The following is a 144,179-nucleotide window of genomic DNA, read 5'->3' on the forward strand; positions in this document are numbered from 1 at the left end:
GACCCACGGAGGTGGGGAGAGAATTAAATCTTCCCAGACCAAGACATATGGTACTTGGTCTGGATGTCCGTGGGGATCTATATTAAATATCTTAGACTTCAGCAGCTTAATCTTGTCTAATAAAAAGGATCCTTCGGGGGGCCATCCTATCTGAAATGTTGGCCATTCAGAGGCACACAAAGTCTGCCACTTTCCTTTCTTTACCTCTACCGAAAAATTATGGGCTCTGGCCCGAACTTCGGTCCAATAGCTTAGGGTAAGGGAAAGAGGAGTCGTCATAGTTTGTCCCATTGTCGTCCGTCAGAGAAGAAGAATAGACCACAATACAGAAACAGTTAAAACTCCACGAAACACATATACGTATGGGCCACCGCGAGCTCGCTTCAAAACCGAAACTTCTTCAGATGGCAGTTATCACCAAGGGAACTGCCGAAACCGAGTGAAGGGGAGACAGAGTTTGCCTCTCCTTCCAGATGAGCCACCAGGGCGTCCCCTAGGGCTCATGGACGCCGGCTATTAGCACGTCTGCCTAGCCAGAGGTCCGATACAGATTCCATAATAAGCCGATTCTTACGGCTTTCCTCCGATAATGGCCCACAAAGAACAAGGGACAAACAGACAATCAAGCTCGAGCTTACCTGGTACCTCCAACTCCCGATGTTCTTGTGGTCCGGGGCGAGTGGAATCCCGGACAAGCCCCCAAATGTTAGACCTGCGCGGTCTCCTAGGAGTTTCGACTCGCCCAGGAAACAACAAGAGTTGGAAGTCGATGCAAAACGCAAGAGGTTTATTGAAGGCCGGTGCACCGGGGTTCCTTGGTCCTCACGCAGGAGGTCGAAGAAGGAACCCTTTCGGGCGCGAATATGTCAGTTTTATAGGTTCCCACTTCCCCGTATGTAAATTATAGATTTGGTTGTGTTCTCCTGCTGATTGGTCCCGGCTTAGGCTCGGACCAGAGAGGGAACTTGTCCCCAGCTGCCTGATTGGTCTTTGACAGACACCTTTTTTACATTTTGTTATCTCCCTCCTTCTCCCCAGCTGCCTGATTGGTCTTTGACAGACACCTTTTTTACATTTTGTTATCTCCCTCCTTCTCGGAAGGGGGCCGGACATCCTGGAAATTCACCCATTGTCTAAGAAGCCCATATTGTCTGGAGAGTTCTTAATCATTAGCTGGAACAATGTCCCTCGAGTCCCACAGAGGTTTGGAACCCAGAGGACCTGGTTTATAATTCCAGTTCTGGTTACTAGACAGGTGGCTTTGGGCAAGCCACATATGTTTTCTGAACCTCTGATTTTTATCTCTAAAGTGGAGATAATAATAGCTACTGAGTACTTCTAGGTTCCAGGTACATATCTAACTGTTTTAAATGTATTACCTCATTTCATCTAAACAACTGTATGTGGTAGGTACTACTATAATCTCCATTTTATAAATTAAGAAATTTAAGGACAGAGAAGTGAAGAAAATGCTCAAAATCACAATGCTAGTATGTGGTATATGTGGCATTCAAAGTCTAGCAGTTTAATTCCATGGCCCACTCTTAACCACTGTGCCATGTTGCCCTTGCAGGGTTGCTGTCAGCATCAGAACTAATTAAGAAATAGAGGCAGAGAGGTGCAGCAGATGGACGTCAAAAGATCCCCTCTATAACTTATAAAATTGATGTTGGAGAGTATGGCTTCCATGAGAGGAAAAGTATGGTTCTTAACACAATCCCTGAATTAGGTAGGCTTATCTGCCTAGGTAACAGGCAGCCACAGAATGCTAGACCTTGCACCCAGGGACTTGGCCTTTACTGCAAAGCAGATTCAGACAGAATCCAAAGAGGATGCATGAGTTAATCACTGAGCCACAGAAGCTCAGTTCCTTTTCCCAAACTCATCATTCATAAAAGTCACTAATGGAGCTCTCTTCACATGGAAGAAAGCAAAGGGGGTAGAGAATAAATGTTCTCTCCCCAAAATAAGATTCTGCTTTTAATCTCTAGCTAAAAATTACATAAATAACATTTATTATACATCTATCTTATTAAATATTTGAGAATGTCCAAAAGGACCTGCCACACTCCTTTCTGCTACTAATTAGTCAGCCATTAATCATAAACAATCAAGAGATATAACTGATCCTGGCAGGGTACAAAATGCTAGCAAGAAAAGAAATTTGTCTACTGTTATATATAATAAAATAATCTGCTCAATTTTAAAATTTAGAAAGGAAGATCTATTAGTAAAGTCTTTTACACTTAGGGACTATTAAAAGTGACATTTAATATCTTTAATTAACATTACTAAAACAAGTTTGTAAGCTTTTATAAATAGCTATGAATTTGAGAAAAAAATTCATATTAACAGCATCATGTAAATATTTATCCAGGTAGAAAATAGTAAAAATACATGAGTTGGTAAATATGAGTCTCTAAATAATATGAAGAAACCAAGGAAGTATAAGGTAACATAATACTAACTTGTATGTTTTGTAAGTCAAGTTTATTTAACAATTGGTTGCCATACCTTAGACCATATCGTTGTTCAGGACTGCCTCACTGGAAACCAACCTGCCAATGTCACTTTCCATGTTCTTATTTCCTTATTTCCACTATACTTGTTCTTTGAGCTTATCTAGCTCTTGTCGACTGAAAAAAAAAACGCACAATCTAAAAGTTGAGAATTGTATTTTATTTAGTGGAATTTCTGAGAACTTAATCCTGGAAGACAGTCTTTCAGATAGCTCTGGGGGACTGCTCTAAAGAGGTAAGGGAGGAGCCAGGATATGTAGTTTTGCAACAAAAACCAGGTAGTCAGAACATCAAAAGATTGCTGTTAATTAAAGAAAACCAGATAATCTCAAGTTAATGAATTTAGTGGTTTTCTATGTATGGGAAAATGCAAGAATCTGGGCTCACTGAAATCATTCCTTTGATATGCACCTCAGCTCTCTGAGGCCAGTAGCCTGTTCTTTTCCCTTCTGAGTCCCCTCAGGCTGTACCCTTGGGGGTGGCTGCAGTGGCTGAGGGCTTGGCAGTAGGCAGCCCATTTGTCATCATCCTGAATTCCCTCAGGGCTCACCGGTTGGGGCAGAAGTTGCTGATGGCTTGATGGATGCAGAATCCTTTGTTAGCTGATATGGCAGGCAACATTTTTCATTCACACTCTTTAGTTCCTTTATTCTTTTTCCTTTTTCCTCAAGTCATCAGCCCACTTCTAATCTCATTTTCCTCTTTATTCAACTCTTACCCTATGACCAATCTCTGCAGTTATTCTTGTGTTAGTATCCTTCACTCCCTTGCACTGTTATTGACCTGCAAATTCCAAAACATGGACCAAGCCAACCTACTAACTCCCTTACTCCCAACTTAGGTCACTGAGATTGGCCATCTCCCCATAATTATGAATATTGGTAAAACCACAAATGTATGGATTCCAACCACAGCTGAGCTCTCAGAAAAGCAAGCTAATTTATTCAAGTGTCCCTGGGAAGATCCTTCTTCCATTTCTGACATCCTCTATTCTTCACAATTCTCTACTCATCTCAGAGAATAGATGTTTTCAAGCAAAAACTACTGCAATTTCCTGTCCCCAACCTGCAAACTTATCTATATCTATATATAACCTTATTTCTATTGGTTCAGTCTCTTTCTTTCTAAGATGAATGTTTCTGCCTGTGCTCTGGGTTACATCCTTTACTGTCTCCTCTGAAATCTTGCTCTAACACTAGTTTTTCCCTTTACTATATCTTCAATCTATCCTTCTCTATTTTCTGGCTGGTTTACTTTGGTCTATAAATATTTTAAAACCCCACATACATTAAAAATAGTAAGCCCTTGACCCCTCTACGTCCCCTTCTAGCTACTAGTCCCTCTCTTCACTTTAACTATTAACCTTAAAAGAGTTTTCTGTACTTAGACTATTTCCATTCCCTCATCTTCCATTTGCTCCACATTTCCATCTAGTCTAGCTTTTGTTAGCGACCACAAGTCTGTGTGCCTGATGCACAGTGATGCCAAACAAACCGAAAAGTTGGAATTTGGAGCACAGAAATGTTTATTGCAGGGCCATGCAAGGAGAATGGGTGGCTCCTACTCAAAAACCTGAACTCCCTGAAGGGTTTCAGCAAAGCATTTTTAAAAGCCTGGTGAGGGAGGGGGATTGCAGGGTATGTGATCAGCTCCTGCACAGTTCTCTGATTGGTTGATGATGAGGTAGCAGGGCGGTGTCACAGAGGCTAACATTATCAATCCTCAGGCTCCAGTAGGCCTGGGGGCTATGCAGTCATTGTCATCAAGTAGTTAATGTCTTCCATTTGGTGGGAGATTTCACATCTGTAAAACAACTCAGGAAATGTGCATCAGATTCTGTTATCTAGGTACTTTAGGGTGGAGATAAAGCAGAGGATGTGGGGGAAGGACCTGCCCTGAAGGCCCCATAGGGTCCTGCTAGGTTACACTTTATCCCCACTACTACACTGAAACTCTTCCAACCATCCCCAAGTATCAGTAGGGACACCAGCAGGAAAGAGATAGACTCCTTGCTTGGCACTCTGCAATGAATGCTGCACTTTCTTTCTTCACAACCTGCTGTCTGTAGATTGGCTTTACCGCATGCATAGAAGAGATGACCAAGTTTGGTTTGGTAACAGGAGCAAGGTGAATAAATATCCAAACCTCACTTTCCTCCTTCACACAGACCTACAAGTGTTCCCCAACATTTGAGCCTGAATCAAAGTCTATTGATGAAGTTCATACATATCAACTGCCTAGGCACAGAGCAGAGTATAGTGGAGAAGGGTGAAAAGTGGATCTGGAGAGGCCTCCAGGAGATAGGCAGCATGTCCATCTTCTCAGAGCCAATGACCACCTTGCAATTCTTAACTTGTTTCATCTCTGCAATATTTGACACTCTGGGTCCCTCTGATCATCATACCCACTCCAATGATTTATGCATTTTTGCCCTTTAATATTTCTCTGACTTTCCTGATTGCTCTTTCTTGAATTTTTTGTCACATTCTCTTCCTCTCCCTACCTACCTCATACATGTGGGTGTGCCCCAGGATTTTGCCCTCAGCCAAACTGTCTCAAAATGTGGTCCTTAGTTTGATTCCAATCACATTTAATATTTCAACCTGTGTGCTGACAAACCCCAAATCTATTTCTTCCGGCCATATTTTTTTCCAAGGCAACAACCTATATATTTTCAATTGTCCCACAGATAACTCCATTTCAACACATCCAAAATATAACTCATTTTTATCCAAGTAAAGCTATTCCTTTACAAGCCTACTCCTCTTTCTGTGTTTCCTATTTCAGCCATTGAAAACAATTATCTTACTATCTATCCAAGCCAGAAATCTGGGTCATATCTTTGTTAGTCCCACCTCCCTTATCCCACATATCCAAGCAATCCTTAGGACATTTCAACATGACTGTGTTAAAATAATTCATATCTATTTTCTTATCTCTGTCTACAGCTACTCTCTTACCTTAAGTCTTTATTTCTCCCCTGGACTATTGTTGTAGTATCCTAACTGATTTTCTTGGCCTCAAAGGTCAGCCTCCACTTACTGTGCTGCAGAATTATCTTTTAAAATTCTTTTTTTTTGCTGTTCCATGTGGCATACAAGATCTTAGTTCCCTGACCAGGGATCAAACCTGTGTCCCCTGCAGTGGAAGCATAGAATCTTAACCACTGGACCACCAGGGAAGTCAATTTATCTTTTTAAAAGGCAAATATATTCATAAGATTCCTTTTTGGGAGCAAAGTGGACAAGATCTTTTCTGATTTGGCCATTGCCTATCTATATAAGCTTATCACTATTCTCTATGCTGATGTTAGTAAAGATGTATGTAATAAATATATAAAGGACTGCATTCAGTTGCTTATAATAACTGTTATCATGTATAGAGGAATTACTCGGTGTTAGACACTGTGCAAAATGTTTTAAGTGTGAGATTTATTTCACTTAAGCCTTAGACAATGCTGTGATCCAGGTATTGTTTTCCCTGTTTTCCAGATGAGGAAATGCAGCTCGATAAGGTTATCTGCCTAAAGTAACAAGGCTGGTGATTGACGGAAGCTGCATTTTAATCCAGAGCTGTCTGAACCCAAAGCTTATGTATCTGGCAGTCCACACATGGCTTTAGACCTGGAGCTCTGGAATCAGATTCCCTAAATTTGGTTCTCCATTAAGAAACTCACTAAGAGTTATGATGATTAAGAGAAACTATCTATGCTGAACAGTTACAAAAGTGCCTGACACTTGGTAAGTACACCAAAAGTGTAGCTGAATTCAGCCTCTGTACACTGGTACTGAATTGAATCTTAGAGACACAGTTTTGTGTGAAGTAGAAAAGAAGAGCTTTATTGCTTTGCCAGGCAAAGGGGGCCACAGTGGGCTAATGCCCTTAGGACTGTGTCCCGGGAGGAGGGAGTGAGGAGTCTTATAGTGTTCAAGGAGCAGGGCGTGATCAGCTCATGGACATTCTTCTGATTGGTTGGTGGTGAGGTAAATGGTCGTCAGCATCATCAGCCTTCTGGTTCCAACCAGTCTGGGGTCTATGTGCTTGTGGGCAGCATACAGTTAACTTCTTCCACCTGGTGGGGGCTTCAGTATCTGCAAAACAGCTCAAAGATATTGTTATGTATATCCCTTGAGGGGGAACCAGGACCCTATCCCAAGGCTGCACTATGGTTTCTTGACTGTTCCTCCCTTCTCTCTGAATCCCCTCCCTTCCCTAATTAGCAACTGTTTGAACCTGCCCTTTGGAACTCAGGGGAGGTCATGGAGGCTGAATGAAACCTATATCCTGCAAACAAAAAATGGGGAACACAAAAGAGCTTTTGTGCCCAGGAGTCCCACAGGGTCCTGCTCAGTTTCAAAAGCTACTGTCATCAGACATTAGGCTTTAAGGCTTTCTGGGACCTGAAAGTGTTAATTGCTTTCTAAACGCCTTAATATTGATTGCTCTTCTTCCCTCACCTTCAATTGCTTTTCTGTAGGGAACTTGAACAAGAAATGGTACTGATCCTCATTTTGCATACAAGGCAGGTTTTGCCTGAAAAAGGACTGCAGTATTTTCTCATTAGGAATTCAAGACCATATCCTCCTGCAGCCTCACAGTGAGAACTCATCTTTTTGAGCAATCACTTTGCAACACAACTTGAAAGGCACAGGTCCAGACATAGTTACTCATTTTGTAGGTATGAGGGAGAGGGATTGTTGCAGTTTTTTGTTTATCTATTTGTTTTTGGGAGAAAGGTAAAGGAGGAACCAAACTGCCTTTATGAATGTTTGGGGCAAAGTAAAACACATCCATGTTAACCCAGTGTGTGTGGGTGGTATTGGTTTTATGGCAAACACACACACACAATCTCCTCCTCGCCCACTCTCTGTCCATACAGCATGAGCGAATCATCCAGCATCATTGTGACTGTGTACACAATAAATAATGGTACAGCCTGTGTCCCTTCCGTCACTGCCAGCAACCCTGGACCCAAGTGCTCTCTTGGCCTGCCACCTGCTGAGAAGGCAGCACAGCTGAATGACCCTGACATTTGCTTTTTACCATAAGTGCATGTTCCGTTTCAACATCTTGTCCCAGAGTCTCTTGGAAAACAGTGCACTTCAGCTTGTACTGATGAAATAAATTAGCCATGCATACTTCTCCTTCTCTGTTTTGTTTTTTTGTTTTTGTTTTTCTTTTGTGGGGGCGGGGAACACTTAAGAATTAAAATAGTCCTCTTTTCCCTGACAGTTTTCCAGTAAAAGCTACTTCCCTGGCCATAACTTATTTTTTAGATATGATCATTCCCTTTTATCCCTTTCTCCATCTGTAAGCTCATATAAAGCAATTGAAGCAGTTAACTCAAAAACATTTCTTGCTCCCTTCCACTGTTCCAGATACTGCACTGAGCACTGAGCATTCAGAGAGGGATCAGATCTACTCCCTGCCCTGAAGGAGTTTATACTTCAGGAAAATGGGTTGCCATTACTTAGGTAGCTTAATACCATGGCATCAGTGAAATTGGTCATCTTGAAGTCATTTAGAGAGAGGGACACCCAGAAGAACACATCAGAATGCTTTACTTTTAATTCAGGAGATAAGCACCAACTCGATCCAATAATATCATACAATTTTCACAAATTGAATCAGTATTGTTACAGTAAGATAAGCCAGAAACAGCCAAAGTTTTTGTTTGACTAGAATTTCAAAGAATTCTTATTCCATGTCAGTAATGGTTATTTTCATTTATCTCAAATAAAGAGTGAAAGAGAGTGATGTTATAATACATATTAGGGTGTCATCAGAAAATTTTGACCCAACTCACTGTTTAATTATTAGGAAGCTTGTTTTCCCCCTGTAATGGAAATGTGTTCATTTTCACAGGTAAGTAGATAGATAGATAGAGATAGAGATAGAGATAGAGATAGATATTATAGATGGTTCAGAGTATTTCCAGTTGGATGAATGGGTTAGAGGTTGCATAGAGGTACATGGATACGCTACTCTTGCCCAATTCCCCTTGTAATCAAAAACAGATATTTTTGTTTAAAGATAGCTGGTTGGTATGACTATGAGTCACAGCAAAGATCACTAGGTCATCAGGAAAATAAATTGAACAGCCTCTAGAACTGGTTCTGTATAAAAAAATAAATTATGTGATAGTGACCTTTGATACATCCCATCTTTTAAAATATTTGCCAGATTTTAAAATTTCTCTTATCTCTTAGATATCAAGTGCCTTCCTGCTACACTTACTGCTCTTCCATTCCAGAAAAAGAAAGCATCAAATATACTAATAATTACCAATAAAGTTCTCTATATCAAATACTCTTTTGTAGTCTCCTCAGAAATAATTCCATTTCAAAAGAAGACTTTTGAGGGGGAACAATGTTTAGCCTGTTCCTTTCATACCACATAATGCAGTCGGCCATTCATCCTTAGGTTAGTCCTTGTAAGCACATTAGCTCTGGGTTTTGACCAACGGCTACTTAGGAAGTGCTGAAAAAGGCATACTGGTTCCTAGTTAGCTAGGCCCAACTAAGATACAAATGAGTTGGTGGATGTAAGTCCTCCTTGCCTTATTAGTTCCTCATGGAGGCACACCATATATTTCATGGTCATGCAGAATGCAGACCTGGCCATGTCAGAGGAGTCTGAGACACAGACACTCTGCCTTTTATCCCATTAGGTTTAGGAGAAACCATATCAACACCCAAATATCTATTGCTATATAAGGCACTGGCATTCAAGCTTTCAAGTTTTTTTTTTAATTGAAATCTATTATAAAAAAATATATTTTATATCTTGAATCATTACACACACATAGGTATGCATTTCCACTACATATGGAATGTATATTGTATGTATATACATGGAATATATATTATATAATATATAATATATATATGTTGCTGAATTTTGGCCTCTATACACTGATGCCAGATTAAATCTCCAAGACAGAGTTTTGGGTAAAGTAGAAAGAAATAGCTTTATTGCTTTGCCAGGCAAAGGGGGCCATAGTGGGCTAATGCCCTCAAGACTGTGTGTCCCACCCTGGAGGGGGTAGTGAGGAGTCTTATAGTGTTCAAGGTGTAGGGTATGATCAGCTCGTGGACATTCTCCTGATTGGTTGGTGGTGAGTAATTGGGACTCAGCATCACCAACCTTCTGGTTCCAACCGGTCTGGGGTCTACATGCTTGTGGGCAGCAGACAGTTAACTTCTTCCACCAGGTGGGGGTTTCAGTATCTGCAAAACAGCTCAAAGGACATGGCTCAGAATATTATCTATTGTCCTTGAGGAAGAACTAAACGTCCTTGACTTTGTTTCATGGCTAAAGTATTATTATTTTTTCTTGCTTGACTGTTTTCATTTCTTTCTGCATTTTCTCATTTCTCTGATTAAATTTATTCTTTGACTAAAGTTTTTCTACAGACGAAGGCAGGCGGAGGATGTGGGTGGAGGTCTATTCTGGGAAGGCCTCTTAGGGTCCTGCTCAGTTACATATATACATGTATTATATATGTGTGTGTATATATACACACATGTATAAACACACACAAACATACACACACATAAAAACCAAAAGTTAAACAAAGCAATACTTATTACTTGAGATGTAATCTTATATCTTCAATTGTCCTTTATTCTATTTAAAAAATAAAAACAAATTGTCATGACCTACTAAACTGATTCATAAGCAACCAGTAACCCCAAACCACATTTAAAAAAAAACAACACTATTACTGATATAAGGTAATTCCACCTCATACAAATATCCTTGCTCTCTTTCTTACTGAGTCATGAAATCTAGAACTGCTCACTGCCTACCAAATATCCTAACTGGAAATTAGAGGTGCCTCCTTAACTACCTGACTTATTAATAGGGAATGAGAAGAACAAAAGACGGGTTGTTCATTATAAGATTTACTCCACCCCACATTCTATAGCATTATTAGGGACTATGGTTAATTTTTTACAGATTATCTTAGATAGTAAGAAAATACACAATTCACAGCTGTTGTCTATCTTTTTAACTTTTGAGGTATAATTTATATAAAATAAAATTTTCCCCTTAAAAATGCACATTTCAATGGGTTTTGAAAAATGTATACAAGTCATGTAATCAACATCATACTCAAGATATAGACTATTTCCATCATCTCAGAAAGTTTCCTTGTGTTCCTTTGTAGTAAATTTGCTCTACAAACCCCCAGGCTCTGGAAACTACTCATCTATTTTTTTGTCCCTATAGTTTTGCTTTTTCTAGAAACTCATATATATGGAATCATACAGTATGCAGTCTTTCATGTCTGGCTTTTGTTACTTAGCATAATTCTTTCAAGATTCATTTATATCATTGCATGTTATTGCTGACAGGTAGTACATTGTATGTAGATAACTCAATTCTTTTAATCCATTACCCATTACCTATTGATGGACAGCTGAACTGTTTCCAGTTTGTGGCTTTTATGAATAATGCTGCTATGAACATTCATATAAGGTCTCAGTATAGACATATGTTTCTTTTTCTCTTGTGTAATTACCTAGGAGTGCAATGGCTGGATCATATGATAGGTGGATGTTTAACAATTTAGGAACTGTCAAAGTGTTTATCACAGGGGTGTACCATTTTTCATTCCCACTAGCAAAGAATGAGGGTTCTAATTGCTACACATCCCTGCCAAAACTTGGCATTTCCAGTTTTTTTAATTTTAGCCATTCTAGTTGTGCATAGTTCTATATCATTGGGATTTTTGTCTTCCTTTCATAATAGTATCTGAGAAAGAAAATTAATTAAGCATATACACTACAATTGTCATATGTAAATCATTCCAGTTCAGGAGAAAGACAGACGACAGAACATACTGCTAAAATATCCTTCCAAATTGCTCTCTCCTTATAATACAAGGCTCTGAAGCCCTAAAGATTCGTTGATTTTCAGTACATCTTTTTTTGAACATTGCAATGTTATATCTTAAATATCTTGCAGGAGTACAATTAAAGCCTTCAATCTGCTATTTCAGAATTTGAGGTTTGTTGTTTTTTAAATATCTGACAAGTTTAAGCATGTAAGAGAGAATAGATCACAAACTTAATCTCAAGAAATTAAAACAAAACCACAATAACAAAACAGAAAAGCAAAATTAGAACCCAATAATTCTGTTTTATGATGAAAATATCGTCTAAATTGAGAAGGTTTAGGATTAGCAGGATTATAAAAAATGAAATTGGGATGGAAGCTGAGGGTCAAAATGGTGTTGATCTTAAATGGCATGCCAAGGAACCAAAATATTGAATGACTTTTGTTTGCACATGTGTGTATGCATACCACCTCATGCATTGCACTCCATTTATTTGTCTGTTACTTCCTTTACCCACCTAATAGATATTAATTTAGTAAAATCTTCTATTGAAAATAAAGACGATATGGGGTGTATATATATGTGTGTATATATATATATATATATATATATATATATATAGAGAGAGAGAGAGAGAGAGAGAGAGAGAGAGAGAGAGAGAGAGAGAGAGAGAGAGAAAATAGAAAATTACTCAGCCATACAAAAGAATGAAATAATGCCATTTGCAGCAACATGGATGGACCTGGAGAGCATACTAAGTAAATTAAGCCAGCCAGAAAAAGACAAATATCATATGCTATCATTATATGCAGAATCTAAAAAAAAAAATGATACAAATGAAGTTAGTTACAAAACAGAAATAGACCCACAGACATAGAAAACAAACTTATGTTTACCAAAGGGGAAAGGTTGCGGGGGGAGGGATAAATTAAGAGTTTGGGATTAACATATACACACTATATATAAAATACATAACCAACAAGTATCTACTGTATAGCACAGGGAAATATACTCAACATTTTGTGATAACCTATAATGGAAAACAATCTGAAAAAGAATATATGTATGTGTACATACATATATGTGTATATATATATATATATATATATATATGTATGTATAACTGAATCACTTTGCTGTACACCTGAAACTAACACAACATTGTAAATCAACTATACTTCAATTAAAATTATTTTTTAATTAAAAAGAATAGCTTTAAAAAAAAGGAAAATTCCCCTCTATCTCTAATCCCTTTATGTAAGTGACATCCTACTCACTATTTCAACCTTATCTGTGCTGTTTGTCTCAGCTCAGACATTACTTCCTCTCGGAAGCCATTCCTGACCCAACCTCCATTTGAGTAATGTGGCCTTCCTCTGTGATCTTTTAGCCACATATACTTAGCCCATCACCCCTACCCATACCATTCAACTTATATTTAATGGCACGTTTACTTGTCCACTTCCCCTATCAGACTAGAAATTCCTTGAAGTCAGAGACCCAGTTCTGTTCATTGTAGTACCAACCACACCAGGCATGGCATCTAGTGCATAGTGGGCTCTCAATAAATATTAATTAATATGAATTAATGATTTCTACTCCTATCTAGTTCAAGTATTTTAAGAAGAGTTTCCAATGTCTTGCAAAGATGTGGCTAATACTGAAATTTTAATCAAGTCGTGTTGAGCCATCTTTGGGTAAGATATCAGCTACCTTCTTATCAAAGAGTAGTTCTGCATCCACATCCTACCCCACTCCCTCTAACGTCTGCCTCAGTGTTTTAAGTATCCATGGCATACTTCAATAATGTCCTTAACTCAGTCTCAGAAAAAGAGGAGCTTGATCCAAGGGTTCTGTAAACTTGGCATCAGTCACCATTAGAGGTTGCAGAATACCTTCCTTGACTAAGGTCTTTCTTTCTTCTATATTCATTTGTTCCCCAGGTACCATTTTAAGATGCATTTGTCATCCACTTTGTGTCTGTAAATTGATTTAATCTCTGTGTATAATGTCTTTCCAACTTAGAGTTAGCAGCTTGACATGGAGGAACACGAAGAAAGCATGAATGCAAATGTTTTTGGCTACTCCTATATCTCCTTATGCCTGCATATTTGGCACACACCTTGCCACTGTCTAATTATGTGAACTTCCTTGACAACTGCTCCTCTGATTTCAGCAGAATCTTCCTGCATAATGTCCTCCTTGCCCAAATGATTGTCGAACTGCATAGAATCTTGGCACTGAGTAAATTTAGATAAATGTGTTATTACAAATGCAAAACAAATAAGACAGGCAAGAAATAAAACCCTGAAATTCAGATAATTAAGGAAAAATTTTAGAACTTTTTTTTTCCTTTGAAAATTGTTAAATAGTGTCACTTCCATTCTTTCAGGGAACTGATATAATAAATGTCTAGTAAGAAAAATTATGATTGTAAACCTCGTTCAATTGCAGCTAGTAATTGATTCTAACAAGTACCATTCATAACTTGTTGCTTTTAAAACACATTTTTCTTTATGACCACATAGCTGCATAAGCAGCAGAACTGATTTCCTCTTTCAAATGATTACATTTTGAAGCAGGATTTGCTGTTGATACAGAATTAAGAAACTCTGCTTGTTATAGGTCTCAACACTCCAGGGTTGCATCCTAAAGTATCAGTCAGAAAAATATGAAAATAGTAGGTAAGCTAAGCAGAAAACTGATAAATAACTAAAATGGTGATTTTTTTTTATATTTGTATGGCATAATGAGCAAAAGAATAAATGTCTTAGCAACTGGGTATGTAAAACAAATCTAGAAAAGCCTGGAGTCCAAAAGAGCAAAAGGCTTATTGTGTGTGTGTGTGTGTGTGTGTGTGTGTGTGTGTGTGTGTGTGTGTGTGAACAGTGTCAAGAGCAAGAAAAGCTAAAGAAAATCCTATAGGTTGATGCTAAGAGGAAATGCTCCAAGGAGAAGGCCAAGAGGGGAGACACGGGAAACAGAGCCTGGATTAGATAATCCACTAAGTCCCCTATTGTTCATCAAGATGAAGGTAATATCTGAGTAAGGGATGTGGGAGAAAATAATCATTCAGAATGCCCCCCTCTTACCTGCTCTGGGTGTAGATGTGAGTTATTCCTGCATACAGAAGTTTAGCTTCAGAAGCAAAGCACAATATAATAGGAGGATGAGTAAACACATGGAATTTCTTACCCAAAAAAAAAGGTATACTTTTAGAGAATGTCTTATAGTTCTTCATTCTCATTTCAGAAATCAAGAAATAAGCTCAGATGGAAAATATAATTTGTAAAGAACAACAGGGATGCCACCAGGTCTGACTCAAAGTTGATATACTTGGCCCAGTTTACATCATTGCCTCTTGGAAAGTACAGAAAAGTTTTTTCAATGGCATACTTAATAAATTTCATGTTTTTTCCTATGTTTATTTTAAGAAAGAAGAATTGAAGCAGTGGATTGTACAGTATGCAACAGAGAAACCATAACTGAGGGCTGACTCAAAGAAGGGATAAAACCTGTTACCGATTCCAAGCTCGCTCTGCTCACCACACAACAGGCAAAATGAATCAGAGACGAGGTGTTGAGGCAAGGAGTAGGACTATTCAGAAAGCCAGTAAACCGAGAAGATGGCAGACTAGTGTCTCTGAAAAAACATCTTATTGGGGTCTGGATGCCACTTTCTTTTATAGAATCAGAGAGGGAGAGGCAGTGAGGAAGTAAAGTAAAAGGGTCAGTCTTGCAAAACATCTCCTGGAATGACCAGCCTCTGTGAGGGGATGTGTTAGCTTCTTTTTTCTTGCAGCCATTCACAGGAGGGTAGGGTCAGATTGTCTCCCTGTGAGCTGAACAGCAGAGGGGCAGGGCTCCCTGAGGCAGGGCTTTATGTATGATTATAATAACAAAAGCAACGAAAAGCAAAGGTTAAAGTCAAAGAAACAGATCCAACATGGAGTCAAATTTAGCTCTTCCTTGTTACAAACTGAAGCACAAAAAGGAAAAACTGAGGGATAGAGATCCACATTGAGACAAGAGGAAAACTACATTTCAACATAACATACCAGACCAGAGTCCATTTTTGCCTGAGGAGAAATCTGGGAATCTGTCTTTGTTAAGGATGCTGAGGAACCCAGTGAAGAAGGCTGCCATTTCTGAGTCCTTCAAAATATTAAAGATTTGCCTAAATAGCCCGGTTTTCTTTTATAATGAAGATCATGTCTGACCCTTTTAGAGTCCATTCCTTTGTACACAATGAGGACCATTATCACTGCCTCCTAGAGAGGCAGGGAACAACCGAGATCTTAAAGACAGGGGGGAAATGTGTTTTTCTTTGTTCTGAACAGATAAAATATTAAATATTTTATCCAACTGCTAAGTATCTCAGAAGATTCTAAAGGATTGTCAACAAAACTCTATCTTGAAAATAGAATTTATGAAATACAATATTAAAAATCAAAAGAAGAACTGATGTTAATTCTAGAGTGGTTTAAGGAATTTCATTCCTCCCGCATTGGCTCAGATTCATTAAGATGTCTTCTGAAATGCCACTCAGCACAGAGATCTTTCCTGACTACTCTGTCTATAAAAGCATCCCATCACTTTCTATCCCATTAGCATGCTGGCTTTTATTTTCTTCATGACACTTTTCATACCTGATATTATATTTTTTGTCTATTTCCCACATTATATTTTAAGCTTCGTGATAGTACATACCATATCCCCAACATCCAGGATAGTGCCTGAAATATAGCTGGCGCTCAATTTTCTTGTGAGATCAATGTCATTCAAAGTGTGGTCTCTGGATCAGCCTCAGCAGCATCAGCCTGGCACTTGTTAAAAATGCAAATTCTGGTCAGAATGGCCATCATCAAATAGTCTACAAAAAATAAATGCTGGAGAGTGTGTGGAGAAAAGAGAACCCTACTACACTGTTGGTGGGAATGTAAACTGGTGCAGCCACTATGGAGAACAGTGCACAGGTTCCTTAAAAAACTAAAAATAGAGCCACCATATGATCCAGCAATCCCACTCCAGGGCATATATCCAAAGAAAACTCTAATTCGAAAGGATACATGCAACCCAATGTTCATTGCAGTACTGCTTACAATAGTCAAGACATGGGAGCAACCTAAATGTCCATCAACAGAGGAATGGATAAAGAAGATGTGGTACATATATACAATGGACTATTACTCAGCCATAAAAAAGAATGAAATAATGCTATTTGCAGCAACATGGATGGACCTAGAGATTATCATACTAAGTGAAGCGAGTCAGACAGAGAAAGACAAATATCATATGATATCACTTATATCAGGAATCTAAAAACATGATACAAACGAACTTATTTACAAAACAGAAACAGACTCACAGACTGCAAAAACAAACTTATGGTCAAAGGGGAAAGACGTGGGGGGGAGGGATAAATTAGGAGTTTGGGGTTAACCTACACACACTACTATATATAAAATAACAACAAGGACCTACTGTATAGCACAGAGAACTATATTCAATATCTTATAATAACCTAGAGTGGGAAAGAATCTGAAAAAAATATATATATAACTGAATCACTTTGCTATACACCTGAAACATTGTAAATCAACTATTTTTCAATTAAAAATACTTTTAATGTAAATTATTGGGCCCCCATCCCAGAACAACTGATCAGAAATGCTGTGATTGAAGGCCAACAATCTGTGTTTTAACATTCCTTCCAGGAGATTCTGACGCATGCTAAAATTTGAAAAGCACTGCATTAGAAAAATGAAGGAGCTAATGAGTTTAAGTTTGATGGCTTTGAATGGGCAGACATCTGCATAATGACTGTTATTTTTTCCCTTAATTCACAATTAATTAAGTTAGAACACTATTGACCTCCACCTATTAAAAAAAGGCTACATATTAGGAAAAGTGGATAAATGTAAGATTTTCAACAGCTAGCTTGGGACCCCTAGATGTCTGGTCATGGCCTATCTGGAGTATCAAAGGACAAGAGGAAGCTTTTGGATAAAATAGGATTTTACAACTTTTAGGATGATGGGAGAAATTTACTCATTGATTATCTTCACTCATGGAAGTAAGTTCCCCCTACTGGCTCTCTACCCCAACATCATATGGATGATTAGCATTATGTTGGAGGAGGGCATGAAACTCGGAGGGTACTTGGAACTGCTTATAACATTCATTCATTCAACAGATATTTACTGGGTAACTACTGTGTACCAGGCACTGTTCTAGGAGCTTGTGATACACCAATGACCAAAACAAAACAAAATCCCTACCTTCATAAAGTTTACTTTATACTGGAACTTGGTGAAAATATGTCTTTCTTTTTGTCTCCTCTTTCACTATCAGTCAGACTTGAGCTAGGACTTTGCCTCATAGCCTACGGCATTGAAGACACTATGAAATCAAGAAAATATTTTAATGTTCTGTTTGCCAAGTGTCTTTGTCTTCCTTTAAGTTACCTTCAAAGCTCCAAAAGGTCATGACTGAGGTGGAAGATGTGTCCTGATGGCTGTACATTGTCTCCTGAGCAGATAAGTCTGCTTTTGCAACAGCCTAAAGAGAGGAAATCAGACCTAACTTCTTGCTTGCTATTGTTGCTGGCTGCAGTAATAATAATAACTAGCACAGTATTCACTTTCTGCCAAGTACTATTCTAAGTTTTTACATGTAAAACTCATCTAATCCTCACAATAACCTAATAAGACAGGTGCTATTTTTAATGTTCCCATCCTACAGATCAGGATACAGAGGCACAGGGAGGTTAAGTAACTTGCCCAAGTATTCACAGATGGTTTGGAACCAGGATTCAAATCTAGACCATCTATCTTCAGAAACTGGGCACTTAATCAATTCACTGGTGCTGCTTTGTTATGTCAAGGAGATCATTTCCTAAGAACCCAGTACCAGAGAAATCTTCCTGAAGCACTCATAATGAACAGTAGCAGTTTCCTCTTACAATGTTGAGAATAGAATGGCTAATTCCTTCTGTGTACTGTTAACCAAATAACTAGCACTGTCTCCTTTATGGCACTGACTCTGCAACTAAAGCCACTACCTCAGCCTTGGAAGAATTCCTCACATGTTCATTCAATTTCTCATTCTTTTCTTTCCATCTCATTCTTTCTCTCATATTTCTTTTCTCTAATATATATTTGTAAAATCTCTTTTGTATGTGTGCATGCTTCTTTTTTAGCTCTCATTCTCTCCCTAAACTTCACCCTCAAACTCACACAAATAACCTTTTGGAAGTGCTGAAATAAGGCTGTTTCTATAGCAGCAGTTTTCAAATAACTGATTTTTTTTCTTTTTGCAACTGATACAGCCTTTTAAGGTCAATCAGAAAATTAAATTAGCTATTCATGACTATGCTGATATTTCAAGAGCCGCCTTGTTCTTATTCCAATGAAAGTCTATTAAAGAATTACAACTATATGAGGACAGAGTCAAATAACTTGCTGAAAAATTGCTGTTTAAAAAAGGAATAGAGCTTAGATTTCCTGAATCTCAGAATATAATGAGCTTTTATTCTTCACTACAAAGACTACCAGTTCTTTAGGATCAGGAAAAACACCCTATCTTTTATGCCTGGTATCTCAGTGCTAAGTGCATAGAAGTTACTCAATAAACACTTGTTCTTTAATTAATCAATTAAAAATCAAAGATTAGGACTTCTGGTGCCAGTCAAGATCGAGTAAGTCAACTATAGCCTCTCTCTTCCACTGATTACAACTAAAACCTCTGGGAAAACTGTAAAAAGCAACTACCAGAAGGCAAATATAATAGCCTATTTTTCCTCCTGTTAACTTCTTTAAAATATTGAGGTAGGTAGAATGGCCACCAAAGATGTCCATGCACTAATCCTTGGAACCTGTGAATATGGTATGTTACAATGGCAAAAGGGACAGTGCGTGTGCAATTAAAGTCATGGCTGAAGTCAGAATCAGAGGAAAGAGAAGTCAGAGAGATTTAAAGTATGCAAGGACTCAACGTGCCATTGCTGGAGGAAGACACATGGAAAGCATGAGAAGGAATGAGGGCCGCTTCTAGAAGCAAAGATTGGCTCCAGCTGACAGTCAGCAAGGAAATGGGGACTTTAGTGGTCCAGCAAGGAAATGTATTTGGCCAACACCTGCATAAGCTTGGAAGCAGATTCTTTCCCAGATCCTTCAGTAAGCAATGCAGTTCTGCTGACACCTTGACTTGGGTTTTATGAGGCCTTGCACAGAGGACCCAGCTGAGCCATGTTGTGCCTGGGTTTCTGACCTACAGAACTGTGAGATAATAAATGAGTGTTGTTTTAAGATGTTACATTTGTGGTAATTTGTTAAGGCAGCAGTGGAAAAAGAATACATATCTTGGTATCAGAAGTGGAGCGGTTATACAACAAATACCAAAAAAATATGCAAGTGGGTTTGGAATTGTGTAGTAAGTGGTGGTTTGAAGAATTTTGAAGAACATGATAGAAAAAGTCTATATTGCCTTGAATACCCTGTCGTAGAAATGTGGATGCTGTTTGTAAGGGCTCAGAAGGAAGAGAGGAAATTTAAAAGAAATCCTAAACACTTTAGAGAAAGACTACATCACCATGAAATCTGAACTTGGAGGATACTACTGGTGAAGGCTCAGAAAGAAATAAGGAACATGTTTTTAGAAACTGAAAGACAAGGGACCCTTGTCATGATTGGCGACAGTTCAGTGGAATTGTGTCCTGCAGTTATACAGAAAGCAGAATTGGTAAATAACTCCGATCATTTAGACAGCATTTCCAAGCAAACTGTTGAAGATGGTTTTTTCTTGATGTATATAGTAGAATGCAAGAAGAGAGATTTAAATTAAGGGACGTACTGTGAAACAAAAAGGAATCAGGACTTAATGATTTGAGAAATTCTTAAGAGTATTCAGGTGCTAAAAGGTCAGAGTATTCAGTCAGACAAAATGCTCTTTGAAAAGAATGAGTGTGATTCAGATCCCCTCAAACAAATCAGGGAGCCTCTAGAAATTTTAAGGGTATTTTCTCAGACATCTCAGCAGAAGCCAAAAATAGAGGAGGGATTGTCTCAGAAAGATTTGTAGACCTAACTTCTGTCTAATGAGCTGAATCTTTGTGACATCCACAGGAGACCAACAACGTTCTTAAAATTTTATATCAGCACAAACACTGCCAGCTTGGATTGAAAAGGACAGAGAGAGTACAGAATGAATGAAGGCTGCTGAACCTCTAAAATGCTACTGGCAGTAAGCAGGCTGATAAAACTACTCAGCTGCAAACATGCGCTTCCTCTCATGAAAAACGAAAGATGACTCAGAGGGCAGAGCCAAGAGATGAGAGAGAAGAGCTTAGAGCATAGAGGGCAAAGCTGAGAGCTACAGAAAATTATTTCCAGGTATCAAACGATAAGGGAACTTGAATGGCTGGACTTCAAAACTCATTTGGACAGGTGATTCTATTTTACTATACAATATCCCCTTTTGGAAATGGAATATCTATAATCTGCTATCATACGCCTGTGCCAGAAGTGTATGTTGGGAGCAGATAACTTGTTTCTTTAGTTTCACAGGTCCCCAGATGGAATGAAACTGTGCCCTAAGAGTTGAACTTAATGGATTATAGCCAGAGCCTCATCCACACCTGGTTTAGATGATGAGACTTGGGATTATTGAACTGCTGAGATCTATGTGAGGGTTTTGGATTTGGAGTTGATGTTGCAATGGGATGCGAACTTTTAGGACCTTTAGATGAAGTGAATATATTTTTCATTTGGGATGGACATGAATCTTAGTGGGCCAGAGGTATTGGGGTAGGCAGAATATCCCCCAAATTGTCCACAATCTTAATGCCAGGAATTTATTAATATGTTACATTATATGGCAAAAAGGAATTTGCAGATGTAATTAATGTCACCAACATTAAGATACAGAGATTATCCTTGATTACCTAAGTAGACCCAGTGTAATTACATGGGCTCTTAAATGCACCAAATTTTTTTCGTCTGAAGTCAGAAATGTGGCATAAGGGAATGTCAGAAAGATTTAAAGCATGAAAGGGACTCAACTCACTGTTGCAGAAGGGGAACACATGGAAAGCATGAGAAGTAACACAGGTATCCTTTAGGAGCAAAGATCTGTCTCAGCTGTCAGTCAGCAAGAAAACAAGGACCTCAGTACTACAACAGCAACTGGATGTCTGTATGCAAATAAATAAGCAAACAAACTGTGATCTAACCTGGCAGCAAAGTATATTAATTATCACAAGGAATGTAAGTGGCCTAGATTCATCCATCCAATCATATAACACCTCGGACTGAGTTAAAAATAAAACTCAATAATATGTTGCTTACAAGAGACCTGCTTTGAACACAAAGATAAAGAAAAGCTAAAATATATGAAGCAAAAGTTAGAAAATACTAGAAACAAAGAGAAATTGAGGGAAACAAAATTGTAGTGTGATATATTCAATTAATCAATCTACAACAGGTAACACAAAACAAATTAAATAGCATTGAGGAAGTCTATAACTCACTGAGATTATACATTCTTTTCAAAATGCTCCTCTTTGTATATAAAAATTTATCATATATTAAGCTACCAAGAAAATTTAAAGTCAATTGTGCAGAAACATCACAGGCTAAACTTTGATAACAAAACTTAAAATTAGTAATATCAAAAGAGACCAAATGCTTAGAAACAAATATGGTGCACTCCTAAATAACAATTTGGTCACATACTATATTAAAAATATCTGATTATCTTAATAATATTTAGAACATATGTATGTAGCCCTTACTATATATGAGACATTGTTCCAAGATCTTTACATCTATACTAACCTTTTTGTTCCTCTCCATGACTCTATGCGATATATGTGTGTATAGTTATTATTATTATAACAATTCTCATTTTATAGGGAATTATACAGGCAAAAAATACTCAGAAGTAAATTAATTGACTTTAGAGGCTTCTTTTATAGTGAGGATAAGGCAACTATTGACTGTCCAGATAAAATCATCAAGTTGAGACCTCCAAAAAATTGTATAGGGATATAACAAGTTCAGCTGGAGCATCTCAAGTTAGAAGTGCCTGTGAATATAAAAGTAAAGTTATCTAGCAGAGGTTTGGATATATAGTCTGAGGCTTAGGAGCAAGAGCTTATGGCTGACGTTGTAAAGCTGGGGAACATCAGCCTCTAGTTAACAGTTGAAGCAATTTACCTTGCTATGTTAAATCAATCTCTTTCTATATATGTCTATTAAAACTAGACTCTGAGCTCCTTCAGCATAAAGACTGTGTCATATTCATAAATAGATATGATTCCTCAGATAGAGAGTAAAGAATGAGAAGGGACAAAATCAAGACTCTGAAAATAGATAAGTTCGAAGGTGAATAAAAATGGAAATTGAGGAGCTGTATGCCTAAAGGTGTAGTTGACAAGATATCTAGGCTAGAATGGGCAGGTAGTGAAACCTGGAGGAGCCTGACAGACTGGGAGAATTGGGAAGTATCAAAGGCTTGTACAGAAGTTTGAAATGTGGGAAATGAGAAAGTGGAAGAAGTGGAAAGATATGAGAATGTGATAAGAGAGAAGAGTTTCAGAATTCAAGAATTCAGAGCTTGTACTTTTGCAGATGTTTACAAGTCCTAGGGTATAGCCATGAGAGGGAATTACAGGCATGTTGGTGAGAATCTTTGATGGACTAAAAGATAGATATCAGCATTGTGAAGCTAGGTTGTTAGATGGGTCATTATTATGATTTTGAATTTGCTGAGAACATACTTACTCAGGATGACAAGAGAATAAATAAATGGGAAACTGTGAGCGAAGTGCCAAATCCCTCCCCAGAGATGGGGAATGCCTAAGATATTAGCTTTTAAAAACTGAGTCTAGGAAAAAGGTGGGCAAAAAGTGGCAGCTTCAAAGAAGGAGAGATTAGAGAGCAAAAGTGGTAGGAAAATTATCTAACTTATAAGGCTTTCAGGTTCACTCTTCTACAAGTCAAATACCTCCCAATATGTTCCATCCATCCCTTTGGTTTGGAATAACAAAAGGGTTATTGTACCTGAAACATCTTTCCCTTCACTGGGTCATCTTCTACCTATTCTTTAAGATTCAGCTCAGGTGTCACTACCTCCAAAAAGACCCTGTTGGCTTCCTCAGTCTGGGTTAGGTATCCTTCTTCTGTGCATATCACTATAAATTCACTAACTACAATTAATTATAATGATCTACCTGTATGTCTATCTCCTCCGCTAAGACCACGTCATAACAAATGTTCTATCCCTAGCTCCTAGCAGTGTCTGACACAAAGTCAGTACTCTTTAAATATGTGTTGAATGAATATTCTACCTAGTCAAGTTCAAATTTATTGTTTTCACTTCACTAACTCTCATGTAAAAACACCATATATAGCAAACATTACCACTAATTTCCTTTTTATTTCATAAACTACTTCTCAGAAGTTAGTGTTGAAGTTTTGGCTTAGACCTTTGTCAAAAATGAAGAATCTGTGCCACATCTTCTTTATCCATTCATCTGTCGATGAACACTTAGGTGGATGGACCTAGAGTCATACAGAGTGAAGTAAGTCAGAAAGAGAAAGACAAATACTGTATGCTAACACATATATATGGAATCTAAGGGGAAAAAATGTCATGAAGAACCTAGGGGTAAGACAGGAATAAAGACATAGACCTACTAGAGAATGGACTTGAGGTTATGGGGAGGGGGAAGGGTAAGCTGTGACAAAGTGAGAGAGTGGCATGGACATATATACGCTACCAAACGTAAAATAGATAGCTAGTGGGAAGCAGCCGCATGGCACAGGGAGATCAGCTCGGTGCTTTGTGACCACCTAGAGGGGTGGGATAGGGAGGGTGGGAGGGAGGGAGACACAAGAGGGAAGAGATATGGGAACATATGTATATGTATAACTGATTCACTTTGTTATAAAGCAGAAACTAACACACCATTGTAAAGCAATTGTACACCAATAAAGATGTTTAAAAAAATACCATATGCTAACACATATATATGGAATCTAAAAAAAAAAAAAATGGTTCTGAAGAACCGAGGGGCAGGACAGGAATAAAGACGCAGACATAGAGAATGGACTTGAGGACACCGGGAGGGGGAAGTGTAAGCTGGGATGAAGTGAGAGAGTGGCATGGACATATATACACTACCAAATGTAAAATAGATAGCTAGTGGGAAGCAGCCCCGTCACACAGGGAGATCAGCTCAGTGCTTTGTGACCACCTAGAGGGGTGGGATAGGGAGGGTGGGAGGGAAATGCAAGAGGGAGGAGATATGGGGATATATGTATATGCATAGCTGACTCACATTGTTATAAAGCAGAAACTAACACACCATTGTAAAGCAATTATACTCCAATAAAGATGTTAAGAAAAAAAATGAAGAATCTCAGGTCAACACCTAGAAAGTTTGATTCAGATGGTCTAGCGTGAGGCTCAGGAATCTTTTTTTTTTTTTTGCAGTACGCGGGCCTCTCACTGTTGTGGCCTCTCCCGTTGTGGAGCACAGGCTCCAGACGCGCAGGCTCAGCGGCCATTGGCTCACAGGCCCAGCCGCTCCGCGGCATGTGGGATCTTCTCGGACCAGGGCACGAACCCGTGTCCCCTGCATCAGCAGGCGGACTCTCAACCACTGCGCCACCAGGGAAGCCCGGGAATCTATTTTTAACATGTACCCCATGTGATTCTGACACATGAAATCTGAGCACAACATTTTGAAAAAAAATTCCTTAAATGAAATGCTTGAGATAAGGATAGGTTAATGATGTATAAAGAATGTCCTGAAGGACATATTTGGTATGACTATTTCAGCAATTTTCATTTCTGACATGGATTTTGTCAAAATGAACCATCATCCAGTCATGTCAAGTTAGTTTTACAAGAATGTTTTATAAAAACCTATAAATATGAGTTGACTGGTTGATACTACAGTGTGTCATACACAAGATGAAAAGATAGTTGTAGCCATAATTCATAACAAAAGTCCAATATGACCAGATTTTAATTTTTTAAAGAGTTTTTTCCAAGTAAAACTCTTGAAAAAAGCTTTACTTTGCTTATTACTTGGATAAGCACTATTTACCCATAAACAAAACATGGAATTGTTTATACTATTTTATTGTATGCCTATACTAAAATTTATTTTACCTTTTTCCTGTTAATATTGCAGTCTCTTATTTCAGTTTAAAATTTTTAGTTCTCCAGTTTCAACCTCCCAGCTCCAATGTCTTTTTAATGCTCCTAATTTGTCTAGTTTCCTTTTGACAAACTTGAGAGGCTCAAGTTTGTTGATTGTGTAGAACTGTAAATTCTTCCAACTCCCTATTGTCACAATCAGTTTTTATTAGCTCTTTCTAATCCTAATTTAGATGAAGCCTTTTTGACAATTGAGTGTTCAAAGTAGACATGTAAATGATTTTTCTATACGTAAAAGTTGAGATTATTTTTAGTTTTTGTTTATGGAAAATTTTTGAATACGCTTAGCATAATGGAGCATCTGTGTTGGTATGTAGACATAGTGACTCTGCACTTCAAGGAGCTAAACAAGTGAAATATTATCACGTGTTTGGGAGGAGAACCATAAATATCTGTTGAATAGCACTAATGACTACCACACCAAGAAAAGTCCATTAGATGACTAGTAGGTTGAAATACTTTATAGGATCAGTCAAGTTGTGAAGTGATGATATATCAAGTAGGATTCAGGACCTAGGCAACAAGACAATAAAAGATTTGAGAGCAGACAGGAGAGAAGGCCAATTAGGGCTCAAATTTCCATGGGAGCAGACTAATCATAAACAGATGGATTCCTGTGCTCAATATCTATTTGCCCTACCAGCTCCGCTCTCCATGCTTCTCCACCCTTTGCTTATGTCCTGAGAGTCTAACCATTACAGATTACATCAATAAGCTCCCAGTGGGTTTGGCCTAAAGGGAGCCCCGGAAGGAGATAGCAGAGAGGGAGCTGAGTGAGTCCCTAGTGTTTATTCCCCTGTCTCTCACCCTTTGAGGTCAGTTCAGGTTCCTGTATCCCTTAATCTCTCTTTCCAGCAGACGCAATATCTCTGAATAAAACCCTTCCAGGAGTAGCACCAGGAATGGTTGCCTCACAAACTGAAATTATTCTTCCTTATGAATCACCATCTATCAGTGTCTTTCTTTAAGATCATAAAAGAGTGTAGAGGGCATGTATGGGAGTGGATTATAAGGATGTTAAACCAAGGAAGATGAGATTTATGACATAAAAGACTGAATGCATTGACATGGGTATATTCACTTAGGATTCAGCATTCAGTATGTTTGCTCAAGAACCTGGGAATAGCACTACCAGTCTGCTAGATTGGCTAATTGAATTCTGGACTAAACAATGGCCTACAGTTAATGAGGTTGAAATGCTAGTATTTTCTTGGCATACACTGGAGCAGTGGTTCTCAAAAAGTAGTCCCTAGACCAGCTTCATCAGCCTAAACTGGGAACTTGTTTTATTGCAAATTCTTGGGGACCACCCCAGAATTTCTTAATCAGGAACTCTTGGCATGGGACCCAGTAATGTGTGATTTAACAAACCCTCCAAGTGACTCTGATGCTCACTGATGTTTGAGAACCACTGCACTAGAGGAAAGAGGCCAAAGGCCGAGGGAAATAGGAATGTTGGAATGGATCATTATATGAATCTTCTCAACTCTGTAGTGGCTGTGTTACCAAGTCCAAACTTGTACTGCTCACCACACAACAGGCCAATAAATCAAGAAATGTGGTGTTGGGGCAAGGAATAGTGACTTTATTCAAAAAGCCAGCAGATGGAGAAGGTGGTGAAGTAGTGTCCAAAAGAACCATCTTACCAGAGTTAGAATTCAGGCTTCATTTATACTAAAAGGGGAGGGGGTGTGGCTGGTTGTTGTAAACTTTTTGGTGCTGGTCAGACCCCGGAGGAGATGTGATAATCCTTTCTTCTTGCAGCTGTCCATGTAGGTCTGGTCACGAAGTTCCTGTAAACCTCCAACAAGACAAATGTTATTCTCTGTTCTGCAACTTTTTATCTCTATATGAATTAAAAGTGTTATACTTAAAGGTCAAGCCTGGGAGGCAGAGCCTTGAGAAAGGGATATTATGTATATTTCAGGGTACAGGCAGCATTCCTTCATAAAGGTGCAGAGTCAGCATGACCAGGCACAGGCTACAGAGCACAAAGTTTACATACAGATAAAGGAATAGATACAATATGGAGTCAGGTTTGTTCTTTGTCACAGCTGAACTCTGTAAGTCAGAGATAACAATAGGGGGTGTTTTGGTGGATTTAGGTTCCCTGATATCAATGGGAACAATGGGGTCCTGGTGTGTTAGAGGTTATATAACAATATTGAACTATCAGAGACAAGGCGTGTGCAATTTCTCAATAAACCAAGGAATGTAATGATAGAGTATTTTCACCTAAAGCAAACTGTGGCAATGACCAGTTGATCACAGAGTCCCTAGAATTAACTATATTGGCAGGATACTAAGTTGCTAGTTGATGATAAAGGTTAGAAAAATTCCAAATCAAGTTAGAAGCCTAACTTGTGTCACCATCATGGGACTCCATGGCCTTTTCTCCAAATCCTCAAATATAATTGAGTCAAAGCCCTTTAACTGATGTGCAAATTCTGAACCTTTGAGGAGGGACCCTGCAGTGTAGCCACAAGCTTACACCATGAATCCTCCCTCAATCCTTCTCTAGTGAGACCTGAACCCAAGTTCCTTCACTGGAGGAAGGAAAATATCCTGACCTTCTGGGGATTAATAGCGATTTACCTGGAATTTAGGTTGATGACTACTAGAGACAAAAATGCCACCATAGTCCACTGGTCAAAGTACAGACTTAGTGAAATCAGGTGAGATGGAATCTTGGCTCACATCCAGTTCACAATACATCCATTTGGAATGTAGACCTTTTCTGTTATTTCTCTTGTTGCAGAGTATATAGTGGGAATAGATATATTAAGTAACTAGCAGAATTTCACAATATCTCCTTGTCTCATGGAGTTAAGTCGAAATACTTTATAGAATTGATCGAGTTGTAAAGTGATATGTCAAGTGGGAGGGCTATTATGGTAGAAAAATAGTTTCACGGAGGACTATTATGTTAGAAAAAGTAAAGTGGGGGCCTCTTCCAAGATAACAAACCAAAAGCCCTTGGAGAATTTGCAGAGATTAGTGCCACCATCAAAGACTTTAGAGATGCAGGGGAAATGATTCCTATAACACTCCCATTTATCACACTACTTTGGCTGATGAAAAAGCCAGATGGATCATGGAAAATGACAGTAGATTATTGCAAATAATCAGAGAGTGTTGCCAATTGCAGCTGTGTTTCAAATGTGGTATATTTACTGGAGCAAATCAACACAGCCCCTGGAATCTAGTATGCAGCTACTGACCTGTAAAATGCTTTCCTTTACCCTCTAATCAGTAAGGAATATCAGAAAGAGTTTACATTTGCATGGCACGGACAGTGATATATTATTTACTATATTGCTTCAGAGCTGTGAACTCTCCTGCTCTCAATCATAATATAGTCCAGAGGAGCTTTGATCATCTTGACATCCTGAAGAATATCACTTTGGCCTATTAGATTGATGACATTATGCTAATTGGACCTACCAAGTAGGGAGTAGCAAGCACCCTAGATCAGTTTTAATTAAACTTCATTGGTAAAGGATCATTTCTTTTTTAATTTCCAATTTTTAAAAAAGTTTGTATTAATTTATTTTTTTCATTTAATCAAAGACTGATACTTCTGCAAAATACAATAAATATAAATTATTAGAAAACTTTATGTGATTGGATATTGCAAGTATCTCAACTTGCTATATAAGTTTTTTAATATTTCTATCAATTTCTATATTCATCTTGTTGCAGACAAATGATGAACAGTTGAGGAACTGACACGAGTCCATATAACAATTTCAGTAGCACTGCCATAGATATATTTTAGTAAGACATATGAATGCCCGAGAGGAGGAGATAAACCATGCAAAAATTCAGGGTCTGCCATATTAGTGAAGCTTCTGAGTCCAGTGGTCTTGAGTATATTGGGATATTTCCTTCCATAATGAGAGACAAGTTACCTCACCTTTTAACACTCACACACAAAAATAAGCATAATGCTTGGCGGTCCTCTTTGGATCTGGGAGGCAACATAAAACACATTTGTGCTTCTCTGACAGATCCATTGGTAGTCTGTAAATCTTCTAATTTTAACTGGGTTCTAGGAAAGAATGGGCTCTCCATCAGTTCCAGGCTGTAGAGCAACATGTTTTACTACTAAGGCTTTATGAACCAGGGGTCCCAAAGATAAGCGGAGTTTCTGTGGCAGAAAGACATGTTATATGGAGCCTCTGGCAAACCCCAATGGAAAGATAATAGCACAGTACACTTTGATTTAGGAGAAATGTCTTACTCTACTCAATTTTCCATTTAAAAACCAAACCAAACCAAACAAATCCTGGGTTAAGAATGGGCCCTAAAAGAGACTATTGTTCATCATGAACTGGTGTTATCTGATTCACACAACAATGAATTTGGATGTCACAGCCTCATTTCATTATAAAATGGAAGTAGTATATACCTGGCCTAAACAGATCTGGAAGGAAATGTCAAGACTATGAGCAGATGATCCAGTAATTGTGCTCCTTGGTATTTAACCAAATGAATTGAAAACTTATGTCCACACAAAAACTTACACATTAATGCTTATAGCAGCTTTATTCATAATTGCCACAACTTGAAAGCAATCAAGATGTCCTTCAGTAGGTGAATGGATAAACTGTGGTATATCCAGATAATGGAATATTATTCAGCACTATAAAGAAACGAGCTGTCAAACCATAAAAAGGCAGGGAGGAAAGTTAAAATGCATATTACTAAGTGAAAGAAGCCAATCTGAAATGTCTACATATTGTCTGATTCCAACAATATGACATTCTGGAAAAGGTAAAACTATGGAGACAGTAAAAGGATCAGTGGTTGCCAGGGGCTGGGGGCAAGAAGGAATAAATAGGCAGAACACAGATAATTTTTAAGGCAGTAAAATTACTCTGAATAATGTTATAATGTTGGATACATGCTATACATTTTTCCAAACCCAAAGACTGTACAACACCAAGAGCATACTCTAATGGGTATGGGTAATAATAATGTATCAATGTAGGTTCATCAATTGTAACAAATGTATCTCTCTGGTGCTGAATGTTGATAGTGGGGGAGGCTATGTGTGTGTGGAGAAAGGGGGTGTATGTGAACTCTTTGTTCTTTCTAGTCAATTTTGCTATGAACCTAAAAGTGCTCTACAAATAAAGTTTATTAAAATTTATGAGCAGATATCTCAGATTCTCACGACATCCGGTTATACCACTTTACCACCTCTCCCTCAAACACATCTATTACTTTCTGAGGAGTTCCTTATGAGTAGTTAATGAGGAGGAAAAAGCATTGGGCCTGATTTACAGATGGAACTGCAAGGTATGCCAATACTACCTAGAAGGAATGGCTGTGAAAGTCACTGGTGTAGCGAAATCCTTCCAGTGGTCAGAATATTCAGCAGTGTATATGACTTTGCACATCAGTGGGAGGAGAGATGGCCTGAAATATGGATCTATATCAATTCGTAAGCAAAGGCTAATAGGTTGGTTAGGGATTTGGAAAGATCAGAATTAGGAAGTCAGTGATAAGGAAGTCACAGTAGGTAGAGAGGTATTTGAATAGACTTCTTCAAATGAGCTAAGAGTGTGAAGATGTTTGTAGCCTATGCAAATACTGACCAAAGGGCATCCATATCAAAGGAAGCTCTCAATAATCAAATGGACAAGATGACTGGCTCTTTTGGTTAGTCAACCTCTTTCCGCAGTCACCTTGATGCTAATTCAATAGGCCCATGTAAAAGTGTACATGGTGGCAGGGATAGAAGCTATGCATGGATTCAACAATATGTTCTTTCCATTGCCAGAGCTGATTTGGCTACCACCACTTTTGAATGACCAACCTGCTCACAGCGGAGGCTAACGTTGAGCTCCAAATATGGTATCACTTCCAACGGACCAGCAGGCTATCTGGTGTCCGATTGATTACAGTAGACAACTCTTCTTATGAAGGAGGCAACACTTTGTCCTCGATGGGATAGACACATATTCTGGATATGGATTTCCCTTCTCTGCCTGGAAAGACTGTGCCAGCATCACTGTTCATGGACTTATAGAATGCCTTTATCAATTACCATGGTATCCCATACAATATTATCTCTAGCTGAGGGATACACTTTAGAGCTATGGACTCACACTGACAGAATTCACTGGTTTTATTATGTGCCTTATGTAATCTGCTGAAGATTAATTTTTTTATGACAAATAGGAGAAAGCAACATGCAAGTTTAAGATGCTGTCCTAAAGGATGCAGTGTATGCCTCAAACAAGTGGCCAGTAAATAGTGCAATTTCTCCCATAACCAGGAACTAAGTGGTGGGTGGGTGTAGTCCTTCCTACAATTATAGCTCATAATATACTTGAGGAATTTTTTTTGTGGTATGCAGGCCTCTCACTGTTATGGCCTCTCCCGCTGCGGAGCACAGGCTCCGGACGCGCAGGCCCAGCAGCCACGGCTCACGGGCCTAGCCGCTCCGTGGCATGTGGGATCTTCCCGGACCGGGGCACGAACCCGCATCTCCTGCATCGGCAGGCAGACTCTCAATCACTGCGCCACCAGGGACGCCCCTACTTGAAGAATTTTTGCTTCCATTCCCACAATCTTGGGCTTGGTGGGTTTGGAAATCCTAGTGTATAAGGGAGGAATATTTTCACCAAGAAACAATGTCATGGGTCTGATGGGTGGGAAGCTGGCACTACTTCATGGGCTTTTTTTTTTTAGCTCTTCATGCCCCTAAACCAATATGCAAAGAAGGGACTCACTGTATTGAATTAGGTAATTGATTCTAATTTTAGGGGGAAATTGAGTTGTTGCTACACAATGGGACAAAGAGGATTATGTTTGGAATCTAGAGGCTTGACAGCTGGGCAAGGGAGTAACAAGAGGCACAACTGTCAACTGTCCTCATCAACTGAAAACTGCAACAGCCCAACAAAGTCAGGACCACAGGACTCAGATCCTTCAGGAATGAAGGTCTGTTACACCCAACCAGGTGACGAACCCCATTCATCCAGGTGCTGACAGAGGGTAAGGGGAGCAGAGAACGGGAAAGGAAAGGCAGCTGTGGTTACCAATATAGCCTCATGAATAGTCACAGAGGAGAAAAATACAGCACTGTTTTTTGTTCTTTTATCTTCTCCCCTACACTCCACCACTGTTTTAATGAATATTCTCAGTAGTGGCTAATATTTTACATGGAGTATGATCAAAATGACATCACCCTGCAATGATATGGTAGCTTGTGTGACTTCATGCAACCCACTGGGTGGAGACATGAAATTTTTACTCAGATGAAGGTCAAGAACGGATGCTGAGGTGCAAAAGGAGTGTACAGTGCTGGTTATCTTTCATTTGACCCCGCAGCTGTTCTCTCCACCCTTTTTCAACCCCCAGGAGGCTGACTTATGTTGGACTATATTGACGAGATCCCATGACTTCTGATTTACAGTCGAGTACAGCTAATGGGGAACAAAGACAGTAGATCAGAAAGAAAGAGAGAAGTGAGATCATGGTACTTGTTCTCTGAAATGTCAGCTCAGGCTGACTGTGACCATGCTCAACTCAAGGGGGTCTTCTATACACAACTTTTACCTTTTCAGGTCTATAAGTTGTAACAGCTCATTATTACTAGCCCCAGGTTACTGCACTATCTCATATGGTTCTCCTACATTCTGCCAACACCCTTGTAAAAAACCTTTTTATAAATAAACCCTTTTAAATTATCCTAATTTGTGTGTGCATTCTGTTAAATGATTGAATCTCTGATACAATCCCCTAGGCAGTGATCTTGGTACAACCTACAATTTATGGCTGGGTGGGTATGTGCCAGATATCTATAGGCAGTTTCTAAAATTTTTATGTATATACATGGATATATATTTTTGGGGCAATCATTTTTTGTCCTGTTACTTAATTGCAATTGTCTTTTAGAATTTGATTGTTAAAGATTTATGTAATATTACAAAGGACTATTGGGCTTATAGAAATTATTCATATGGGATTCTTCGTTATGCCTAGAAATATATGGCCATGAGGCTCAAGCAGTCATTAAGTGACTGCTTAATGGCAAAACTATGTCTTTTTAAAGTTTCAAATTTGGCGGGTTGTTATTTATTTTTCTATTTTATCTTGTTTTACGTACTGACATATTGTTGAGATTGTTTTGAGTTATACTAGGTCATGGATTTTATTCACTGGTTTCCCTCCTGTTCGTTTGTGATGGATGTAATGGAATTAAAACATATGGTTCTTTACTTTCTATTGTTTGTTGTATTGGTAAAATCTTTATCTGAGTAAAGAGGCTATAACAAAGCAAAACATCTTCCTGTGGATTATATCTGAAGAAGATCTAGATAAATTAATCTTGTGAAGTTTGGTATAAGAAATAAATAGGATACATCTTTTAAAAGAGTTTTAGGTAAACTAATTGAATAAAGATTAAAATGTGGGGTAGATGGGTTGAAAGTGAGATATGCTGATAACAAAATAAATTATTTTGTTTGGGGGCACTAAAGACAGAAAGACAATTACGTCTGTGAAAGAAGACAATCTGTTTCATGAAGAGAAGACAGGAAAAAATGAGATCTTAAAAACTACAGGGAATTTATTTTACTATTTGCACTTTGGTGATGTATTGATGTAGATATATACAGACACATGTGAGGCAAGGGAGTATTAAGACTTGGGGTGCAGCGGAGTACTATATTGGGATGCAAAGGGATATCTTTTGCTTTTGAAATGGAAATGATAGGAGTGGTTGAAAAGCTGGAGAGTTTGAAAGCCTAAATATTTCCATGGATTAATTCACTTAATTGTAGGGCTTCTGTGAAGCAGTCTATCTCCAAGGCCTGCACACTTAATCTCCACACTGTACTCCTCTAAATTTGGCATTAAGTTTTTGCACCTAAATTTGCAAATAAAGTCTATGATAAAAGCTGCAACATGGACTAATCCAAACCAAATAACTTATACCAAGCCCCCGTTTCATAGCATTTAATGTCAACTATATAATAACTATGCTTAGGTAAAATGATTGGCAGTTGAGGTCTGGCCTAGGTTCTGAACTGGGATGGGAGGAAGGTAGTCTCATGGCTATCAACAGACAGCTGCAATTGTCTGTGTATAGAAAAGACTTAGAAATACTAATATGAAAAGGGGTTTTCAAGTCCAGAAACAAAGAAGTACGTAAGTACTTATTTTAAACATAAGCAACAACAATCCTGCCATGAGGTTGGGGAGGAGTTAATCAAGTTCCCTTGGTGGGAGACTTTATTGTCTACAGTAGTCTTTCAAAGAATGTGGGGTGGGGGGGTCCTTTGGCCACACTATGTATTTGAATCCTGTAAGAGGTTGATACAATGCTATCAAAGGAAACAAGATGGGGAACAGGGTTCAAAACCTTTATTTATTCAAAATCTTTAATTTTTATTATCAACTAAAGGTTTTTGAAGATATCCTTTAATTATTTCTGTGAAACAGGCTTTTCATGAAAGTACTACGTATAGTCAGACTCCATAAGTAAAATAATAAACGAATGAATGAATGCTTTCCTGAGTTGTCAGCATTATTATCTGAAGCTCTTTGATGTAATTCCACAGAGTCTAAAAACATCAGGGAATAGCCTGAATTGTGGGAATACTAACCTCATAGTCAGCAGGCCTGTCACAGAGCAGGATGTACAAACCAAATGCAGAGACTCTCAAACCACCCAGGTTTTTCTTCTTGTGTGGAGAATAACCTGGATTTTACAAGATCATATTTTAACCATTCATTCTTAGATAGTATTATTGCTAAAAACATTTGATCAAGATTTTTTTGAAAAATAAAGTTCATACAAATATTTGATAATATAACCATTTTTAAGTGATACAAATTGGTTATTTTAATGGTTAATAAGTTAGTTTCTATTTATATTTCATTAGTTTCCATAGAGCTATAGCATTTTGAGTTCTCAGTAAGATAGCAAAATGGGTGATCATTTTTCAGCATATAAAATAATTCTATAAACTTTATTTCAGCTTAAATTCAAGGAAAAAATAAAAGGTTTATTTTCTCCACATGGGAAACAAGATGTTAAAACTAACTAGCAATAAGATGATTTATCATGGCAATATTATTAATTTTTGTAAACAGCTTCTGAGAAAAGACATCTGAAAATACCATATATAGAGTTCTGAATTATACCATTCATAATAGCTTATTGGAGGGAATATTAGCATATCCAAGCTATCCTTAAAACAGTTATTCTCTTGGCAAGTTTCTGAGCACAAAATCATACTTGTGTTGTGTCAATATTATCAGCCTCCATCATAAAAATTGATCCAATTTCTTCTTATGAATACTTACTTGAACATTTTTACATCTGGAAAATACAATCCCTCAAGTAGCTTGCTGTATAATCAGGATTTTAAAGAAGTGCAAATCATCACTATTCACAATAGCCAAGACATGGAAACAACCTAAATGTCCATCGACAGAAGAATGGATAAAGATGTGGTACATATATACATGGAATATTACTCAGCCATAAAAAAGAATGAAATAATGCCATTTGCAGCAACATGGATGGACCTGGAGATTATCACACCAAGTGAAGTAAGTCAGAAAGAGAAAGGCACATATCATATGATATCACTTATATGTGGAATCTAAAGTATGATACAAACGAACCCATCTATGAAACAGAAACAGAATCACAGACATAGAGAACAGACTTGTGGTTGCCAAGGGGGAGGGGGCTGGGGGAGAGATGGAGTGGGAGGTTGGGGTTAGAAGATGTAAGCTTTTATATAAAGAATGGATAAACAACAAGGTCCTACTGTATAACACAGAGAACTATATTCAATATCCTATGATAAGCCATAATGGAAAAGAATAAAAAAGAAAAAAAGAAAGAAGTGCAAGTCATATTAATGATGCCCAGCATATCTATGTATGGAAAGTGGTGTTTCTTCTGGTTCTAGCAGAAATTTGGTAAGATGCACTAGATTTTCTTTCATTTTATCTTGGTATAAATGTCCTTGATACATATTACAAAACACATGAACCTTGAAAGTATTATGCTAAGTTAAAGAAGTCGGCCACAAAAGACCACATATTGTGTAATTCCGTTTATATAAAATCTATAGAGACAGAAAGTATGTGGAGGCTGGGGGGTGGTGGGGAGGATAAGATACGGAGTTTCTTTTTTGAGGTGATTAAAATGTCCTAACATTGATTGTGGTTACACTTACATATATCTGTGAGTATACTAAAAAAACCGAACCACATATTTTTAAAACATGAACTGTATGGCATGTGAATTATATCTCAATAAACTGTTTAAAAAGTGAGTCAAGGAGCTTATACATAGCATTGGTACATTGGATTTATTCAGATTCTCTTTTTTCCAAGGGCCTGACCAAGTAATTCAATTTAATGAAAATCACAAGGCACCTATCATGTGCAAAATGCTGTGTACCATCATTGCAAGAGATAAAAGATGAAACCGCCTTTATCTTTCAGGAGGTTACAGTGCAGAAAGGGAAATGATGATATAATAATGATGATGATGATGATGATGATGATGATGATAGGAAGAGGAGGGAAAAGAAGGGTTAGCATTCACTGAGTATTTGCTATGTTCCAAGAACTGTGTTAAATGCTTTAAATGTTATTTTGTTTTATTCTCATAGCAACCATAGAGATAGATACTGTTATTTTTCTGATTTTTACCTGAGGAAACAGACACATAAAAGGTGAATTAACTTACATAGGGTCACACATCAAGAAACGGCAGGGTGAGAATTTTAACGTAGTGCTTAGCCAAGAGCCAGCGCTCTTAACAACTTGAGTCTATAGATACACAAAATACATAATACAAGGTAGATTGAGGTGTGTCATGAAAGAGTCAAATAAAAGTGATAGAGTCACCTGAAGAAAGAACACATCTTATTTGCGGCTCAGGAAGGACTAGAAAGAACACATCTTACTTGCAGCTCTAAAGTACATGGGTATGTTTGAATATTTGACTACAATTTTCATGAGTCATGAAGTAGCTTCAAACCTATATCACAAATTAAATACTTATTTTTTTGGTAAAATAAATATGGTCAAACAGAAAATGACTACAGAATCACAATGTCAAAGGTGAAACTTTCTCAAAATAAATTTATAATAGACAAAGAAACTATCACAAGATATAAAACCAGAACCCCCAATTCTAGTCATTCTCCTTATCTCCAATCTAATCCTTTATTTTCAGCCTGAGATCTTTCAAACTCTTCTTTTTGTGCTTGCAATTACATTCCTAATCTAGATTGTACCGATTTTCCCCCTCTCCTGTCTACTTTCTTATTGACTTTCCCACTGCTTCCCTTCCCACAGTTAGTTGAATATTATGGCTAAAGCTATTCTTATGAATCACATAAAGCACATCACTAATAACAACTTTAGTGCTTTTCACATAAAGGATAAGTTATTTTGCTTTCAGTCTGGAGGCTACATATTAAATGTTCACCTATATCTACTTAGTCTATTGTCCTTTACATATTTCCATATCACTTTTCTCTACCATCGTCTATACTTACATCTAAAGAATAGCATCCCTGTTCTTTATTGAGTTCCCATGAGTGCTTTTAAAATTGCCTTCCTAAAACCTTTACTGGAAGATTGTTTTGGCCATAATCAGAGGAATAATGAAGTAATTTTACTTCCTAGACAGTCAGCATTGCTGATAAGTATGAAACATGCTAGACCACCCTCTTCTTCAGTCATTACATAAAAACCAATGTTATTTTATTAAATAACATTTACTTCTGCTATAGCATAAGTGATCACCTCTGAATCATTCTGCCGACTACACAAAGATGTGATAGAAAATATGTGAATTATTTTATGTAAATAATGAAACAGACATTCTAGAGTTCTATGTTACTATTTAGAGTAGGATAGGTGATTGCTGTGGTAATAAAAAAGACCCAAAATCTCAGTAGCTTAACACATAACAGTTTATTTCTCACACTCAGAACATTCACTGTAAGTGCATCAGCTCTCCAGGGCAGGTCCCTTACAAATAGCGACTTAGAGATACAGGTTGCATCCATCTTGTAGGTACACTATTTGGAGGACACTGCTTTCAGGTCCTCATGGCAGGTAAAGAGAGCTGGAGGGTCACGCAGGACTTTTTACTGCTCCAGTATTGAAACGACACATCACTTCTGTTTACAATCTCTCTGTAATCCCTCTGCTAGAAGTAATGGCATTGCCTAACTACAAGGGGCTGGGAAGTGAATGGGGACACATAGATATTTGATAGCTGTTAATGTCTTTGCCACATTCTACAAATAATATAAGCTTTTTTTTCATATTTTAATGAAAAACAATTTTTGAAAAACTCTATATGGATAGAAAATATCTCTTAAATGCAATAGTTTTTATCAGCATATAGACATATATTTTAGGAAACAGCTAAAGTTATGAAGCTTCAATGTGACGTAACAAGGCATTACATTTATAATGGTCCAAGAATGTTACTGAGAGATTCCGGGGTATGCACTGCAAAAATTTGGGGACCCAGTATGTTATTTATCTACCAGATGTTTTCTATCTTTATAATAATTTTACTTGTGATTCAAGGGAGCTGACATGAAATCAGCTATTTAAAAAAAATAGCTATTTATTCTCTCCTCATGCTAAAATACTTTGTACATATGACATTACAATTAGCACATCCTCTGTAACAGGTGCTTTTGTTAGACATCAATTTATAATTCATATTACTCTGATATAAAAAATGTAGAGTAAAAATAAATTTCAACTTATTTCAGCATAGTGGCAAATGTGATTCAACAACAAACACAAGGCAACGAACTCCAAATGTTAGTAAAATGTGAAACAGAAAGATTATAATCTCCTAAATTTAACTCCTATTTTAATTCAATATTAATGCTTAAGACAAGAAATTTTTAAACAGCATAGTTGCTAAGATTTTGGCAGTAGTTTTATGTAACAAGACATACAGCGTACTAAAGGTCTGGCACTCAACTTGCTTACAGTAAACCAGCTTCAATATGAAGGCATTAAATATTTTTTAAAAACCTTCTTTTTACATGCTAAATATTTTGGCAAGTGTGCAACTAAACACAGTCATGAAATTAAGATAGTAAGATTAAGAAATTACAAACTTGAAACTTGTATCCTAAGCATAAATCATATAAAAAAGAATTACTGGTTATATAGAATATCTCTGGATAATCAAAACTTAATAGTATATAGCATGCAAAATATTTCAGAATCTTTATTAATCAAAAAATACCAGGGTCTATTTAAAATTATTCCCCTCCAAAGGGTATCAAAGTTAATTCAAATCGTGTAACACTCTAACACTAAATACTATTCAGTACTGTCAAAATGGAGGTAAATTTCATAAAACTGGGGCCTTACATATACTGTAAATTGCTGTCTTTCTTGTGAATGTGAAACAGCATACATTACTAAGTAATAAAAGAATGGCTGCTGCACTGGCAAAAATAGGATGTGTAAGGATCAAAGGCACACTATTCAGCTCGCCAAAGTGAGAGCAAACTCTTTTTCCCCCACAAACCCTTTCCCCATGTAAACAAAATTTCATTAAGGAGAAAAGAAAACTAAACTAAACTTTTCATCTTCAAAAGTAAGTATTTTGAGACAATGTTAAGTCCGTGCTTCAAAAATGTCAGCTATTGTCACCTGGATATTTCTGATTATATTTTAAAGATGTAGCCAAATTCGATACTTTTAACATTAGATCCACTGTTTGGTCAAAATTATTTACCATCTAAAACATTTTACTTTAATTCCAAACATTTTAACCACTAGTATAACAACACGGTTTTGCTCTCAGAAGAATTAGCCAGTGGAGGGAAGAACACACAAAAAAACCCAAAATCCTACATTTAAGCTGCAGGCAACAATTATGGCCCTTTCTGGCACAGTAGCATTTGACTGGCAACTCAAAGTCCAGGAATAATTCTACTAACACAGGGAAACTCATGCATTTTGGTAAATATGCCCTAACATTCACAGCTGAATTTCCTTTACACCTTGCTTTTTTCAATAGGGAAATCTTGCTTTTTTTCTTGATATTATCCGGACTTGTGACTTGAACCTGACTTCTTTTTCTTCTTCTTACTATGTTTTTTGTGCTGTTTCTTCTTCTTCTTCTTTGCTTTTTCCATTGCTTTTTCTCGCTCTTCACATCTTCTCTTCTTTTTTGCTTGTACCTCCTCTTCATAATCTGATTCTGATGAGGACTCTGATGATAAAGGTTTACCCTCAGGACAAGTCTTCTTTCTTTTTTTGCTGAGACTTCTAATATACTTTTCTTTGCCTGTTTCATCCTTTGATTTCTTTTTCTTTTTTACAGATTCTTTGCTCTCTGATTCAGATTCACATGTACAGCTTTCTGATGATTTGTATGAACGGTTCTTCTTTTTCTTTCTCTTTTTTCCTTGTTTCTTTTCCTCATCCTCAGAATCTGAAGAACTGCTTGAAGAATCAGAGCTTGATGTAGAAGAAGATGAAGACTGACAAGATTTCTTCTTTTTCTTTTTCTTTCTTTCTCTTTTTTTGGATGAGCTCTCATTTCCACTTAATAATTTCTCTCTGCTTTTTTCTAGTTCCTTCTTCCAATTCTCATTCATTTTTTCTTCAAATTCAGCTAATGCCTTGGAGCCTTTCTTTTTATTTTCTAATTGTTTCTTCACTTCTTCCCAGGTGGGCCTTGGTCGATTCAGATAATCTTGTATTGTGGGGCCTGCAGATTGAGATGGGCCCCTCCATCTGGCCATTGCTATAGGATTCATATAGGCCACCCGATTGTCCCGCTTCCCCATGGTGCCTGATGGTTCCCAGAGCCGACTCTCAGTTGCTAAAGAGAATAAAGATAGACATCCTCCTTAAATTCTTCATCTGCTAGTATACCAAGTGGGCTCCATTCTGTGAGAGAAGCAGATGGAATGATTACAAAACACCTTTAATATAAGACAAAGTAAGCACATAAGTTTAATTGGTCACTGTCTATCACATAGTACAGTAGAAAAATTTCCAAAATCTTAGACCTTGAGAAAAAAAGAATATACACACAAGATTTTTGCATGTTTTAGATGTTGTGGTATGAATATAACATAAAGTGTTTTTTATATCTCATGTAAGGTTCTGTTATCTAAATTTTTTTAATAACTATTTCCTTTTATATTGTATGATAATTACCTTTTTTTTTCTTTCTTTCTGCCTTATATGGTATAAAGAGAGAGAGGAATTTCTATAGCTAAATTCTATACCAGGCAGACCTTCTCCATTTTAGTAGAGTGCAGCACAATCCACTCTACTCTTTGATAGAAACCTAGGAGTCATACCTGAAAAATCCTTCTCCCTCAATTATCACATCCAATTCATACTAAATCCTGCTGTTTAAACCCCCACAACAATAGGTCTCATGTCCATTCACTTTTCTCCAAATATATTGTCATCAACATAGTCCAGGTACTGTCATTTTTCATTTGGACTATTAATCTCTAGTATCTATTGTTTATTATGTGCCAGGGACCGCTTAGTGTTGTGCAGTGGATTATCTCGTTCAGCCTCCAGACTAACCCTACGAAGTTGATCCTATTATTATCCCTGTTACACAGATGAAGAAACTGAGGCTTAGAGAATTTGAGTAATGAGTACTTGCATAAAGTAACATAAAAAATGGCAAATGGCAAAACCAGGATTTAAATCAAGGCAGCCTGTCGCCAAACCCTGCACACCTAACACAACATTATATTGCCTCCTTATATCAACCTCTTATTTATTTATTTATTTATTTATTTATGGCTGTGGTGGGTCTTCGTTGCTGTGCGCAGGCTTTCTCTAGTTGCGGAGAGTGAGGGCTACTCATCGCTGCAGTGTGCGGGCTTCTCATTGCGGTGGCTTCTCTTCTTGCACAGCATAGGCTCTATGTGTGTGGGCTTCAGTAGTTGTGGCTTGCGGGCTCTAGAGCGCAGGCTCAGTAGTTGTGGTGCATGGGCTTAGTTGCTCTGCGGCATGTGGGATCTTCCTGGACCAGGGATCGAACCTGTGTCCCCTGCATTGGCAGGCGGATTCTTAACCACTGAGCCACCAGAGAAGTCCCTCAACCTCTTAATTGACAGCCCTATATTTACTCTTACTCTCTTCCATTCCAGTCCCACACTGAAATCAGAAGGATCTTAAAATACTCCAATGGCTTTACATTTTAATGAGAATTAGATCCACACTCCTATAAAGATCCTGCATGATCTGTCTTGCTTATCGCTCTTACACTTCATTGAGAGTTATTCACTTCTTTTCTTAATTCTATCTTTTCCAATCTTCTCTTGGTTTCTGGAACATGTTAAGCTCCAAGCTTAGCCACCATGGCCAGTTCCACCTCATCTTCATGCCTCAGTTTAGAGGTCAATTCCTCAGAAAGGAAATTATTAGGTGGAACTATATAAAATCACCAATTATACAGAAAAAAAGTCAAATACCAGTAATTTCACATGGCTCAACCTTATATTATGTTGCCTCTGTATCTATCCCTTATAGTCATTATTCTGCATCACAGTTCCTTGTTTCTTTTATTCGTAGCACTTAGAAAATTGAGGATTATTTTTTTTATTTGACTATTTGGATGTCTGTGTTTGTGTGTGTGTGTGTATGCATGTGTGTATTCATTGCTAAATATAAGGCTAAGAAGGGTAAAGGTCATGTTTGATCTGTCTTATCACCATGGTGTTCCCAGTACCTAACATGGCATCAGGCCCACACTAAGTACTCAATAAATATTTGCTCAATAATAAACAAACTAATGAATGGATTGATGCAGGGGTAACTCTGTGAGAGAGGGGCATTCACAGAAGCCTCCTGTAGTTGGTGATGTCAGTATAGGATTTTGAAGGATAAATAGGAGTTCACCTGGGAAATGAGGAAATGACAGACATTCCCCAGGCAGAAGAAACAATATGTGAAAAAACAGAGAAATCTGAAAGAGCACCATGTATTTAGTGTTGATGGAGCCTAAAGTGCAAGAGGGTAGCAGCAGGAGGTAAGGCTGCATAGGAAGTAAATAGCTTGATCCTAGAGCCTTTCTTAGGTTATTTTAACATCTTGGATTTTGTCCTATACTTGTTAGGAAGCTAGCAAAGTCTGAAGAGAAAGATAATCAGACATATCACAGATTTTTCTGTCAGTCTCCATCTTGACTTTGACCCTTTAAGTCACCCTAACATACCTACCCATCATAAGCTCAACGCCACAGATTTTACGGTGACTCTTGGTAATAGTTTCTTGGGTTTGATTTGTTGTGTTATCTTATTCTCCTTCCTCTTCAGTTCTGCCCAGCTCCTCTTAGGTATTTTTGTCATTTTCATTCTTACTGCTACCCTAAAGGTTGTCAAATATCATTGTTTCCCAGACTTGATCATCAAAAGCCCTTAATGACTTTATTTAATATTCAACTTGCTGGTTGTTTCTGCTACTGCACACTTAGAATAGCATAATCCATTCTAATTACAGTTCCTTGAGACCTAGTCCTGACATCATCTAGAAAGAGAGGCAAAGACCAATTCACAAAGGATTTGGATGCGATGCTGAGGTTGGGATTTATTCTATGGGACTTACAGTGAAGCTAATGGGGAGGTGTTGACTATTTTAAGCCAGAGAGTGATTTGGTCACACTTGAGTGCTTAAGAGACAATTTCTTACCAGCTGAAGACAATGAGATTCATTCAAGTATTCATACAGATATAAAATGAGTCTGAACTAAAAATAGTGGTATAATGAATGAAAAGAGGGGGAAATACAAGAGACATGTTTAGGAGATGCTACTAAAATTAACGATCAGTGAGATACAAAGGGTGAGGAAGATAAAGGAATCTAGGCTAAAGTTCTGGCTTGTGAGACAAGATACAAGGCAATGCCAGTGACTGGGTAATATAGGAAACGGCATAGACTTTGAGAAAAGGTCTGGGCTCAGTATTGGATTCATAAAGTTTGAAATATGTGAGTGAATCCACATGTAGGAAATTGGATGTATGGGTGTTAGCATTCTGGAATGTGACCTGAGTTAGAGATATAGGATTGGCAGTCACTGAGTGATGGCTAAAGTCATGAGAGAAAATTAAATCACCTTGGGGAAGATTTCAAATGAAAAAAGGTTTGAGCACTGGATCCAATTTAATAACAACACACAAGGGGCTGGCAGAGAAAGTAAAGCTTCAGAAAATTAGCCAGAGTGGTAAGAGCTAGACCAGTATCAGAAAATAAAGTTAGAGTCACAGAAACACAGTGGGGAGAGTAAAGTTTCAAGGTGAGGGCAATAATCCTCAAAGGACTATGGTCATGAATTTCATGTGAGCAACTTTTAAACATTAAAATTTGAGGAAAAATCCTAAATATCCATCAATAAAAAACAAGTTATATCAATTATAGTATACGTATACAATGGAATACTACATCCACAACATACTGTTGAGTGAAAAGTTCACCAAATGTAAACATTTGTTATCTCTGCATGTGGAGAGGCATTATTTCCTTTTGTAAGTTTCCCTATACTATTTATATTTTTTACAATGAGCAGGTATTATCTTTAACTTTAAAAAATCCAGAATAGGGCTTCCCTGGTGGTGCAGTGGTTGAGAGTCCGCCTGCCGATGCAGGGGACACAGGTTTGTGCCCCAGTCCGGGAAGACCCCACATGCCACGGAGCGGCTGGGCCCGTGAGCCATGGCCACTGAGCCTGCATGTCCAGAGCCTGTGCTCCGTGGCGGGAGAGGCCACAACAGTGAGAAGCCTGCGTACTGCAAAAAAAAAAAAAAAAAAAAAGTCCAGAATAAAAGGTGTTATGGACAACAATATTAAATGCAACAGATAGGTCAAGTAAGATGAAATCTGAAAATGTCTATTATATTTGGCTATAAAGAAATCATTAGTAACCATTGCTAATGCAATTTCAATTAATTAGGGCAGAAGCCAGATGACAGTGGGTTAAAGACTAAATGGGAGGTGAGAAAGTAGGGACATAGGGTACATAGACTCACTTGAGAAGGAAAGTAAAGTGATAAGAGGGCAACTATAATGAGGGATGAAGAATTTTAAAAAAATGATTTTTTACTGTTGTTTGTTTTTATCAAAGAAGAAACTTGAACATGTTCAGAGGGTGACAAGGTAAAATAGAAAGACTTTTAAGAAGACAGGAAAGAGGGAGGAGCTTCAAATGGTGGAAGAGTAAGACACGGAGATCACCTTCCTCCCCACAGATACACCAGAAGTACATCTACAGGTGGAACAACTCCTACAGAACACCTACTGAACGCTGGCAGAAGACGGCAGACCACCCAAAAGGCAAGAAACTCCCCACGTACCTGGGTAGGGCAAAAAAAAAAAAAAGAAAGAAAAAACACACACAAAAGAATAGGGACGGGACCTGCACCAGTGGGAGGGAGCTGTGAAGGAGGAAAGGTTTCCACACATTAGGAAGCCCTTTCGCGGGCAGAGACTGCGGGTGGCGGAGGGGGGAAGCTTCAGAGCCACGGAGGAGAGTGCAGCCACAGGGGTGCGGAGGGCAAAGCGGAGAGATTCCCTCACAGAGGATTGGTGCCGACCGGCACTCACCAGCCTGAGAGGCTTGTCTGCTCACCCGCCAGGGCAGGCGGGGCTGGGAGCTGAGGCTTGGGCTTCGGTCGGAGTGCAGGGAGAGGACTGGGGTTGGTGGCGTGAACACAGCCTGCAGGGGGTTAGTGCACCACGGCTAGCCAGGAGGGAGTCCGGGAAAAGATCTGGAGCAGCCGAAGAGACAAGAGACTTTTTCTTGCCTCTTTGCTTCCTGGTGAACGAGGAGAGGGGATTAAGAGCGCCGCTTACAGGAGCTCCAGAGACGGGCGCGAGACGCGGCTATCAGTGCAGACCTCAGAGACGGGCATGAGACACTAAGGCTGCTGCTGCCGCCACCAAGAAGCTTGGGTGTGAGCACAGGCCACTCTCCACACCTCCCCTCCCAGGAGCCTGTGCAGCCCGCCACTGCCATGGTCCCGTGATCCAGGGACAACTTCCCGGGAGAATGCACGGCGTGCCTCAGGCTGGTGCAACATCATGCTGGCCTCTGCTGCCGCAGGCTCGCCCCGCATCTGTACCCCTCCTTCCCCCCCGGCCTGACAGAGACAGAGACCCCGAATCAGCGGCTCCTTTAAGCCCGGCCTGTCTGAGTGAAGAACAGATGCCCTCAGGTGACCTACACACAGAAGTGGATCCAAATCCAAAGCTGAACACTGGGAGCTGTGCGAACAAAGAAGAGAAAGGGAAATTTCTCCCAGCAGCCTCAGGAGCAGCGGATTAAAGCTCCACAATCAACTTGATGTACCCTGCATCTGTGGAATACCTGAATAGACAACAAATCATCCCAAATTAAGGAGGTGGACTTTGGGAGCAAAGATATATATATTTTTTTCCGTTTTCTCTATTTGTGAGTGTGTATGTGAATGCTGCTCTGTGTGATTTTGTCTGTACAGCATTGCTTTTACCATTTGTCCTAGGGTTCTGTCTGTCCATTTTTTAAATTATTACTTAAAAAATTGTTTTCTTAATAATTATTTTTTAACTGTTATTTTAATAACCTTTAAATTTTATTTTATTTTATTTTATTTTATCTTCTTTCTTTCTTTTCTTTCTCCCTTTTATTCTGAGCCATGTGGAGGACAGGCTCTTGGTGCTCCAGCCAGGTGTCAGGGCTGTGCCACTGAGGTGGGAGAGCCAAGTTCAGGACACTGGTCCAGAAAAGACCTCCCAGCTCCACGAAATATCAAAAGGTGAAAATCTCCCAGAGATCTCCATCTCAACACCAAGACCCAGCTTCACCCAAAGACCAGCAAGCTACAGTGCTGGAAATGCTATGCCAAACAACTAGCAAGACAGGAACAAAAACCCATCCATTAGCAGAGAGGGTGCCTGAAATCATAGTAAGGCCACAGACACCCCAAAACACACCACCAGAAGTGGACCTGCCCACTAGAAAGACAAGATCCAGCCTCATCCACCAGAACACAGGCACTAGTCCTCTCCACCAGGAACTCTACACAACCTACTGAACCAACCTTAGCCACTGGGGACAGGCACCAAAAACAACGAGAACTATGAACATGCAGCCTGCGAAAAGGAGACCTCAAACACAGTAAGTTAAGCAAAATGAGAAGACAAAGAAACACACAGCAGATGAAGGAGCAAGGCAAAAACCCACCAGACCTAACAAATGAAGAGGAAATAGGCAGTATACCTGAAAACCAACTCAGAGTAATGATAGTAAAGATGATCCAAAATCTTGGAAATAGAATGGAGAAAATACAAGAAAAGTTTAACAAGGACCTAGAAGAACTAAAGAGCAAACAAACAGTGATGAACAACACAATATATGAAATTAAAAGTTCTCTAGAAGGGATCAATAGCAGAATAACTGAGGCAGAAGAAGGGATAAGTGACCTGGAAGATAAAATAGAGGAAAGCACTACCGCAGAGCAGAATAAAGAAAAATGAAAGAAAAGAATTGAGGACAGTCTCAGAGACTTCTGGGACAATATTAAATGCACCAACATTCGAATTATAGGGGTCCCAGAAGAAGAAGAGAAAAAGAAAGGGACTGAGAAAATATTTGAAGAGATTATAATTGAAAACTTCCCTAATATGGGAAAGGAAATAGTAAATCAAGTCCAGGAAACACACAGAGTCCCATAGAGGATAAATCCAAGGAGAGATACGCCAAGACACATATTAACCAAAGTATCAAAAATTAAATACAAAGAACAAATATTAAAAGCAGCAAGGGAAAAACAACAAATAACACACAAGGGAATCCCCATAAAGTTAAAAGCTGATCCTTCAGCATAAATTCTGCAAGCCAGAAGGGAGTGGCTGGATATATTTAAAGTGATGAAGGAGAAAAATCTACAAGCAAGATTACTCTACCCAGCAAGAATCTCATTCAGATTCAACAGAGAAATTAAAACCTTTACAGACAAACAAAAGCTAAGAGAATTCAGCACCACCAAACCAGCTTTACAACAAATGCTAAAAAAACTTCTCTAGGCAGGAAACACAAGAGAAGGAAAAGACCTACAATAATAAACCAAAAACAATTGAGAAAATGGGAATAGGAACATACATATTGATAATTACCTTAAATGTAAATGGATTAAATGCTCCACCAAAAGACATAGACTGCCTGAATGGATACAAAAACAAGACCCATATATATGCTGTCTACAAGAGACCCACTTCAGACCTAGGGACACATACAGACTGAAAGTGAGGGGATGGAAAAAGATATTCCATGCAAATGGAAATCAAAAGAAAGCTGGAGTAGCAATTCTCATATCAGACAAAATAGACTTTAAAACAAAGACTATTACAAGAGACAAAGAAGGACACTACATAAAGATCAAGGGATCAGTCCAAGAAGAAGATATAACAATTGTAAATATTTATGCAGCCAACATAGGAGCACCTCAATATATAAGGCAGATGCTAACAGCCATAAAAGAGGAAATTGACAGTAACACAATCATAGCAGGGGACTTTAACACCCCCCTTTCACCAATGGACAACTCATCAAAAATGAAAATAAATAAGGAACACAATCTTTAAAAGATACATTAAACAAGATGGACTTAATTGATATTTATAGGACATTCCATAAAAAAACAACAGAATACACATTCTTCTCAAGTCTTCATGGAACATTCTCCAGGATAGATCATATCTTGGGTCACAAGTCAAGCCTTGGTAAATTTAGGAAAATTGAAATCATATCAAGTATCTTTTTTGACCACAATGCTGTGAGACTAGATATCAGTTACAGGAAAAAATCTGTAAGAAATTCAAACACATAGAGTCTAAACAACACACTACTTAACAACGAAGATGTCACTGAAGAAATCAAAGAGGAAATCAAAAAATATCTAGAAACAAATGACAATGAAAACACGGTGACCAAAAACCTATGGGATGCAGCAAAAGCAGTTCTAAGAGGGAAGTTTATAGCAATACAATCCTACCTTAAGGAACAAGAAACATCTCAAATAAACAACCTAACCTTACACCTAAAGTAATTAGAGAAAGAAGAACAAAAAAAACCCCAGAGTTAGCAGAAGGAAAGGAATCATAAAGATCAGATCAGAAATAATTGAAAAAGAAATGAAGAAAACAATAGCAAAGATCAATAAAATTAAAAGCTGGTTCTTTGAGAAGATAAAATTGATAAACCATTTGCCAGACTTATCAAGAAAAAAAGGGAGTCGACTCAAATCAATAGAATTAGAAATGAAAAAGGAGAAGTAAAAATTGACACTGCAGAAATACAAAGGATCACAAGAGATTACTACAAGCAGCTATATGCCAATAAAATGGACAACCTGGAAGAAATGGACAAATTCTTTGAAAAACACAACCTTCTGAGACTGAACCAGGAAGAAATAGACAATATAAGCAGACCAATCACAAGCACTGAAATTGAAACTGTGATTAACAATCTTCCAACAAACAAAAGCTCAGGACCAAATGGCTTCACAGGCAAATCTATCAAACATAGAGAAGAGCTAACACCTATCCTTCTCAAACTCTTCCAAAATTTGGCAGAGAGAGGAACACTCCCAAACTCATTCTGCAAGGCCACCATCACTCTGATACCAAAACCAAAGAGGTCACAAAGGAAGAAAACTACAGGCCAATATCACTGATGAACACAGATGCAAAAATCCTCAACAAAACACTAGCAAACGGAATCCAACAGCACGTTAAAGGGATCATATGCTATGATCAAGTGGGGTTTATCACAGGAATGCAAGGATTCTTCAATATATGCAAATCAATCAATGTGATATACCATATTAACAAATTGAAGGAGAAAAACCATACGATCATCTCAATAGATGCAGAGAAAGCTTTCAACAAAACTCAACACCAATTTATGATAAAAACCTCCAGAAAGTAGGCCTAGAGGGAACTGTCCTCAACATAATAAAGGCCATATATGACAAACCCACAGCAAACATCGTCCTCAATGATCAAAAACTGAAACCATTTCCACTAAGATCAGGAACAAGTCAAGGTTGCCCACTCTCACCACTATTATTCAACATAGTTTTGGAAGTTTTAGCCACAGCAAGCAGAGAAGAAAAAGAAATAAAAGGAATCTAAATTGGAAAAGAAGATGTAAAGCTGTTACTGTTTGCAGATGACATGATTCTATACATAGAGAATCCTAAAGATGCGACCAGAAAACTACTAGAGCTAATGAATGAATTTGGTAAAGTAGCAGGATACAAAATTAATGCACAGAAATCTCTTGCATTCCTATACACTAATGATGAAAATCTGAAAGTGAAATTAAGAAAACACTTCCATTTACCATTGCAACAAAAAGAACAAAATATCTAGGAATAAACCTTCCTTAGGAGCCAAAGGCTCTGTATACAGAAAATTATAATACACTGATGAAAGATATTAAAGACGATACAAATAGATGGAGAGAGATACCGTGTTCTTGGATTGGAAGAATCAACATTGTGAAAATGACTATACTACCCAAAGCAATCTACAGATTCAATGCAATCCCTATCAAATTACCACTGACATTTTTCACAGAACTAGAACAAATATTTCACAATTTGTATGGAAACACAAAAGACCCCGAATAGCCAAAGCAATCTTGAGAAAGAAATACGGAGTTGGAGGAATCAGGCTCCCTGACTTCACACTACACTACAAAGCTACAGTAATCAACACAGTATTGTACTGACACAAAAACAGAAATATAGATCAATGCAACAGGATAGAAAGCCCAGGGATAAAGCCCCACACCTATGGTCACCTTATCTTTGATAAAGGAGGCAAGAATATACAGTGAAGAAATGACAGCCTCTTCAATATGTGGTGCTGGGAAAACTGGACAGCTACATGTAAAAGAATGAAATTAGAATACTCCCTGATACCATACACAAAAATAAACTCAAAATGGATTAAAGACCTAAATATAAGGCCAGTAACTATCAAACTCTTAGAGGAAAACATAGGCAGAACACTCTATGACATAAATCACAGCAAGATCCTTTTTGACCCACCTCCTAGAGAAATGGAAATAAAAACAAAAATAAACAAATGGGACCTAATGAAACTTCTAAGCTTTAGCACAGCAAAGGAAACCATAAACAAGATGAAAAGACAACCTTCAGAATGGGAGAAAATATTTGCAAATGAAGCATCTGACAAAGGATTAATCTCCAAAACATACAAGCAACTCATGCAGCTCAATATCAAAAAAAACAAACAACCTAATCCAAAAGTGGGCAGAAGACCTAAATAGACATTTCTCCACAGAAGATATACAGATTGCCAACAAATACATGAAAGAATGCTCAGCATGATTAATTATTAGAGAAATGCAAATCAAAACTACAATGAGATATCATCTCACAGCGGTCAGAATGGCCATCATCAAAAAATCTACAAACAATAAATGCTGGAGAGGGTGTGGTGAAAAGGGAACCTTCTTGCACTGTTGGTGGGAATGTAAATTGATACAGCCACTATGGAGAACAGTATGGAGGTTCCTTAAAAAACTACAAATAGAACTACCATATGACCCAGCAATCCCACTACTGGGCATATACCCTGAGAAAACCATAATTCAAAGAGTCATGTACCAAAATGTTCACTGCAGCTCTATTTACAATAGTCAGGACATGGAACCAACTGAAGTGTCCATCAACAGATAAATGGATGAAGAAGATGTGCCACATATATATAATGGAATATTAGTCAGCCATAAAAAGGAATGAAACTGAGTTATTTTTAGTGAGGTCGTTGGACCTAGAGACTGTTATACAGAATGAAATAAGTCAGAAAGAGAAAAGCAAATACTATATGCTAACACATATATATGGAATCTAAAAAAAAGTGGTCAGAAGAACCTAGGGGCAAGACAGCAATAAAGATGCAGACCTACTACAGAATGGACTTGAGGATACAGGGAGGGGCAAGGGTAAGCTGGGACAAAGTGAGTGAGTGGCATGGACATATATACACTAGCAAACGTAAAATAGATAGGTAGTGGTAAGCAGCCACATAGCACAGGGAGATCAGCTTGGTGCTTTGTGACCACCTAGAGGGGTGGGATAGGGAGGGTGGGAGGGAGGGAGATGCAAGAGTGAAGAGATATGGGGACATATGTATATGTATAACTGATTCACTTTGTTATAAAGCAGAAACTAACACACCATTGTAAAGCAATTATACTCCAATAAAGATGTTAAAAAAAAAAGTAAAAGAAGAAATGCAAGAGAGGGAATAATTCTTTAGGGCAAAACCATAGAAGAAACAGAGGTATCAGAGTCATAATTAGAAGATCTCTCTTGAAAGAGCAGAGGCAAAGAATAAAGGGTATGGGTGTAGAGTTGTGTGTGTGTGTGGGGGGGATGATGAAAGGGAGAAAGTTGAAATATTTCTCACCTAATAGTCTTCATTTTCACTCAGTGTTAGGAGCCAAGGTCAGCTGCTAAGATTAAGGCAGGTTGAGGTAGCATAGGAGTCTTGAGACAAATGATTAAAATTTGGAATAACTGCAGAGGGGAATGCGAGAGAATGCTGACAGCAGACAAGTGTTGTTGGAGGCCTTCAGAACTGCACTATCTGTGTGCTCTTTTTGCAGAAGATAAAGCACACTGAGAAAAAAGAAAAAGTAACACCAACAAAGTCTCTTGCTCAAATACTCTTTGTTTTAAAAGTGCTGTGGCTTACCTTCTGTTTCTATCTTAGAAGAGAAACTTTATTCTCTTTATCTCTATTCATTTGTATGAAGTATGCTAATTTTGTATAAAGATTAGATACAAATTGTAACAACCCTGCTGGTAATCTGAGTGTTATAACAGTTATTTGTTCATTTATTCTTACAGCTCCCTTTTGATCATCTATTATGCACCAGACACTATGTTATATGCCATGGAGATTATGGTCTAGTAAAGGTAAAAGTCATTACACAAATATCAAAAAAATGAGTATATAATTATAATCGTAATTAAAATGATGAAGGAAAAGCACAGGATGCTATGAAAAGTATAATGAGTAACCTAATTTAGAATGGAAGGTCAACTCTGAGATACTAACATATAATTAACATGTAATCTGAGACCTGATGGATAAATCAGAGCTAGCCAGATGAAGTGATTAAACAGGAAAGGAGTAATCAAAGAGCCAGAGTTGACTGCATGTTCCAAGCACAAGGAATACCAGATGGTAAGGCCCCGAGGTGAAAAGGAAAAGCCAAATACAATGCAAATATTCACATTATTACACTGTTGTAAACCAGTCATCATATCAGCTTCTCATTCTTAAAAGTGATCGTATCTATAGCATTTTTTATTGAACATGCTCAGGTAAAAGTCAATATGAATTTAAATTAATTAAAAGCATATTTTAACATTTCACAGTCTAATTTCAATTGTAACTATCACCAAGGCTAGTTATTTTAAGGACTTACTCTATTTTACAAATCATTTCATTCAATTTTTAGTGATATGTCTAACTGTAGGCATCATACTGTCTCATAGACATATGCACTTCAGCTGAAAATTCTTTCCAAATAATTGGCAATAGCTCTGTGACTTAATCTGAAACACCCTACTCTTCTGCAAAGGTCTGGACATTTGGATGAGGCCCCTATTAAGAAAAAAAAAAACCTTAATGTTCTTTGTTCCCACTAGCTAATGTAAGTTTAAGTACCATGCTACTGAAATAAATGCCTCTTATAAAGCTACTTAAAGGCTTTAAGATAGTAATGAGTCTGCTAAATTATAATATAATAATAATCTGTACATATATACTGCTAATACCTTTAATTATCACACTATGTTCTGCCATTTCACATTGATTGATAATATAGAGGGCAGCCACAGAATCACCTAATTCACAGGCTGAATAAGAGACAAAGATGGTTTATGAACACATTTAATGATATTTGAAAATTTCCTGAAAATATCTAGCTCTAGCAAGTGTATATAAAATGATATCATTTCTTCTAAATAAAACTCAAGCAATAACACATTCTATTCTAGCTGTTAACGTGACTGTTTTGAGGGAGAAATTATCCCTCTTATTTTGATCAACATGTTAGAAAGCTGGGATCAACATGATAGAAAGCTGTGCCGGGTTAAAAGCATTCATCTCTGGTGAATTCCCTCTGGCATAGTTGTGTCATGGAGCATTTCTCATTCTAGGGAAAAGGTGTAGAATTTGAAATACTGCCTCTTCTTCCATCTACAGAATTGTCAAATGACAAGGGATCAGTCTCTAATATCTTAAGGATGATACCAGAAAGTTTATAGCAGCAACAAAATATTGCAGATGCAAGAGATAAAACAGAAAAGAATAGTTATGAGGGTAGAAGCTCTAAGTATAAATTTTAGCTAAGTGTTTATTTTAAAGAAATGAGTACTTCACCCTCTTATTTCTCTTAATATAGTAATACATTTAGGATTTTATATTCAGAAAAACAAATCATTGTTATTGTTTAGCTTTTATGATGATGAAGTGAAATTTTTTTAAAAACAAACTTTCTGCTTTAGGATATCTTTAGATTTACAGAAAAATTGCAAGTATAGTAGAGTATCTTCTGCATTCAGTTTTATTATAGATAATGTCTTAAATTAACATGTACATTTGCCACAACTAATGAGCCAATACTGACACATTCATATTAACTAAAGTCCATTCTTTATTCAAATTTCCTTAGTTTTTAACCTAATGTTCTTTTTCTATTCCAGGAATCCATTCGGGATACCACATTACATTTAGTCATCATGTCTCCCAGGATCTCCTAGACTGGCAGTTTCTCAGAATCTCCTTGGTTTTGAGGAGTACTGATCAGATACTGATTTTTTAGAAAGCCTTTCCATTTGGGTTTGTCTGATGTTTTTCTCATGGTTAGAGTTAGACTGCAAGTTCTTGGAAGGAAGAACACAAGTAAAGTACCATTTTCATTACATTACATCCAAGGTACATACTAAGGTGACTTATCATTGATGTTAACCTTGATCACATGACTGAGGTAGTTAGTATTTGCCAGTTGTATCCACTGCAAGAGTACCCTCCATTTCCATTCTGTATTCTTTGGAAGAATGTCACTATGTGCAATCCACACTTGGAGATTTATGCTCTATCTTCTTGATGGTGGAATATCTACATAAAATATTTGAAATTCCTGTGTATGGGAGATTTGTCCTTTGCATCAGTATGGATCATGAGTATTAATTTTATACTTTGGGCAATATTTAAATACTACTTATTTTGTTGTTGAAATTGTTCCAAAGTTGGCCTTCAGGAGCTCTTTTAGTTGGCTCCTGTATCTTTTTGACATATCCTTATGATTTTGTTTCTTAAGTACTTCCTTACTTTCTGGTTCTATAAGACACTCTAGCATCATCTTGTATATCCTCTGCATTAGCCCTAGAATCATATTGGGGTATTGCTGCTTCTAGACTCTCTCATCAGACAGCTAGGAAATACAGTAAGTCCCCTACATACGAACCTTCAAGTTGTGAACTTTCAAAGATGTGAATATGTGTTCGCATGTCCAATCACGTAAGTTAGTTCACGTGTCTGGCATACATTGCCACATGCGTGCACCCTCTCCAAGTGGTTGTGCTTTTGCATACTTTACTGTACATTACTGTATAGAGTAAAGTAGTACAGATTCTTAATTTCAAGCCCAGGATGTCTGGAATCATGTGTAAAAGCAGCAGCGATGTAGCTGGTACTACTATACTTTTCAAGGTACTGTACTGTAAGATTAAAAATGTTTTCTTTATTTTTTGTGTTTGCTTTTTTATGTATTATTTGTGTGAAAAATATTATAAACTTATTACAATACAGTACTATATAGCCGATTGTGTTAGTTGGGTACCTAGGCTAACTTTGTTGGACGTACAAACACACTGGACTTAATGAACATGCTCTCAGAATGGAACTCGTTCGAGTGTAGTAGACTTACTGTATATGAAATGATTTTAATTCATTCAATCACATATTAATTTTGAACTAAGTACCTGACACTTGGATGACAAATATAAATTATTTAGAGATGGAATACAGAACACTGTGTTGACTATAATGTGGCATTTAGGTGACATGACTGACTCATCATCTATAGAGTCCATGTTATGGTTATTTCTCAATTAGTAGGAATGGATCTCTCCTGCATACATTTCTTTTTTTAATGTTTATTTATTTTCTCATTAGTCATCCATTTTATACACATCAGTGTATACATGTCAATCCCAATCTCCCAATTAATCACACCCCACCCCACCCCCGCCGCTTCCACCACTTGGTGTACATACGGTTTTTTCTCCACTTCTGTGTCTCAATTTCTGCTCTGCAAACTGGTTCATCTGTAGCATTTTCTAGGTTCCACATATATGTGTTAATATACAATATATTTTTTTCTCTTTCTGACTTACTTCACTCTGTATGACAGTCTCTAGATGCATCCACATCTCTACAAATGAACCAATTTCGTTCCCTTTTATGGCTGAGTATTTTCCATTGTATATATGTACCACATCTTTATCCATTCATCTGTCAGTGGGTATTTAGGCTGCTTCCATGACCTGGCTATTAAAAATAGTGCTGCAATTAACATTGGGGTGCATGTATCTTTTTGAATTATGGTTTTTTTCTGGGTATATGCCCAGTAGTGGGATTGCTGGGTCATATGGTAATTCTATTTTTAGTTCTTTAAGGAACCTCAATAATGTTCTCCACAGTATCTGTATCAATTTACATTCCCACCAAAAGTGCAAGAGAGTTCCCTTTCCTCTACACCCTCTCCAGCATGTGTTGTTTGTATATTTTCTGATGATGCCCATTCTAATTGGTGTGAGGTGATACCTCATTGTAGTTTTGATTTGCATTTCTCTAATAACTAGTGACGTTGAGCAGCTCTCCATGTGCTTCTTGGCCATCTGTATGTCTTCTTTGGAGAAATGTCTATTTAGGTCTTCTGCCCATTTTTGGATTGAGTTGTTTGTTTTTTTTAATATTGAGCTGCATGAGCTGTTTATATATTTTGGAGATTAATGCTTTGTCTGATGATTCATTTGCAAATATTTTCTCCCATTCTGGGGGTTGTCTTTTAGTCTTGTTTATGGTTTCCTTTGCTGTGCTAAAGCTTTGAAGTTTCATTAGGTCCCATTTGTTTATTTTTGTTTTTATTTCCATTTCTCTAGGAGGTGGGTCAAAAAATATCTTGCTGTGATTTATGTCAAAGAGTGTTCTTCCTATGTTCTCCTCTAAGAGTTTTAAAGTGTCTGATCTTACATTTAGGTCTCTAATCCACTTTGAGTTTATTTTGGTGTATGGTGTTAGGGAGTGTTCTAATTTCATTCTTTTACATGTAGCTGTCCAGTTTTCCCAGCACCACTTATTGAAGCGACTGTCTTTTCTCCATTGTATATCCTTGCCTCCTTTGTCATAGATTAGTTGACCATAGGTGCGTGGGTTTACCTCTGGGCTTTCTATCCTGTTCCATTGATCTATATTTCTGTTTTTCTGCCAGTACCATATTGTCTTGATTAATGTAGCTTTGTAGTATAGTCTGAAGTCAGGTAGTCTGATTCCTCCAGCTCTGTTTTTTTTCCCTGAAGACTGCTTTGGCTATTCATGGTCTTTTGTGTCTCCATACAAATTTTAAGATTCTTTGTTCCAGTTCCATAAAAAATGTCAGTGGTAATTTGATAGGGATTGCATTGAATCTGTAGATTGCTTTGGGTAGTATAGTCGTTTTCATGATATTGATTCTTCCAATCAAAGAACATGGTATATCGCTCCATCTGTTGGTATTGTCTTTAATTTCTTTCATCAGTGTCTTATAGTTTTCTGCATACAGGTCTTTTCTCTCCCTAGGTAGGTTTATTCCTAGGTATTTTATTCTTTTAGTTGCAATGGTAAATCGGAGTATTTCCTTAATTTCTCTTTCAGATTTTTCATCTTTAGTGTATAGGAATGCAAGAGATTTCTGTGCATTAATTTTGTATCCTGCAACTTTACCAAATCCATTGATTAGCTCTAGTAGTTTTCTGGTGGCATCAGTAGGGTTCTCTATGTATAGTATCATGTCATCTGCAAACAGTGACAGCTTTCCTTCTTCTTTTCCAATTTGTATTCCTTTATTTCTTTTTCTTCTCTGATTGCCGTGGCTAGGACTTCTAAAACTATGTTGAATAACAGTTGTGAGAGTGGATATCCTTGTCTTGTTCCTGATCTCAGAGGAAATGCTTTCAGTTTTTCACCATTGAGAATGATGTTTGCTGTGGGTTTGTTGTATATGGCCTTTATTATGTTAAAGTAGGTTCCCTCTATGCCCACTTTCTAGAGAGTTTTTATCATAAATCGGTGTTGAATTTTGTCAAAAGCTTTTTCTGCATCTATTGAGATGATCATATGGTTTTTATTCTTCAATTTGTTAATATGGTGTATCACACTGATTGATTTGCGTATATTGAAGAATCCTTGCATCATTCGGATAAATCCCATTTGATCATGGTGTATGATCCTTTTATTGTGTTGTTGCATTCTGTTTGCTAGTATTTTGTTGAGGATTTTTGCATCTATATTCATCAGTGATGTTGATCTGTAATTTTCTTTTTTTGTAGCATTTTTGTCTGGTTTTGGTATCAGGGTGATGGTGGCCTCATAGAATGAGTTTGGGAGTGTTGCTTCCTCTGCAATTTTTGGGAAGAGTTTGAGACGGATAGGTGTTAGCTCTTCTCTAAATGTTTGATAGAATTCACCTGTGAAGCCATGTGGTCCTGGACTTTTGTTTGTTGGAAGACTTTTAATCACAATTTCAATTTCATTACTTGTGATTGGTCTGTTCATATTTTCTATTTCTTCCCGGTTTAGTCTTGGAAGTTTATATCTTTCTAAGAATTTGTCCATTTCTTCCAGGTTGTCCAACTTATTGGCATAGAGTTGCCTTGTAGTAGTCTCTTAGGATGCTTTGTATTTCTGAGGTGTCTATTTTAACTTTTCCTTCTTCATTTCTAAGTTTATTGATTTGAGTCCTCTCCCTTTTTTTCTTGATGAGTCTGGCTAATGGTTTATCAATTTTGTTTATCCTCTCAAAGAAACAGCTTTTAGTTTTATTGATCTTTGTTATTGTTTTCTTTGTTTCTATTTCATTTATTTCTGCTCTGATCTTTATGATTTCTTTCCTTCTGCTAACCTTGGGTTTTGTTTGTTCTTCTTTCTCTAGTTCCTTTAGGTGTAACGTCAGATTGTTTATCTTTCTTGTTTCTTGAGGTAGGCTTGTATAGCTATAAACTTCCCTCTTAGAACTGCCTTTGCTGCATCCCATAGGCTTTGGATTGTCATGTTTTCATTGTCATTTGTCTCTAGGTATTTTTTGATTTCCTCTTTGATTTCTTCAGTGATCTCTTGGTTATTTAGTAACGTATTGTTTAGCGTCCATGTGTTTGTGTTTTTTAAGGTTTTTTTCCTCTAATTGATTTCTAATCTCATAGCACTGTTGTCAGAAAAGACACTTGATGTGATTTCAATTTTGTTAAATTTACTAAGGCTTGATTTGTGATCCAAAATGTGATCCATCCTGGAGAATGTTCCATGTGCACTGGAGAAGTAATTGTAATCTTCTGTTTTTGGATGGAATGTCCTATAAATATCAATTAACTCTATCTAGTCTATTGTGTCATTTAAAGCTTGTGTTTTCTTATTAATTTTCTATTTGGATGATTTGTCCATTGGTGTAAATGAGGTGGTAAAGTCCCCCACTATTACTGTGTTACTGTCAATTTCCTCTTTTAGAGCTGTTAGCAGTTGCCTTATGTATTGAGGTGCTCCTATGCTGGGTGCATATATATTTACAATTGTTATATCATCTTCTTGGATTGGTCCCTTGATCATTATGTAGTGTCCTTCCTTGTCTCTAGTAACAGTCTTTGTTTTAAAGTCTATTTTATCTGATATGAGTATTGCTACTCCAGCTTTCTTTTGATTTCCATTTGCATGGAATATCTTTTTCCATCCCCTCACTTTCAGTCTTTATGTGTCCCTAGGTCTGAAGTGGGTCTCTTGTAGACAGCATATATATGGGTCTTGTTTCTGTATCCATTCAGCAAGCCTGTGTCTTTTGGTTGGAGCATTTAATGCATTCATGTTAAGGTAATTATCGATACATATGTTCCTATGTCCATTTTCTTAATTGTTTTGGGTTTGTTTTTGTAGGTTCTTTCTTTCTCTTGTGTTTCCTTTAGCATTTGTTGTAGAGCTGGTTTGGTGGTGCTGAATTCTCTTAGCTTTTGCTTGTCTGTAAAGCTTTTGATTTCTCCATCGAATCTAAATGAGATCCTTGCTGGGTGTTCTTGGTTGTAGGTTCTTCCCTTTCATCATTTTAAGTATATCATGCACTCCCTTCTGACTTGTAGAGTTTCTGCTGAGAAATCAGCTGTTAACCTTATGGGAGTTCCCTTGTATGTTATTTGTTGTTTTTCCCTTGCTGCTTTTAATAATTTTTCTTTGTCTTTAATTTTTACCAGTTTGATTACTGTGTGTCTCAGCGTGTTCCTCCTTGGGTTTATCCTGTATGGGACTCTCTGTGCTTCCTGGACTTGGGTTGCTATTTCGTTCCCCATGTTAAGGAAGTTTTCAACTATAACCTCTTCAAATATTTTCTCGGGTCCTTTCTCTCTCTGTTCTCCTTCTGGGACCCCGATAATGCAAATGTTGTTACGTTTAATGTTATCCCAGGGGTGTGTTAGGCTCTCTTCATTTCTTTTCATTCTTTTTTCTTTATTCTGTTCTGCAGCAGTGAATTCCACCGTTTTGTCTCCCCGGTCACTTATCCATTCTTATGCCTCAGTTATTCTGCTATTGACTCCTTCTCGTGTATTTTTTATTTCAGTTATTGTATTGTTCATCTCTGTTTGTCTGTTCTTTAATTCTTCTAGGTCTTTGTTAGACATTTTTTGCATCTTCTCAATCTTTGCCTCCATTCTTTTTTCGAGGTCCTGGATCATCTTCACTATCATTATTCTGAATTCTTTTTCTGGAAGATCACCTATCTCTATTTAATTTAGTTGTTTTTCTGGGGTTTTGTCTTGTTCCTTCATCTGGTACATAGCCCTCTGCCTTTTCATCTTGTCTATCTTTCTGTGAATGTGGTTTTTGTTCCATAGGCTGCAGGATTGTTGTTCTTCTTGCTTCTGCTGTCTTCCCTCTGGTGGATGAGGCTATCTAAGAGGCTTGTGGAAGTTTCTTAATGGGAGGGACTGGTGGTGGATAGAGTGGCTGTTTCTGAGCTCTGATGGGCAGAGCTCAGTCAAACTTTAATCTGCTTGTCTACTGATGGGTGGGGCTGGGTTCCCTCCCTGTTGGTTGTTCAGCCTGAGGCGACTCAACACTGGAGCCTACTTGGGCTCTTTGGTGGGGCTAATGGCAGACTCTGGGAGGGCTCATGCCAAGGAGTACTTCCCAGAACTTCTGCTTCCAGTGTATTTGTCCCTTGGAGATCCACAGCTGCCCCCCGCCTCTGCAGGAGACCCTCCAACACTAGCAGGTAGGTCTGGTTCAGTCTCCTATGGGGTCACTGCTCCTTCCCCTGGGTCCTGGTGTGCACACTACTTTGTGTGTGCCCTCCAAGAGTGGAGTCTCTGTTTCCCCCTGTCCTGCCAAAGTCCTGTAATCAAATCCCGCTAGCCTTCAAAGTCTGTTTTTCTAGAAATTCCTCCTCCCGTTGCCAGACCCCCTGGTTGGGAAGCCTGACGTGTGGCTGAGAACCTTCACTCCAGTGGGTGGACTTCTGTGGTATAAGTGTTCTCCAGTTTGTGAGTCACCCACCCAGCAGTTATGGGATTTGATTTTATTGTGATAGCGCCCCTCCTACCATCTCATCGAGGCTTCTCCTTTGTCTTTGCATGTGGGGTATCTTTTTTGGTGAGTTCCAGTGTCTTCCTGTCAGTGATTGTTCAGCGGTTAGTTGTGATTCCGGTGTTCTCAAAGAGGGAGTGAGAGCATGTCCTTATACTCCACCATCTTGAACCAATCTCCCCTCCTGCATACATTTCTGAAACTGTTTGAAAAGTCTAAGAGTATAGTATACAGAAAAGTGCAAAGGCCCTCAGAAGAACTAGCTTTTCCTCTTTAGCACTTTGCCCTATTCAAGAAGCCATGAACAAAACAGTATTGTTTATAGTGTCAGTGTCAATGTTTTAAGAAATGCTCTGTAGAAAACCATTATATACATGAGTACCAAATTCAACTAAGCAGTTGCCAAGGAGCTATTTATTTTGTCAGTGCATTTGATAAGTTTTAGATACTCACTAGCAACTTTCCTGAGTCTTCCTTGACAACAGATTTTGCCCTATTATGTGTGTTTAGATGTGGTAAGTCATGGCTATATAGGATGTAATTAAAATGTTCTAGGAGCACCGAAAATTCCAGTTCCTCTATTCAAGGGGTCACCTTACATGAACTAATGTTAACTGAATACTAGTTTCTTTCCATCTGTGTGACATGACTTCTATGAAAATACACCCCCCAAATAAGGTTTGCCACCTCTCTTATCCCCATTGTCCCAACTTCTATTTCACAAATGAATTTTGTATAAATCCCTGACAAGATCCCTCAAGTCACAAAGCTTGTTTGTGTTTTTTAGCACTGAACATCTAAAATCAATTTCATTCACATTTGATCAGGGTGCAAATGTAATATCATTCATACATTAGACTTTCAAAGTGAGACAAAACTGTACCTTCCGTTTATTCTTTATAATATTATCTACATTTTGTGTTAAAAAGTGATATATTTTATATAAGAGAATCATGAGATGCTTCTTGAGGCAATGCACTGTGAATCCAAACTGATTGGTAGACTAAAATCTGTCAACTTTTCCCTGGATCTAGTTGTGCCAGGATATACTGGTCACCTCTTCCAGCAACTTATAAAAGATAAGGCCCTAAGCATAGAAAGCAAACCAGGGGAACTCTTTATTATTTTGCCAGGGAACACAGTTCAGAGCACATCTATTTATGCATGGCTTTAAACAGCCTTACTTGGTTTCTCATGAATCAACACTTCAATGACTACCTTCTGTACTCTGCCACCCTGACATGAATTTTTTAAAGTGTATTTCTAAAAACAGAACAGAGAATTTGATGTAATGTGTATATACAAATATACTGGCTATGAAATAACTGAAAGCATCACAGCTATTTATTGAAGCTAGGTACACTTACATGAGTCACCTCTCTTCTCACAAATGACTACATATGAAAATTTCCTAAAAATTCAAAGGCCAGATCATATAGACTTATTTGTTATAATAACTAACATATAGATGCTTATTGGAAACAATAATAAGGTACACTGAGAAGCCTCATAAAGTGTGAAAATTTGTATTAATATTACTTTAGTATGCTGGAATCAAAGGGGACTACCTTTCCATGACTTGCCTGTTTTGAAAAACCATATGGAAGAGATAACTCAGTATTCATCCTCAGGGGGAGAAAAATTAGTTTTAAATTCCAGGAAGGACACTGAGGAAGAGTTGGCTTGATGAAGGCAGATAAAGTATCTTAGGTAAATTCACTAGGCAGGCTGTTTAACTTCACCCACCGATGCAGCAATCATCATTAGAATTCATTATAATTATAGATGTGAAGGACCAGCTCCCCTTTTTACTTGCTGAGTGCTCTCAGACAAATCATATAACCTCTCTTTGTCTCAGTTTTCAATCCCATATCCTGCCCTCAGGTTCAAATGAAATATTCTTTGGCCATAGTTTGAAAACTGTTTAAGTCTATATAAATGTAAAGACTTGATATTCCTATGATTATTTTCATCTATCATATAATAATGATTACAATTATTCAGTATTCACCATGAATAGGTACTATTCCAAGTGGTTTACATGGATTATCTCATTTAATTCTCACTACTTCATGAAGTAGGTATTATAATTTTCCCCATTTGACAGATGAGCAAACAGTTTCAGGATGCTTAAGTAATTTTTCCAAGGTCTCATAGTAGTAGAGCCAAGATTGGACCCCTAGCAGCATGATTTAAAGCCTGCATTATTAAAGAATGTTATAGCATGAAAAGTGGCTGCAAATTCTAGCAGAGGACTCTAATGAAAATATGATGGTTATTTGTAGCTCTACATCCATCCCTTAAGTTCAGAAGGTCACAGGACAAATGCTCCCCTGAAAGGGCAGAAAAGTGTCTAATGTTAACAAAATTTAAATTGGTTGATAATATCAGTTTCTACAAACTGGGACTACCTGAAGCAGGTGTTCTATTAATTTATCACATCAATCTAGAATTTTCAGACACATGAAGCATAAATCTCTCTCGGGTGTGGAAGTGGAGATGGGAGTCTAGCTTAAACTAGTCAATGTATTTTTCTGCATAACCATGTGGCTGGATACAACTAACTTTTATGATAATGAAGATAACTTGGGAAAATGGAAACATACAGAAAACTCAAAAACACCATGTAACTTATTATTTTCAGTTTCTTTCCTTACCCAACCCGATTACCAGAGCTGATTAAATGGACTGATTCAAGTTTTCCCTTCTCTCTTAACATCTGCAAATATGGGGATGCTTAAGGAACAGTGTTAACTAGAATCAGCGAAAAGCAAATGGAAACCATTCAAATCAGCCTGGATAATCTATAAACTACTAAGAGTTTCTTCCCTTTATATTCCAGATTACTTACTACCTATCTCTGTTCCTTCACATGGCTGTATGTGTTCCTGCCATTTATATATGTAGAGTGTCACTTGTAATTTCCTTTTCCACCACTGGATTGCAAATCTCTAAAGGGTAAAAACTATAGCATTGCCCAGACTGCCATGCTCTCTATCCACTGCTTTGACAGATATTCCGAGTCACAGAATTTGCTAACCTGACACTTAACATGTCACAGCAGTTATTTTTACCTATTTGTTATATCATTGCCAGCAGCAGTTGTCATGCAGTAGTCAGGAATACAGGAAAGTTCCACACTAGGAAGTCAGCTATTTTTACCCAGATTCCCCTGAATCTTTTTCACCCTTTGAATGACACTGAAATAATCTGCCTATATTATTGCCTGAATAAGGAAACTGAAAATCCCAGTACATTTTCTTGATTTACTCCCAACTCAGTATAACTCTAGATAACTGTTTTTCTCTATGGAAGAAGTCAATTCTACCCCCAAATCCCCCAACAGCCCTGAATGTGAGCAGACAGATTACTTATACAATCCCTTAAATCTTCTGATAAGCAGTCATATCAAAACTTTATAATCTATTTGGCTTATCTCTTCCAAAATGTTTGCACATGAAATTCCTCATCTTGAAAATAAATTTGATATCCTAAAAATTAGAGAAATACCTAAAATGTTTATGGCATGCTGAAATGGAAGAAAACTTGCTTTTCATCAGCCTGAATTACTACTGGCTTGGAAAATAAATCATAACTTAATTTTGACAATAATACAATGTAAAATGGAAAAATATGTTAAAATAAGATTGAATCTGTATGGTGAAAACATAAAATCTGAATGTAGGTGTTTCACTTATTCACTCAAAATATGTTTACTGAGAACCTACTATGAGTCAGGCACTAGTGTTAAACAAGACAGATAAAGTCCATGACTTCATGGGGTTTACATGTTAGAGGAGAGAGATAATTAACAAATTTGGGCTTTATTCCAAATATGTCAGAATGAAACTAATCAAGACTTTAACAGAAAATACTGGGTGGTGGTTGGGGGATGGGGGAAACAGAGGAACAAGTTAAATGATGTAATAAATAAACACAGATAAATCCAGAATATGGGACATTCTATAAAACAAACATCTGGTCTTTTCTAAAAATTACATGAGAAAAAATGAAGACTGCTCTAGAAAAAAAGATTTAAAGAGACATAATTAAATGCCATGCATGAACCTTGATTTTATCCCAGTTCAGTAAAAAACAGGTATATGAGGTTTCTTTTTAGAGTGATGGAAATGTTCCAAAATTACATTGTGGTGATGGCTGCACAACTTTTGTAAATTTGCAGTAAGTCATTGAATATTACATTTAAAATGAATAATTTTCACGGTGTGAAAACTATACCTAAATAAAGCTGTTAAAAATGATTTTGAAGGGACACCTAGAGATATCTAATATTGATAGGTATTAGATGACATCAGGGAATTATTTTTAATTACCTTAAATATTATAATATTAAGAGTATGGAAGAGAATTCCCTTATTTTTAGGAGATGCAAACTGAAGAAATTGCATATGAAGCATCATGAGTTCTGAAACTTAATTTCAAATTGTACAGCAAAACAAAGAAAGCAAATACAGCAAAATGATTAAAGTTTTTTGCTCTAGGTTATGAGTGCATAGGTGTTCACTGCAAAAGTCTTTCAAGTTTTCTATGTGCCTGAAAATTTCATAATAAAAAGTTGGAAAATAAATTAATTTTTGAGAGAAAAAGAGAGAGCCATTGGAAGATATGAAGTAAGGAATGATAATGATCTGTTGTTTTTGTCTATCTTAACAAACAAATTGGACCTACTTGCTGTATGATTTGATCAGTTAGACAGAAATCTCTCAATAGCTGAAGGCTGAATAAATTGACTGCATTGGAAGATAACTGATTATGAAATCACAAATAGACTTGGCCTAATGTCCTGTCTGTAGCAGTATAAACAATGGTCATGCAACTCACCTTTCCATTCTACTTCCTATCTGTTCCACCTTTTACATTTCAATTTTGACTGGTTTACTTTTGTTGTGGCCAACACATAAAGCCAAGGATCCCTATACTCTTGGCATGAAAAAGATCCTAAATGAGTCTATGGGCTCCAACCTAAATAATCCTGGTCACTGCTTATTTCCTCAACCTTATCTTCTGCCCCACTCATCCTCCTCCCTCTCTGTGCTTCAAATTCAATGGCCTTTCAGTATCTCTGATGTGCCATATTCACTCTACCCAGGGCCTCTGCAAGTACTATTCTCCCTCCCTAAGTGCAACTTGAATAACATTTATTTAGCGAAGTCTTTTCTGATGTCCTGGAAAAAGTTCAGTCTGACAATTATGCTCTTATAGAACTTTGTGCTTTTTCTTTTAATATTCATTGCAATGAATATTATCTAATTATCTGTGTAATCATTTGTTTAATACCATTTCTGTTCACTAGATTATGGGTTCTATAAGGAAAAGATCTATGTGTATTGTGTTCACTACTGAAGCTCTTAAAAAAAAAAACAGCATAGAAACCTGCTACTGTTTCATTTGAACCAATAAAAACCACCTGTCTTAACCCTATTTCCCCTTTTATCTACTGCTCCATTTCTCTGTTGTTCTTTTTTATTACAACTCCTGGAAAGAGCTGTTTACAGTAAGTCCCCTACCTACGAACGAGTTCCATTCTGAAAGCGCATTCGTAAGTCCAACAAAGTCAGTCCTAGGTACCCAACTAACACAATCGGCTATATAGTACCATACTGTAATAGGTTTATAATACTTTTCACATAAATAGTACATAAAAAAACAAACACAAAAAATAAAGAAAACATCTTTAATCTTATAGTATAGTACCTTGAAAAGTATAGTGGCTTGAAATAAAAATACTGTACTACTGTACTCTATACAGTACTATACAGTAAAGTACACAAAAGCACAACCACTTGGAGAGGGTGCACGCATGTGACAATTGTACGCCAGACACGTGAACTTATGTGATTGTACATGTGAACACATTTTCGCATCTTTGAAAGTTTGCAACTTGAAGTTTCATATGTAGGGGACTTACTGTATACAGTTTTCAACTCTTCTCTTCCCATTCTTTCTTGAACCCACACCCATGGGACTTTCACCTCAATCACTCCATCAGAACTTTTGTTGTCCAGGTCATTAATCACCTCTATGCCACTAGGTCTAATGATGAATTCTCATTTTTATCTTAACTTCATCAATCAGCATCAATTGACAGACTGGATCACTCACTCCCTCCTCCTGGAAACACTTACCTCAAATGGCTTCCAACATTACAAACATTCAGTTTTCCTCTCACTTTTCCAGCTGCTTCTTTCCAATCTGCTTTCCAGCTTCTTCCATTTTGACCAAAGATAAGAAATGAGATAATATTTGTTAAAGTCCTTGCATAAGTTTGCAGTATGTTTTAGGTTATAGAACTAAAACTTAAAGTACAAAAAAAAAAATGTAACCAAATTTGAAGAGGTACACTGACCAGAAGAAAAGGTTCCTTTATTCAGGCAAAGTAATAACCCTCCTTAAAAGGTTATGATTAGCACTTTCTCACCATTACAGTTATTTATTCAATTGTAAATATCTACTATAAGTAACTACAGATTATTCCCTGCTTTTATACTTTTCCTTTTCCTACCTATAATTGGTCACCTAATGTATTCCTTCCTCATTGCCAATTGACACTCCTCTACCCTCAAAGGAATCTTTGTTCTGAAACCCAATTTCTTTAAACAAAATTCTTCCCCAACACCTGGACTCCTATTTTATATTTCTATAGTGCTTTCAAATTTACAAAGTAAGTTAATAAAAGAGCAATATTGGGGTAAATTTTATGAAATAATTTAACAACCCAAAACAGTCTAAGGAATAAATTAATTTTCTACTTTCTTTGGTGTCCCTAAACTTTGATGACCAACACAGACTGACCAACATAACCCTTTCTGAGAGCAATAATAGATATTACTCTAAGACACTAACTCAAAGTGTGGCCCCAGGACCCATGGGAGTCTCCAACAACCTTTCAAGTTGTCTGCAGGCTTCTCTTTTTTCCAACTATGTTATTTGTGTGAGGCCTAATTTTTTTTCATATACTTCAACCAAAACATCATATCTAAACAAATTGTAGAAACAGATATGAGAATAATTAAGTCAGCATTAAAGAGATTTAAAAACGTAAACTAATACATGTCTGTTCATTAAATATTTTTAATTTTGAAAATATAATTACTTTTCACAAAACGTTATCTAGTTAAAATTTAATGGTCTTATTATTGGTATTTTAAAACGGATTAATAAATATTTTTAAAATTTCTCAGTTTTAGATTTTAGTACCATAAATATAAATAACTATTATATATCAGATATTCTTGCCCACATAAACAAACACTCCTTGGGGTCTTCAGTAATTTCTAATAGTGTAAAGGAATCCTTAAACCAAATGGTTTGACAACTACTCCTCTGAAAAAATGTTTCTTGATGTATGTCCACTGACCATCTGCATCAGAGCTATCTGGGATACTTGATAAAAATATAGATTTCTGGACTCCATATAAGACCTACTAAATCATAACTTCTGGGGTCATGAACTTATATTTTTACCACGGCCTTCAGGTGATTCTTATGCACACTAATGTTAGAAAAATCTAATAAAGAAGTATATAGACTTTGGAGTCTGATGGATTCAAACTCTAATTCTGCCACTTTCTGTTTATCACCCTAGCCTATACCACTCTCTACCAACCGATTTCCTGCTCTTACTTTCCCCTCACCCCATCTCCTGAATCCTCTTCCAACTGCATATCCTCAGTTAAATAGTTCCTGATTTCCAGAGTAAGATGGAAAATTTCTATGTAAGAGGTGTTTAGGGGCAGCAATCTGATTCTTAGAGAAAGTTAGGGACTCAAAAGTTGCACTTCCATAGGAAGCACATTGCTTTTACTTAGATTGTTTCATTTGGGGCAGCTATGTGGAGACGATAAGATTTTGGAGGGGGTAATATCACCTAGGCTACACCTCGGCATTATCACTTACCTATTTGCTTCTGCTGCTGAACAGGGAAGACCTCAGAGGATTTTATTTTCTATTTTTCACCTTGGAGCACATAGCACAGTGAAGATGGCAGCCATTTGGTCTTTCCTTAGCCCTGCCCCAAGTCGGTTATCCTTACAAAGCTGTCATCCACTTCCTCAATGTTCACTGTGATTTGCATACACAGTTCTGAACAATCAGAGGTCTGAAACTGGTTTCAGATGTCACTGGTTTACCCAGTTAACAGAAACCTAACAGAAATCTGTGAAATTTTGCCCAGCAGTGAACAATCGCTTTAAGAACCACAGGCTTATTTAAATATAGAAAAATTTTCTGTAGACCAGTGCTATTCAAGGTATAGTCCACTGAAGCACAAGCTCAGAATCATATAGGTCATTTTTTTAAACATGCAGAGTCCTATGCTTCATCCCAGACCAAGTATTATCATAGTCTCTGGGAGTAAGACCTCTGAATTTGTAATTTTAATAATTTCCTCAGGTTATTATGGTAGAAAGTACAAAAACCATTGCCCTGAGGAAATTTCAACAAGAAACAATAAAAATAAGAGGAAACATAAGCATATTCTGTATCACCACCTAGTTCTTTAATTGATAACAAATGGATAAATGATGTCACCCACATGCTTTTCCATATAGGCATAATATTTGCTTTAATCTATGTAAGACTTTATACGATTCTATCAGTGTGCCAGTAGTACCAGGATGAGGGAGGCTAATTCACACTAACTAAAGTCACACTATATCAATGTATAAATCAGATGCCCATCCACTAGTTTATAATTGGAAATATTATAAACACAGGAATGTTCAGTTTGATAACCAGCATATCCTAAATCTATTAGATAATACATGTACAAAACAAAATTACAATCATAAATTACCATGGTGAGCCTGGAATCATTAAAAAAGGAGTCAGTAAATATTCTTAATGATTACTGCCTCAAGATTTAATCTGATCTACCTACCAATCTCCACCATTGGGTTGGGGACTAGAGTATTCCAATCTGATAATCAGGGCACTCTCTTTTCTAGCCATTTCTGTAAACTCACAGCTAGTTCTATGATTTTCCCTAATGTAGTAATTTACTTTCTAATAATTCAGTCTTCCATTAACTGATTAGATTTTACCTTTTCAATTTATGAACACATTCTATTCATGCCTCCCTGAAGCTCAACCAAAACTTTGAGTGTTTCCAAATTGAATTATCTACTCACAAGCAGGCTGTTGGGTTAATTTTGCAGGTGGCTTCTCTTCTATGGCTTTTAATTTTTCTCAACTTCACCTTGAGTTTTTGACCCCATTGCACAGCAAAAAGGCAAAACTATGGAGACAATAAAAAAAAATCAGTGGTTGCCAGGGATGGGGCTATGGGGGAGGGAGATGAATAGGCAGAGCACAGAGGATTTTTAGGGCAGTGAAAATACTCTGTATGATACTATAATGGTGTACACATGTCATCATACATTTATCCAAACCCAGAGAATGTACAACACCAAGAGTGAACCCTAAGGTAGACTTTGGGTGATTATGATGTGTCAGTGTAGGTTCATCTTTGGTTAAAAAAAATACCATTCTGGTGAGTGATGTTGATAACGGGGGAAGCTATGCATGTGTGGAGGGCAGAGAGTATATAGGAAATCTCTGTACCTTTCTCTCAATTTTGCTGTAAACCTAAAACTGCTCTAAAAAATAAAGTCTTAAAAAAAGACATTCCAAATGAAATTACTATAAATGATAAGCATGTTGTACCATCTTTCCCAAAAGATGTTCAGCCATATTGGCATTTCCATCTTTTTACATCTCTACTCCACTTTGTCTGGTTTTGTTTTTGCTTTTTTTGATCTTATCTTAACCTTCTAAACAAATGAGATGATTCCTTTCCTGCCAACCCAATGCAATTCTTCTCTGTGGGCACTCATTCTTATCTGAAGAGTTTTTAAAAGGTCTAAAATATGTGTTTTTCACTGGCTGATAATCAACATTTATTTTTTAATGAAGACTGTATTTATAATTCATTTATCTAGGAAATTCTTTTTTCAGTCTTTGTTTAGGCCTCATAGATTGTGGAAGTATTTCAAAAGAGCAACTTGAGGAAAGCTAACCTTGTTGTTACTTCAAAGTTATGGAAGCTCATTATGAAACTTTTATTCAAAAGCATTAGTTATGAAAAGCAAAAACAATAAAATTAGTATTAAAATGCATGGATATGTGGTAAATTGAGAAGGACCTTAGATTTAGAAAAGGGTTCTAATGCTGCATCTTAGCTATACTAGTTATATAACCTTAGGCTATTCTTTTAGCCTCTGTGAGCCCAGTCTTCACATTGACAAAATAAGAAAAGTTGTCTCTGTCTATTTTATGGGTTTGGTTGAAAATCAAATAAGGTAATATATGTGAACATACTTCAAAAAGGTAAATGTTACAGGCTGATGTAATTTCATATTCTTATAATTGTTAGTATTAAGAATTATCATGATATCATGAGGGCATAAAGGGAGGATCTATGACAAATTTTGAAATCAAAGGATATCTGAGTGACATTACACACACACACACACACACACACACACACACATACAATGGTAAGGTTTTAGGAGGGTGCTATAAAAAATACAGATTGCTATGCAAATGTTGTGCATCACGTATACCCCACTTGCATACATATTATTCTTTACTCTTTTTTGTGTCCAGTCCATCCTCCACACTGCTAACTCTAGTCACCTTTCTTTAAAGTTGGTCACTCCCTAATGTTTATTTAATTAAATTTGAATTCCTTACTTTGGCAGAATGACCCTGATCTTGAGCTTCTCCAAGCTCATTTCTCCTTAACTTTCTTCCTCTTATTCTCTCTTCTTCCTCCATGTATCACTGAAATCCCTATGCTTCAGCCACATAAAATACCTCACTATTCCTCAGATATTCCAGTATCTTTCCTAACTCTTTGACTTTGTACAAACATGTTGTTTCCTTTGCCTAAAATACCTTTCTTTTAATCCCCAACTTTCCAGATCCTCCTAGCAGGAAACAATTTCTTTCTCCTTTATGTTTCCATGGCATGTTCACTAATTCATTCAGCCAATATTTATTGAGTGCTTACTCTGTGCCCAGCACTGTGCTGGAAAATGCTGGTGACATTACAATACAATCACGGTCCCTAAACTCATAGATTTTAGCACCACTCATATTAAATAAATAACCTACAAATAACTATATAATTAAAACTGTGATAGTGCTATAAAGAAAATGCATAGGGTTTGATAACAGCACATAGCTAGTACTTAGTAAATGGGATCAGGGAAGACCTTTCTTTGAAAGAGGGATTTAAAATAAGACCTGAAAGATGAATAGTCATGAGCCAGGTAAAGAGGATGAGGGCCAATTCAAAGCAGAAGGAAAAACATATATGAAGGTACTGAGACAGGAGTGAGCTTGGCTCCATCAAGAAACAATAGGCTAATATGACTGGAGGGTAATGATTAATGGTGATGGTGGCATGGGAAAATGCTGAGGAAATGGGCAGGAGCATGATCATGAAGGACCTTATTGACAATACTAAAGATTTTGAACTTTGTCCAAAAACTCATGGGAAAAGTTCTGAATAGAGGAGAAATAGAGACATGCTCATATTTGTATTTTAGAAAAATCATTCTCTCTACTATGTGGAAAAGAGATAGGAGATAAGATTGGATACAGAAGGAATGTTAGTCTAGGTGAGATATGACGGTTAGTTGGACTAGGTTGGGGCTAGAATGCTATGGCTCTTGAATAACATACTTAACTGGGCAACATATTGTACATCAAATGTGGAACCACTGAAAATTTTAAGCAGGGAAGTGACGTTATCATATATTCATTTTTAAAAGATCACTTTGCCCCACGTATGAATAAATGATATTTTGGTTTAAGAAGGGATGCAGGAGACCAGGTATGATAATTTGGATGGGGTGGTGGCAGTTGATGAAAATGGTCTGGACTAGGATGTTGGCACTAGAGTAGGAGACAAATGAGCAGATATGAGATACTATTTTGGAGGTAGAAGCAAGAGGACTTGGTGACTGATTGGATATGGGGTAAGGGAGAAAAAGAAATCAAGGATAACTACCAAGTATCTGGAACTCATTAGACAGAGGTGCCATTTATTGAGATGAGGTCACTAAAGAAGATTAGTAGTAAAATGTGGGTGAGCAAATTCATTTCTGTACATGCTAATTTTGAGATGTCTGCTAGACATCCAAATGGAGATTCTGAAAAGGCAGTTGATTATGAGTCTGGGGTTCCAAGGATGCACACTTGGCTGTCCACCTGATATTGATACTTCAGACTCTGAAGACTTATAGACTTGAAGCATACTTGCAGACTCTGATGCTACATGGAGAATTCCTTTAGGGTAGCAATAATGATTAATTCATCTATTGTTTCCTGTGGTATCAAACACATAAGAAATGCTCGATATATCTGTTTATTTGAATTAAATTATGTAGTCAATTTCAGTCACTGTTTCATCACAACTCTAAACACATAATCAATGCTATACAAAAAAAATTATTCAGTAACCCATATGTTTTGTCTTTACATGACAAGTGGTAGTTTAACATGTTTTTTGAATGAATTGGCATAACTCAATAGATATTCTATCACCGGGCTTTTGGAATTAGAAGTGCTTGGAACACAAATTCTCATAAAAATACACACATGTTAGAACTTCCAGCTATGGCTAGGTGAGGAGGTTAGGAAATATTTCCGAAAAGCACTATAAACCTGGAGAAGATTAAAAAAGCAACCATTTCAGCACTCTGGAAATTGACCAAAACTATATATCCATCTGAGGAGTGTTTATTCGTGAAACATCACTGACCTTGCAGTACAAACTGTGGGAATCTGTGGCATTAGGATCTGGAGCTGCTCCCATACCCTCCACCCTCCAGTTCATTCAGCACAGAGTTTCTGTCAGGACTTATACACTAAAAGTCACAAAACATTGCTGAGAGAAATTAAAGAATACCTGAATAAATAGATATTTCATGCTCTTATATAGGAAGACTCAATGTTATCAAGATAGTAATTCATCCTCAATTGATGGATAGACTAAATGCAACCCCTCTCAAAGTCCCAGCTGGCTTCTTTGCAGAAACTGATATTGATGCGCTGATCTTAAATTTCATATGGAAATACAAGGGACCAGAACAGCCAAAACAAACTTGAAAATGTGGAACAAAATTGGAGGACTCACATTTCCCAATTTCAAAACTTAAGATAAAGCCACAGTTAATCAGACAGTGTAGTATTGGCCCAAAGATAGGCATATAGATAAGTGGAACAGAATTCAAAGTTCAGAAATAAATTCTAAAATTTATGGTCAGTAGATTTCCAACAAAGGTACCAAGACAATTCAATGGGGGAAAGGATAGTTTTTTCAACAAAGGAGTTGGGACAACTGGATACCCACATTTAAAAAAAAAATAGAGAGGGAATTCCTTGGCAATCCAGTGGTTAGGACTCGGTGCTTTCACTGCTGAGGGCACAGGTTCAGTCCCTGGTTGGAGAACCAAGATCCCGCAAGCTGCATGGTGCGGCCAAAAAAAAAAAAAAATTAGAGAAATAAATTAAACCCTTAATTCGTACCATATACAAGAAATTAACACAAAATGGATCACAGACCCAAATTTAAGAGCTAAAATATATAACTTCTAGGAGAAAATATAGGAGAAAATATTCATGACCTTGAGTAGGGCAGAGAGTTCTTAGATACAATATCGAAAGCATGATACATAGAAGAAAAAGTTGATCAATTTGAATGTATCAACTTTCGCTCCTCAAAAGTCACCAATAAGAAAATAAAAGTACAAGCCACAAACTAAAAGAAAGCATTTGCAAATGATAGATCTAATAAAAAGCTTGTTGATCCACAGCCATGGCCAGTCCAGGGGCTGCTTTCTGCTGTCTGGGTGCCTTGTCCGGAGTGGGGGCCTTAGGCCTGGCCTCCTATGGGGCACACTTAGCCCAGTTCCTGGATGCCTACAGGAAGGAGCTCTTTCACAAGACCAACAAACACCACTTTTTACACAGCCTGGCCCTGCTAGGGGTGCTCCTGTGCAGAAAGTCCCTCTGGGCAGGGTTACTGCTAGCTTCTGGAACTACCTTTTTCTGCACCAGCTTTAACTACCAGGCTCTGAGTGGACACCCCAGCACCCATACTTTGGCCCCTGTGGGAAGGAGCCTGCTACTCTTGGGCTGGCTTGCCTTGGCTCTTTGAGCTTCCTTGTGTTTAATTTCTGGGGACATTTTTTAGAATTGGAGCAGGGATGGGATTAAAAGAGAAAGGCAAATTAAAAAAATAATAATAAACTAAGAAGCTTGTATATAGAATATTTGAATAACTCTTACAACTCAATAATTATTAGGAAGACAAAAACCTAATTAAAAATAGGCAAATGATTTGATTAGACATTTCATCAAACAAGTTATGAATAGCTGAAAAGGATATGAAAAGATATGCAACATCATTAGTCATTAGGGAAATGTAAATCAAAATCCCAATTAGAAACTACTACATATCCACTAGAATGGCTATAATAAAAAATACAAATGGTACTAAGTGTTGGGGATGCAGAGAAAGCAGACCACCTGTGCATTGTTAGTGGGAACATAATATGGTACAGACACTTTGGAAAATATTTTGCAGTTTCTTAACAAGTTAAACATAAATTTATCATATAATAGCCATTTTACTTTTAGGAATTTAACCGTAAGAGATAAAGATATATGTCCAAAAATATATGTCCACACAGAGGCATGTTGTAACTATTCATAGTAGCATTATCCATAATAAGAAAAAACTGGAAAAAATCCAAATGTCCATCACCTAGTAAATGGATGAACAAAATGTGATATATTTACACAATGGAATACTATCAATCACTTAAAAGGAACAAGCTATTGATACATGCTACAACATGAATACACCTTAAAAACATACTCAGTGAAAGAAGCTACACACAATGGACCACACATTATATGATTCCATTTATATGAAATGTATAGAAAAGGCAAATTTACAGAGAAAGAAAACAGAAGAGTATTTGCTTAAGCCTGGGCATGGGAGAAGAGATTAACTGCTAATGAGTATCACAGAATTTTTGGATGATGTAAAAATTTTTAAATTGAATTGCAGTGATTGTTGCACGATTCTATTAATTTACTAAAATCATTGAATTATACACTAATAAGAGTGAATTTTATAGTATGTATACTACATTTCAATAAATCTGTTTTAAAAAACACAGAGATATTTTAAATGGAATAATTTGGTGGACTTCCTTTATGGCACCTACATGGCTTTCCTCAGGCTTACCATATTTTCATAATTTCTTCATTTACGCTAACACTCCTTACATAACAATGAGTCACAAGCCTATATTTCCAGCCCTGACTGTGAAGCTTTTTCCCAGTTCTAACCTCATATATCCAGTTACGTTTCAGACTACTCCCTGCTAACTAACTTTTCCACCTCAATAAACTTTCCTTCTCATTTGTAATAACTATTAGTTATTCCTGCTTTTTACATCTTCTCATACCCTTAATACTGATATAAAACATTTTCACATGATATGTTTTACTTATTAATATAACTGCTCCTGGGATACTGCATGCTTTTATTTTTTTCTCTCCTAAATTAGACTGTGAGCTACATCAAAGGCAACTTTCATAGTTTTTTTTTCTGTACCTTCAAAACAATCAACACAGTGCTGAGTCTACAGAAGGTGATCATTAAATGAATGCTGATTTAAATTAATAATTTGCAATTCTTGCATTTGTTTATCATAAGTTTATGAGTGCCTACTATGTGTAAAACACTGGATTCAGTGCCATCAAGGAAGCAAAGAAATATATGATACATGATCTCTCTTCTGAAGGAGTTTATAATCAAGCTGGGCACATAAAGAGTTAGCAAATACAAGACTACCATTCAAAAAGGATGTCAAGAAGCAATCCATGATTAAGAAAAAATGAGGAAACAAAACCAGTGATTCCAGGATCAGAAAAAGAGCTAAACTGAGCCTTAGAAGAGATAAGTTGGATATTAAAAAGTGAGAGAGGTTGAGAAGATTTCAGGCAGGGAAAATGGACTGAGAAGGGCAGAGATGAGAATTCAGGGTTTATGTAGAGGATTTGGGAGAAAATTAAGTTAGAAAAGTGGATTGAGGTCGGAAATTGAATGGCCATGAAGGCCTGATTAAGTTGTCCAGACTTTATTCTGTTAAAATAGTCATTTACTGAGCATTTACTATGTGATTTGTGGTTTATATGCATAGTGGGCATTTGTTGTATGTTGGATATTGGGTATCCATTCCCTCAGTCTCACAGCACTGATTTTCTTTTGAGAAGAATCCAGTGGGACTGTAACTAGAGGCCTTACCCTATTGTAGTTAAGGGGCAAGCAATTAAATTGAAAGTGACTGAAGTTTCAGTTTATCTCATCCTCAACATAATGTTTAGACTATTCTGGTTATGAGGCCCTTGTGTTTTCTGCTTCCTAGGTATTCAGAGCTACTTCAGTTCCTGCCTGTTTCCAGACCTGACTCACCAGCTTTCCATGGATTCTGTGATACCTTGTTATTTTCCAATGAATTAAACTTTGAATAAAATAGCCAGAGTTGATTTATGGTGCTTGCAACTGAAAAGTCCTAATTGATATAGTTATATATTATTTCCCACATTCCACTGATAAAGAGACTGTGGGTTAGTGAGTAACTTCCCAATGCCAGACAGCTAGCAAGTGACAAATGTGGGTATGTTTGATTCTGGAATCTAATTTCTATAAAATTACTTACCAGAGGCTGCATGGCATGACCAAGACTCAAACTCTAGTTTGTCTGACTTCGAAACTGGTATTTTTTTCCCTACACCACTCTGCCTTTCAATGAGAATTCACTGTAGATCTTCAAGAAGGGTATGATATGATGAAAATGGCATTTTAGAAAGGTTAATTTCACAATAGAATATAGGCTGGAAGGGAAGCAAGAGAGCTTGATGTAGGGAGATAGATGACAAGGATGAGGTAAATAATCCAGGTGGAAAATGACAGTGGTCTGAAATAGTGAAATGACAGTTAGAATGCAAGAGAGTATAGACGGGAACAGTAACTAGAATATCAGTTGTCATAGCTATCTCTCTGAAATGTCCATCCCATTAATTTTTACTATTTTATAATAACTTCGGTTCAGTGATTTCAAATTTCAGTCCAGTAAGCCTATGTCTTTTACTGAGTTAATCAGAAACTCTTAGTAAGCATATTATTAATGTACATCATTTACAGCTAAATTATATGTACACCATTTGCAGAAAAATGCAATTTGCCTAGTGATTTCATGATCAAGCAATATTTTATGGCTTTAAATTTCTTCAAACCATCACAAAACCACAGGAAAGAAAGGATATCACAAAATCCAAATAGTTATTTATAAGAATTGGCCTAAGTTTTCCCCACAAAGATAAAAATAAACTTCTCAGAAGAATGGTTATTCTACTAATGACCTTCATTTTCCAGGCAACCTGAGCCTCTAGAAGCAAGAGTCATTTTCTCCATTAAAAATGGCTGTACAAGTCAATAGGAAAAATAATATGAGTTTTGAAATAAGAGGAAAGGAAACAATTTGAATGAAAGAAATGTATACAGATCAGGCTATATAAGTGCTGCTCAAGCAAAAGATACTTCATACTTTGCAAAAGCAATAATTGGGACAGTACTCAAGCTCTCCATATAAACCTTGCATGACTAAACAACAACCCAAACTTTGCGCAAACAACGTTATTCATTGTTGCCTTAACTTTTTCCTTTTTAGTTACAAAAATAATATATGCTCATTATTTTAAAATTCAAAAAGTACTTCAGAATAGAAAATAAAAGTTTAAAGCTTTTTCTTCTACCTAATTACATCAGTTTGGTGTGTATATTTTCAGACATTTTTCTATGAGTATGAAAACATACACACACGCACACTCCATATATGTACCTTTTTATATGTATTTTTTACATAGATGAGATCATACTGCAGATATTGCTTTGCAACTTGGTTTTTTCATTTGACACTCTACTGTGGGCATCTTTTGCACATATTGAGAACCAGCTCTTTTGTTCTGTTACCAAGGCAGATGTGTTCTCAAGCCCTAGTTTCTGGCATTTTCCCAATCATTTAAATGCTTCAATAACTGCTTTTTGTGTTAAAAAAAAAACTTGACTTCCCAAGGAAAAGTACCTTTTAAATAATAAAGAAATTGGGGAATTTGTTTCTTAATATGCTACAAGAAAGGAAAATTCAATGTGACATGTAGATGCTTAATTCAAACAGCAAGGCTCTGGTAACAAACAATATCTGGTTCTCAGAGTAGCCTTTTCAAAAAATTATTTTATTGTGATAAGAACTCTTAACATGAGATCTATCCTCTTAACAAATTTTAAGTGTACAATATATTATTGTTGACTATATGTACGATATTATACAACAGATCTCTAGAGCTTATTCATCTTACTTAGCTGAAACTTAATTTGTGGCTATTTTTATGATATCCAGAGTACAATTTATTAAAAGGAGATGCCCTGATATTTTGATATATATTTTCCTTTAAATGCCGATTATTTGTAAAGAAACTTTCAGATAATTATTTTCTATAAATCTTGTCTTATGAAAGAAAATACTAATGAAACAGAGGGTTAAGAGGCATTTTAATTTAATATTATAGATCCTCATTAAATTCCAGAATTTTTCTTCTAAACACTCTGCATAGTCTCCTAGCTATTAATAAAGTATGTGAGGTGCTCTTATTTAGAAGTTGGTTGCTAAAAACTAATTTTTTAAATACTGAAAATGTACTAATGTAATTTCCTGCATGGCAGGTATGCACCAGTAAATCTGGCATATTTAGGAGATGGGACAATTGTTAAATAAAAGTAGGATGTAATTAAAGGTTAAAAATGTTTTTTACTTCAGCAGCAAGTAAAAACACTCCTGCTCTCAGGAATCCAGTTCATTAGTTTAAGAAGTTGGTTTTTTTTTAATTTTTATTTATTTTTTATTATTTTTTTTTTTGCAGTACACGGGCCTCTCACTGTTGTGGCCTCTCCCATTGCGGAGCACAGGCTCCGGATGCGCAGGCTCAGCGGCCATGGCTCACGGGCCCAGCCGCTCCGCGGCATGTGGGATCTTCCCGGACAGGGGCACGAACCTGTGTCCCCTGCATCGGCAGGTGGACTCCCAGCCACTGCGCCACCAGGGAAGCCCAAGAAGTTGGTTTTTTAGTACTAAGTTTGTTCTTGTGCAGAGCAATACTCTGTGTGAGGATGGAGAGTTACATACAAGAAAATATCTCAGTCCCCGTCCTAGGGAAGTTTAAAATATACTTGGGGAAAGAACGTGTGTTTGTAAAAGAAATGTGGCTATGTGGTTCTGTTATAATGTTTATCAAGAAGTATACAAAACTTTAATGTAGCTTCAGTAAATAAGCCCTGAAATAAATGAAGAGTTGAAGAACTACATCCCACTGGGCAAGCATTCCTAGAAAACATAAGTTTAGTAAGGAAGTTAGAATTCACTGATAGAGCACTAACCGTGTTCAAAGCATTTTTACATGTATTATGTTATTTAAAGCTCACCATGGTTCTATGAGGAAGGTACCCTCGTTTCACAGATGAGGATACTGGGGCAAAGGGAGTTGAAAAATTTGCCCAAGGTCACCAGATACAGCTTATGCTTATATGCACAGATCTGATTCCAGACAGTGGAGTATCACCAAAACTTTGGGATTAGAACAGGGATAGGATAAGTATTTTCAGGAAGACTTTTCAAAACACTATGTATAGCATATATTAGAAGCTAAGGAGCAGCATGGAGAGCACTGTAAGCAAATTGGTCATGTAGTCTAATAATTCATGTAATTCTGTCTCTGCCATTTTTAACCTTTCTTCCAAAGAAGGCTAGACACATTCTCACAATGACAGATAATGAAATTGTGTTAATTAGAGCATTTGGTTACTTCTAAACAAACAACGCTTAATTAGTCTTTTAGACAGAAAGACATTGGTTATAAAACAAGACAGACAAAACTGGTCAATATCATAATTTTGAAATTTTGGTTACAACTGTTTTAAAAGAGTCACTAAAACACAGTTATGAATCTGGAGAGTTTATGGTTGCATTTTTTGTTTCTTTCTCTGTATTAAATAGATTTTTTGATAACTAAAACAATGAGTTCATTAGCCATCCTGTTCATTTACTCGACTGTAGTTAGTCATGATGTCATTTCCTCGCCTCTTCTCTTTCATTGATGAGTTACAGAAGAGTGAAGTTAGCTATCTTCACCTGGAAAGTATTAATACTAACTAGATTTGCTGAAGCATTAGTCTTTACTACATGATAAGCATGTAATTTAACTGAAAAGCCTGCCACAGTGGACAATAAACCAAGGATATTAGTTCTCACTTTAACAACAAAACGTGACTTTGGGTCACAAGGCAAATTTAACTTATCTTCTAAGTTGAAAGGTATGGTTTGCATATAAAACACAGCAACTCAAGCTGATTAAACTTATTAGCCTTGGCCCTGGATCATACTTACTTAACTGGGATAGGAATCCCTATGCAGCCTTGTGAATGGTATAATAACAGACAGCACTTATAGAACCTTTATGCATATGAATAAAAAATTTACACAGATTAGCCCCTTAATGCTTATGTAACAACCCAATAGGGCTATTCCCATCATCATCCTCTTTTTAAAAGAAAACTGAGAGTTGGAGATGTGTGACGTGTCTAGGGTTATACAGACAGTAAGTGGAAGGATTTAAATCCAGGCAGTCTGACCCCAGAGCCTGTGCTGTTGCCTGAAACACAGGAAAATGGAGCGGATCATCATAGTGCATCATCCTGGGTGTCAGTTTTACTCAGGGACCAGGAATCTTATATGAAAACTATGTCAATAAATTATGGAACACAAGTCAAATATTGAAAGGAAATGTACAGATAAAATGTATAGATTTCAAGGGAGTTTCCTGCTTTCAAAGGGTAGCTTCAGATCATATCTTCAGGCTCCTCGAAGTACAGGTTCCTTTGCTGCTGGGGATACTAAATGGAAAAATTCCTAGGATATTTTTCATTTAACTGTGGATTGAATACATTGGCATTTACTTTAAGCTCTGACCTCCCAGTATTTGGCTGTTAACCAAATAAAGTCATTAGGCATGTTAAATTTAATGAAAACCATCTTTTTCATTAAACTAGCTTGTTCTAGTATACCTTGCCAGTTCAAGCTAAGTCTCTTGTAAGTCAGAGGAACTTGAGTACTGATGCCCCTATAGGTGCTAATACCATGAGGAATGGAAAAGTGGCCAGGGCTGTCACTTAACTCCAGTTCTAGTACCTCTGTCCAAGAGTTCATTCACTTCTGTTCATTAAAGATGGTATAGTAGAGTGGTTAAGAACTCAACTTCTGGAATCAAACCATCTGGTTTCACATCTGGGCTTTTTTGATTATAAATTGTGTGACCTTGGACAAGTTATTCACTTAGTCTCGGTATCCTCATTGAGGATATAATACTAAGGATGAGATGAAGTTGTCATACAAGGATAGTATAAGGATGATAATGAACCCCTCAATGGGTTCATTAAAATACTAAAAATAAAGCACTTAGTCCAGTGTCTGATACACGAAAGTGATAAATAAAGTTATTATTATTCAGTGACAACTATGTATACTTACTACACAATGCTTATGCTTAGGGTAATCATCCATTATTAGAGGACCTGAACAATCTTTATTTACTCCTTAATTTGCCCCTAAACCAAAAACATTAACATTTGTGAAAACGACTTTTTGCATACATAATAATATACGTAAAAGTGTGTTAACTGCAGAATTGTTTGTAGTGACGAATACATGGAAAGTCCTAGAATGTCCATCTAATAAGGAAGGCCTCAGTTTTCCCAGTCTGTATAAGGAGATTGGACTAGATCATTTCTAAAATCCCTTCCACCTCCAACAAGGACAATATTTTCACCAGTTGTTAGTTAGGCTTGACACCAATACGCTAAGCAATAGAACTGAGACAGGAAAATCTAAGGTATTAGGTGGGTATTTAAAATTAAGTCACAGTGCACAGTACTCTACAATTAACCAACACATAAAAAGTTAAAAAAATATGTTATTAATATCAAGGACAGAAATCATTATTTAACACATTGGGAGTTATTATATTTTAAGATGTATGTAATTAATTGTATGCAAATTTTATACTCTTAACCTTTATAATGGAATAAAAAATAAAAGGTATCAAAAATAAACATGAGATATGAGTTTGAGGTTTAGATAATGAAGATGTATAATTTAGGACTATCAGGAAGTTTGAAAGTTCTCAAGAAAGAAAGGGGGCTGTGTGTGCTGTAAAACACTAAAACAATACTTGGTTTGAATTTTATTTAAAATTGTGTTGATTTTTTTTCTTTGAAATAACAGGAGACATTCTGTAGGCAGACAATGCCAAGCAGGATGAGTGGTTATTTGACTTTAGAACTATCAGGACCTAATATTATTATTAATATCAAGGAGTTGCCAACATCCATGAAATTTCCACCCTCATGCATATCTGAGTTGGAAAATCTCTATTTGTAGAGTCCCATGCTGCTTCCAAAATAGAATTCACATTATAGTCACAAAGAAATGCTATGAGTGGCTTGAGACTATATAATAAGAAAGGTTCCTTTATACATAATCTTGATCAATAATATTACGAAAAATAGTAAACAATGTTGAATTTGAGGTCTATGTGCCATTTTAGCCCCATTTTATTTAATTTATTTATTTAAAATTAATTTTTAATTAATTTATTTTTAATTTTTATTTTTGGCTGCATTGGGTCTTCACTGCTGTATGCGGGCTACCCCTAGTTGTGGCGAGCAGGGCCTACTTTTCGTTGTGGTGCATAGGCTCTTCATTGCAGTGGCTTCTCCTTGTAGAGCACGGGCTGTAGGTGTTTGGGCTTCAGCAGTTGCTCAGTAGTTGCAGCACGCGGGCCATAGAGCACATGGCTTCAGTAGTTGCAGCCCATGGATTCAGTTGCTGCAGGGCTCTAGGGCATGCGGGCCTCAGTAGTTGTGGTGCACAGGCTCAGTAGTTATGGCTCACGGGCTCTAGAGCACAGGCTCAGTAGTTGTGGCACACGGGCTTAGATGCTCCACAGCATGTGGGATCTCCTCGGACCAGGGATCAAACCCGTGTCCCCTGAATTGGCAGGCAGATTCTTAACCACTATGCTACCAGGAAAGTCCATAGCCCCAATTTAGAGAGGAAGAATAGAGGTAATAAAAGTGAGTTAGCTTGCCCAATATCTAATACAACCAGTAAGAGGAAAAATCAGGATTCAAGCCCAGCAATTCTGACTCTAGAACCTGTAATAAAATCACTTAGGTCATAAAGTCTCACTAAGGAAATCAAATGCTGAAACTTGATTATTATTGAGATTCTACTCTTTTAAACTCTAAGAAAGGGTTTTTAAAATTATGTGTATGTTGTTTGATACAAAAATGACCATCACCTCTGAAGAGCTGTGGAACAGGTATTTGTTCCCACCAGCAGGAATATTTGCAATTCCATAAGACTTACTTTTTCTCAGTGGACGCACTTAATCAAATTAATTAAATATATTTGGGTATTCTGGATGAAAAATGGCAGAAAATATCATTTGGGCTTGTTCTACATTGTCCAAATATAATACAAAATTTAGAAATAGTTATGGTAGTTATACATACATGCATGGACATTGCTCACCATTCAAATCCTTTGAATTTTTCCTCCCTTTTTAGTCGAATGAAATAAAATGCTTCCAAACTTGCAATTAAAAAGGTTTGCTTTATTTAAGTTTTTATGTGAGAATTCTTCAAATGAGTACTGTGGGCAAAAGATTCTTGAGTGTCCTTATAAAAGTGTTTCTCTGTGATGTGGATTTACATTTTTGAACAATGTATGCTATTTTTAAGTTGAAAACTAGCATTAGAATAAATATCCAAATTAGTAACTAATTTTCTTTTTCTGCTATTGCATATTAATTGTAACTGTTCTCTTAAATTCCATGCAGTTAAGGTTATAATGCCAGAAATGTAATTCACAAATATTTCCTTTTAAAAATCAAATGTTATGGGGGAATATTCCATTTGTGTCAAAAAAGGTTATGCATGTTCATTGGTACAAAGTTTGATATGTTTATTAAATCAAGTTTCTTAAAAATAAAAAAAATAAAATGTTATAGCTACATACCATATTCTATTCATTTGTGTGTACCCTTATTTTAGGAATGAGTATGGAATGATATAATTTTGATTTGAAAAACAGTAGTGTGAAATACTAACCAATTTTTATTACTATTCCTTTTTAAACCACAATTTATTAACAGCTTGAAAAAGCTGTCTATTTAATTTTACCAAAGAGGTCTCTCCTAACCAAGGCGAGAAAAACAGAGGCATTATTTGTACTCCTGAATAATGCTATCTACCATTCCTGTGGCTGGATTATAGACAGCTACACACTGGCAACTCCAGAAACTAGAAGAGCATTTGATGTTTCTTGTGTTGATTGGTTTTCTAGGTTATTACTGTTGTTATTTGCCTCTTTCTCTCTCTTCTGAGAGCAGAAATGAAAGGCCAAGGATGAAGATCCACCTTCTATAACTGTCTCCACTGCAATGAAATTCTGTTATCCTACAATTTGGTTCTATTTTCCTCTCAAATAGACCTAACAAATATTTACCAAATAGGTGATTAAAATCAGTACACAAGTGAACAGAACAGAGAGTACAACACACACCCACACATATATGGACAACAAATTTTTGATAAAGGTGCAAAAGTAGTTCAGTAGAGAAAGGAGCTTTTGTAATAAATGATGCTGGAACAGTTGGTTACACATTTGCAAAAAAGAAAAAAAAATTAAATCCACATCTTCTACCACATACAAAAATAGATCAGATTGAAATATAAAACCTAAAAGTATAAAACTTTAAAAAAAGATAGAAGAATATCCTTGTGACCTTGGGCCAGGCAAAGGTGATACCAAAAGCATGGGAACCTAGGGGCAGGACAGGAATGCAGACGCAGACATAGAGAATGGACTTGAGGACACGGGGAGGGGGAAGGGCAAGCTGGGATGAAGTGAGAGAGTAGCAATGACATATATACACTACCAAATGTAAAATAGATAGTGGGAAGCAGCCGTGTCACACAGGGAGATCAGCTCAGTGCTTTGTGACCACCTAGAGGGGTCGGTTAGGGAGGGTGGGAGGGAGATGCAAGAGGGAGGGGATATGGGGATACATAAATACATATAGCTGATTCACTTTGTTATACAGCAGAAAGTAACACAACATTATAAAGCAATTATACTCCGATAAAGATGTTCAAAAAAAAAGCTTGGCTCATAAAATAAAAAAAGATGATATACTGGACTCTATCAAAATTACAAATTTTTGCTCTTTGAAAAACTGTGAAAGGCACTTTTTCAGTTTTTCCTGTTTTTTTAAGAGGATGAAAAAAAAATCATGGATTGGGAGAAAATATTTGCAGAGCTTATACTTGATAAAGGACTTGTATCCACAGTAGAAAATGAATTCTCAAAACTCAATAGTAAGACAACAACCTAATAGAAAAATGGGTAAAATATGAATAGATACTTCTACAAAGAAGATAAGTAGATGGTAAATCAGTACACAAAAAGATGTTCAACATCATTAGTCATTAGGGAAATGCAAAGTAAAACCACAATGAGATACTCTTACATACCTATTAGAATGGTTAAATTTTAAAAGACTGACCATACCAAGTGTTGGCACTCCTAGTGGGAATGCAAAATTGTACAATCACTTTGGAAAATAGCTAATTTCTTAAAAGCTAAACATACACATACCATGTGATCCAGTCATTCCACATCTAAGTATTTTTCTAAAGGAAATGAAACTATATGTCCATACAAAGACATACACAAATGAACATAGCAGCTTTATACATAATAGCCCAAAACTCAAATGTCCATCAACAAATTGTGATATATCCAAGCAATGTGTAACTACTCAGTAACACAATAGGAAAATGACTCGTTATGCACATAACGATACAGAAAAATATAAAAATAATTATGCTAAGTGAAAGAAGATAAGCAAAAAGAGGGATATATTGCATGACTCCATTTATATAACATTCTAGAAATGCAAGCCAATCTATAGAAACAGAGAGATGATCAGTGGTTGCCTAGGGACGGAGTAGGGCATGATGAAACATTTGGGGGTGATGAAAATGTTCATTATATTGACTGTGCTGATGACTTCACAGGTGTATAGATTTATAAAAACTTAGCAAATTGTACACTTTATGTACGATTATATCTATTGCACAGTTGACCCTTGAACAACTCGGGGGTTAGGGGCACCCATCCTCTGCACAGTCGAAAATCTTGTGTATAACTTTATAGCCTGCCACAGTATCCACGGTTTTGCATTCAGGGATTCAAGTAACTGCAGCTTGTATAGATTTATCAAAACTTAGCAAATTGTACACTTTATGTACGATTATATCTATTGCACAGTTGACCCTTGAACAACTCGGGGGTTAGGGGCACCCATCCTCTGCACAGTCAAAAATCTTGTGTATAACTTTATAGCCTGCCACAGTATCCACGGTTTTGCATTCAGGGATTCAAGTAACTGCAGCTTGTGTGGTACTGTAGTATTTACTGAAAAAAAATTGTGTATAAGTGGGTCCACGCAGTTCAAACCTGTGTTGTTCAAGGGTCAACTGTACTTCAATAAAATTGTTTTAAAAAATAATTAACTTGTTTATTTAGATAAAATCTATCTAGATGAACCAAAAAAAAAAAGAACAACAAACAATAAGTCCAAAAATAAATGAATTTGCAATGCTTGGCTTCTTAAACATCTACAACAAAAGATAATGCTACAGCAGTTTTCATTGTGTATTATGTATGTGTGTTTGTGTGGCAGGGGTGGTGGGTGGGATTGTGTACATGTTCATAACAGGTAAGGTGTAAACAGATGTCCAAGAGCCATGTTCAGCTTGGAATATACCAATAGATTCTGTGTTAAGCATCATCTCATGTAGAACTATGAACATTTAACCCTCCAAAAAGAATATTATAAAATAATGGAACAGAGATCATATTACTATGCAAGTAATTTATAGATAGCCTTATTAAGAAAAATAGCATATTATATGCTTGCACACTTATAAAAATAGAAAAAATATGGCATTATACATAAATTATATTCATTATATGAACATAAAATTTATTTTCTTTTAGGGACCTGCCATTATAAAATTAAGTTAACTAACAGACCAAAAAAGCTACAAAAATAAAAGTGTGTTATGAGATACCTAAAGTATTGTATACACATCAAAAGTAGACTGTTGTTAGAAAAAGGTACCTAAAATCTATGGCTTGGGACAACAGACTTCCAATCAAAAATCAGGATAGCTCATTAATATATTATCTTTGTATGAGGTTTTTTTACAAGCTTTTTTTCTCTTTTTATTCTCCCTGTTCCATTCCAAACTTTTCTGTATCGGTGTGAATGATTAAGTATTAATTCTTGAAAAGCATCTAAACAAGCCTCCACATAGATAATTTTAGAATGAAAGTTGTAGTTGAGTCACATTTGTCCAATATCATAAATCAGAAGAGAGCTATTTTCTAAAGGAGTCACAGTTGTCTTAAATCAAGGTCAAAATTATTTTACCCTTAGGATTTCACCACTGATTAGTTCCTTTTTCAATTCAGTAGAAAAACAAGCAAAGGATATGAATAAGCAATTCCCAAGTGGACAATAAACATATGAAAAGACATTCAATCTTACCACTAATCTAAGAAATAGAAATGCATAATAATAAGAAATTAATTTGGAGATGTTTATTAAAATGTGAATAGTGATTATCTCAGTGTATTTTGAGTTATTTTAAATTTCTTATTTGGATTTCAATGTACTGACTTTTTTCAACCTATATTATTTTCAGAAAAGATAAAGTTATTAAAAAACTGCCTCAGTTATTTGCAGATAAATTATGGACAATGCATCAGAAATCAGAACTCAGAAACAGAATCAAACAATTTAGTTAATACAGTAAAGGTGGTATTTCAAGTAAGTGTGAGACAGAAAGATTATCAAATAAGTGGTACTAAGAAAATTAACTAGCTAATAAAAATACATTAAAAAAGTCTCAATCCCTAACTCATTGCTAACTCCAAAATACTAATTATTGTTGGTACAAAGTTTAACATGTATATGAAACCATTAAGGTACTATAAAATATAAGTGCATTCATTACCAAAATACATCCATCATTTTAAAGGAAAATAATAATCTGTAGAACAATATTTACAGCATAACTTCATTGATTTAAATCATTGTTTCCATAGTATATGTTTTAATTAAAATTATAAAATGAAAGGATATGCACCCAGTAAGTTATATTCAGCATTATATCATCATCCTCTACCACATGTGCCTGGCACATGGCAGGCACAAAAATATATTAGTTGAATGACTAAATAAATGAACTCATGCATTGTTGGTGGGACTGTAAATTGTGATAATTTTTTTCTGGAGAGAAGTTTGGCAATATGTATCAAAGAGTAAAATAAGCATGCAACTTATTCCAGCACTCCCATTTCTAGGAATTCATCATATGACTAATTTTTACAAGTGCATATAGTAGGTATACAGGGGTAACTTTTTTATAACAGGAGAAAATATGAATGTTAGTGGAGAGATGGTTTGGGAAGTAGCTGCCCTACAATAGGAATCTGGTTAAATAAATTAAGGCATGGAATATGCATCTATTTAAAAATAAGATGTTGATCATTTACTGTGAAAGTATAGTCACAATTAATTGATAAATGAGCAGATTACAAGAGAATACGATGTCACATAGATAAAACAGCATATATAAACAGGCAGGTGTGAATATGTACAAAGAAAATTCTGGAAGGAAATGCATCAAAATGCTAACAATGGTTAACAAATGATTAAGATTGTGTTTTTATTATCATTGGAATTTTCTATATTGTATTTTTCCTTACAATGCTTACATACTTTGACAACCAGGAATAAACAATAAAAGTAAATTCATTTACAGAATAGAAAATAAAAGTGTTTCCTAACTTTTAAAAAATATGACTAAATGACTAAGCACAAATCCTATAATAAAAAGGTAACATAAGGGTTAATCTAACTTTAATATTTTCCTCACTTGAAATGAATAATTCATCATATTTTATATTTTAATTTGCTACTTGTATTCTATGAGCAGGTTTAGAAAGTGAATGTGATTAATTAGGTTATTTTCTACATTAGCATTCCAAATCACCTCTGTGGAGTTTTCCGCTTCCATAGAACTACTAAGATATCTTCCAATTAAGTCTTTAAAAGACTATATCTTGTGAATTTTTATTCAAACACAGATAGGTAATTCTTGTCATTCATAAAAATGGGCTAAATATGTTCCTTACCTTTTAATGAAAAGTAAACACTGGTCTTTTTGGTTGTACCAAGGGAGTTGTTCTGTTGCAGAAAAGAATCCTGTAAATAAAAATAACAGATACCTGTTTTTAAACTTCATTTTGCAAAAGTTTATTCATATATTACTGGACTTGTAAATCATACTTTAGTATGGCTAGAATTTTACAGTGTTAGAAGGAAACTGGTGGAAGATGACAATGTAAAGAACACCCTGACAGAGGATGCAGTTTCATCAGCACAGATTCCCCCTCCCGTCCTGCTATTCGTGGAATTGAAAACTGCTGCACGAAAGTATAGAACAAATCGTCTGCTTTTAAATAATACTACTTAACATTTGAATGCCCTTTTATTTTATCTATAAGGTTGTTACAATCATTGAGAAGGACTACGTGGCAAATCAGCAGCAAGGATGGGGTCTCTTATATGCCAGCTTAAAAAGAGAAATATAGTAAAAATGGTGTAACTGACTCACGGCAACATGGGTTCGCAAACCTTGTAGATGGATATAAACCAGGCTTGCCAAACATCACAGACAGCACTTATTAAAACTGCTACGTGGAATGCAATATGCCTGCTTTCTAGCCCCTCCCCCCCTCACCAATAAACGACTCCCCCTTTTTCCCCCAGTGTAAAAATACATGCTCATAGAACAATTAGATAAAAGAAAAAGAATTTTAAAAATCATCAATAATCACACTACCCAATGATGCCACTTGGAGCATTTTCACCCAATTTTTTAAAAAACAGATTTTTGTTACGAGGCCCCTGACAAACCAAGCGGGAATTAAGGATGAGCGGATGGGAGAAGAATATTCCTCTTCCCTTGTTAGGAATCATGACTAGTATTTTTACCTCATATCTAAGCTTTTTTTTTTTTGTAATTATAAAACTATAAAGATAGAATTTTGAGGGGGGAAAAAACGTCTTCCAGGGGTGTCTGCCTCAGCAACCAAGGAGCGTCTGGGAAGGAGGGCGGAGCCTGGAGGGGGAGGTGCGTTTGGTCACTCATTGGGCTGAGAGGTTGTCAATCAAGCTTGCCCAGCAAATGAGGTGCGAGCTGAGGGCACACTGGGAACTAAATGAACTGGAGGTCTGACTGCGAGGGGAGGGGGCTCGAGATGTAAGCAGTGAAGAGATCTCGGGGTCTTGCACTGCGCCATTCGGCTGCGGCACGCCTCAGTCCGCTGCAGCTGTAGCTGAGAGAGGCCTTGCCTTCGCCGCTCTCGTCCAGGTCTCCGCTGCTGCTGCCACCTCCGTTGCGATCTCCTCGGCCCAGCCGCGCCCCGCCCCGCGCTCCTGCTGCCTTCACCGCTGCCAACACCTCAGCCAGAGCCTCCGCCGCCGCCACCCAAGCATCCGTGAGTCATTTTCTGCCCATCTGTGGGCGCGCGGTAGTCACCACCCTAAGAGGTGTGCAGGCTTGCAAAATGGCAGAAGCGGATCCTAACAGGGTCTTGGAACCTGCCGCCCAGGGGGTGGATGAAGAGATGGTGGCTAGCTCGTCTAGCGATTCTGGGGAAGAATCTGACAGCAGCAGCTCTAGCAGCAGCACTAGTTGCAGCAGCAGCAGCAGTAGTAGTGGCAGCAGCAGCAGCAGCAGTAGCTGCAGCCGCTTCTATAGAAAGAAGAGGGTACCTGGGCCTTCCAGAAGTGCGCGGCGTGCTCCGTCGGGTAGAAGTTTCGTGGATCAGCTGCCTCGGGCAGTTAGAAATCGTGTGCAGGCGCTCAGAAATATTCAAGATGAATGTGACAAGGTAGACGCCCTGTTCTTAAAGGCAATTCACGATCTCGAACGAAAATATGCCGAACTCAATAGGCCTCTGTATGATCGGCGATTTCGAATCATCAATGCAGAATATGAGCCTACGGAAGAAGAATGTGAATGGAATTCGGAGGATGAGGTGTTCAGCAGTGATGAGGAGGTGCAGGAAGAAGGCCCTAGTGAGATGCCTGCCTTAGAGGGTGAGGAAGAAGAGGATGACCCGAAAACAAAACCTGAGGTCAAGGCTGAAGAAAATGCAGCTCCGAAAGAAAATCTCGAGGCAAAGGCTGAAGAAGAAGAAGAGTCTAAAGATGCTCTGGAGGCCAAGACTGAAGTAAAAGAAGATCCGAAAGAATCCCCCCAGGCAAAGGCAGAAGATAAAGAGCAGCCTAAAGTAACAGAGGCTAAGGCAAGGGCTCCAGGAAAAGAGGCTCCTAAAAGAGTTCCTGAGGTCAGGCCTAAGGAAAGAGCTCTTAAAAGAGCTCGCAAGGGAAAGCCTAAAAGAGAAGATCCTAAAGGCATTCCCGACTATTGGCTGACTGTCTTAAAGAATGTTGACAAGCTGGGGCCCATGATTCAGAAGTATGATGAGCCCATTCTGAAGTTCCTGTCCGATGTTAGCCTGAAGTTCTCAAAACCTGGCCGGCCTATAAGTTACACATTTGAATTTTGCTTTCTACCCAATCCATACTTCAAAAATGAGGTGCTGACCAAGACATATATAATAAAGTCAAAGCCAGATCACAACGATCCCTTCTTCTCTTGGGGCTGGGAAATCCAAGATTGCAAAGGCTGTAAGATAGATTGGAGAAGAGCAAAGGATGTTACAGTGACAACCACCCGGAGTCGCACAACTGCTACTGGAGAAGTTGAAACCCAGCCAAGAGTGGTTCCTAATGCATCATTCTTCAATTTCTTTAGCCCTCCTGAGATTCCTACAATTGGAAAGCTTGAACCACGAGAAGATGCTATCCTTGATGAGGACTTTGAAATTGGTCAAATTTTACATGATAATGTCATCCTGAAATCAATCTATTACTATACAGGAGAAGTCAATGGTACCTATGATGTTGGTAAAGATTGTAGAAACAGGAAATATCGAAAATAAAAAAAAGGCTGCATGAAAGAATTTTCAAGAATCTCAAATTTCAAGCAGAAGTGAAGTAGGTTTATATAGTCTTGGGGAAAAAACAAAACAAAACCTGCCCTGTAACCTCAGCACTAGTATTCCTAACAGTCTTGAGTTTTCGTACTTTCCTGGTAGCCTAAAATATTGTCTTAAAGTGTCTAAGTATCAGTTTATTCTATCTAGCCTGTTGTAGTGTAATATTCTTCAAAATATGTAAACTGTTGTCAATTATCTAAAGCATGTTAGTTTGGTGCTACAAAGTTTTGATTTTTGTGAAGTCCTTTTGTCATATTCCTATTAGAATGTAGCTGTGAAAACTGTCAGAATTGTTTAACTGAGACAAATATTTGCTTGAAAAAAAAAGTTCCTGAAGCATCAATGCAAATATTTTTTTTTCTTTTTCCAGCCCAGAAGACTAAGGGTTTAAATCTGCTTGTACTAGCTGTGCCTTCATTACTTTGCTATAGAAATACAGTATTATACTAACTAAAACAGTGCATTGTGAAATTTGACCCCTTGAAAAAAATTAGCATACATTTAATAATGTCCATCAAGACCATATATGATATGACTGTGAGCTTGTTAATGTGCCATAGTGGTTTATAAATTTAAGCATAATGAAGTTATTGTTTACCACTGAGGTGTTAATATAACATAGCATTTTTAAAAAGTTTGCTCATCTTATCCTGTGTAACTATAAACTAAAGGTACTAACCACATTTTCTTTGTAATATGTTCTACTTTGCCTTTCACTGGAAATGATCACTTTACATCATTGGTATTTTTTTCATGTTCTTCTATTACAATCTAAAATAAATAAATGTCAAAATGTATCGTGCTATAAAAATCTACCATTTTTGCCTCATTATAAAAAATATGGTGCTTATTATAGAAAAAGTAGAGAATCCTTAGGAAAAGGAACATTTAAAAATATATAATTATCAATATAATTAACATTCTGATACATTTCACAGATCTTAGCTCTTTTTGGTGGGTACACATCCCAGTGATTGGAGAGAAATGGGACAGGGGAGAAGGACTAAGATAGGGGAGAGAGGAAGAGAAGAGGAGGAAGGAATGGGGAGGAGTGTTGAAGTAGAGAAAGTGGGGAGGGAGAAGGGAGAGGGAGGGTACCAGAGTGAGGAGGGGGGTGGAAGGAGAAGAGGGTGGGAGGGAGGAGGAAAGGAAAGGGGAGAGAAGGAAGGGAGAGGGGAGGAGGGAAGGGAGGAGGGTGGGGAGTGGAAAGGATGGGAGGAGGTAGGGATGGAGAAGAGGGGAGATAGGCAGGAGTGCCTCACCCAGAAAGGACATCCATATTAGTTGTTGTCTTCACTTCCAGGAGTAGGTTGGGTAAGTGACCCAGGCCCACCTTCCACCGTGACTTGGGAAGAGGTCTCATTCCCCTATGTGGTTTATTTTTCCTTATAGGTGACATTATGCTTTCACCAATTCTGCACCATGTGGTTGGTTACAGAGTAATTTGATCCAGAGATTTTGGTTTGAATTTATTGTGAGGAGGAAGCCCCTTAAACTCACTTTACCAAAGAGCTTTGTACTGGGCACAAAGTCACAAGCACAACAAATAATATCCTATTTCACATCTGCCATTTCCCCAACTGCATGTACTTTCCTCCAGGACCTTAACAGGAAAGAGCTGTGGCAAGAGGAAGACAGGATTGGGGAATTTCTGGGTCACTAGGCATAAAATTACCTACTAGTCTTCCCAGATCCCACCATATATATAGTTTAGTATCTTGCATTTATCCCTGCTTAACAATAGTCACCCCCCATGTCTATAAATGTCAAAATATTCCAACCTATGAGATAGATATTTAACCAATCATGCATGTTTGGATATTTAGGTTACAATTTATACAAAATCAGGAAGTAAATTATTGCTTTTAGCAATAGCAGTCATATTCTGAGAGTCACTTTTTTGTAGTTCTGAGATTTTTGCAACCATCAAGGAGGGGTGTGGTAGCAGATTTACTTATAAGTCTGTGCCGAATCAAAGACTATAGTAAATAGCATGTACCTGGCTCACTGATGCAGAGGTTCTCAAATGGAATATATACTGTGCTTGCCAGACATCACAGACAGTAGAGCCCTTAAAACTTCTACGTGGAATGCAACATCCTTATTGCATCTTAGAACACTTGCCGAAGTAGTTAGCCCCTTCCTGCTCTGTATTTTCCAATGTTAAAGGAACGTATGTCATTATAGAATATTTGCAAAATAGAAGGAGAAGTGCAGATAATAACAATCAGTCAGAAGCATACTACAGGAAGATATGCCCTGTATATATAATAGATTGGTGTATTTTCTCCCAGTCCATCACTTTGATTAGGTTTTATCACAAGTTCTTGTCTCAAATCAAGTTGAGTGGGTGTAAGAAGCTAATTCGAAAGACAACTTATTTATTTTTTTAACATCTTTATTGGAGTATAATTGCTTTACAATGGTGAGTTAGTTTCTGCTGTATAACAAAGTGAATCAGCTATACACATATATCCCCATATCTCCTCCCTCTTGCGTCTCCCTCCCACCCTCCCTATCCCACCCCTCTAGGTGGTCACAAAGCACCGAGCTGATCTCCCTGTGCTATGCAGCTGCTTCCCCCTAGCTATCTATTTTACATTTGGTAGTGTGTACATTACAATGCCACTCCCTCACTTCGTCCCAGTTTACCTGTATTGGTATTTTTGCCTTTTCAGGTTAAGTCTGGCGGGGGTAGGGGTGGGGAACGGGCAGGTGTCACGGATTTTTGAATCAGTAAAAGCTAGGATTCCGGAAATGCAAACGGTGGGTGGTGGGTGCTTCAGCCACCTAGTCTAAGTCAAAGGTGAAAAGAGCCGGGAAACCCGATGGGCTTGCACGTTCGTTGGGCTGCAGGTTTGTCCATCACACTCGCTCAGCCAATGAATGATGCCAGAAAGAAGAGCTGGGTGGGAGCGAAGCTCCTGGGCTGGGTGCGTGGGCGTGAGAAGAGTTTTACGGGGTCTTCCTCGGTGCCTTCTAATCGGCGAGCTGTTTCCTTTGGCTGTGATTCAAGGCTGAGGTCAGCCGTTCCCTTCACTGACCCGAGCCCGACCGAAGAGGTCGTCACCTCCTCCGCGCTGCAGTCGTCCCCGCCTTCTCCTTTGTGAATTTTTGCCATCCTGAATTGGGGCACTGAGCGTCCAGGGTCTTCACTCTAAAAGTTTGTTCTTTTCCTGTAAGGTGGCAAACTCAGGTAAGAAGGGGTTTTCCTAAGCAACAGCAGAGACTGCTGAAGAGGTCAGGAAAGAAACTTGAGCTAAGTGAAGAAAGGGACCACACGGATAGTCAAATGATGCCAATGCCCCATTCTGACGGGGTCTAACGATACAGGTGTCCTTACCCTCAAAAGGCTTCAGGGGTCAAGTGATAAGATAGAAGCTGAATTTGAAAAGGAATTGCACGCTCTTGTAAAAAGGATAAATCCTCACTTGATTAGATGTTCGTGCCCACCAGCGTAAGCATTAGGACAACCTGCAGTATAATAACTTCAACACACTTATACATTACTTCAAATTTTATGTTTTGTGTTTTTTGTGGAGTATATCTTTTAAATTTAAAAATGAAATATTTAAGTATTAAAACTCATGGCATTTAGAAATATACTTCTTTTCAAGAGATCTGGAATACAACACATTCTCTAAAGCCTCTGTGTAGTTTAGTCCTTATGATGTCCTTTTATCATATAGCTTTTAGAGAGTAACTGGTAAAATTATCAGAACTCTTCACTGAAGCTAATATTTACTTGGGAAAAAAGTACTTTAAAGAGCCAATTCACGTGTGTGTTTTGCCTCACCTCAGAGGTAGGAAGGGTTTAAACCAACCTGGACCAGGTGTACCTTATTGCTGTGCTATAAATTATTTATTATGCTATGGTACATTACAAAATTTTATCATTTGCATAAAGTAGCATAGAGTTAAGAATTTTTAATAACATTAATATCAAGTCTCCTAGATTACTTATGTTTTTGAATTTTGCATGACAGAGGGATTTATAAAAACATAATGGAGCTGTTATTTCCTTCTGTGTTGCTAATAGACATTAGTGTTTGCAAGTGGTCTTCTCAACTTTTACTCGTAAGTTATGTAAACTAAGGGGATTAAGTATATTTTCTTTGCAGTATGTGTCACTGAAAGTTATCACTTTATTATTTTATTACATCTTTTGATTATAAAATATGTTCATTATAGAAAATTTGGAAAATATACTGAAAAGTATAAAAATTATTTTAAACAATTCTGCCTTCAAAGATAACCACATTTCGTATGAAAAGAAAATGTCTATATCTATCTTTATTAACATAACTACTATTCTACTCCTTTCACTTTTCACTTAATATATTTTGGAACCCTTTCTGTATCAGTGCATGTAAACTTCATTCTGTTTAACATAATATACCATAATGTATTTCATCAGTTTCTTATGGGCATTTAGGTTAGGAGCATCTTTTTCCAACTGATTGGTAATTGTAACCACCGTCTATGAATTAAGGAAAAATGTTGCATATAGTGAAATATTTTACCTTTGGATTTTGTTCAGTTGTTTTTTCTTTATTTCCTGTAGAAGTGTTTTAATGTTAATAAAGTCACATTTATCTTTTTTTCCCCATTACAGATTTTGGGTATTTAGTTTAGAAAGAGCTTTCCACACCAAGATCTTTTTTTTTTTTTTTTTGGAATTGCTCATATTTTCTTAGAGTACTCTTATAGTTTCATTTAAAGTTTTAATCTTTCTGGAATAAGTTTTATGTAAGGATTGAGGTAGCTATACCACTTTTTTTCCTCTCAATACAACTAATCAATTATTTTGACACCATTTATTGAATATTGAATATCCAATGTAATTAATTGCTGCCTTTATTATATAATCCATTCCCTTATGTGTTTGGGCCTATTTCTGGACTGTTCTGTTCAGAAGTGTTATTCTTGTGCCAGTATAAATCTTCTAAAACAGAAATTTCTCATATATATTTTATTATCTGATAAGAAAAGTTCCTTATAAAACTTGTTTTTAAGATTTTTGGGGGGCATATTTTCACCTATTCATTTTCCCAGATGAACTGCAGTATCACTCTTTTTCAGTCTCCCTCCCTAAAGCCTATGGATATTTTGATTAGGGTTTGTTTGATTTTATAGATTCATTTACAGAGAATCAGGAATTTCGTATTATTCAGTCTTCTTATCCAAGGACAAGCTGTGTCTTTCCATTTAATCAAGTATTTTTAATATTTTTCAGTAGAATTGTAAAGTTTACCTATTAAAATAGGCTTTTTAAAAATATTCAGAACCTGTTCTTCAGTTTCTTCTTCCTTTGTCTACCTTTTGCTTATGCTGTTCTGCTGCTTATTTTTAAATCATCTGTGCTTAGGTGTTGTCCTTTTTTTTTCCAGCTTTGAATGGGGGCAACTGTTTGCTGAAGTGTGATGTGTGAAGAGGTAGGAGGAAATGAGCTTGAGCATCTCAGAAGCTTCAATTCAGGTTTGTCTCATATCATTGTTTCCGAATTGCTATATTTTCTGCTGGAGACCATTTTGGTCTTCAGTTTAGGCTATTCTCTCCTTTCTCAGCCCTCACGAGCACCAGCTTTGGATTGAGCAGGCCAGCATGACTCAGTGAAATGCCTTGAGTTAGAGGTATTCTGTGGCAGTCTTGTAGTTAATTTCTGCTCAGTGGACTGGCCAACATCTGTAGAGTTACTTGTTGCTTGTCTCTCTCCTCATACTGAAGCAGTTTCTAAAGGTTCTCAGAAAATGAAGATGATGTGCTGGTATAATTTCTCCTTAACTCCAGCTCCCCTTTTGTTCTGTGTTATGGAGCTGTTTCCATAAGGGGTCATTTCTTGCTGCTTTCGACGTCTGATGTCTGCCACAGTTCTAAGTCAGATGTTCAGAGCTTGAACACTTAAGGGAACAGCAAGCATTAGCTCAGAGTCCTGCTTTTTTTGTTTGTTTGTTCAAATTTCATTGTAAGTGGAAGAAATTATTTCCAATGTGTGGCTTGGGATTGTGGCTATTTCTTTGACTTGAAGATTATTTCTGCCTTTAATTTTTATTCTGATAATTCTGGTACATGGGCAGGATTGAAAATCACAGAGCAATGTAGAGAGGAATCTTCAAGAGGGGAGGGGCTGTGTCGTGTGCTCTGAATGTATTGACCTCAGAAAAACTCTTTCTGCAGCACAGCTATTAACAATTCTCCTAATTTATAGTGTTCCTGAAATACCAGTTTAGTGAATTTGGCCTTGGTCAAATAGGGAAATTAGCCCGACTTTGTCTATTGGTGAAAGCATCCTTAATCAACATGTACAAAAAATTTATTTTGAGATAAAGTGGCAAAAATAGTACAGAAAGTTGCAAAAATAGTACAGAAAGGTCCTGTGTACCCTCCATCCAGCTGCCCCTAATGTTAACACCTTACATGACTATAGTACAATACCCAAGCCAGGAAATTAACATTGGTATAATCTACAGACATCATTCAGGTTTTGCTAGATTTTACATGCATTCCTGTGTGTGTGTGTGTGTGTGTGTGTGTGTAGTTCTATGTCGTTTTATCACATATATAGATTCATGGAACTACCACTAAAGTCAAGATTCAAAACTGTTTCTTCTGTCCCTAAATTTGGACAACTGTTAATTTGTTCTCAAACTTGAAATGAAAAAATTATACAGATTGCTTTATAAATGGATTTATATAGCATGTAACCTTTTGAGAATGACCTGTTTTCACTCATCAAAATAACCTTACGATCCATCCAAGTTGTACCTGTATCAGTAGGTTGTTCTTTTTATTGCCGAGTAGTATTCCAGTGTATTAGTCACTGATCTATGACTCTTGTATAGAAGAGTAAAAACAGGTGAAAAGGAAACAGGACTGCCAGTGGCCAGAATCTCCCATAGGGACAGAAGAAGGAATTACAAGGTCCTTCTTCCTAAAATCTGAAAGTGAAATAGTATCAATAGAAAATGCTTTTGCAATGCTTACTATGCACTAGGACTATACAAATTATTATTCATGTAGTCCTTACTACTGTATTATTAATTAGGTACAATTATTATCTCTATTTAACAAATGGTGAGACTGAGGTACAGAGAGGTTAAGTAACTTGTCCAAGCTCACACACCAGTAAGTGACAAAGCCAGGCTTTATAGTTGGCAATCTGGCTCTAGTCCATGTGCTTAACTGCTCTATTATTCCACCTTTCTACCATGCTATACCACCTAGAGAAGCACTGTCTTTGTCCATACTCAAGACTAGATAGATAAGGCCCAAGGGAAGCAGCAGAGAAGAAATAAGTACAACCTGGAAGAAAAGCAGATGCCTATCTACAGAGGAAAACTAAGACTCTCCACTTACCTAGCAGTGGTGCCCCTGAATCCACTTTGTAGCTCATGTCTGAGAAACCTTATCAAACTTTATAGCTTAGTGAGACCACTGGGTAAGGTTGAGCCCCTAGGTCATATCCATCATACACAGAGGTATCATGAGAACTGGCTTAGTAAATTTCTATTTCAATTAGATATAGGGCAATCCATTACTATTAAAGATTTCTTTTACCTTTCCAACTTCTTATATTTTTATCATTCCCTGTTTTCCTGTAGTTAGCAGCAATAAAGAGCCTTTAAATCAATAGGTGTAACAAGGGAAAAGAAGATGAAAAAGTGGTTTACTCCTAAGCATCCTTGAGCAGAACCCAGAGGAACATTTACAGGAATCGGGCAATATAGAGGATGAAAGCACGGATTTGAAGTCTAATAGTCTTGGTATTGACTCCCACTTCTGTCACTTATTGGCTGTGTGACCTTATGCATGTTGCTTTTCCCCTCTAATCCTCATTTTTCCTATCTCTAAAATGGGGCTGTTACCTGGCTACTTGATAGAATTATTGTAAGGCTTAAATGAGATATTATTTATCAAGCACTTAGCAGAGTGTTTGGCATGCAGTGATAATTCAAATAATAATGTATTGATATAATTAGGATAACTGAGTTTTACTTGGTAATTCCAGGTAAAGTATCATGATACTAAAGATGTTGAAGTTGGTATTAACTCATCCAGGTTTGTTTGTCTTCAAGCAAGAAAATCCTCTTTCCTTCATGGATTTCATGTAACTGCTCCTGTTCTTTCTTGGATTTTCCTTCCCTAAATCAATAGCTCTGAACTGATTCCTGGTAAACACCTACCTGCCTGCATCCTCCCTATATCTTCAGTCTTTGAAGGTCAATTTGAATTTTTATCCATTCCTTCAAGGAGTCAGTACTCTACCAGTTTGTTGCCTGAACAAAAGTCTATAACATAAACTCTTTTCTTTAGTAATGCTGAATACAACTGGACCATTTCCAGACCCCAGACATACAAAATAGTTTGTAAGATAGTGATTTACACACTATTTCCAGTGTGGAATGCTTTCCTCACAACCTCCTCTAGTTTTGGCCAGGGTATTAACTGGGGACATACAAGTCAGATCAGTGGGATTTTTTTTGCCATGGTTTTTAACAATGTTCTTTTGGTCAGGAAATTCATTTATAAGAATTGCTTGCAGAAGTTTAAGAGAACACAAGAGGTGAAAGGCAATGAATGGCATAGCAGATGGCATCTACTTAAAACATTTGCACTGAACCCCATAGGAAATGAAATTTGAAGAAAGTGAAAATCTTTCTTGTAATATTTACCTTAAACTGTCACCACTATTTACAACTTCAGGTAAAATATCCCAGTGTTAGAGCTGCTGAAATTGGTATTAACTCGCACCAGCTTGTCTTGCTTTAAGGGAAAATGTCCCTTTAAATACAATAAAAATAAGGATTATGGGAGTAAGATGCATTACTTACAATTATTTAGGTGTAATTCAAGTTTTAACAGAGTTTGTCAGTCTCTGGATTGAAAGACAAGTAAAAAATAATGCACCAGAACAAATAAATAACTTAAAAATTTTTCATTATTTTTGGGTAGGTTCAGGGTGCTAGGAAAACATTTTAACAAGTATAATATACTTTTAAATATTGGAAAAGTTGGATTTTCACAACATAATAACTGTGTCAGCAGGTTGCCAATTAATTGTTGGAAATTCTTTTGCCGAAGACGACATCTGCAGTTAATTATGCTTAAGGGCTAGAGAAAGAATGTAATTATTTAAAAAAAATTTGTATAGATGATGAGGCTTTACAGAAGTGAATCCTGACTTTTTCCAATTGAATCTATACTAAATGAACAATCTCTAAGCAGCACGAGGGAAAGTATCAGGAAATTTCTCTAGCTTAGGAATATCCCTGGTTGATTTTCTGAACAACTGTTTTGGAAATAAGTTAGGTCTTTTCAGATGTTATATTTAGGTTTGTTTAGCTTGTGTTATTAAATATTCCCACTAGTATAATTATTAGTGATTTCATGAGGAAGCAAAAGCTCACAAATTGTATTGGCATACCTCAACTACCATAATATTTATATGTGAAAAGAATATTTTTTCATTTCACATAGAAACACTGATTTCATATTAAATATGGCTTAAATCTCTGTATTATCCTAATATTATCATCTTCTTTAGTAAACACAGCGTTTGTGTATAGTAAAGTGCAGTTGAGTCAAAGTTTTGTTACTCAGGGCAGATTAGCAAATTTTCACCCACCAAAAAAGTATTAAGTGATTTAAAGAAATACTAGAATTTGTTGATGTTTAAGATCCTTTCTTGGCCTCTCTTCTTTATCCAGCAACCTGATTTGTGATAATTTTCCTAAGGGTACCTTGTACCTAAGGAAAGGTAAGAGAGAGAATATTAGGTGACATTTGTCATCCAGTTTTAGGATCTGTCTTGATAGTTCCTATTTAAAACCATACTAACACCATTTATAAGACAACGTATAAAAGGAGTGACAAACTTAGGAGAAAACTATTTGTAAAGGAAATGAATAAGCAATTCAGAAAAATACTTTTATATGTATATTAGTATTTTGGCTAATATATATGAAAAATGCTCGCCTACGCTACTAATAAAAAAGATGAAAATTAAAATAACAAGATACTGCTATTTACCTGTTTTGTTGTCAAAAGTAAAATTTAAAAATTCCCATCATTGTTCTCATAATGTGAAGAAAAGGCCCAACCATGTACTGCAAGTGGAAAGGTATAATGGTACACATTTTTCAGGAGTGTGATTTGGCAGTACTTAATAAAAGCCTTTAAAATGTGCATACTCTTTGACCTAGCAAATCTTCAAGGAATTTATCTTAAGGAAATAATAGTGAACAAAAACATTTATAAGAGTGTTCATTTCGGTGTTGCTTACAATACTACTGAAATGTTTGAAACAATTTAAATGTCCAGAAAGAGGGGATTCAATTTATAAGCTATTGTTTATTCATACAGCTGAATAATGTAAAGGCATTTAAAGTAATAATGTAGATCTATGCTGACATTGAAACATAGCTAAGATAAATTGTTTAATGAAAAATGTCTCAAAACTATGGAAATGTATGCATATATATGTAAATTATGTGTAGTACACAAAAATATTGATACTGGTTATCTATATGTAATGGAGTTTTAGGTAATTTGTATTCATAATTTTTAGTATTCTAAATTTTATATAATGATCAGAATTTACTGTTGTGATCAGAAAAGATAGAGCAGGAGAAACAGGAACATTTTAGAATTTTAGACAATTATGTGGAGCTGTAGAGTCAGAAAACAAATAAGGAATTGTGAAGGTGCTATATAGGCACATATTTGTGCTATGCAATACTGGAAACTAACTTTTAAAATAATATATTAAAAGCATATGCATAAGGGTTGTTTCCTTCACAGTGGTCACCTTAAGAGCAAACACTTATTCCAATTATGCTGACACTAACAGAATGTTAAAGATGATCTACCTCCTCATTTCATAGGTGAGAAATCTTGGGCTCATTGCATCTAAATACTATCTAAGGTCACACAACAGCTAGGTAATGGGAGGTTCACAAAACCATGATGCTTTCCCTTTCCATTTTTTGGATAATTAACTATTACTATAAAACCAAGTTTTTCCAAACTCTCTGACCTTCAATGGCTGCTTTTCCCTTTAAATACCCAAATAACCTAGCCTCAGCCTTCCTTCTCTCATGTCACCTAACTAACCTAACCAAGTAACCTAGTCTCTGCCCAGTTTCCTTTCCCAAGTATTTCTAAGAAACGCTAGAGAATGCTTGGTTGTATGTTCCAAAAGTATGTCTGCTGGTCACTTATCAATTCTTTCTTAGGGCAAGTGCTTCAGACTTTTCCACTGGTCAGATTGTGCTGTCTTACAACTGCTTCTCCATGCTGCTGCCTCTTACCCCAATCCACACTACACTAAGAATTAAGACATCACAGTAAAAAGTAAATCCTTAAAACACAGTTCATATCTCACTCTTATGCTTAACAAAACTTTAGTGACGGTTTGGGACTAGCAGAAGAAAATTATCAGACAGAAAAAGGAAATTTTAAAACCAGCCATCAGAGATCCACTGTCTGTGCCTTTGCACAAGGGTCCCTGAATTACAGTCCTCCCTGACACCATACATGTTGCAAGCGCCAACTTTTTTCCCACACTGGGGCCTCTTGACCCCCTCCTTCTTTACAGGTGACTAGTGTTCCCATTGTTCTTGGAGATTTGAGAAAAAAGGAGTATCTTCCTCTCTCCCAGTCAAAGGACTATTGTTTTCCCAATGGGAAAGTTGAAAAACTCATTTCCCTCAGCAGAAACTCCATCCTTGCCACAACTGGTCTAGCCACCATGTTCCAGATAAAATAATTTCAATAGCACATTTCTCAGTCTGGATTCTTTATGTGTATGTGGAGTATGTGAATTTCCTTCTGTGACCCAACAAAGGAGTTTTAATTGCAGGGCCTAAACCATCTTTTCAGCTGCTTCTTTTCCTCTCTGTCTATTTCAGTTTGTCTCTCACTTTTTCTAGTGTTCTACTTTCTCCATAACTTCGTCTATCTTCACTCCTCCTTCTCTTCTCTTTTCACATGTTCTCTTGCTTTTGGCTTCCTAGACAGATGATTCAGTCAATTTTGGCTTGGCTGCTCCTTTTCTATCCCATTTTTTATGGTTAATGTATTGAATACTATAATCTGTAAAGATGAATTGGAAGTCTCAGATGGGGGATTCTTTTTACTTCTAAATTGGGTATGGTAAATTTACTAATTAATCTGGTTCTAGAAATCTCAGATGAGGAGGTGACTATCCAACAGATATCAACTGTCCTCATAAAGGTACAAAATAAACTAACAGTAGAACCCTCAGTGGCAGACAATGCCTGAAAAAATTCAAACATCCCCAGTATAGAAATCAAAATAGAGTATATTTTGATGTTGAACATAGTTCATACCTTCTTTTACATTCTTTACTTTAAGACCTCAAGTTCTCTTGTTAGTAATTGATAGGGTATGTTGTCTATAGTTGCTAAATAAGTGAAACAAGTCTATGACTTTTATTTTAAATTATACTAAAGTAAAAGGAACCCAGCTTTTTTTCCTCTCTACTCTCCCTTATTCCACTATACAAGATCACAGAGGAAAAATCAAGAATGTCTTTCCCTCCTCTAACCCTCAGAAGTTACTATTTTCTCTTCTATTCTTTTGAAAATAATAACTTTATTGAGAGATAATTCGCAAACATTACAATTTACTTTTACGATATACAATTTAGTGGTTTTTGATATATTTACAGAGTTGTGTAACTATCACCATAATCAACATTTTTCATCACCACGTAAAGAAATCCTGTACCTACCAGTGGTCACTTCTTATTTCCCCCAGTTCTCCCTTCCTCCAGCCCTAGGCAACCACTAATCTACTACCTGTCTCTATAGGTTTTCCTATTCTGTTCTTCTTTCTGTTTTTATGAATTTACCTATTCTGAATATTTCATTTAAATGGAATAATGTAAAATGTGGCCTTTTGTGACTGGCTTCTTTCACCATACCATAATGTTTTCAAGGTTCATCCATATTGTATCATGTGTCAATATTTCACTCCTTTTAATGGCCAAATAATATTCCATTGTATAGGTATATCACATTTTGTTGTATAATGAGATGACATTTGGGTGTTTCCACTTTTGGCTATTATGAATAATGCTATTATTAACATTTATGTGGACATATGTTTTCATTTCTCTTGGGTATATATCTAGAAGTGGAACTGCTGGGTCACGTGATAACTCTGTTTAACCTTTTGAGGAGTTGCCAGACTGTTTTCAAAAATGAATGCATCATTTTACATTCCTACCAGCAATATATGAGGGATCCATTTCTCTATATCTTTACCAACAATTGTTATTATCTCTCTTCTTGATTCCAGCCATTCTAGAGAGTGTAAAGTTTTTTAATTTTTTATTGGAGTATAGTTGATTTACAATGTTGTGTTAGTTTCAGGTGTACAACCAAGTGAATCAGTTATACATATATCTACTCTTTTTTAGTTTATTTTCCCATATAGGCCATTACAGAGTATTGAGTAGAGTTCCCTGTGCTATACAGTAGGTCCTTATTAGTTATCAATTTTATATATAGTAGTGTGTATATGTCAATCCCAATCTCCTAATTTATTCCCCCTCCCTTTCCCCCCCGGTAACCATAAATTTGTTTTCTACATCTGTGACTCTAATATGGTTTTTTTTTGCTATACGCAGGCCTCTCACTGTTGTGGCCTCTCCCGTTGCAGAGCACAGGCTCCGGACGCACAGGCTCAGTGGCCATGGCCCACGGGCCCAGCCGCTCCGCGGCATGTGGGATCCTCCCAGACCGGGGCACGAACCCGCGTCCCCTGCATCGGCAGGTGGACTGCCAAACACTGCGCCACCAGGGAAGCCGTCTAATATGGTTTTGATTTGAATATCCTTGATGACTAACGATGTTGAGCCAGATCTAAAAGAAGACATAATTCTTGATTATTAATTGACTTTTAAGAGTGAAGAAGAGGAAAGAGTAAAAGATCTGCTTCCTTTTAATGATAATAAACATCGGTTCCAAAGCCAAATATAGATGGTTTGTATATATCTGCACTGCATTTTTAAAATCCCTGCCTCAGTACTATTTATGTAGCTAATTAAAAGTTGGGCATAAATAAGAGTCTTTACTCAGGACAAATCAAATAACATTCATTTTCTTTTCCTGAACACCATTTGCATTTTTCCTTAAGTTGAAGGATCTACTGCTTGGAAATCTCTTTAGACAGAAGGGAGCTGAATGACATGTCCCTCCTTTTTTCCTCTACTTTCTATACTCCAATTGTGTGCATCAGATTTTTCTTGCTGCCATAACAAATTACTACAAATATAGCAGCTTAAAATAACACAAAATTATTATCTTATAGTTCTGTAGGTCAGAAGTCCAGTATGGGTTGCATTAGGCTAAAATCAACGTGTCAGTAGTGCTGGGTTCCTTTCTGGAGGGTCTAGGGGAGAATCATTTCCATTCTTTTTCAAATTCTTTCCCCAATTAGGTTGTTACAGAATATTGAGCAGAGTTCCCTGTGCTATATATTAGGTCCTTGTTGGTTATCCATTTTAAATATAGCAGTGTGTACATGTCAGTCCCAAACTCCCTAACTATCCCTCTACCCCGCCCATCCTGGTAACCATAAGTTCATTCTCTAAGTTTATGAGTCTGTTTCTGTTTTGTAAATAAGTTCATTTGTATCATTTTTTTATGGATTCTGCATATGATATTTCTCTTTCTCTGTCTGAGTTACTTCAGTCAGTGTGACAATCTCTAGGGCCATCCATGTTGCTGCAAATGACCCAATTTCATTCCTTTCTATGGCTGAGTAATATTCCATTGTATATATGTACTGCATCTTCTTTATCCATTCTTCTGTCATTGGGCATATAGATTACTTCCATGTCTTGGCTACTGTAAACAGCACTGCAATGAATATTACGGTGTATGTATTTTTTCGGACCATGTTTTTCTCTGGGTATGTGCCCAGGAGTGGGATTGGGAAGACTCATTCTTGGAAACAATATTTAAGGAGTATTTACCCATGCAACGCTACTGGGTCTGCTGCTCAGGTGATTATTATAAGGAGCTCTGTTGCAGCAGTTCTTTGTGGGGAAATATTTAATGTCAGGGCCTTAATGTCCTGAGCCATTATGTTACTGTTCTATCAGTCCACTGTTTCAATTTTTCTATTTAAAAAAATTTTTTTTTTTGGCTGCACTGCATGGCACGTGGGATCTTAGCTCCCCAACCAGGGATCGAACTTGTGCCCCCTGCAGTGGAAGTGTGGAGTCTTAACCATTGGACCGCCAGGGAAGTCCCTCAATTTCTCTAAACAACCATTTCCTGACTGCCCTAGAAGTGTTGTGTTAGGAGGATTAGTTCTAGCAATCACCACTCTAATGACTTATAACCATTAAGTTAACCTAGTCAGCCCAGTCAAATTGACATACAAAATTAATTTTGTATGTCAACTTGACTAAGTCAAGAGATGCCCAGATATTTGGTCAAAGATTATTCTGGCTGTGTCAGTAAAGATGTTTGGGGATGAGATTCACATTTGAATCTATAGACTGAGTAGAGCAGACTATCCTCTCTTATGTGTGTGGGCCTCATCCAATCAGTTGAAGGCCTGAATAGAACAAAAAGGCTGACCATCCTGCAAGTAAGAGGGAACTCCTGCCTCACTGCCTTGGAGCTGGGACATCAGTTTTTTCCTGCCTTTGAACTAGAACTAAAACATTGGCTCTACCTGGATGTCAAGCCTGCTAGCCTTTGGGCTGGAAATGCACCATCAGCTCTTCAGTTCTCAGGCCTTTGGACTTGGACGGAAACTACACCACTGGCTTTTCTGGGTCTCTAGCTTGCTGACTACAGATCTTGAGACTTGTCAGCCTCTAAATTAAGTCAATTTCTTATACTCAATCTCAATCTCTCTCTCTCTCTCTCTCTCTCTCTCTCTCTCTCTCTCTCTCTGTGTGTATATATATACTTGACCTTGAACAATACAGATTTGACCTGTGTGGGGGTCTACTTATATGTGGATTTTTTTCAGTAGTAAATACTACAATACTACACGATCCGATGTTGGCTGAATCTGCAGATGCAAAATCTCCGATACAGAGGGCCAACTACAAGTTATATGTAGAGTTTTGATGGCATGGAGGGTTGGCACCCTGAACTCCCACATTGTTAAAGGGTCAACTGTAAACACACACACACACACACACACACACATACACACACACAACTTTCTATTGGTTCTGTTTCTCTGGAGAACCCTGACCAGTACAAGTAGTATCCTCACTTTTCGTCACAGTAACTCTCCTTACCTCCACCTTGGGAACTTTTTTTCCCCTCTCTTATAACTCTTATGCAACTTTTAACCACCCTTCTGATAGAGGCTAATCTCAGTGAGTCTTGGAGGGCCCACATTCCACACCCTTCTAAGGAAGGCTTTACTAAATATATATATATATATATATATATATATATATATATATATATATATATATATATATATATATACACATATATATATATATATATATATTAAGGCTCCAGTCTTTGTACCACTACATAGGGAGTAGCCCTGCACTTACTGTTTATTTTGTGTTTTCCAGACAATTCCAATCTCTTTAACAATTTCTGGCCCCCTCTTGTATCTCCTGGCACCACAGTTGAAAGTCAACTCTAATTTAGCTGGCAGCTTTTCTTGCTGAAAAAGGATAACTAAACCACAAGTTTCATCATTGCCATGTTTTCTTCTCTGGTAGTGCCTCTGCTACACCTATATGTGAGAAGACTGGTTTTGGAGTTCAATAGTCGTAAATTCAAGGCCAAGATGTGTGAGGCAATGTGTGTGGGGATTGTAACTATAATTGTAACTATAATTAGTACTAATGGTATTACTATCTAGGAAAAGGAGATCAATGAAATTCTACCCCTATTCTTTCCAGCTGCTGCCTAGTCTCTGAGATATATTTTCTTAGTCCTGTATATGAAGTGATTCTCCGGAAAACTAGCTCATTTTGTTTCCCTCTACAGAGAACACGCACACAGATTGGCAAGGTTTGGGATCGTTTCAGTAAATGAAGTTAATCTTTTAGAACCTGTGGTGAATCTAGGTTAAAAAAAAAAGAATTATTTATGGTGTTAGAAGAAGGAATGATATTGATTATTCCAAAGTAAATGCCTAAAAGACTTTCTACATGAAAATTCTGATCAAATAATGAGGGAACTGTGAATGCACTTTTCCAAAGTAGACAGCTTTATCATTACCTGTTATAAAACAGCCCCCTGTCCTTGAGGAGCTTCTAAGCAAAGAGAAACTTATTAATGATATTTACATTCCAGTTGCTCAAGTAGATCACTGCTTGTATTTTTACAAAAGTCAAAATTCATGCACGGATAAGCTTTAATTTTTTTTCTTTGCATACACAGATGTATACTCTTTGCAAAATGTTAATACCTTTTTTACATTCTTCACTCCAGATTGACCCAGACCTGGGATTCAATTATGTACTGCTTCTCCAGTTATTAGTTATTTTACCTTGGGCAAGGGAATCACTTTTAAAATTAGGGAATATATAGAATTATGGATCATGTCTCTGTCCATATTCTTTATACTATTTATTCACTTTTGCAGTGAAACTGTACATGTATACATAGAGGAAAATAACTTAGATCATTAAATTGAAACTATTGTGGGGCACTTGTTTGGAGGCAGAGAATTTACATTTTGGCAAAAAGACTAGAGTATTCATGAGGAATTAGTAGCTCAAATATTTCTAGACTTTTGGGTTCAAATGTATTTCCAGTTGTTATTTGAAAAAAAAATCAGTTTGACCACAACCGCCCCAAACAATGATTTAGGCCACCCACGTGAAAATACAGAAATGTTGTTATAGGAGATCTTCTGCAGGCAAGTAACATACCTGTTGAACAAAACGTTTTCATGAATATTTCATGAGAGATATGTTCTGTGTCAAAATATATTTTCTACCGTCTACTATCAACTCTGACTAAAGAATGTGGCCAGCAGGTCTTATTTTCTGTGACTCACTAAGAGGGTGGTGGCACTGTGGTTTTTATCTGTGGATTCTTGCCATCCTCAGGTTTGGGCTCTACCATTGCAAATCAAGATGGCTGAATATATTATTCCTGTCTTACTATCCAGTGTGCATCTCTGTGCAGATGTAGCTTAATAATATTAACAACAACACGTCTTCTCTAAATCCTTTAATACTTCCATGATGAGCATATTTCATGGAAGCGTTACATTTTATGGAATATACTGCAGGAAACGAATCTTCTCCTAGAAGCTGGGACTTAGGATCTTTTAAAAAGTCTCTGAAGTACAAATCTGCACAGAAATTTGTGTTCAAGTTGCAGATTTCCAGATTAGAAGCATGTCAGAAAAAACAAGTCCTGTCAAATATCACTTTGCCTTTTTTTCCCCCTTTAACCAGCTCTCTGCAAGTGACAAGCATTTTGTAAAGGGAAAAGTTTGATATTTAGAGAGAAACATTCATGGAGATACTTAGTGTGGAGGGAAAGGGCTTTCAAGGCAGTAACTATTATCCAATTGAGTAAGTTCTGGCTTCTTTCACATGGCAGGGGTCACCAAGTACATTTATGAGAACATACGCAGGCATTCTGGCATGGTGTTCTATATCTGTCAATGTCTCTGGAAGTCATAGTATTCTTATAATTTCTCTGTTGTAAACATTTCTTTCAATCTTGTTGACCCTTGGATCTGCACATGCAATTTTTTTAAGAACACTGGATAATGTTTAATAAGACATAAAGGTTCCCTAAATATCAAGAGGAAATAGAGAGTACATACTCTGATCCATAATGTATATTGGTACAAGAAAATTGTTCTCCATACTCCTGCTGAGGTTTTCTGCTGTTTTTATCTACTCTAGCAGTTAACATGGAATTGAATGCCTAGAATCTACAGGAAAGAGTACTTGACTGGCAGACACTTGATCCTGCCATGATTATGTTAGCTTGGCAAGATTTTAACCTCTGAGCACAGAGAATAATCCTTTATTAATCTGCTTCACATGAGTCTGCTAAGAAGGTGAAATTTCGTCTAGAATATCCTAGTTATCTACATTATTATTGATGTGAAAATCCCAGTATATTTGTATGAGTTAGTAGAATGATACAGGGAAAATAAAGTGATATTATTTAGTGAGTGATCATTATATTTTATAACTTTAAGTCATCACTAACAACAGTTGATTTCATATTTGCATGGGAGGACATATAATACTGATGTGTGTTTCTGAATACTCATCTGGAAGTTGTCTCAAATTATTTCCTGAGAAATCCAGGCTTGAAACCTCACAATCATTTTGCCTGCTTCTCTTTCACAACCACCCCCCCAAACCAATGAATGAATTGCTAAACACATTCTAATATTTCCTTTATACCAACTCTCAAGTCTATTCCTTTCCTTCAAGGCACATAGACTTTAGAAGCTGACTGCCTGAATTTGAATTCCAACTTGGGCATTTACTAATTGTATAACCTTGGGTAAATAATTAACCTTTCTATATCTCAGTTTCTTTGTCTATAAAATGGAGTTAATAATGATGCTTGCTTCATGAGATGCTCACACTTCTGTATATCCCACAGAATATAGCCAGGTGTTGACTCTGCACAAATTTATTCAATGAATGAGTGCCTCTCTATCCAAATTTTAAAAAATGAACCATCTTAATTTAGTACCATGACCTGGGGATTAATGAACAAGGATTTTTTACTACTTGGCCTTAAATGTTACCCTGATTTGGTATAATATTCTACGTGGCTTGCATTTTTTTCTCTTTTTTAACAGAGTCAACAGAACCATCACAGCTGTAGTTATTTTTATTGCATACTTTCAAGGTGTCCAGTACAGTTAGACATTATGTGGAATATGGAAGAAGTGTATGCTGCAGTCCCTGTACTTAATGAGTTCAGCCTCTAATTAGGGAGGCAGGAAACAAATCCTATATGCATGAAAAGTTAAATAGCAATACAAAAATGTCTGAAGGATACATAAGAAACTGTTAGTGGTAATTACTTAAGTGAGGAAAGGAGGGGTTTACTGTTGATACGCTTTGTCGTACATTGTTATTACTGTTTCTGTACTGTTTGTTATTATTGATATTTAATGAAATTCCTGTAAAATCATCAAATTTAGTATTAAAATATGGCATATAAAATATAGTTTATGGTTAAATTCCATTTTTTAGCACAGAGTATAAGTACATTTCCAAAGAGGCAGTGAGCTTTATTCGCTATTTATATGGAAAACATTTGCAAAGTACTTCTCCAATACCATGAATGGGGCTGAAATAATTTGGACTCATCTTAACAGCACACACATACATCGTTGCCCATAATTCTTTTTATATCGCTAGAACACAAGCCTGTTAAATACTATATGACATTAAACTGTTTGATTTCTTTACATTTTCCTGAGATATATATGCATTTTAGGTTGACCAAGTTGAATTTAGCATGTTTAAACTACACACACACACATGCCCAAATTCCACTGCTAAGAGAGTAAGATATTAATAAACTTATTTATAATAGGAAGTAATATATTTAGACTAGATGTGACATCAATTTGTGAATTTAGAAAAGAAAAACCTACTTTGAAATCAGATTTAAAGATTCATTGCTTTAAAGTTTTGTCTTAAAAAATGTATATAAGATTTTAATATTATACTGAAATAACTGAATTATATGAGAGATATAATGAATACCTAGTATGACCCATACATTTAGTTCTACTCAAAAGGTATTTATTATTGTCTAATATGTGCTCATCTAACAATGGAGCACTTCCTATGTGCCAAGTTCTGTACTAAGTGCTTAGCACTTCACCGCTTAGTACTTCACATGCTGTGTTAGTTAAATGGGATATATTGTGACACTACAGGCGGAAATAAGTATACAAGGCATGGATGGACTCAGGGTGCCAGAAGTATGACTTCATTTTCTATAATAACATGATCTCTGCTTCTTAGTCCCCATTCCATAGAGATAGTGGAAATGTAAACTCTTATGTTTAAGGTTCTATATCCTGTAGAGTTTATGTCATACTTTTAGGGTCTTAAACTGTACCAATATTTTAGCTGAGAGACTCTGGTCTTCAGATATTTGATCATACAGATACCACTGAGATGCCCATTATCCTAGCCTCAGTGACTGTCAGGTATGGAGGCAAACAGCTGATTTTGTTTGGACACAGGAATCTTTGCTGAAGGTTGATTTTTCTGTGCCAAGGGTCTCACACACCCCACAGCCATTCCTCTCCAGGACTTGTTACCATTCCTCTCTAGGATGTGTTACCTCTTTGACAGTGCTGATAGGAAGCAGAACTCAGGGTACCTCAGGCATCTTTCTCTCTCCTCCTCCAGACATTGAGGTTTTTTTCCCCCTAGGTTTGTATGTGTATGGCCAAACTTCAGAGGAACCCAGGAATCTCATTTGTTCAGTATAATATAGTAGCCAGATGCTCAGGCCCCAGCATCAGATAAGGTTCAAGTTCAAATTCCCATCTCCACCATTTACTGGCTGTATGACTTGGGGCAAGTTATCTTACCTCTCTGAATCCTCATCTTTAAATTGTAGATTTAAAAAATTCCTCTTTCATAGGGATGTTGTAAGGATATGAGATAATGCACACACATGAAAGGCCTGTTAAAGGTGGTATTCAGAGAATGGTAGCTATTCCAAGAAATATAAAGTAACCTCACCTCAAAAGATTGGAGACCACAAAATAGACCATGTCTGATTTTACCAAAGACTTTGAAGGACTCTAACAAGCTGGAAGTACTATTGAAAATAAGTTAAAGGCCCTGATCCTTTTTTACACTACTTTAAATTAGTGCTTTTAAGATGGTACAAATTACTTGATCTTCTTTTTTTTTAATTAATTTATTTTTATTTTTGGCTGTGTTGGGTCTTTTTTTCTGTGCAAGTGCTTTCTCTAGTTGTGGCAAGTGGGGGCCACTCTTCATCACGGTCTGCGGGCCTCTCACTACGGTGGCCTCTCTTGTTGCGGAGCACAGGCTCCAGACTCGCAGGCTCAGTAGTTGTGACTCACAGCCCTAGTTGCTCCACGGCATGTGGGATCTTCCCAGACCAGGGCTGGAACCCGTGTCCCCTGCATTAGCAGGCAGATTCTCAACCACTGTGCCACCAGGGAAGCCCCCTTACTTGATCTTCTTACCTCAGTGTTTGATTTGCCTTCTGATTGATCCAGGCCCACGTGGTTGATGATAAAATTTTCAAGTTTGAAACTCCTCTGGCTTTTTTTTGTTTTTGATATGGACCATTTTTAAAGTCATTATTGAATTTGTTACAATATTGCTTCTGTTTTATGTTTTGTTTTTTTTGCCTGTGAGGCATGTGGGATCTTAGCTCCCCCACCAGGGATCGAACCCACACCCCCTGCATTGGAAGGCGAAGTCTTAACCACTGGACCGCCAGGGAAGTCCCCAAAGCTCCTCTGGTCTTTAATAAGAATTCTAATAGATTGACCAGGCTGCTAGAAATTATCCTCCATTAACATGCTTGAAACAAAATATGTGGTTGTTAACAGGGTAATATGACTAGATTATGAATATCTGTAATAAAATCAATAAGCGAGGAATGGATATAGTGTACATCTTTCTGGTATGTTTTTACAAAGGCTAGAAAGAGGCTATAAATATTAAATCATTAAAGAAAGATGTACTTGTGCAGTTGTGTAAAAAGGCTAAGGGTTAGAGATGGGGTGGAGGCAGGGGTGGCGCTTGCCTCTCTGAGTAATGAAAACAAAAAAACAGGCCAGGGATTATTTTCTTTTCTGAGAGTTATATGTAAGATTATGTTTCATCCCTTCTTTGAATATACATGTTTCTTAATGCATATTCAAAGAAGCCATATGCTTAGAGGCATGCCAGTAAGACACGTTAGCTCAACTGCACATTCTAAATCGAAACCAAATCTCACTAAAGCAATATTCCCATATGAAGAGAATACCAGAGTGGTGAGGTCAGTTACTACTAAGTACCTTGCTGGCAGTTTATTTCAAAGACAGTAATCTTGTCATTAGAAACACTAATGTTAAGTATGTTAATGTGCTGATTGATGGCTTAAATGGTAAAAAAAAAAAAAAAGTTACTATTAGTTGTTTAAGTCAATTTACTTTGACAAAGAACTGTTAAACATTGAGGTGAATTGAGATATAATAATATTTATTATTATTTCCTATTGTAACATATATCTTGAGTTTTGGCTGTTGAAAGTGAGGGAAGGGAGAGAAAGAAGAGTAAACTGCTGTTAATAAATGGATCGTTAGATGATGAGGAGTCCTATCCTTTGTCATTCACATGCTTTCAGATGCTTTTACTAACCATTCAAAATATTAACACTTCTCTAATAGATTATTATGGGGAAAGGATGGCTAAGAGAAGAGGGATGGAATGAAGATGGGAAGAAATATATTTTATAGATAATGAAAGCCTTTTGTTCTCCTTGGGGTGCTATTCTAAACAAAAATATGCTTATGAGAGACTTGAGCATTAGGTCACCCAGATACATGCTTTCTAAAGTACCCTCTATACAACTTTTATTACCTCCGCCCATTTATAAGTATTTGTTCCCTATCATTCCCATAAGTTCATGAGGGCTGAGGTGGTGTCTTTTCTTACTCATTGTAACATTCCCAGATCCTACAATAGAGCCTGGAATGTAGGTGGTGGTCACAAATGAAAGTGAACTTTAGATAAACTAAGAAAGCTCAGAACTTAATCACGAAGCAGTTCCTTAATAACTGTATATAAGTTCTCTGGAATTTGGAGTTTATAACCAATCCCAGATCAAGCTAGTTCACTAACATAACATTATGGAAGTCCCTCTCCTGTATCTTTTAAAGTAAAAATGACTAATTTAATGAAAATGATAACAATAATGGTGAAGCATATTACATGCATTATCTCATTTGATGCTCACAACAATCCTGGAAGGAAAGTAATATTACCTCAGTTTGACAGATGAGAAAATTGATATTTAGAGAAGGCAAGTTTTTACAATTAGATTGTAGGACAGCAGAGACTGAGCACTGAATCAGCACATCAACTTGATTCACTTTTCTTCATATGACAGCTTAACTGGATTTGAAGACCACTGTCCCAGCTTTCTTACCCCTCAAGGATTTTTTTCTCTCTCTTGTGTATTTTTTAGCAGAGGGAATTATGGAATAGTACACGTAGGATTTGTGCATTTCACTGTATGTAAATTTTAACTCAAAAGAAAAAAACTATAAACAAATATTGAACTCTAGTTAATGATCTACATGTTGGAGTATTTGGGGAAAGTGTACTGATATCTGCAACTTTAAAATACATAACAATAAGATGGAATGATGGATCTATAGAAGGATAGGTTGGTGGACAGATATAGGTTAAAGTAAGTATGGTAAAATGTTAATTGTAGAACCTAGGTGGGGGCTGTGTTGGTATTCACTAGAAAATTAAACTTTTCTTTATGTTTGATAATTTCTGTTAAAACATCGAAGAAAAATGCTTCTAAAATAGAGCTTAAAAACAAAATAAAATTCTCCAAAGCCATTTCACAACCAAAAACCATAAGCAGTGGTTAAATACACGAGCTCAAGAGTCAGCCAGACCTGAATTCAATTCTTGGTCTGTCACTTTCAAGCTGAATGACTGAGGAAGTGAGTTGATTTCCTTGAAGCTCCACTTCCTTATTTATAAAATAATGATAATGAGATCAAGCATCTAATTAAATAATTCACTTAGTACTGGCCTGGTATTCTATTATTCTATTAAGTGTATATCTAACTATAAAGTAAAAATAAGTATTTATGTCTACCTGCAAAATGTATAAGTAGTGAAGGGAGGATACAGGGAACTGGGGTTAAACCTAGAATAAATAGTCAATAGTAGACATAGATAGTAATATCCAATTAAAGAGGGTTCAACTGAATGTTTTAAGAAGATTTATTACCCAGACTTGACCCACCGTATCTTGGAGACCCTGCTAGTTATCCATGAGATGGCAATAAGGAAAAATGAAGTTAATATTAAACTGAGGTAGGACATTTGGTGACCAGAACTTAATGAGCACAGGAGATGAGCTAGAAGTGGAGAAGGTTAAAAAAATAAAAGACTAGTTCTCTTATGTAGTTAAGCCTGGCTCCCTTTTATTCCTCTGAGTCTTGGGAGGTGGTTTGAGTGCATTCTCCGATAGGTAAAAAAGTGAAAGAAGTTCTTATTACACTGCTACATTTCCCCAAATGACTGTCTTTGTGTGGGATGACTGGGAATGAATCTTTTGGGGATTTTAGAGGGAAGAAATGTCTTCCTGTCTTCTGCACCTGAGTTCAGGAACAAGTGAGAGACGTGGAGAGCTAAGTGTCTATTAAGAACAAACACTGAAAGACAAGCCATGGCTTAAATATGCAGTCATAATGGAATTCTTAATATTTTTCTCTTGAGGAATATAAACTTAACTGACCCGTGCACTAGCACAGAGGGACAGTTGAGGGTATTCACAATGTGTACCAATGCTCACCTTCACAGAAAAACACCAAGCATGCTCAGTTCTTTATCTTTAACTCACCAATCAGGGGAGTTGCTGCACATCTTCTGGGCTGAGTTAGTAAGGGAGTGAAGAGTGTGCTTTCTATGTTTCCCTCCTGCCACCTATGGACCCACAAGGCATTGGGAATAAGGGTTCCTTTCCAGCTCTTTCTGATGGGTCTTGACTTAATTGTGCACTCCTCCACTCCAGATCACTGGCAGGGTTCAAGTCACAGGGTCTACCCCAGGCATGGAGTAGGTGCTTCTTAAATAGTTTATTCTTAAAACCACCCTGAGAGGTATGTAAGATATTTATTATTTTTTTCCATTTCACAAATGAGGTATTGGAAGGTGAAAGAGATTGAATGATGTTTTCAGTGGCAGGGTTGGAACAGAATCCTGGGTAATATTTTTATGCAAATTCATGAATTATGTAATTCCTTCAGTGTCCCACTGTCTCACTCATTCACCACAGATTTTCACTTAAAAAAATAAATTTATTTATTTGTTTATTTATTTTGGCTGCATTGGGTCTTCGTTGCTGTGCATGGGCTTTCTCTAGTTGCGGTGAGTGGGGGCTGCTCTTTGTTGTGGTTTGCGGGCTTCTCATTGGGGTGGCTTCTGTTGTTGTGGAGCACGGGCTCTAGGTTCACAGGCTTCAGTAGTTGTGGCGCACGGGCTTAGCTGCTCCGTGGCATGTGGGATCTTCCTGGACCAGGACTCAAACTTGTATCCCCTGCATTGGCAGGCAGATTCTTAACCACTGCACCACCAGGGAAGTCCCTTCACTTGTTCATTTAGGTATTAATCACTTTTTATGTATCTGGCAAGGTATTATATACTAGATTTATTTTTGTATGTATTCCAATGCAGAAATCTGTTGTATTCGTGTTTGTAACTTGAATATAGGCTATCCGTTTCCAATGCTTACTGAGTTATATTGTGTTTGGATTTCACAGACACTGATTTCACACTGGAAACTGAGATTTCACTGTGGTGATTTTTCATGGCAACGCTTCTTAGGAATGGAAACATCAAAATATAAAATTAACAAATTATATTTTGGAAAAATTAGATGCTACAGAAAAGAATCACACCTTCCTATCATTTCTCTACCATGACCACTGTTATTTTTTTATTTAGTTCTTTCTGAAAACTAATACTGGTTAGGTCTCTCCTATGTACCAGGCCCTGTGTGAGGCCCTTTCATATTTTATTTGATTCATTGTTGTAATCCTTTTAATAATCTCCATGCTGAACAAAAATTTATTTCATTCTAAAAATTAATTGTATATTTAAAGTAGAAGGAAGGAAATTTATACTGATAGTTTTCCATGGAGGTAGCTGTTAAGTGACAAATTCTCTCTAGTGGAAACACAGGCACATTTCCTGAAAAAGGAACCTTCTACTATTTTAACCTTACTTCCTATTGATTCTTCAATCCATGACAGCCTGGCCTTTTCCAACATTAGTCTGCTAAAGCTACTCTTGGAAATGTCCCCAAGAACCCTAGAAGCACCAAATCCCCTAGGCAATATCCTGTGTTTATTTTAGTTGACTGCTGGTCTGTGGAAATTGAAACCCTTAATCCTTCCTTTCTTGAAATGTCTTCCCTTGTTTAGATAAAATGAATTACTCCTACTTATTCTACCTCTCTGGCTGCTTGTTATCAGAATTTTTTTTGTGGTTTGCTTTCTCTCCACCTTTGCTCCTAAATATTACTATTTCTCAAGATTGTTATTAGGCCACTTTGCATCTAATATACTCTCTGGGCTAGCTCATCTATATATCTACCTTAATCTGCAACTTAAATGCTAAGGATTCCAAGTCTAGACACTTCTTCAAAGATTTATGTATTCATGAGGGTTATAAAAATATTTGTTCATTGTAAAAATCTGGAAAATACAGAAATAGAGAAAGGAGAAAAAATAGAATACTCCCATCAATCAGAGATAACCACTGTTACTTTTTGGTGTTTTATTTTTAAAATTGTCACTATGTTTTTACATAGTTTTAAATCATACTGTTTACATATTGTTTTAATCAGTATAAAGCTGGCTAGCTTGCATTTGCCTTGAAGTTCTGGTACAGGGTTACATTCATGAACATAATCCAACTCTAAAATTAGGTATTTGTAGGTTTTCTTCAAGGAGTGTCACAAGAGTGTTACAGTCCAATCCACAGCACAACTTCTGAAATTCCTCTTTAGAGCTCTTCTCAGTGCCCTCCACTGTTCTCCCTTCCCTTCTTCCTCTTTGGAACCAAGCAGCTCACAAGTGGCCCTTTGTCCAAAGGCTCTCAAAACAGTACTCACTTCTGGAATGTTTTTCTGTTTTCTTGAGAAATAAGTAATTCTCTCATCATGCCACCCAAGTTTTGGAAATAAAATCCTCCAACTTGAGATTGGTTCAAGATAGCGGAGTAGAAGGATGTATGCTCACTCCCTCTTGTGAGAGCACTGGAATCACAACTGCCTGCTGAGCAATCATTGACAGGGAGACAGGGAGATACTGCACATCCAAAGACAAAGGAGAAGCTGCAATGAGATGGTAGGAGGGGCACAATCACAATAAAATCAAATCCCATAACCGCTGCATGGGTGACTCACAAACTGGAGAACAATTATACCACAGAAGGCCACCCACTGGAATGAAGGTTCTGAGCCCCCGTCAGGCTTCCCAACCTGGGTGTCCAGCAATGGGAGGAGGAATTCCCAGAGAATCAGACTTTGAAGGCTAGCGGGATTTAATTGCAGGACTTCGACAGGACTGGGGGAAACAGAGACTCCATTCGTGGAGAGCACACGCAAAGTACTGTGCACATCAGTACCAGGGGAAGGAGCAGTGACCCCATAGGAGACTGAACCAGACGTAGCTGCTAATGTTAGAGGGTCTCCTGCAGAGGTGGGGGGTGGCTGTGGCTCACTGTGGGGACAAGGACAGTAGCAACAGAAGTTCTGGGAAGTACTCCTTGGCTTGAGCCCTCCCGTAGTCCATCATTAGCCCCACCAAAGAGCCAGGTAGGCTCCAGTGCTGGGTTGCCTCAGGCCAAACAACCAACAGGGAGGGATCACAGCCTGACTCATCAGCAGACAAGGGGATTAAAGTTTTACTGAGCTCTGCCCACCAGAGCACACCTAGCTCTACCCACCACCAGTCCCTCCCATCAGGAAGCTTCCACAAGCCTTTAGATAGCCTCATCCACCAGAGGGAGGATGGCAGAAGCAAGAAGAACTACAGTTCTGCAGCCTGTGGAACAAAAACCACATTCACAGAAAGACAGACAAGAAGAAAAGGCAGAGGACTATGTACCAGATGAAAGAACAAGATGAAACCCCAGAAAAATAATTAAACAAAGTGGAGATAGGCAACCTTCCAGAAAAGGAATTTATAATAATGATAGTGAAGAGGATGCAGGACCTCGGAAAATTAAAGGAGGCAAAGATCGAGAAGAAGCAAGAAATGTTTAACAAAGACCTAGAAGAATTAAAGAACAAGCATTTAGAACAATTAAAGAACAAATAAACAGAGATGAACAATACGATAACTGAAATCAAAAATACACTAGAAGGAACCAATAGCAGAATAGCAGAGGTAGAAGAACGGATAAGGGACCTGGAATACAGAGTGGTGGAATTCACTGCCACAGAACAGAATAAAGAAAAAAAAATGAAAAGAAATGAAGACAGCTTAAGAGACTTCTGGGACAACATTTAACACAACAGTATTCACATTATAGGGGTCCCAGAAGGAGAAGAAAGAGAGAAAGGACCCTAGAAAATATTTGAAGAGATATAGTCGAAAAATTCCCTAACAATGGAAAGGAAATAGCCACCCAAGTCCAGGAAGCACAGAGAGTCCCAGCCAGGATAAACCCAAGGAGAAACATAGCAGAGACACATAGTAATCAAATTGACAAAAATTAAAGACAAAGAAAAATTATAAAAAGCAACAAGGGAAAAATGACAAATAACATACAAGGAAACTCTCATAAAATTAACAGCTGATTTCTCAGCAGAAACTCTACAAGCCAGAATGGAGTGGCATGATATATTTAAAATGATGAAAGGGAAGAACCTACAACTAAGATTACTCTTCCCGGCAAGGATCTCATTCAGATAAGATGGAGAAATCAAAAGCTTTACAGACAAGCAAAAGCTAAGAGAATTCAGTACCACCAGACCACCTTTACAGCAAATGCTAAAGGAACTTCTCTAGGCAGGAAACACAAGAAAAGAAAAGGACCTACAAAATCAAATCTAAAACAATTAAGAAAATGGTGATAGGATCATACATATCAATAATCACCTTGAATGTGAATGGATTAAATGCTCCAACCAAAAGATACAGGCTCACTGAATGGATACAAAAACAAGACCCATATATAAGCTGTCTACAAGAGACTCACTTCAGACCTAGGGGCACATACAGACTGAAAGTGAAGGAATGGAAAAAGATTCCATGCAAATGGAAATCAAAAGAAAGCTGGAGTAGCAATTCTCATATCAGACAAAATAGACTTTAAAATAAAGACTCTTACAAGAGACAAAAGAGGACACTACATAGTGATCAAGGGATCAATCCAAGAAGAAGATATAACAATTGTAAATATTTATGCACCCAACATAGGAGCACCTCAATACATAAGGCAAATACTAACAGCCATGAAAGGGGAAATCAACAGTAACATAATCATAGTAGGGTACTTTAACACCCCACTTTCACCAATGGACAGATCATCTAAAATGAAAATCAATAAGGAAACACAAGCTTTAAATGACACATTAGACCAGATGTACTTAATTGATATTTATAGGACATTACATCTGAAAGCAGCAGAATGCACTTTCTTCTCAAATGCACACAGAATATTCTCTAGGATAGACCGTATCTTGGGTCACAAATCAAGCCTCGGTAAGTTTAAGAAGATTGAAAACATATCAAGCATTTTTTTTCTGAGAACAACGCTATGAGATTAGAAATAAATTATAGGGGAAAAAATGTAAAAAACCCAAACACATGGAGGCTAAACAATACGTTACTAAATAACCATGAGATCACTGAAGAAATCAACAAGGAAATCAAAAAATACCTAGAGACAAATGACAGAGAAAACATGGCAATCCAAAACCTATGTGATGCAGCAAAAGCAATTCTAAGAGGGAAGTATATAGCAATACAATCCTACCTCAAGAAACCAAAAAAATCTCAAAAAACAATCTAACCTTACACCTAAAGGAACTAGAGAAAGAAGAAAAAAAAAACAAGGAAAACAAAGTTAGGAGAAGGAAAGAAGTCGTAAAGATCAGAGCAAAAATAAATGAAATAGAAACAAATAAAACAATATCAAAGATCAATAAAACTAAAAGTTGATACTTTGAGAAGATAAACAAAATTGATAACCCTTAGCCAGACTCAACAAGAAAAAGAGGGAGAGGGCTCAAATGCGTAAAATTAGAAATGAAAAAGGAGAAGTTACAATGGACAGCACAGAAGTACAAAGCATCCTAAGAGCCTGCTACAGCCAACTCTATGCCAATAAAATGGACAACTGGGAAGAAATGGACAAATTCTTAGAAAGGTATAACCTTCCAAGACTGAACCAGGAAGAAATAGAAAATATGAACAGACCAATCACAAGTAATGAAATTGAAACTGTGATTAAAAATCTTCCAACAAACAAAAGTCCAGGACCACATGGCTTCACAGGTGAATTCTATCAAACATTTAGAGAAGAGCTAACACCCATCCTTCCCAAACTCTTCCAAAGAATTGCAGAGAAAGGAACACTCCCAAACACATTCTACAAGGCCACCATCACCCTGATACCAAAACCAGACAAAGATACTACAAGAAAAGAAAATTAAAGACCAATATCAATCATGAATATAGATGCAAAAATCCTCAATAAAATACTAGCAAACAGAATCTAACAACACGTTAAAAGGATCATACACCATGATCAAGTGGGATTTATCCCAGGAATGCAAGGATTCTTCAATATACGCAAGTCAATCAATGTGATACACCATATTAACAAATTGAAGAATAAAAACCATATGATCATCTCAATAGATGCAGAAAAAGCTTTTGACAAACTTCAACACCCATTTATGATAAAAACTTCCCATAATGTGGGCATAGAGGGAACCTACCTCCAAATAATAAAGGTCATATATGACAAATCCACAGCAAACATCATTCTCAATGGTGAAAAACTGAAAGTATTTCCTCTAAGATCAGGAACAAGAGAAGGATGTCCACTTTCACCACTATTATTCAACATAGTTTTGGAAGTCCTAGCCATGACAATCAGAGAAGAAAAATAAATAAAAAGAATATAAATTGTAAAAGAAGAAATAAAGCTGTCACTGTTTGCAGATGACATGATACAATATATAGATAATCCTAAAGATGCTACCAGAAAACTACTAGAGCTAATCAATGAATTTGGTAAAGTTGCAGGATACAAAATTAATGCACAGAAACCTATTGCACTCCTATACACTAACAAAGAAAGATGAGAAGGAGAAATTAAGGAAACAATCCCATTCACTATTGCAAAAAAAGAATAAAATACCAAGGAATAAACCTACCTAAGGAGGTAAAAGACCTGTACTCAGAAAACTATAAGACACTGATGAAAGGAATCAAAGATGACACAAACAGATGGAGAGATATACCGTGTTCTTGGATTGGAAGAACCAATATTGTGAAAATGACTATACTATCCAAAGCAATCTACAGATTCAATGCAATCCGTATCAAATAACCAATGGCATTTTTTACAGAACTAGAACAAAAAATCTTAAAATTTGTATGGAGACACAAAAGACCCTGAATAACCAAAGCAATCTTGAGGTAAAAAAGAAACAGAACTGGAGGAATCAGACTCCCTGACTTCAGACTATACTACAAAGCTACAGTAATCAAGACAATATAGTACTGGCACAAAAACAGAAATATAGATCAATGGAATAATATAGAAAGCCCAGAGATAAACCCACACACCTATGCTCAACTAATCTATGACAAAGGAGGCAAGGATATACAATGGAGAAAAGACAGCCTCTTCAATAAATGCTGCTGGGAAAACTGGACAGCTACATATTAAAGAATGAAATTAGAACACTCCCTGACACCATACACAAAAATAAACTCAAAATGGATTAAAGACCTAAATGTAAGGCCAGGCAGTATAATACTCTTAGAGGAAAACATAGGCAGAACACTCTATGATATAAATCACAGCAAGATCCTTTTTGACCCACCTCCTAGAGAAATGGAAATAAAAACAAGCATAAACAAATGGGACCTAATGAAACTTAAAAACTTTTGCACAGCAAAGGGAACCATAAACAAGACGAAAAGACAACACCCTGAATGGGAGAAAATATTTGCAAATAAGTCATCGGACAAAGGATTAATCTCCAAGATATATAAACAGCTCATGCAGCTCAATATTAAAAAAACAACCCAATGAGAAAATGGGCAGAAGATCTAAATAGACATCTCTCCCAAGAAGACATTCAGATGGCCAAGAGGCACCTGAAAAGCTGCTCAACATCACTAATTATTTGAGAAATGCAAATCAAAACTACAATGAGGTATCACCTCGCACCAGCTAGAATGGGCATCAAGAGAATATCTACAAACAAGAAGTGCTGGCGAGGGTGTGGAGAAAAGGGAACCCTCTTACACTGTTGAGGGGAAGGTAAATTGATAACAGCCACTATAGAGAACAGTATAGAGGTTTGTTAAAAAACTAAAAATAGAATTACCCTATGACCCAGCAATCCCACTCCTGGGCCTATACCCAGAGAGAACCATAATTCAAAAAGACACACGCACACCAATGTTTATTGCAGCACTATTTACAATAGCCAGGTTATGGAAGCAACCTAAATGCCCATCGATAGACAAATGGATAAAGAAGATGTGGTACATATATACAATGGAATGTTACTCGGCCATAACAAGGAACGAGATTGGGTCATTTGTAGAGATTTCGATGGACCTAGAGACTGTCATACAGAGTGAAGTAAGTCAGAAGGAGAAAAACAAATATATTAATGCATATATGTGGAATCTAGAAAAATGGTACAGATGAGCCGGTTTGCAGGGCAGAAATAGAGACACAGATGTAGAGAACAAACGTATGGACACCAAGGGGGAAAGTGGGGGCAGGTGGTGGTGGTGGGATGAATGGGGAGATTGGGATTGGCATATATACTTAGAAAAAAAAATCATTATGGCAGGCTGGTAAAGGCTAACAAAGTAGCCTCATCAGGGGAAAATCTACAGCCTTCATTGTGTAAAAACAATCAATTGAAACACCTGCCCTGACAGCGAGATTAATTTTGCTTTTCCAAAAGTGTGTTGTGAACAACCGTACTTCCAGGAGATGCTTCCCAAAGGAAGAGCCCTGGGGAAAACTAAGTATGGGAAACGCTATATGTTAAATGTATCTTATGATCATTTTCAACACATATTAGCATAGTAAACGTTTGTAGTAAAGAAATGTTTGAAATAATGGTAATAATGTAACATGTAAAATATGTCAAACATGAAGAATATTTATGATAATGTAAACACAAATAATATAATAAATTGTATACTGTGAAATAAAAAAGCCTCCAACTTGTTACAACACTGTCATCCTTCTTTCTTTTACTATTTTATCATAGTTTAATACATCTTTATAAACATAATTTTTGGAGTAATTTTTCTAAATTACGAAGTTATTCATGTAACTTCTCACCTTAAAATCTCTCATTTCCACTCCATCCCCACCACTCATAGCCTCAATGGTAAATTTCAAACTTTCAGCACAGAGTATAAAGCCCTTCACAACATAATACAAAATTGTGCGTAGTGCTTAGCACATAGTTGCATAGTACAGGCTACCTTTCCCCTTCATGACCTGGCCCCTGTCCATTACTCTGGTATTATTTTCTGTCACTCCCACCTGAACTCTGTTTTCCAGTAATTCTGAACTACTTTGGATTTCTGAGAAACTGCTATGTTTGTCTTGTCTCCAATAGTTCTGGAATACTTTTCAGATGCCTTTCCCTTTTCTTGAATCCTATCACCCATCCCACCCCATGAACATATTCCATTAGGATTCAGGAGAAATACTAGCATCCCCAGAAAGCCTTCCCCTATTGCAGGTTGCTTGCCATATTTATAGTGGAACACTATGCAATTATTAAAAGTTATGATTGTTAAGTATTATAATAACATGAGAATTGCTTATACTATAATGCTAAATAACAACAAAAGCTGTATACAGAATTGTATCAATAATACACTAACTGTATAAAGAAGACCAGACAAAATACATTAGAATGTTACAGGAGATTATGTCTGGATAGTTCAGTAATTTTGAGTAATTTTGATATTGAGTAATTTTATTTTTCTTTATAATCTTTTACCCATTTCCAAAATTTAGACAATCATCATGTTTTACTTTTTTAATAGGGAAAATATATTTTAAAAAGCCTTATATCCCTCACCCAGCAGAATATTTAAGGACCATATCTTACTCCTCTTTGTATCTCTAGCAGCAACTCAGGTCCTGGCAGAGAGTAGGAACAGAAAATCAAAAAGGAAGAGAAACTTATTTACTTTTTTTTTTTTTTACTTATTTACTTTTGAGATTTGCTTAAGTAAGGTTTGCTATGAATTTATGATTCACATAAAAATTGGGGGTAATAAAATTAATGTTATGTGACTTCATTTGTCTGTTATTAAACTGAATTGGACGCTGAGACAAGAAATTAATAAGAGGATGATTTCATGTTGAAGAGACAAAGAAAGCAGTGAATCTTTGTTCCAAATGCAGGATGAATATTTTAAAGGCAGTCATGCTGTGTGAGGTAAGATGAATTGGTTTCATTGATAAGAGTATTGGTCTGGCCATTAATGATGGTGTTGGCTGAAAAGGAGATGACTGTCAAATTAGAGAATCATGACAGGAAAGTAGAACTCACTTTTAAAAATGTAATCTTGTTGCTTTCATTGCTTATAGGAGAAGGCATGATTGATCATTCGGATTTAATTTTAAATCACATCTAAAGTACTTTCATTGACAGCCATTTCACACTATTAAAGCCCCATGGCATTTGTTGCACTTTGATTCCATGTCTAATTCTAAAAAAGCCATGTCCTCTTTATTATTTTCATTTAAAAATTTGTTAGACAAGTACTAAGTATGGGAAACGCTGTGTGCTAAATGTATCTTATGATCATTCACAACACATATTAGCATAGCAAAAGTTTGTAGTAAAGAAATGTTTAAAAAATGATAATATAACGTAAAATATGTCAAACGTGAAGAATATTCATGACAGTGTAAACAAATAATATAATAAATTGTGTATTGTGAAAAAAAAGCCTCCAACTTGTTACACTACTGTCTTGCTTCTTTCTTTTACTATTATATCATAGTTTAATACATCTTCATAAACATAATTTTTAGAGCAATTTTTTCTAAATTACCAAGTTATTCATGTAACTTATCCTCAGTGTGAAATATTCCGAAGTCTATAGAGTAATGTAGGAAGGTCTTTCCTTATTGCTTTCTCTACCTGACCCTCTTTCCCAAATACCTCTTTCTTCTAAGAGGTAGCCATTGTTAAGTTTGGTGTGTATCCTCCTTCCAAATCGTTCCCTATATACATACACAAACATATATGTGCAAATCAAACATCTATCTGTCTGTTTTCCCACCCACTCACCCACCTACCTACCCTTTATCCCTTTCTCTCTCTCTCTCTTTCACATGCACACGTATGAACACATACAAATATCTGTATGTGTGTCTCTTCCACAAATGGGAACATTGTGTGCATAAGTGTTCTGCAACTTAGTTTTTCAGCTTAACAATTTTTTCTGTGTTAATACAAATAAACAGATCTACCTCACATTTTTTTTACTACTGCCACATATTTTGGCACCCTTTGGCCCAGCCAAATTGACACATAAAATTAACTGTCACATCTATTTATTCCTATGTGGCTTGCTTTTTTGTCTACTATTATGTATTTGCAATGCATCCACATTAACACATGTAGAGGTAGTTTATTTTCCTATTGAATTCAATTTTTTGAATATGTCACAATTTATAAATTTCACTGTTGATGAACATTTAGGTTGTCTTATGTATTTATTATTTGAGCAAAGCTATAGACATTTTTTACATGCCTCTTGATGTATATGTAAAAGAGTTTTTAAGGTATACCTCCAAGGGAAAATGCTGAGTTATAAGGTATGCATAGAACCAACTTACTATGTAATGCCTAATTGTACTTTTTCAAATAAGTGTTGATATCTGGTAGGGTACATCATTCCAACTTATTCTTCTTCTGAACTGTCTTGACTCTTCCTGATTCTTTGCTTTTCCACATATTTTCTGGATTTAGCATGTCAAGTGCCACAAAATCTCTCATTCTTTTCCTTTACAGCTTCTTCATAAGAAGTCCTTTCCTATATCAAGTTTATAAACATATCTTCATTTTCTTCTAATACTTTTTGTTTTTTATGTTTAAGCCTTTAACCCCATCAGGAAATTATTTTGTGTTTGGTTTAAGTTCAGGGTTGATTTTTAAAAAATAGTTGTCCAACTGTCCCAAAACAGTTTATCAAATATACCCTAATTTCCCTGCTTATATGAATAAACCACTTTTATCAACCACTAAATTCCTATATAAAAATGGATCTATTTTCTATTGAACTATTTTTGTCTATTTTGTGCCAGAATCATAGTACCTTAATTACTAATACCTTTATTATGTTTTGATCTTTGGAAGGGTTTATTAGTTTCATGTGGCTATTGTAACATATTCCAACAAAATGGGTGGCTTCAAAACAGAAATTTATTCTCTCAGTTCTGGAGACCAGAAGTCCAAAATCAAGGTGTTGGCAGAGCCACATGGAACATTTTGTTGCCTGAATCTTCCATCCGCATCACTCCAATCTCTACTTCCATCTTCAAATGACCTTCTCCTCTTCTATCTCCGTAATCCCTCTCTGCTTCACTCTTATAAGTACACTTGTCTTTGGGCCTACCCAGTTAATCCAGAATAATCTTGTCTCACAGTCCTTAACTTAATTATATCTGCAAAGCCCCCCCCCCTTTTTTTTTTCAAATAAGGTAACTTTCACTGGTTCTGGGGATTAGCCTGTGGACATATCTTTTGGGAGGCTACCATTCAACCCACTACAAAGGACAAAAGTGCCCTCTTATTTTTAAAAAAATTCCTTGTGTATTTTTTGTTAATTTTTTTCTCCTAGATAAATTTTAGAATAAATCTGTGAAGTTAAAAGATTCACATTGACATTTGGTTGTAATGGGGTTTAATTTATAGAATAATTTTGGAGATTTGACTTCTTTTTCTTTTTTTTTTCAGAATTCAGGATTTTAGTGATGAATACAGTGATTCTCCTAATTCATTTCTTTCTCCCCTCTCTTATATTGCTCCTCTTAGAATTTTTTCCCCACTGTGACCCCCAATTAGTATCTTTTTTTTAATGTCTTTATTGGAGTATAATTGCTTTACAATGGTGTGTTAGTTTCTGCTTTATAACAAAGTGAATCAGTTATAAATATACATATGTCCCTATATCTCTTGACTTCTTTATAGTACTAAATCTTCCCATTCAGGAATGTGCAATATCCCTCCATTTCTCTGGAGTTATTTTTACTTGTTAGAAAAGTTCTATTGTTTTTTTCTTATACATCTTACACATTTATTTTTTTAATTGAATACTTATTCTTAAGATTATTTTACTAGTTATATTTAGATTTGTTGGTTTTGAGAATAGAGTCTGTTTTCCTGATATTATCAACTTGTTTATTGTTGGCATATAGGAAAGCTATTGACTTATTATATTTTTAAAATTTTATATAGTTTTAATTCCTGCTCAGTTTTTCAACTGATTTTCATGGATTTTCCTGGAAGATTATCATAATGTCTGCAAATAATCATAGTTTTGTGTCTTACTTTCCAATGTTTATACAGTATTACTTCCTTTTTCTTTTTGATTGAATTAGCCATGACCTCCTTTACAATGCTGAATATACTGAGCACAAGAAACATCATTGTATTGTTTGTGATATTACTGGGAATGCTTTTAATATATGATCATATGATCATTGCTGTAGTATTGTTTTCGATTCCTTTAATCACATTTAGGAAGTTCATTTATTTTTCACTCATATTTTGTTGGTTGTTTGCTTGTTCTCTTTCATGTGGTTCTTTAAAATCAGGAATTAGTGTTGTATTTTATTAAATATTGTGGCACCAATTGATATGTTCATGCGAGTGTTTTGCTTTAACCTTCAAATTCATTTTCTTAGTTCTCTGTCTAGCTGTGACTGGCTGAGGCGGCGCGGCGGCATAGGGACGGTAGCCTTGCCCGATTGGTGTGTCCCTTTAATACAAGAAAATGGAAACTGAACAGCCAGAGGAAACCTTTCCCAACACCGAAACCAATGGCAAATTTGGTAAACGCCCTGCTGAAGATATGGAAGAGGAACAAGCTTTTAAAAGATCTAGAAACACAGATGAGATGGTTGAATTACACATTCTGCTTCAGAGCAAGAATGCTGGGGCAGTGATTGGAAAAGGCGGCAAGAATATTAAGGCTCTCCGTACAGACTACAATGCCAGTGTTTCAGTCCCAGACAGCAGTGGCCCCGAGCACATATTGAGTATCAGTGCTGATATTGAAACAATTGGAGAAATTCTGAAGAAAATCATCCCTACCTTGGAAGAGGGCCTGCAGTTGCCATCACCCACTGCAACCAGCCAGCTCTGGCTCAAATCTGATGCTGTGGAATGCTTAAATTACCAACACTATAAAGGAAGCGACTTTGACTGCGAGTTGAGACTGTTGATTCATCAGAGTCTGGCAGGAGGAATTATTGGGGTCAAAGGTGCTAAAATCAAAGAACTTCGAGAGAACACTCAGACAACAATCAAGCTTTTCCAGGAATGTTGTCCTCAATCCACTGACAGAGTCGTTCTTATTGGAGGAAAACCTGATAGGGTTGTAGAGTGCATAAAGATCATCCTTGATCTTATATCAGAGTCTCCCATTAAAGGACGTGCTCAACCTTATGATCCCAATTTTTACGATGAAACCTATGATTATGGTGGTTTTACAATGATGTTTGATGACCGCCATGGACGTCCTGTGGGATTTCCCATGCGGGGAAGAGGTGGTTTTGACAGAATGCCTCCTGGTCGGGGTGGGCGTCCCATGCCTCCATCCAGAAGAGATTATGATGATATGAGCCCTCGTCGAGGACCTCCTCCACCTCCTCCCGGACGAGGTGGCCGGAGTGGTAGCAGAGCTCGGAATCTTCCTCTTCCTCCACCACCACCTAGAGGGGGAGATCTAATGGCCTATGACAGAAGAGGAAGACCTGGAGACCATTATGATGGCATGGTTGGTTTCAGTGCTGATGAAACCTGGGACTCTGCAATAGATACATGGAGCCCATCAGGGTGGCAGATGGCTTATGAACCACAGGGTGGCTCTGGATATGATTATTCCTATTCAGGGGGTCGTGGCTCATATGGTGATCTTGGTGGACCTATTATTACTACACAAGTAACTATTCCCAAAGATCTGGCTGGATCTATTATTGGCAAAGGTGGTCAGCGGATTAAACAAATCCGTCATGAGTCAGGAGCGTCGATCAAAATTGATGAGCCTTTAGAAGGGTCCGAAGACCAGATCATTACCATTATAGGAACACAGGACCAGATACAAAATGCACAGTACTTGCTGCAGAACAGTGTGAAGCAGTATGCAGATGTTGAAGGATTCTAATGCAAGATATTTTTTCTTTTTTATAGTGTGAAGCAGTATTCTGGAAAGTTTTTCTAAGACTAGTGAAGAACTGAAGGAGTCCTGCATCATTTTTTTTTATTTGCTTCTGTTTAAAAAGCCAACATTCCTCTGCTTCATAGGTGTTCTGCATTTGAGGTGTAGTGAAATCTTTGCTGTTCACCAGATGTAATGTTTTAGTTCCTTACAAACAGGGGTGGGGGTGGGGGAGGGTGTGCAAAAACTAACATTGAAATTTTGAAACAGCAGCAGAGTGAGTAAATTTTAATTTTTGTTCATTGTTGGTGGTTTAAAAAAAAAATCCCCCCATGTAATTATTGTGAGCACTTTACTTTGTGATCACTGTAACATTTGGGGGGGGTGGGACAGGGAGGGAAAGTAACAATAGTCCTTATGTCCCTGGCATCTATTCAGAGCAGTGTGCAGAATGTAATGCTCTTTTGTAAGAAACGTTTTATGATTTTTTAAATAAATTTAGTGAACCTATTTTTGGTGGTCATTTTTTTTAAGACGGTCATTTTTCAAATGGCTGAATTCCCCCCAACCTGCCCCCAAACTAAACACTAAGTTTAATTTTCAGTCCTCTGTTGGATATAAATAAATGCATCTCGGACTTAGGCAAAGTATCTTGACACATTCAGTTCTGGTGATTTCTTAAGTGATTTGAAAGTCCATTGCTTGGGAGGAAATTCCACCACACATTCATGCTTATAATAAGCTGGGGATTTTTGTTTGTTTTTGCAAATGCTTGCCCCTACTTTGCAACGATTTTCTGTTTGTAATTGTGAAGAACCAAGGTGGGGAGCAATACAACAGATGGAGTAGTTGGTATAAGTATATACCAAAAGCCTAATGGCAGAAAGTTTTATTAATCAGAATAATACTTGGTTATGGAAGTGACTGATGCTAAATAAATTCTGATTATTTTTTATTAGATAATTTCTCACCTATAGACTTAAATTGTCAGCTTGGTAGCGTCTATTAGTTAAACTTTGTAAAATATATATATATATATATATTCTTGTTTTTCCATTGTATGCAAATTGAAAGAAAAAGATGTACCATTTCTCTGTTGTGTGTTGGATTATGTAGGAAATGTTTGTGAACAATTCAAAAAAAGATGAAAAAAGTTCCTGTGGATGTTTTGTGTAGTATCTTGGCATTTGTATTAATAGTTAAAAGTTCACTTCCAAAATAAAACTCCCAAAATGCTAGAAAAAAAAATTCATTTTCTTAATGTTGTACCACACTTGACATTCTATGATAAACTGATTTAATCATAATGTGTTACTCATTATATATTTTCAGTTTTGTCATCTGTGTTTCTAAATGAGGTTCAACTATTATTTTCTTTACTTCCACCCTCCTCCCTTCTGTTCTTTTTGTGTTCTGCTGACCAATTTGCCATTAGGGTGCACAAGCCTCATAAAATGAGTTAGGTAGCTTCCCATCTTCTCCTGTGTTTCATGTGAGTCTGCTGTTGCTTTGACAGGTAGATAGTTCATACTTTGATCACTTCTGTTATAGTTATTACAATATTCAGATTGCCTACTTCTTTGTGAATGACCTAATTTAAATTTCCCTGGAAAACAATTGATTTAATCTAAAATTTTAAATTAATTGGTATAGAAATATATATATATATATATATATATATATATATATATATTTACTCCTTAAACTTCTCCATATCTGCCATTATTAATTGTCTCTAATTCTCCTAGGGTACTGCCTTCTTGACTTTGTGTGTTCTCACTACATTTGGAGTTTCTCTTGCCTTCAAAATGCTCTTTCCTCATCATGGTTTAAGCTGTTGATATTGTTCTTCTCCTGTTTCTCAGTAAAAATGCCATGCCATAAGCTCTTAACTTTTAGAAAGTTCTGTTTCTAGCACCTTGTAGTCCCCTCTCTTGTTTCCAGTGGTCTCAGGGATTTATTCTTTTTAAAAAATCTTTTTCTGGCACTTTAAAAAACTTGGAGCAATAAAAGAGATGAACTTGCATTTTGAATCTTACATGCAAATATCCAACCCCATCTGCTAAATGTCCCTAAATCTAGCTTCATTTTCTTTGGCTTATTTGATAAACCACAAGACTGGATTTCTTAAGTATCCCAGATAACTGAGTTTACTATAGTTCCTTTAAAAAATAATATACAATTATACTTTGTTCTATGTAGAGAAGCTCAAATATTAGGCAAATAGAAGGGAAGGCTTATTGTAACTTGTGTTTGAAAGTGAGTGATAACTAGTAGGATTAAGGTGGTAAATGACTGAGATGTTTATACTTGGATAGTTTATATTGAAAGAAAGGTTGGTTTTTAGACTAATACTGGCTGCCTTTGATTCTGGCTCTCAGATTTCAAACAAGACATGTTTTCTTCTTATGGCCTCTAGCAGCCTCTCAATGCTACCTGTGCCAAGTCCCATCACACCATAGTGCAATAATTAAAAAAATAGTATATACTACTACAACATTTTATGTTCCCTCAGCACAGGGTCATCTTTGTGACTTGAAGGCTCCAGCACAGGGACTTGCATGCAATAAGTATTAGTTGCACTTAAATCTACTCTTTTGGATTTTTGTAACCCAGATACCAGCTGGGATCACTCTGCCCATTAAACCTAGGTAAGATAATCTCAAATCTCCTTTGCTCGTCTTGTGGAAAGTCTAATGCTCTTGCAAAGATTTCTGTAAATTCCTGGTGGCTTATATTTCTCCCAGCCAACTCTGACTCTGATTTCCAACTTCTGCTGAATTCTTACTCTCTATTTTATGTCTTACTTTAATTTTATATGGTATTGGCTCCCCAAATGACACTCACATGAAATGATTCTGTGTTGTGGACTTTTATTAAAGATTCAGGGCTATTATTGAGAGGAGTTATACTATACTAAATATATAATTTGAAATCAAATATCATATTTCCATAGTTTTTGAGAAGCCCCTTGGCCATTTGTCTCAGTTCAGGTCTTGACCTTTCATCATTATTGTCTGGCCCTCTCTGTCTTTTTCTAGCTCCTTCACTTTTTCTCACTCCTCTGCTCTCCGCATCCCACCTCCAGTTCTGTTACTGTATTGATACTATACAGAACAGTTTAAAAACCTCATTGTTGAGTGCTTCCAACAGTTATCCAGAGTTTTGTAATTATAGAGACTTGAGTATCATTTTTTATTCAGAGGTTATTAGGTTCTAGTGAATTATTGCTAACCAAACTCACATGAATCTGACACATCCAAAATGTCCATTTAAATATTTCTAATATGGAATATACCTTCTCAGTGATCTGAGAACATGCTCTGAATCTCAGGTAAGTTTCACTGGCTCCAAAAATTTAACTTAACTCAAACATTCCTCCCCATCAATGGAGTTCAAAGATAACTTTCTCTCTGGTGGCTTAATTAGATTTCAGTTTCTTTAAACTCATAACACATCTACAGATTAACCTTAATATCTAGTAACATATGCAATCAGACAAAAGATAATTTTCATTTGCGACAGTCACCATAGTACATTTATCACATTTATATTGTGTGTCACAGAGAAAGGCCCACTTATCTTGACCCTAGATTTTGGAGTCCATTATCTTTTTGTGGGGCCCAAATCATCCTATTTATCTATGTCAGTGACCCTAAGCTACTAATATTGATATCCATATTCAAAATTCAAGTTCATGATTTTTGAATTTAGTATCAGCTATGCTGTAGAAGTTAAAAGGCCAGAGGAAACAATTAGATATGCTATTCATGTGATTCAATCCATCAAATATAGATGAAGTGTTTGGTATCTGACAAGTACTGAGGAGAATTAGTAAGACATGATTCCTGTCTTAGAGAAAATTATAGCTTGTAGGTGACAGAGGCATTCCATGAAGGATCATCTAGGAAGCAGTGCCTGTTCTTTGGATACCAAAGTCTCCATTCTCCCGTTCTTTTCAATTATAAGCGTTTATATTTGTTAGATAACTCTAATAGACTTTTTCCTAACCTTTTTGGTCTAAAACCATTGTAACCACCTTCCTGTTCTTTTAATACATGAACTGTGCTCTTGCCTTTGAGCCTTTGTGCTGATCGTTCCCTCTGCCTGGAACATCACACCCCCAGGTAGCCACATGCTTGTCCCCTCACTTTATTTAGATCTCTGCTCAAGTGTCATCTCAATATGGAAGATTTGCCTGACCATCCTATGTGTCATTCTCTAATTTATGCCTTTAGCCTGCTTTATGTTTCATCTCAACACTTCTCATCGTGTATTCTTCATCCTCACTTGAATATAAGCTCCATAAAATGGACTTTGTATTTTTTTTTCAATGTCAAATCTCCAGCACCTAGAATGTCTGGCATAATAGGCACCCAATATTTGCTAAATGGTGAATTATTAATCTATAATTTCTTGAACCTGCCTAGGGAATGAAACATTTTGTCATTTTTCCTATGATATATGGTAGGAAAGTGATTTTCAATTAAAATGTTTTATTTTAGATGAGTCAATTAGGAAAGATTTATTATATAAAATACATTTAGGGCTTCCCTGGTGGCGCAGTGGTTGAGAGTCCGCCTGCCGATGCAGGGGACACGGCTTCGTGCCCCAGTCCAGGAAGATCCCACATGCTGCGGAGCGGCTGGGCCCATGGGCCATGGCCTCTGAGCCTGTGCGTCCGGAGCCTGTGCTTCGCAACAGAAGAGGCCACAACAGTGAGAAGCCTGCATACCACAAAAAAAAAAGAAAAAGAAAAAATATTTTAAAATAATTTTTAATCATATTAAGTATGCAGTACTTCTGTTTCTCACTATTTAATAAGCCAAGCATATTCTCTAATTTACTTAATTATGTAAGAAAAAGCATGATATGTAACTGATTTTTTAAATTATGTATGAAATTCTTATATATTGCTCTTACAAATTTAACTGGTTTATTTTTTATCATTTTCCTTTCATATATCAAAATAATGAGATAATAATAACAGTAGGTAACATTAATATGTAGCTTATTATTCCCACGCACCGTTCCAAGCATTTTGCATGTAAAAAGTCATTTAATCCTCACAACAACCTCATGAAGTATATACTATTATTGTTCCCATCTTCGAAGTGAGAAAGCTGAGGTGCAGATATGTCCAAATTCCCACAAGTTCAAACTCAGAATTTAGGCTGGTATTTTATCCAGTAAGTTGTTTACAAATAATAAATTGCAGGTGTGAGTTTTTTATTGAAGTATAGTTGCCTTACATTATTAGGGGTACAACAGAGTGATTCAATATTTTTATAGATTATACTCCATATAAAGTTATTATAAAATATTGGCTATACTCCCTGTGCTGTACATTACATCCTTGTATCTTATTTATTTCTAGTAGTTTGTACCTCTTAATCCCCTTCCCCTATGTTGTTCCTCCTCCAGTCCCTCTCCCCACTGGTAACCACTAGTTTGTTCTCCGTATCTGTGTGTCTGTTCCTGTTTTGTTATATTCATTCGTTTTATTTTATAGATTTCACATATAAGTGAAAACACAGTATTTGTCTTTCCTAACTTATTTAGCTAAGCATAATACCCTTCAGGCCCATACATGTTTTTGCAAATGGCAAAATTTTCATTCTTTTTTATGGCTGAGTAATATTCCACTGTGTGTGTGTTTGTGTATATATATATACACCACATCTTCTTTATCCATTCATCTGTTGATGGACACTTAGCTTGCTTGCATGTCTTGGCTACTGTACATAGTGTTGCTTGGAAGGTTGGGTTGCATGTATCTTTTTGAATTAGAGTTTTCATCTTTTTTGGATATATGCCCAGGAGTAGAATTACTAGATCATATGGTAACTCTAGTTTTAGTTTTCTAAGGAACCAACATACTGTTTTCCATAGTGGCTGCACCAGTTTACATTCCCACCAACAGTGTAGGAGGGCTCCCTTTTCTCCACACCCTCTCCAGCATTTATTATTTGTAGACTTTTTGTTGATGGCCATTCTGACTGGTGTGGGGTGATACCTCAATGTAGTTTTGACTTGCATTTCTCCAATAATTAGTGATGTTGAGCATCTTTTCATGAGCCTGTTGGTCACCTGTATGTCTTCTTTGAAGACATTTCTTTTTAGGTCTTCTGCCCATGGGTTGTGTATTTTCTAATTATTAAGTTTTTTCTTTTATATATTCTCAATACCAGTCATTGATCAAATATGTGCTCTTCAAATGTGTTCTCCTAATCTGTGTGTTGTCTTTTCATTCTCGTTAAAAGAGAAGTTTTGAGTTTTGATGAAATACAATGTATCTCTTTTTTAATGGATTTTGCTTTTTTTGTCATATCTAAGGAATCTTTGCCTAGTCCAAGGTCACAAAGGTTTTCTCCTATGTTTTCCTTGAAGAGTTTTATAGTTTCAGGTTTCGCATTTAGGTCTTTTATCCATTTAGACTTCAATTTTGTATGTGGTGTTATGTATGAGTCAGTTCATGTTTTCGAATATGACTGTCCAATTGTTGCACATTGGTCGAAAATCAACTGGACACATATGTGTGGATCTAATTTTGGAATCTCTGTTCTATTCCATTGGTTTATGTATTTATCCTTTCACCAATACCACACTGTTGACTGAAAAAAAATTGCACAACCTAAAAGTTGAGAATTATGTGTTATTCTGCAGACATACTGAGGACTTAAGCCAAAGAGACAGGCTCTCAGATAGCTCTGAGGGATTGTTCTGAAGAGGTAAGGGAGGAGCCAGGATATATAGGAGTTTTTGCAACAACACCCCCGCCCCCAACCAAGTAGTAGGAACATCAAAAGATTACTGTTAATTAAAAAAAAACAGACTTCTAAAGTTAATGAATTTAGCACTTTTCTGTGTATGGGAAGATGCAAGAGTCTGGGGTCTGGGCTCGTTGAAATCATTCCTTTGATATGCACCTCAGCCATCTAGGGCCAGTATTGTTTTTCTCCATTCTGAATTCCCTCACAGTTCACAATCCGGGATAGCCACAGTGGCTGATGGCGTGATGGCTGCAACATCCTTTGTTTACTGATACGGCAGGCAATGTTCTTTGTCCACAACACTGTCTTTTTTTTTTTTCTGGCCATGCCACATGGCAGAGTGCCAGGTCTTAACCACTGGTCCACCAGGGAATTCCCCACAACACTGTCTTGATTACTGTAGCTTTGTAGAAAGTCTTGAAAATGGATAATTTAAGTTTTCCAACTTTGTCCATTTCAAAATTGTTTTTCCTCCTATAGTTGCTTTGCTTTTCAATATCAATTTTAGAATCAGTTTCTATAAAAATTTCTCCTGGAATTTTTATTGAAATTCCATTCAAATCATAGATCACTTTTACGTCTTATCAATATTGAGTGTTACAATCCATGAACACAGTATACAAGTATACCTCAGAGATATTGTGGATTTGGTTCCAGACCACCACAATAAAGTTAATATTGCAATACAGCAAATCATGTGATTTTTTTTGATTTCCTAGTGCATATAAAAGTTATGTTTACACTATACTGTAGTCTATTGTGTGCAGTAACATTATGTCTTAAAAACAATGTACATACGTTAATTTAAAATGCCTTATTGATACAAAAAATGCTAACCACTTTTAGTGAGTCATAATCTTTTTGCAATAGTAACATCAGAAATCACTAATCACAGATCACCATAGCAAATGTAATAATAATGAAAAAACTTAAATATTCCAAGAATTACCAAAATGTGACACAGAAGCATGTAGTGAGCAAATGCTGTTGGAAAAATGGTGCCCATAGACTTGGTTGACACAGAAATTCAGTTTGTAAAAACCTGCATTTTCTGTGAAGTGCAATAAAATGAGATATGCCTATATCTTTCCTTTATTTTAGGTCTTTTGATTTCTTTCATTAGTGTTTCACTGTTTTCAGCACACAGCTCATACATATATTTTCTTAGATTTATACCTAAGTAACTAATGGTTTTGGTGCTATTGTAAGCCATAATATGTATTATTTCAATTTCCATTAGTTCACTAATAGTGTATAGAAATATAATTGATTTTTTCATATTGATCTTTTATCCTGAGATCTTGCTAAATTCACCTGTTTGTTCTCATCGCTTTTTTGTACATTTTTGGGACTTTTTAAATTGACAAGTGTGTTTGAATAGAGACAGTTTTGTTTCTTCCTTTCTAGTCTATATGCATTTTCTTTTCTTATTGCACTGGATAGGACTTTTGGCACAATATTTAATAAGAGTGTGGAGAGCTGACATCCTTTCTTTGTTCCTGATCTGGAGAAAGCATTCAATCTTTCACTGTTAAGTATGAAGTTAACACTAGGTTTTTTGTAGATACCCTTTATCAGGTTGTTGGGATTCCCTTGTATTCCCAGTTTGCTGAGTTTAAAATTTTTATTTTTATTTTTTTATCATGGATGAGCATAGAATTTGGACAAATGCTTTTTCTGAACCTATTGAGATGATCATATGTTTTTTCTTTAGTCATTGTTTCATTTTTGGATGTAAAACTAGCTTTGAATTCCGTGGATAAATCCCACTCATCATGATGTATTATCATTTTTACACATTGCTTCATTCAGTTTACTAATATTTTGCTGAGAATTTTTGCATGTATGTTCATGAGTGATATTGGTCTTTAGTTGTAAATTGATCTATGTAACCAGTTTTCTAAGCTCTTATTTCTAATAGTTGGTAGATTCTTATGGCTTATTCATGTGGAAAATTATATCATCTAGAAGTAGTGGACTTTATTTTCTTCTTTCCAAATCCTCATGTCTTTAACTATTTGTGTTCTTTATTTCATTAGACTGTTTAGGACCTACAGTGCAATATTGA

General features: G+C 36.8%; 2 protein-coding genes, 1 long non-coding RNA gene and 1 pseudogene across 3 annotated transcripts; 3 read left to right on the forward strand and 1 right to left on the reverse strand.

Annotated features, from left to right (window-relative positions):
* Nucleotides 1-38,604: 38,604 nt before the first annotated feature.
* Nucleotides 38,605-92,945, reverse strand: FAM133A (family with sequence similarity 133 member A). The gene is made up of 6 exons (XM_060001689.1): nucleotides 92,869-92,945; nucleotides 92,007-92,076; nucleotides 75,899-76,012; nucleotides 71,667-71,773; nucleotides 68,664-68,744; nucleotides 38,605-41,529 (listed from the first exon to the last, which is right to left on the reverse strand). Exon 6 carries the CDS (start codon nucleotides 41,424-41,426, stop codon nucleotides 40,677-40,679), a length of 750 nt encoding a protein of 249 aa, XP_059857672.1. The 5' UTR covers nucleotides 41,427-41,529; nucleotides 68,664-68,744; nucleotides 71,667-71,773; nucleotides 75,899-76,012; nucleotides 92,007-92,076; nucleotides 92,869-92,945; the 3' UTR covers nucleotides 38,605-40,676.
* A 181-nt stretch (nucleotides 92,946-93,126) lies between these two features.
* NAP1L3 (nucleosome assembly protein 1 like 3) lies at nucleotides 93,127-95,742 on the forward strand. The gene has a single exon (XM_060002995.1). It carries the CDS (start codon nucleotides 93,444-93,446, stop codon nucleotides 94,884-94,886), a length of 1,443 nt encoding a protein of 480 aa, XP_059858978.1. The 5' UTR covers nucleotides 93,127-93,443; the 3' UTR covers nucleotides 94,887-95,742.
* Nucleotides 95,743-98,018: 2,276 nt separating this feature from the next.
* LOC132418285 (uncharacterized) lies at nucleotides 98,019-108,888 on the forward strand. The gene is made up of 3 exons (XR_009517979.1): nucleotides 98,019-98,139; nucleotides 100,334-100,421; nucleotides 108,598-108,888. It is a non-coding gene; the product is annotated as an uncharacterized lncRNA (long non-coding RNA).
* A 25,013-nt stretch (nucleotides 108,889-133,901) lies between these two features.
* LOC132417953 (heterogeneous nuclear ribonucleoprotein K pseudogene) lies at nucleotides 133,902-135,575 on the forward strand (annotated as a pseudogene).
* Nucleotides 135,576-144,179: the final 8,604 nt, after the last annotated feature.

Source organism: Delphinus delphis, chromosome X (genome assembly GCF_949987515.2).
Source record: "Delphinus delphis chromosome X, mDelDel1.2, whole genome shotgun sequence".
Taxonomy (NCBI): domain Eukaryota; kingdom Metazoa; phylum Chordata; class Mammalia; order Artiodactyla; family Delphinidae; genus Delphinus; species Delphinus delphis.

What these genes read in the sequence shown, in the direction of transcription:
- FAM133A (XM_060001689.1), bottom strand. Translation starts at nt 41,426, where the DNA reads ATGGGGAAGCGGGACAATCGGGTGGCCTATATGAATCCTATAGCAATG.
- NAP1L3 (XM_060002995.1), top strand. Translation starts at nt 93,444, where the DNA reads ATGGCAGAAGCGGATCCTAACAGGGTCTTGGAACCTGCCGCCCAGGGG.